The 115,208-nt window shown below is 40.9% G+C and overlaps 5 protein-coding genes across 7 annotated transcripts; 3 read left to right on the top strand and 2 right to left on the bottom strand.

Moving 5' to 3' along the window:
- Window positions 1-30,991: 30,991 nt before the first annotated feature.
- HNRNPH2 (heterogeneous nuclear ribonucleoprotein H2) lies at window positions 30,992-36,862 on the bottom strand. Of its 2 annotated transcripts, none has more exons than XM_061136861.1 (2): window positions 36,730-36,862; window positions 30,992-33,258 (listed from the first exon to the last, which is right to left on the bottom strand). In XM_061136861.1, the coding sequence occupies exon 2, from the start codon at window positions 33,203-33,205 to the stop codon at window positions 31,856-31,858; it is 1,350 nt and encodes a 449-aa protein (XP_060992844.1). In that variant the 5' UTR covers window positions 33,206-33,258; window positions 36,730-36,862; the 3' UTR covers window positions 30,992-31,855. The 2 variants fall into 2 exon arrangements, with proteins under 2 accessions (XP_060992844.1, XP_060992843.1); XM_061136860.1 differs by having other exon boundaries at window positions 36,718-36,858.
- A 173-nt stretch (window positions 36,863-37,035) lies between these two features.
- Window positions 37,036-50,652, top strand: GLA (galactosidase alpha). Its single transcript, XM_061136862.1, has 7 exons — window positions 37,036-37,368; window positions 42,961-43,135; window positions 44,186-44,363; window positions 44,919-45,010; window positions 46,680-46,841; window positions 47,057-47,254; window positions 47,619-50,652. Exons 1-7 carry the CDS (start codon window positions 37,160-37,162, stop codon window positions 47,922-47,924), a joined length of 1,320 nt encoding a protein of 439 aa, XP_060992845.1. The 5' UTR covers window positions 37,036-37,159; the 3' UTR covers window positions 47,925-50,652.
- Window positions 50,653-53,347: 2,695 nt separating this feature from the next.
- On the bottom strand, window positions 53,348-56,732 carry RPL36A (ribosomal protein L36a). The gene is made up of 5 exons (XM_061136863.1): window positions 56,600-56,732; window positions 56,080-56,185; window positions 55,802-55,869; window positions 53,989-54,111; window positions 53,348-53,493 (listed from the first exon to the last, which is right to left on the bottom strand). Exons 1-5 carry the CDS (start codon window positions 56,708-56,710, stop codon window positions 53,473-53,475), a joined length of 429 nt encoding a protein of 142 aa, XP_060992846.1. The 5' UTR covers window positions 56,711-56,732; the 3' UTR covers window positions 53,348-53,472.
- Window positions 56,733-60,849: 4,117 nt separating this feature from the next.
- Window positions 60,850-92,843, top strand: BTK (Bruton tyrosine kinase). 2 transcript variants are annotated; one of them, XM_061136049.1, is made up of 19 exons: window positions 60,850-61,008; window positions 69,303-69,469; window positions 70,175-70,273; window positions 72,108-72,176; window positions 73,624-73,705; window positions 81,639-81,767; window positions 82,063-82,130; window positions 82,939-83,126; window positions 83,842-83,904; window positions 84,476-84,530; window positions 84,817-84,896; window positions 85,076-85,203; window positions 86,016-86,090; window positions 86,959-87,130; window positions 87,624-87,840; window positions 88,873-88,937; window positions 89,519-89,637; window positions 90,169-90,326; window positions 92,339-92,843. In XM_061136049.1, exons 2-19 carry the CDS (start codon window positions 69,329-69,331, stop codon window positions 92,408-92,410), a joined length of 1,980 nt encoding a protein of 659 aa, XP_060992032.1. In that variant the 5' UTR covers window positions 60,850-61,008; window positions 69,303-69,328; the 3' UTR covers window positions 92,411-92,843. The 2 variants fall into 2 exon arrangements, with proteins under 2 accessions (XP_060992032.1, XP_060992033.1); XM_061136050.1 differs by lacking the exon at window positions 60,850-61,008 and adding an exon at window positions 67,320-67,469.
- A 1,203-nt stretch (window positions 92,844-94,046) lies between these two features.
- On the top strand, window positions 94,047-96,788 carry TIMM8A (translocase of inner mitochondrial membrane 8A). Its single transcript, XM_061136361.1, has 2 exons — window positions 94,047-94,274; window positions 95,760-96,788. The coding sequence occupies exons 1-2, from the start codon at window positions 94,146-94,148 to the stop codon at window positions 95,919-95,921; spliced, it is 291 nt and encodes a 96-aa protein (XP_060992344.1). The 5' UTR covers window positions 94,047-94,145; the 3' UTR covers window positions 95,922-96,788.
- The last annotated feature ends 18,420 nt before the right edge of the window (window positions 96,789-115,208 follow it).

The following is a 115,208-nucleotide window of genomic DNA, read 5'->3' as shown; positions in this document are numbered from 1 at the left end:
TCCTCTTCCTAATCTCCCATTCACTGTTCAGTGCACTCTGGAATGGCTCCCGTCTCTATCGCACCACTGAGCCTGCTCTTGTCAAGGGCACTGAAGGCCTCTATGTCCATTGGATTTGGACATATCTCTGTTGTCTTCTTACTTGATGCCCTAAGAGTTGATGACACCCTTTTTGAAAGTTACCTCTCTTGAATCCTGGGATATCACTGACTACTAATTTTCCTCTTACCCCACTTGTCCTAATCAGGATCCTTTGCTGGATTCTTCCATATGTTGGGGTTCCTCAGGTATCTTATCTTGACCCTCTTCTCATTTCCCACTCTATATCTTTTCCTAAAAAGTCATTCTCATGGTGCCTCACTGGTGAGTCCCAAAACTATAACTCCAGCCCAGTCCTCTCTGCTGAGCTTTAAATTCATATACCTGACTGCCTACTGGACATCTCCACTTAATGTCCTCTGAGTACTTCAAATTCAAACATGTCTTATGGTAGAGTCATTATCTTCTTTCCAAATGTGTGCGCCTCTTCAAATGTTACCTATCTCATGGGCACTACCATCCAACCACTTGCAGAAGCTAGAAAACTGAAGTAATTCTTGATTTATTCTTCTCCTTTATCCCTAATCAGCCACAAAACTATTTCTATAGCATTAATATCTTTTGACTCTCTCCAAATATCTTTTCCCTATCCCCGGAACCAGAAGCCATAAGAATTAAAAAAGATTGTGCTACTCTCATTTCTACTATAATTTAATAGTACGAAACTCACACGTATGTTAAAATTAAAATAGCTTCTGACAAAGACTCCCTCCTTGACCAAATTTTAATTAGGCTTCCCTGAGCCCTCTTCTCGACTAAGACTCAACCTCAGCCTACCTTTAGCAAAGAATCCTGTTATGATAGTTTGCAAAGAATATCCATACCCTTGATGTCTCCTCTTAGTAATTTTCTATCCAGTGACCCCCTCACTGTGCTTATAGACTATAAATCCCCAGTTGTCATTGTTGTATTTGGAGTTGAGATCAGTCTCTCTCTCTTACTGCAATAGTCTCTCCTGTCTTGCAATAATTTTGAATAAAGTCTTCCTTACCATTTTAATAAGTGTTAAAATAATTTTTAACATTCTTTCCAAATTTATTGATTACAAGCTTAATAACTTCATCAGAACTAATTTTTTTTCTTGTTTCCCCCACATTACTAGTGTCCTAAATATGTGCTTAGTCTGCCTACTAGGAAATTTAACACTATTCACTCCTACACTTAAATTCAGACTATCAACACTTAATTCCAAAGCAACATATTTCCTATGACATTGATTCATTTGTATTTGCTGTTTCTTCTACCTGTAATCCCTTGGTCTGTCCTGCACATTTGATAGACTAGCGTCAGCTTTCCTTTAAATCTCTTCTTAGACATAATTCCCTTTGGGATGACTTCTAACCCAATAATGTGCTAGAATTAACTTGCCTTAACTTTTAACAACCTATTATGTTCAGTGACATCATTTGGTAGCTTGAAATGGCAATAATGGAAGCATTTACACCATAAAAATCAGCATACACTAAAAAATCAGGGCTTTTTTCCCCCCAGAGAACTGATTGTTAAACATTAACCAGTACCTTTAACTGCCGTACCTCCTCCCCACCTATCCCAAATTTGGTCTGATGGCTCTGATATGGGCTCTGGTGATAACCCTAACATGCGTCACTATGCATGTTAGGGTTATCTGTGTTACCTATCTAGGTAACCTAGGGTTATCACATGTTACATATCTGTGTCTCCCTCCAGACTGAAATTTTCTTGATGTTAGAGATATTAAGAAGAGGTGCCAAGAATACACAGAACTGTACAAAAAAGATTTTCATGACCCAGATAATCACAATGGTGTGATCACTCACCTAGAGCCAGACATCCTGGAATGTGAAGTCAAGTGGGCCTTAGAAAGCATCACTATGAACAAAGCTAGTGGAGGTGATGGAATTCCAGTTGAGCTATGTCAAATCCAGAAAGAAGATGCTGTGAAAGTGTTGCACTCAATATGCCAGCAAATTTGGAAAACTCAGCAGTGGCCACAGGACTGGAAAAAGGTCAGTTTTCATTCCAATCCCTAAGAAAGGCAATGCCAAAGAATGCTCAAACTACCGCACAATTGGACACATCTCACACGCTAGTAAAGTAATGCTCAAAATTCTCCAAGCCAGGCTTCAGTAATACATGAACCATGAACTTCCAGATGTTCAAGCTGGATTTAGAAAAGGAAGAGGAACCAGAGATCAAATTGCCAACATCCGTTGGATCATTGAAAAAGCAAGAGAGTTCCAGAAAAACATCTATTTCTGCTTTATTGACTATGCCAAAGCCTTTGACTGTGTGGATCACAATAAACTGGAAAATTCTGAAAGAGATGGGAATACCAGACCACCTGACCTGCCTCTTGAGAAACCTGTATGCAGGTCAGGAAGCAACAGTTAGAACTGGACATGGAACAACAGACTGGTTCCAAATAGGAAAAGGAGTACGTCAAGGCTGTATATTGTCACCCTGCTTATTTCACTTCTATACAGAGTACATCATGGGAAACGCTGAGCTGGAAGAAGCACAAACTGGAATCAAGATTGCCGGGGGAAATATCAATAACCTCAGATATGCGGATGACACCACCCTTATGTGCCACCTTATGGCAGAAAGTGAAGAGGAACTAAAAAGCCTCTTGATGAAAGTGAAAGAGGAGAGTGAAAAAGTTGGCTTAAAGCTTAACATTCAGAAAACTAAGATCATGGCATCTGGTCCCATCACCTCATGGGAAATACATGGGGAGACAGTGGAAACAGTGTCAGACTTTTATTTTGAGGGGGCTCCAAAACCACTGCAGGTGGTGATTGCAGTCATGAAATTATTATATTTTGTGTAAGTTTTATTTTTCATTTATTTTTATTAGTTGGAGGCTAATTACAATATTGTAGTTGTTTTTGCCATACACTGACACGAATCAGCCATGAATTTACATGTGTTCCCCATCTTGATCCCCCCTCCCACCTCCCTTCCCATCCCATCCCTCTGGGTCTTTTCCCAGTGCACCAGCCCTGAGCACTTCTCTCATGCATCCAACCTGGGCTGGCGATTTGTTTCGCACTTGATAATACATGTTTCAATGCTATTCTCTTCGATCATCCCACTCTTGCCTTCTCCCACAGAGCCCAAAAATCTGTTCTATACATCTGTGTTTCTTTTTCTGTCTTGCATATAAGGTTGTTGTTACCATCTTTTTATTTTTAAATTTTTTTTATTTTATTTTTTTCATTTATTTTTATTAGTTGGAGGCTAATTACTTTACAATACTGTAGTGGTTTTTGCCATACATTGACATGAATAAGCCATGGATTTACATGTGTTCCCCATCCTGAATCCCTCTCCCACCTCCCTCCCCATCCCATCCCTCTGGGTCTTCCCAGTGCACAAGCTCCGAACACTTGTCTCATGCATCCAACCTGGACTGGAGATCTGATTCACATTTGATAATATACATGTTTCGATGCTGTTCTCTCAGATCATCCCACCCTCGCCTTCTCCCATAGAGTCCAAAATCTGTTCTATACATCTCTGTCTCTTTTCCTGTCTTGCATATAGGGTTATCGTTACCATCTTTCTAAATTCCATATATATGCGTTAGTATACTGTATTGGTGTTTATCTTTCTGGCTTACTTCACTCTGTATAATGGCCTCCAGTTTCATCCATCTCATTAGAACTGATTCAAATGAATTCTTTTTAATGGCTGAGTAATATTCCATTGTGTATATGTACCACAGCTTTCTTATCCATTCGTCTGCTGATGGGCATCTAGGTTGCTTCCATGTCCTGGCTATCATAAACAGTGCTGTGATGAACATTGGGGTACACGTGTCTCTTTCAGATCTGGTTTCCTCGGTGTGTATGCCCAGGAGTGGGATTGCTGGGTCATATGGCAGTTCTATTTCCAGTTTTTTAAGGAATCTCCACACTGTTCTCCATAACAGCTGTACTAGTTTGCATTCCCACCAACAGTGTAAGAGGGTTCCCTTTTCTCCACACCCTCTCCAGCATTTATTGCTTGTAGACTTTTGGATAGCAGCCATTCTGACTGGCGTGTAGTAGTACCTCATTCAGGTTTTGATTTGCATTTCTCTGATAATGAGTGATGTTGAGCATCTTTTCATGTGTTTGTTAGCCATCTGTATGTCTTCTTTGGAGAAATGTCGTTTAGATCTTTGGCCCATTTTTTGATTGGGTCATCTATGTTTCTGGAATTGAGCTGCAGGAGTTGCTTGTATATTTTTGAGATTAATCCTTTGTCTGTTTCTTCATTTGCTCTTATTTTCTCCCATTCTGAAGGCTGTCTTTTCACCTTGCTTATAGTTTCCTTTGTTGTGCAAAAGCTTTTAAGTTTAATTAGGTCCCATTTGTTCAGTTTTGCTTTTATTTCCAATATTCTGGGAGGTGGGTCATAGAGGATCTTGCTGTGATTTATGTCAGAGAGTGTTTTGCCTATGTTCTCCTCTAGGAGTTTTATAGTTTCTGGTCTTACATTGAGATCTTTGATCCATCTTGAGGTTATTTTTGTGTATCATGTTAGAAAGTGTTCTAGTTTCATTCTTTTACAAGTGGTTGACCAGTTTTCCCAGCACCACTTGTTAAAGAGGTTGTTTTTTCCATTTTATATTCTTGCCTCCTTTGTCAAAACTAAGGTGTCCGTAGGTATGTGGATTTATCTCTGGGCTTTCTATTTTGTTCCATTGATCTATATTTCTGTCTTTGTGCCAGTACCATACTGTCTTGATGACTGTGGCTTTGTAGTAGAGCCTGAAGTCAGGCAGGTTGATTCCTCCAGTTCCATTCTTCTTTCTCAAGATTACTTTGGCTATTCGAGGTTTTTTGTATTTCCATACAAATTGTGAAATTATTTGTTCTAGTTCTGTGAAGAATACCTTTGGTAGCTTGATAGGGATTGCATTGAATCTATAGATTACTTTGGGTAGTATATTCATTTTCACAATGTTGATTTTTCCAATCCATGAACACAGTATATTTCTCCATCCATTTGTGTCCTCTTTGATATTTTTCATCAGTATTTTATAGTTTTCTATATATAGGTCTTTTGTTTCTTTATGTAGATATACTCCAAATTATTTTATTCTTTTTGTTGCAATGGTGAATGGTATTGTTTCCTTAATTTCTCTTTCTGTTTTCTCATTGTTAGCGTATAGGAATGCAAGGGATTTCTGTGTGTTAATTTTATATCCTGCAACTTTACTATATTCATTGATTAGCTCTAGTAATTTTCTGGTAGAGTCTTTAGGGTTTTCTATGTTGAGGATCATGTCATCTGCAAACAGTGAGAGTTTCACTTCTTCTTTTCCTATCTGGATTCCTTTTATTTCTTTTTCTGCTCTGATTGCTGTGGCCAACACTTCCAAAACTATGTTGAATAGTAGTGGTGAGAGTGGGCACCCTTGTCTTGTTCCTGACTTTAGGGGAAATGCTTTCAATTTTTCACCATTGAGGATAATGTTTGAAGTGGGTTTGTCATATATAGCTTTTATTATGTTGAGGTATATTACTTCTATTCCTGCTTTCTGGAGAGTTTTTATCATAAATGGATGTTGAATTTTGTCAAAGGCTTTTTCTGCATCTATTGAGATCATCATATGGTTTTATCTTTCATTTTGTTAATGTGGTGTATTACATTGATTGATTTGTGGATATTAAAGAATCCTTGCATTCCTGAGATAAAGCCCACTTGGTCATGATGTATGATCTTTTTAATATGTTGTTGGATTCTGTTTGCTAGAACTTTGTTAAGGATTTTTGCATCTATGATCATCAGTGATATTGGCCTGTAGTTTTCTTTTTTTGTGGCATCTTTGTCTGGTTTTGGTATTAGGGTGATGGTGGCCTCATAGCATGAGTTTGGGAGTTCACCTTCTTCTGCAATTTTCTGGAAGAGTTTGAGTAAGATAGGTGTTAGCTCTTCTCTAAATTTTTGGTAGAATTCAGCTGTGAAGCCATCTGGTCCTGGGTTTTTGTTTGCTGGAAGATTTCTGACTACAGTTTTGATTTCCATGCTTGTGATGGGTCTGTTAAGATCTTCTATTTCTTCCTGGTTCAGTTTTTGAAAGTTTTCCTTTTCTAAGAATTTGTCCATTTCTTCCAAGTTGTCCATTTTATTGGCATATAGCTGCTGGTAGTATTCTTTTATGATCCTTTGTATTTCTGTGTTGTCTGTTGTGATCTCTCCATTTTCATTTCTAATTTTGTTGACTTGGTTCTTCTCCCTTTGTTTCTTGATGAGCCTGGCTAACGGTTTGTCAATTTTATTTGCCTTTTCAAAAAACCAGCTTTTACCTTTGTTGATTTTTGCTATGGTCTCTTTTGTTTCTTTTGCATTTATTTATGTCCTAATTTTTAAGATTTCTTTCCTTCTGCTAACCGTGGGGTTCTTCATTTCTTCCTTCTCTAGTTGCTTTAGGTGTAGAGTTAGGTTATTTATTTGGCTTTTTTCTTGTTTCTTGAGGTAAGCCTGTATTGCTATGAACCTTCCCCTTAGCACTGCTTTTACAGTGTCCCATAGGTTTTGGGTTGTTTTGTTTTCATTTTCATTCATTTCTATGCATATTTTGATTTCTTCTATGATTTGTTGGTTATTCAGAAGTGTGTTACTTAACCTCCATATGTTAGAATTTTTAATAGTTTTTTCCTGTAATTGAGATCTAGTCTTACCGCACTGTGGTCAGAAAAGATGACTGGAATGATTTCAATTTTTTTGAATTTAGCAAGGCTAGATTTTTGGCCCAGGATGTGATCTATTCTGGAGAAGGTTCTGTGTGCACTTGAGAAAAAGGTGAAATTGATTGTTTGGGGGTGAAATGTCCTATAGATATCAATTAGGTGTAGCTGGTCCATTGTGTCATTTAAAGTTTGTGTTTCCTTGTTAATTTTCTGTTTTGTTGATCTATCCATAGGTGTGAATGGGGTATTAAAATCTCCCACTATTATTGTGTTATTGTTAATTTCCCCTTTCATACTTGTTAGCAATTGCCTTACATATTGCAGTGCTCCTATGTTGGGTGCATATATATTTATAATTTTTATATATTCTTCTTGGATTGATCCTTTGATCATTATGTAGTGTCCTTCTTTGTCTCTTTTCACAGCCTTTATTTTAAAGTCTATTTTATCTGATATGAGTATTGTAACTCCTGCTTTCTTTTGGTCTCTTTTTGAGTGAAATATTTTTTTCCAGCCCTTCACTTTCAGTCTGTATGTGTCCCTTGTTTTGAGGTGGGTCTCTTATAGACAGCATACATAGGGGTCTTGCTTTTGTATCCATTCAGCCAGTCTTTGTCTTTTGATTGGGACATTCCACCCATTTACATTTAAGGTAGTTATTGATAAGTATGGTCCCCGTTGCCATTTGCTTTGTTGTTTTGTGTTTGCATTCATACAACCTTTCTGTGTTTCCTGTCTAGAGAAGATCCTTTACCATTTGTTGAAGAGCTGGTTTGGTGGTGCTGAATTCCCTCAGCTTTTGCTTGTCTGTAAAGCTTTTGAATTCTCCCTCATATCTGAATGACATCCTTGCTGGGTACAGTAATCTGGGTTGTAGGTTATTCTCTTTCATTACTTTAAATATGTCCTGCCATTCCCTTCTGGCCTGAAGAGTTTCTATTGAAAGATCAGCTGTTATCCTTATGGGAATCCCCTTGTGTGTTATATGTTGTTTCTCCTTTGCTGCTTTTAATATTTGTTCTTTGTGTTTGATCTTTGTTAATTTGATTAATGTGTGTCTTGGGGTGTTTTGCCTTGGGTTTATCCTGTTTGGGACTCTCTGGGTTTCTTGGACTTGTGTGGCTATTTCCTTCCCCATTTTAGGGAAGTTTTCAGCTATTATCTCCTCGAGTATTTTCTCATGGCCTTTTTTTTTTTTGGTCTTCTTCTTCTGGGACTCCTATGATTCGAATGTTGGGGTGTTTCACATTGTCCCAGAGGTCCCTGAGGTTGTCCTCATTTCTCTTAATTCTTTTTTTTTCCCTCTCTGCCTCATTTATTTCCACCATTTTATCTTCTACCTCACTTATCCTATATTCTGTCTCCGTTATTCTACTGTTGGTTCCCTCCAGAGTGTTTTTTACCTCATTTATTGCATTATTCATTTTTAATTGACTCTTTTTTATTTCTTCTAGGTCCTTGTTAAACATTTCTTGCATCTTCTCAATCTTTGTCTCCAGGCTATTTATCTGTAACTCCATTTTGTTTTCAAGATTTTGGATCATTTTTATTATCATTATTCTGAATTCTTTTTCAGGTAGATTCCCTATCTCCTCTTCTCTTGCTTGGCTTGGTGGGCATTTTTCATGTTCCTTTACCTGCTGGGTATTTCTCTGCCTTTTCATCTTATTTAGATTGCTGTGTTTGGGGTGGCCTTTCTGTATTCTGGTAGTCTGTGATTCCTTTTTATTGTGGAGGTTTCTCCCAGTGGGTGGGTTTGGACGATTGGCTTGTAAAGGTTTCCTGGTTAGGGAAGCTTGTGTCGGTGTTCTGGTGGGTGGAGCTGGATTTCTTCTCTCTGGAGTGCAATGGAGTGTCCAGTAGTGAGTTTTGAGATGGGCCTATGGGTTTGGTGTGACTTTGGGCAGCCTGTGTATTGACGCTTAGGGCTATGTTCTTGCATTGCTGGAGAATTTGCGTGGTATGTCTTGCTCTGGAACTTATTGGCTCTTGGGTGGTGGTTGGTTTCAGTGTAGGTATGGAGGCTTTTGGATGATCTCTTGTTAATTAACGTTCCCTGTAGTCAGGAGTTCTCTGGTGTTCTCAGGTTTTGGGCTTAAGCCTCTTGCCTCTGGGTTTCAGTCTTATTCTTCCAGTAGCCTCAAGACTTCTCCATCCATACATCACTGATAATAAAACTTCTAGGTTAATGGTGAAAAGATTCTCCACAGTGAGGGACGCCCAGAGAGGTTCACAGAGTTACTTGAAGAAGAGGAGAGGGAGGAAGGAGATAGAAGTGAGCAGGAGGAGAAAATGGGAGATTCAAGAGAAGAGAGACAGATCTAGGCAGTACTCTGCTCTCTAAGTTTTCTCCACAGCCCAGAACACCCACAGAGATTCACAGAATTGGATTGAAAAGAGAGGGGGGAGGGAGGAAATAGAGGTGATCTGGGGGAGAAAAGGGAGAGTCAAAAGGGGGAGAGAGTAATCAAACCAGTAATCACACTCCTGAGTAAAAATGGGTACTGAAGGTTGGATTCTTAAATGTCCAAATTGATATCAAATACTGAAAAACAAAGATTAAAAATCTAGAGTAGAGGTTACACTCTTAAAAATGCAATATTAAAAAAACAAAAACAAAAAAATTAAGAAATATATATGAAGTTCGCTTTAATTATTAAAAAAATAATAATAGTAAAAATATATCTAGGAATTTCTCTGGAGCTGTTGTGGGCAGTGTGGGTTCAGTTCAGTTTCAGATAGCTCCTTGTTCCAGCTTATATTTCTCAATATCTATAGGCCCCTTCCAGTGTAGTCGGTGTTAACTGCAGGGATTTTAATCTGTTGCACCAGTCACTTCTAAAGCTGTTCCCTTTGTTTATTTGGCTTCTGTTGGCAGGTCTCTACAGTGTCTAATTTCTGCCGTGACACAAGTGGAGGAGGTCTCTTGTTTAGGTTCGCTTGTTCAGTCATGCTGCGGGGAGGGAGGAGCAGTGCAAACAAATGTCACTGGCGTGTGTGGGGAGTACTTGCAGTGTTCCAGCCACACTGGGTTTGCCCCCGCTCACAGCATGTGTGCTTTCCCCGTCTACACTGCTCAGGCTCCAGGCTGCGCTATAGGGAGCTGGCCCTGAGTTGTGTGCACTTCCCAGGCCCAAGCCACTCAGGTTCAGGTTTTTGGGTACTCCACAAAGGGGCAGACTCAGTTGGGCCTGCGTTTTGTGCCTTCACCTGAGCACCTGGGGAGACTGTGCTCGTCAAGCTCCTGATTCCCTGAGCGACTGAACTGAACTGAAAGATACTTTACATCTAGAATCTTATCCAGTATTTGGCTCACAGAAGTTACTAATTAGTATTATTAGTCTTTGCTTATCTGAATGAATGACTAGAAGGTATGTTTTTAAGCAGTTACCAACCCTGGGAGAAACATTAGCAGAGATGATGGTTCTTGACTGCCATCTTCAGTTCAGTTCAGTCCCTCAGTCGTGTCCGACTCTTTGCGACTCCATGAATCGCAGCATGCCAGGCCTCCCTGTCCATCACCAACTCCCGGAGATTGCTCAAACTCATGTCCATCGAGTCGGTGACACCATCCAGCCATCTCATCCTCTGTCATCCCCTTCTCCTCCTGCCCCCAACCCCTCCCAGCATCAGGGTCTGTTCCAATGAGTCAACTCTTCGCATGAGGTGGCCAAAATATTGGAGTTTCAGCTTCAGCATCAGTCCTTCCAATGAACACCCAGGACTGATCTCCTTTAGGATGGACTGGTTGGATCTCCTTGCAGTCCGAGGGATTCTCAAGAGCCTTCTCCAACACCACAGTTCAAGAGCATCAATTCTTCGGCACTCAGCTTTCTTTATAGTCCCAACTCTCACATCCATACATACTGGAAAAACCATAGCCTTGACTAGACGGACCTTTGTTGGCAAAGTAATGTCTCTGCTTTTTAGTATGCTATCTAGGTTGGTCGTAAGTTTCCTTCCAAGGAGCAAGCATCTTTTAATTTCATGGCTGCAATCACCATCTGCAGTGATTTTGGGGCCCCCCAAAATAAAGTCTGACACTGTTTCCCCATCTATTTCCCATGAAGTGATGAGACCAGATGCCATGATCTTAGTTTTCTGAATGTTGAGTTTTAAGCCAACTTTTTCATTCTCCTCTTTCACTTTCATCAAGAGGCTCTTTAGTTCTTCTTCGCTTTCTGCCATAAGGGTGGTGTCATCTGCAAATCTGAGGTTATTGATATTTTTCCCAGCAATCTTGATTCCAGCCTTTGCTTCTTCCAGCCCAGCATTTCTCATGATGTACTCTGCATATAAGTTAAATAAGCAGGGTGACCATATACAGCCTTGAAGTACTCCTTTTCCTATTTGGAACCATTCTGTTGTTCCATGTCCAGTTCTAACTGTTGCTTCCTGACCTAAATACAGATTTCTCAAGAGGCAGGTCAGGTGGTCTTGTAGTCCCATCTCTTTCAGAATTTTCCAGCTTATTGTGATCCACACAGTCGCAGGCTTTGGCATAGTCAATAAAGCATAAATAGATGTTTTTCTGGAACTCTCTTGCTTTTGTGATGACCCAGCAGATGTTGGCAATTTGATCTCTGGTTCCTCTGCCTTTTCTAAAACCAGCTTGAACATCTGGAAGTTCACGGTTCATGTATTGCTGAAGCCTAGCTTGGAGAATTTTGAGCATTACTTTACTAGCGTGTGAGATGAGTGCAATTGTGCGATAGTTTAAGCATTCTTTGGCATTGCCTTTCTTTGGAACTGGAATGAAAACTGACCTTTTCCAATCCTGTGGCCACTGCTGTGTTTTCCAAATTTGCTGGCATATTAAGTGCAGCACTTTCACAGCATCATCTTTTAGGATTGAAATACCTCAACTGGAATTCCATCACCTCCACTAGCTTTGTTCGTAGTGATGCTTTCTAAAGCCCATTTGACTTCACATTCTAGGATGTCTGGCTCTAGATGAGTGATCACACCATCGTGATTATCTGGGTCGTGAAGATCTTTTTTGACTGCCATCTTCAGTGATCACTTATTTGCCTAAAAATCATGGAATAGGAGCAAGGGGACTGAGTTGGATATTTTTCTTGGCCTGTGCTATCAAGCTGTGATTTGATGCAGTTATTTCATTTATACTACAGGTGTATGTTTGCCCTACAGAATGGACCATGCTAGCCATGGTCCAGGGCTCCCTCTCTCCCCTGCCTCTCAAGTAGCAGACTGTACTGTTTGCCTCTCTGATTCCCTCTCTTCTTGGCCTCCATTGCTCATCAGAAAGCATTTGTTAACATCAAGGGACTGCAATAGCTTGCAGATCCAGTAATATCTGACATGGCAGACTTCCAAATCCACTCATATAATGAGATAGAAATGGTACCATAAGCAGAATTCTAGTGTAGAGGAGAATCTCTCTAAAAATAGCTATGATCAGAAACTTAAGAATTCTAACTCCTTGATATGGGACTACAAACTCCCAGATAGCTAGAAGCACACCCTAGGGATTCCAAAAATAGTTATGGTGGAATAATCCATACTCTAGCTATCCAAAGTATGATTTGAGGGACTTTAGGTCCAGTGGCTAGGACTCCATACTCCCAGTGCAGGGGCCCTGGCTTCAATCCCTGGTCAGGGAACTAGATCCAATATGCCACAACTAATACCCAGCACAGCCAAATTATTTTTTTTCAAAGCATAATCTGAGATCAAGAAGCATCAGCACCACCTGAAAGCTTGTTAGAAATGCAGAAACTTAGGTTCCAATCTGTACCTATTGTTTGGATTAGAGTCTGCATTTTAAACAGATTCCCCCAGGTGTTCTGTATGCATATTTAAGTTCGAAAGGCACTGATCTATAGAACATTGAATTTTTTATAACCAAGAAGTTACAGAAACCATGGAGTTTCTTTACTTCAAGCAGTTACCCTAAACCATGGAGTTTAGGGTGTTAATGCTAATAGCACTTTATAATAATAAATACTATCTAAGTACAATAGAGATATTTACATTCATTCTGTCACTGAATGAAAAAATAACTCTACTACTTAGCCAATTAAGATCAACCTGATGCTCAAGCTTGAAAGCTCACCATCTAAAAAAGAAGTGGAAGAATCAGTATTGTCAAAATGACTATACTATCCAAAGCAATCTATAGATTCAATGCAATCCCTATCAAGCTACCAACAGTATTTTTCACAGAACTAAAACAAATAATCTCACAATTTGTATGAAAATGCAAAAAAAAAAAAAAAAAAAAAAACCTTAAATAGCCAAAGAAATCTTGAGAAAGAAGAATGGAACCGGAGGAATCAACCTGCCTGACTTCAGACTATACCACAAAGCCACAGTCATCAAGACAGTATGGTAATGGCACAAAGACATAAATATAGATCAATGGAACAAAATAGAAAGCCCAGAGATAAATCCACGCACCTATGGACACCTTATCTTTGACAAAGGAGGCAAAAATATACAATGGAGAAAAGACAATCTCTTTAACAAGTGGTGCTGGGAAAACTGGTCAACCACCTGTAAAAGAATGAAACTAGAACACTTTCTAGCATGATACACAAAAAAAAACTCAAGATGGATTAAAGATTTAAATGTAAGACCAGAAACTATAAAACTCCTAAGGGAAAACTAGGAAAAACACTCTCTGACATAAATCACAGCAAGATCCTCTATGACCCACCTCCCAGAGTAATGGAAATAAAGGCAAAAATAAACAAATGGGACCTAATTAAACTTAAAAGCTTTTGCACAACAAAGAAAACTATAAACAAGGTGAAAAGACAACCTTCAGAGTGGGAGAATAATAATAGCAATGAAGCAACTGACAAAGAATTTATCTCAAAAATATACAAACAGCTCATGCAGCTCAATATCAGAAAAATAAATGACCCAATCAAAAAATGGCCCAAAGAACCAAACAAACATTTCTCCAAAGAAGACATACAGATGGCTAACAAACACATGAAAAAATGCTCAACATCACTCATTATCAGAGAAATGCAAATCAAAACCACAATGAGGTACTATCTCACGCTGGTCAGAATGGCTGCTATACAAAAGTCTACAAACAATAAATGCTGGAGAGGGTGTGGAGAAAAGGGAACCCTCTTACACTGTTGGTGGGGATGCAAAGTAGTACAGCCAGTATGGAGAACAGTGTGGAGATTCCTTAAAAAACTGGAAATAGACCTGCCATAAAACCCAGCAATTCCACCGCTGGGCATACACACTGAGGAAACCAGAATTGAAAGAGATCTGTGTACCCCAATGTTCATCACAGCACTGTTTACAATAGCTAGGATGTGGAAGCAACCTTGATGTCCATCGTCAGATGAATGGATAAGAAAGCTGTGGTACCTATACACAATGGAATATTATTCAGCTATTAAAAAGAACACACTTGAATTAGTTCTAATGAGGTGGATGAAACTGGGGCCTATTATACAGAGTGAAGTAAGTCAGAAAGAGAAACACCAATACAGTATATTAACACATATATATGGAATTTAGAAAAATGGTAATGATGACGCTATATGTGAGACAGCAAAAGAGACACGGATATAAAGAACAGACTTTTGGACTCTGTGGGAGAAGGCAAGAGTGGGATGATTTGAGAGAATAGCATTGAAACATATATATTACCATATGTTAAATAGATCACCAGTCCAAGTTCGATGCATGAAACAAGGCACTCAGAGCCGGTGCACTGGGACAACCCAGAGGGATGGGATGGGGAGGGAGGTTGGAGGAAGGTTCGGAACGGGGGACATATGCACACCCGTGGCTGATTCATGTCAATGTATGGCAAAACCCGCAATATTGTAAAATAATCAGCTTCCAATTAAAATAAATTAATTAATTTAAAAACAAACAAACAAAGCACCCTAATAAACACCACAGGCTTGGGAGTTAAAGCCTGGATGTGAGTCCTGCTTATTTCACTCAGTGGTAGAGTGACCATGAAAGAACTACTTAACTTCTTTTAATATTTATTTTTTCAACTGTAAAATGGTGATAATAATAGTACTTTACTTTCATAGCTGTAGTGAGAAAGTGAGAAAACATATATAAAGTGTCTGGCATATGGTAGTTGTTCATTAAATGTGAGTTTCCTCCCTCCCCACAACCTCCCTTCTGAAAAGAAATTAATTCAGAATAAAACAAACATCCCAATGATGCTGTGGAGAGCCTTCAGAAATTTAAGAGCAAAAAGGAAAATAAGTTCTATTTTGTACATCATATGATAAACTCAATACCAATTCTGTGTGGCACAATGAATTGGTCTGATTCAACTAGGGCTGAAAGAAAGACCATTACATTCTTTTCAAATGCATTGGTGGGATTTCCTCTCAGTTTTTTATTTCCTTGGTTATCATCAGAAATGCGTGTTATATTCATCCATGCTATATGGGAAGCATATTTTGGCCTGATGTCCTTACCTATCAAACCCAGACTCAAGCATAGACAGACAGAACAGAGTAAATACTGAATCCTGAGTGGACAACCCAGGTCCCACATAGTCTTTTCCAATGCAGGGCCACCACCATTAAAGTTTCTTCTCTTTACATTTGTTTCATCATCTGATTATTCTCTGATACCCCTGTTCCCACCTCCCACCCTGTTCTATAAATATCAGAAACAAATATTTCAGGGTTTTGTTGTTTTTGCTTCTGCTGCAAGGAAACAACATGATGATGACAGCACCAGCTTCTCCTCTCAAGTGTGGGCTGGACTCACTTCTGTGCCTCCCAGGTGGTGCTAGTGGTAAAGAGTCTGCCTGCCAATGCAGGAGGCATAAGAGACACAGGTTCAGTCTCTAGGTTGGGAAGATCCCCTGGAGGAGGGTTCGGCAACCCACTCCAGTATTCTTGCTTGGAGAATCTCATGGACAGAAGAATCTGGCGGGCTACAGTCCATAGGGTCGCAAAGAGTTGGACATGACTGAAGCAACTTAGCACACATGCATGAACTCACTTCTAACTGAAAGAATATGGCATAAGTAAGGGTGTGTGTCTAGGTCACAAAAGGTCTCACAGCTTCCTGCTTGATCTCTTTCAGTTCATTCAATCTGGAAAAAGTCAGTAGCCATATTATAAGGACACACAACCAACTCTGTGAAGAGAGCTACATGGTGAGGGACTGAGACATCTTGTAAGCCCCATGAATCATCTTGGAAGTGGAGCCTTCAAATTCAGTCAAACCTTCAAATAACTGCAGCCCTGGCTGACATCTTAACTGCAACCTCATGAGAGACCTGGAGTCAACGTAGCCACTCCCAGATTCCTGACCCCCAGAAATATGTGAGATAATATATTTTTGTTGTTTTAAGCTGGTACATTTGGGAGCAAGTAGTTATTCAGCCATAGATAACTAATAAGACTTCATGATAATTTGCTCCCTTCAAAAGGCAAACATATATATTAGTGGAAATGATGTATGAAGTTGCCACTTTTTGTCCCCTGATTTTGTTTAACAGTTCTCCCCATAAAAGACATCACATATCTGCTCTTCTTCATGTATTACTCAATCAGTTTTTGTGGAAGCCATAGAATTTGCTTAGGGTTAAAACTGAATGAAAAAGATGAGTAGACCTGAAACTATAAGACCCAACAAAGGGGGACTCAAAACCTGCCCCCAAAGAACCAAGAGATAAAAAATCAGCATGGCTGGAGAAGGAAAAAGTGGTTTCAAAGAGGAGGTAAAATATTTTCAGTATATTCTGCATAGAATAAAATTATTTTTCTAACCAAAAATTAAAAATTAAACTAATATCAATTGAGAAATACTGGATTGGGAACAAATGAGAGAGTGGACATTTTATGTGGCAAATTTTTCTATCCAGTTCACATACACATCTATAAATTTTAAGATCATGTTGTAACAGTTTGTGAACTATTTGTCCTTGATCTAGTCAACAAAGAATCCTTATAGAACAGAAGGAAAGTGTATCATCACAATCAGTAAACAATAAAGGCAACTTGTCACCTGGGAATAAACATATATTGAGCACCTACTGTGTGCCAGGCAAGGAACTCTGCATGGGGAAAGGTGATTTGCCTTAACCATCCCTACTTGGTAGCTGCAACCCAAGTACAGACTCTTCTCCCCAGGGTTGCCACATTTCCTATTCTTGCCCTTTGACACTCTTCCTCCACAAAATAGATACAAGCAGGGGTAAGGAATCTGGAAATAGAGCTAAATGGGAAGGGACAAATTCCTTTCACTGCCACAGACTTCATAATAAACACCAATTATGTAACATGAGTATAAACTAAAGATCATATTCATTTTGTCATTTAATCTAAAAACAACTTCATTTTCTCCAGCAATTTGTTTCTTTATCAAACTAAGACTGGTCCTTCCCCCTCCTTGATACTTGGTTTCTACTCCTTTGAAATGAGAGTAACAGTGTCCCCTCATGGGGTTGATCTGAAAACGAAATAGCATCATATGTGTGGGAGAGCCAAAACCTGTGAAAATTGAACTCTAGCATCTTAAAAGGGTGTGGATAAGGCAGGAGTCTCTTGAGGGAAACAGACAATGGTGTCGTTTGCCAAGAGCAAAGAGGACTTGGAAGAGACGACTGGAAATGTAGTTTGGATCCATGGAGGGGAAAGAATCGAATGCCAGCTCAGGACTCTACCAATAATGTCAGAAAATCCAGCCTGGATAATGTGCTTTTGGTTGGAGCAGGGGTAGGAATACTTTGGCATAAGAATGCCAAAAAGAATAATATTATTTCAAGTGATAACGGCATACAAATGTTATCTTTTGTCTCCTTCCACTTATTTCCTGATCTTATTTGTTGTGGTTAATATGCATCATGCCTTATTTTCTAGACTTTTAAGTCCTAAATTTCATCTCAAATAAAGCTGTACACTTACATAACATTTTTATTTTACTCACAGCTTTCTGACAACAGTATTATTCCAAGACCTTGGGAGATGGAGAGAGGTGACAGCTAGGTAAACAGTATGTCCTTCTGTTGATAGGCAGCGGCATGTCTCTGAGAATGTCTAAGTGATGAGATCACACCAACTTCAGGAATCCTCTTGGGGTTTAATGTGATTCCCAGGATCCCATGGAAGTGACACAACCCATGCTCAAGAAATATGACTTTTTTTCCATCTGAGACTATCCCCACTTCTTACCTTAACCCCAAACCTGTTCACTCCTAACTCAGGCCCCTGTAGGGTCCATGCTTCGTGGAAAATAAATGGTTCCACTTTCGGGTCAACAGTCACACCTCACATGAGGTTTAGCACGTGATCAATGCTTAGTAGATATTTTTTGAATGAATGAACAGTGGATGGATAGACAGATGGGAATTGGCCACACTGCTCTCTCACTGCCTCTTGCCTCCAGCTGTATTGGCATTCTCTCAGTCTTTTACTGCCTTGCTCTCTCTGAACACATAGCCTTAAGCTTTCTCCTCAACCTCCAGCTCCAATCTAATTAGTCTCTATTCTGTGACCTCTCAGCTCAATAAACACATTCTCAGAACAACATTCCTGACAACCTTGACTAGTCAAATCTCCCCATTTCACAGGCCCTCATAGCATCAAGGACCCCCTCTTCCCGGTAATTATCCTTACTGCAAGTGCACAGTTGTATAGATATTTGCATGCTATTTGGCTCCCCTACTAAGCTACGAGCTCCATGAAGACAGAGACCTTGTAGATGATTTTTGCTCACATCTGTTTCCTCAGCATCCAACATGCTTGGCAATAAGTCACAAAGTATTTTGTGAATGAATGAGTAGGCATTTTTAGGTGGTTTTTAAAAAATATTTTCCCCTGTCCAGCAGGTTAGACTGATATTACTACTAAAAGCACTGTCTTTGAGAATGCCTTCTGTCAAAGAGGAATAGATCCAGATACCAGATAAAAGCAGTAAAGACAGATTTCATTCCTTACCTTGCAATAAATAGGGGGATAGAGACTTCAGTATAGAACTGGGCTCGACTCCGAATACAATAAGGACAAGTGGGGGTTTATAGCCAAAGAACAGAGTGAGAGAATAAGAGGATAGAAAAACTACTGAGAGGAGACATGAAAGGGAGAGGGATTCTTGCTAAACTGACAACGAAATTCTTGCTAGAAGCAGGCCAAGATGATCAAATATCAAGGATGGGGGATGACTTTGCAGGATTCTTGCTCAAACTATGAGAGTCATGCTGAGGACATGACCATAGGATAGGGTCCCAGAACCAGGCCTAATTGTAAAGAAGACTTAGAAGAGCCTGGTTAAAGTTTGATCAAGGAGAGCGTCTTTGTCAATTCTTCAGGCAGTTGTATTTTTACCATTATGACCTACCTTTCCTGTTAGTCTCCCCACAAAACATATCATATCTCCACTATACTTATTACTCCATAAGCATTTTAAATATTTATTTCAGGGATAATTTATATTCATAAAGTTCACCTGTTTTGTCTATAATTCAATGGTTTTTAGTAAATTTACAGAGTCATACAAACCATCACCACAATCTAAGCTTAGGACATTCAATGAAATGTCTCTAAAAGACCTTTCATGCCCATTTGCAGTCACTTTCTCATCCCCACCTCATAGGCACTTTGAAGACCCTCATGTTTGCCTAAGGATAAAAAATACAGCCTAACTTGCAAGCAAAAATCAAAACTACCACATGTGAAATAATTTGAGAACCACCAAGTATGAACTGTATTTCATTATTTGCTCAAAAAGATTTAGGAGACAACAAATCAATATGAACTGAGGAATGAAAGAATATTTCAGGAAAGATGTAGAATATTTTAGGCTTTCTTGCAGAGAAAAAAAAATGCAAAAAAAGAGGAAAATAATATGAGTTGAGAAATACTAAAGCAGAAGATCCAAGATGTTTTCAGAACTTTTTAAAGTTCCAACGTGGTGCTGTGACAGCTGGCCAGTCAACAGTGGGAGCTTCTAGAACAGAAGAAAGAGGGTTAATCACAAGCCATAAAAGCTGAATCAACACTCAATTGAAAATAAGCATATTTTGAGCACCTACTGTGTCCCAGGCTGGCTTCCCTGGTGTCTCAGTTGGTAAAGAATCCACCTGCAATGCAGGAGATTAAGGAGACCCACGTTCAATCTGCGGATCAGGAAGATCCCCTGGAGGAGGAAATGGCAACTCATTCCAGTATTTTTGCCTGGGAAATCCCATGGACCAAGGAGCCTGGGGAGACTACAGTCCATGGGGCCACAAAGAGTCAGACGTGACTGAACCACCACCACCACCACCACCACCATCGTGTCCTAGGCAAGGGGCTCTGCATAGAGAAAGGTAGATCACCACCTGTTCTCTGGGCTGCCCTGGGGTGGGGGAATGCTGGGCATGAGAAGCACAACTCCCCAGAGGATCAGCCCAAGATGACCCATGGTGGGGGCCCCAAGGAGGCTCCAGGGCCATTCCTTCCCTGGCCTGTAGCCTGGTTTGGCCTTGGGCCTCCTACTTCTAGTGCCCAGCTGGACCAAAGGGAGCCAGTGGGGCTTAGGAGGGCAAGTGAGGTTCCCAGGTGATGAAATAAAAATTCATATTTTAAGTTAAGATCTTAAAATTCATATTTTAAGTTAAAATCTTTTCTTTTTCACTTGGCCTCCTCCCTGCCCTCCAGTATATATCTGCTTTACATATTAACCAGACCTTGCCAGTGGCAGAAATACCTGCCCGGTCATAAAGATCAATTTTTCTACTTCTGATGCCAGCCATGTAACTCCTTAGAAAATAGCATTCCTTTCTCAATCCTGTAAAGGGTCATGATGACCCACCACTCATCTTGTATGTGTAGTCATCTTTGCTGAATGTTATGTACAGTATACATGCTTATATATCATTTCCCTTAAAGATAGCACAGAACAGACTGGTCATAGGACCTGGAGAGATACTGGGCCATATCTAGGGCAAGTTCTTAAGTTAAATACTTACTTATTAATTTATTAATCTTACTAGCTATATTACTTGCATGCTATTTTACAAAATTATTGTTTCTTACATTACCAAATGTATGACTGAGCCTCCAATAAAAATAATGATGACTAGGCTACTTGAAAAAAATTGACTGAATATAGTTCTGTAAGATTAATGGTTGTAATAGTGTAACTCTAGATATGGGAAGAAACAACAAGAGGGAATCTTTTCCTGGACCATAACTGTCTAGTAAGACAGGTGGTCCAGAGACTTTTGACTATGTTAACAGGGCCTAATCTAGGAATAGCACATTGAATGACCTATCAATGAAATCCTGGTCTGACCTAGGAATGAGCATTCCTAGTTCTGTGGGACAAAATTAAATGCCTCCCAAACTTTGGTCAAAATGAAGACCAAAGGGGAAGGGAATCATAAAACAATATTGCCCACTATTCAGTTCTACAAGAATCAAGTTATTAGCCACTGCAGTCACTGACCTACGGTACACCCTGAAATGAATTCAGGACAAAGCTAAGGAAGAGGCACTTTGTTCGCTGGGAAAACTGGAAAAACTGGCCCTTAGGGAGTTATATATTTCCAAGAGAAATTTTATGAACCCGATTTCTTGCATCTTCCTATATTTAGAAAAGCACACATGCATGCGTGCATGCGTGCATGCATGCTCAGTCACTTCAGTAGTGTTCAACTCTGTGACCCCATGGACTGTAGCCTGCCAGGCTCCTCAGTCCGTGGGATTCTCCAGGCAAGAATACTGGGGTGGGTTGCCATTCCCTTCTCCAGGGGATCTTCTCAACCCAAGCTCGAACATGCGTCTCATATATTACAAGCAAATACCGCTGAACCAGCAGGGAAGCCCTTAGAAAAGCACAAAAACCATTAACTAAAGTATCTGTTCCTCAAAAATAGCAGTAACCTTATACCAAGACGTGTCTCTGATTTCAAATTCCCTTTGTAAAGTAAAAAATATCAGTAACTATCTGGCTCTACAAGGATTGAGCCATTTTGAGTTTATTTTTGTGTATGGTGTGAGAGAGTGTTCTAACTTCTTTGATTTACATGCAACTGTCCAGCTTTGCCAACACTACTTAACGAAGAGACTATCTTTTCTCCATTGCATATTCTTGCTTCCTTTGTTGAAAGTAATAATCAGGTCCTTAACTGTGCCTTTTTAAGTCTGTTGACAGTTATTGTCTTACTCTAATGCCTTTGCAAAAATGCTTCATCTTTAAGAAGACTCATGGAAAGGACTTTTTGACAAGTATGTTTCCAACAAATTTCAGATCATACCACCGAATTGGGTAAGAAATTAAATAATTCTAATGGAAACCCATTAGAATTTAATGGAAGCAAAGAAGAACTAAAGAGCCTCTTAATGAAAGTGAAAGAGGAGAGTGAAAAAGTTGGCTTAAAACCCAACGTTCAGAAAACTAAGATCATGGCATCTGGTCCCATCACTTCATGACAAATAGATGGGGAAACAATGGAAACAGTGAAAGACTTTATTTTGGGGGGGGCTCCAAAATCACTGCAGATGGTGACTGCAGCCATGAAATTAAAAGATGCTTGCTCCTTGGAAGGAAGGCTATGATCAACCTATACAGCATATTAAAATAGCAGAGACATTACTTTGTCAACAAAGGTCCATCTAGTCAAAGCTATGGTTTTTCCAGTAGTCATGTATGGATGTGAGAGTTGGACTATAAAGAAAGTCGAGCACCAAAGAATTGATGCTTTTGAACTGTGGTGTTGGAGAAGACTCTTGAGAGTCCCTTGGTCTTCAAGGAGATCCAACCAGTCCATCCTAAAGGAAATCAGTCCTGAATATTCATTGGAAGGGCTGATGCTGAAGCTGAAGCTCCAATACTTTGGCCACCTGATGCGAAGAACTGACTCACTAGAAAAGACCCTGATGCTGGGAAAGAATGAAGGCAGGAGGAGAAGGGGCTGACAGAGGATGAGATGGTTGGATGGCATCACTGACTCAATGGACATGAGTTTGAGTAAACTCTGGGAGTTGGTGGTGGACAGGAAGGCCTGGCATGCTGCAGTCCATGGGGTTGCAAAGAATTGGATATGACTGAGCGACTGAACTGACTGAATGGAAATCCTGATGGTTTCATAAAACTGTTAACAAAAGATCAAGAATTAGCTGCATATGACCGAGTGAACTGATAAATATGGTTATAACTGTATGGGATTTTTTGGTCTGAAATATTATTGGCTTCTAATCTGTGTTCTCCAGACATAAGGAAACCTTTCTCCTTAAGCTAATTATGAAAAAAAGTGAAAGCACTAGTCACTCAATCATGTCCGACTCTTTGCAACCCCATGGACTGTAGCCCACCAGGGTCCTCTGTCCATGGAATTTCCCAGACAAGAATACTGGAGTGGGTTGCCATTCCCTTCTCCAGAGGATCTTCCCAACCCAGGGATTGAACACAGGTCGCCTGCATTGCAGGTGGATTCTTTACCATCTGAGCCATCAGGGAAGCCCTATATTAATACCTTTGAAAGCAGAATTGATTCCCAGGTAGCAATAATGATAAAGAATCTGCCTGCCAATACAGAAGACACAAGAGACTCGGGTTTGATCCCTGGGTAGGGAAGATCCCACGGAGAAGGAAATGGCACCCACTCCAGTATTCTTGCCTGGGAAATTCCATGGACAGAGGAGCCTGGCATACTACAATCCACAGGATCGCAAAAAGTCAGACTTGACTGAGCACACATACACACAAAAGCAGAATTGAAAAATTTATCTTTTCTCTCTGAATGATCCCTCCATAAATTGGAAATTCTTAGGTTTCAAACAGCCTTAACAGGCTTATCAGGTCTAAGAAAGGCCACCTCCTGACAGATGAAAGAATCTCAAGATATCTTGGGGACCTCAAAAAGAGAGGAAGTCATCCAAATCTATAGATACTGCAGGTGATATCTGATCACAAGTCCTTGCCACGGCTTTCCTGGTCTTAAGAGGCCTTTTGAAATTTGAATCTAAGATTATGAAAAGTTCCAGCAAAGCCAGTTTTTTTTTAAAAACTCTGTATGCTCAATCACATGTGTAAATAATCAAGACAATTTATCAAAATCAGACTTATTTTACACACAAAATACTCTTAATTTAGCTATAGTTAGTAGAAATAAGGGTAATTTTAGATAGAAAAAAAATATGTTTCAATAATACAGCTTTGTAAACGTTCTTTGACATAAATCATACCAATGTTTTCTTAGGTTAGTCTCCCAAGGCAATAGAAAAAAATAAAATAAAATAAACAAATGGTACCTAATCAAACTTACAAGCTTTTGAACAGCAAAAAAGAACCATTAAAAATGGAAAGACAACCCTATGGAATGGGAGAAAATATTTGCAAATGATGCAACAGACAAGGACTTACAACTCGTACAGCTCAACAACAAAAACCAAACAACCCAATTGAAAACTGGGCAGAAGACCTTAATAGACATTTCTCCAAAGAAGACATAAAAATGGCCAATAGGCACATGAAAAGATGCTCAACATCACAAATTATCAGAGAAATGCAAATCAAAACTACAATGAGGTACTACCTCACACCAGTCAGAATCACCATCAATAAAAACTTTACAAATAACAGGGACTTCCCTCATGGTCCAGTGGTTAAGACTTCACCTTCCAAAGCAGGGAGTACAGGTTTGATCCCTGGTCAGGGACCTAAGATCCCATATGCCCGCCAAAAAAAAAAAAAAAAAACAAACAAAAAAAAACATAAGACAGAAACAATATTGTAACAAGTTCAATAGACTTTAAAAATGGTCCACATCAAAAAGTCTACAAATAACAAATGCTGGAGAGGATGTGGAGAAAAGGGAACCCTCCTACACTGTTAGTGGGAATATAAGTTGGTACACCCACTATGGAAAAAACAGTATGGCGGTTCCTCATAAAACTAAAAATAAAATTACCATATTACCCAGCAATCTCACTCCTAGGAATATACTCGGCCAAAACTATAATTCAAAAAGATACGTGCACCCCTGTGTTCACAGCAGCACTGTTCACAATAGCCAAAACATGGAAAAAAAACTATATGTCTATAGACAGATGAGTGGATAAATATCTATCTATCTACCTATATATATATATATATATATATAAAGGAATACTACTCAGCCATAAAAAAGAATGAAATACTGCCATTTGCAGCAACATGGATGCAACTAGAAATTGTCATACTAAGAGAAGTAAGTCAGAAAAAGAAAGACAAATACTATATGATATCACATATATGTAATCTAAAATATGACACAAATGAACTTATCCACAAAACAGAAATAGACATGGAGAACAGACTGATGATTGCCAAGAAAGGGGTGAGGGAGAAGGATGGACTGCAAGTTTGGGAGTTTGGGGTGGGTAGATGCGAATTATTACATTTTGAATGGATAAGCAACAAAGTCTTAATGTATAGCATAGGGAACTATATTGAATATTCTGTGATAAATCATAATGGAAAAGAATATTAAGAAAAGAATGTATATATGTGTATAACTGAGTCATTTTGCTGTACAGCAGAGATAGGTACAACATTGTAAATGGCTACACTTCAATTTTTTTTAATTTTAAAAATAATACACTCTTGTGGATATTAAGTTCTAGTGCTGAGGTTTGATTGTTGTTGTTGTTTTAGTCGCTAAGTCATGTCTCTTTTGTGACCGCATAGACTGTAGCCCACCAGGCTCCTCTGTCCATGGGATTTCCCAGGCAAGAATACTGGAGTGGGTTGCCATTTCCTTCTCCGGGGGAATCTTCCCAACCCAGGGATCAAATCCAAGTCTTCTGCACTGGCAGACGGATTGTTTACTACTGAGCCATTGGGGAGGCCCCTAAGGTTTGGCATTCACTGACTAAGACTCACTTCCTAGATGACTCCTGGTTGCAGTGTTATACTATTATAAAGTTTAATTAAATTACTAAAAGGACATCCTATAATAAGTTTCTTTCTGAGCTTATCATAGTAATCTATGTTGGAATAAAGATCAGATGCCTCATGACCTGCAACTAGGATATTATGCATACTGGAAAAGATACCATTTAAAGGACTGCCTCCAACCTAGAAGGAAGGACCCTTATCAAGTTCTCTTAACTAGCTCATACACAGCAAAACTGAATGGAATTGACTCTGGATTCATATTTCTCACTTAGAAAGTGCTCCTGCATTGGACTGGTCTGTACAGAAGACTGCTGATCTCAAAATCACCTTAAACCAATGCTCCAACATAGGAGGAACTACACCCACATCATGATGAGAAGAAGATGACATCAGAAGCAGAAAACTATCCCAAGGTACTAGACCTGACCTGTCTATTTACAGTGCTTTCTTAATTTCTTGGATGTTGCTGTTTTGTCGCTAAGTTGTGTCCAACTCTTTGGCCCCCATGGACTCTAGCACACCAGGCCTCCCTGTCCCTCACTATCTCCCGGAGTGTGCCCAAGTTCAATTTCTTGGAATCTTGCATAATAACTCAGTGTTTTTTCTAGCTGCTCCTCTATCGTTCCCCAGACTTCAGTCCCCTTTCCCCACAGCTAGCCCATGGAGTGGTGAGGAGAGGGTCAGGTAGGGGGAAGACAAAGAAAGAATTTGATAAGAATTCATTCTTCCCTCTCTTTGCCTGTTTTCCATAGATCCTCGATCCCACACTTACCTACATCCAATACTTCTGGGTTACCTTGATGGATTTCTCCTCTCCAAGGCTCTAATTGGATGGCCCTTAGGAAATTTATTCTAGAAGAAAGAAGTTATAGTTCTGTTTTGGCCAGTATTGATAATTAGTAGATGGGATTCCCTCACTTGGCCAATCAATCATACTTGCTCTGACCACGACCATAAATGACTTTTCTTTTAAAGTTACTCAAGCTCAGTCAGAGCAACTAGCTAAATTTCAATCAAAGAATATAACCTTCTTCAGTTATGGAATAGATTAATATGATTAACATCAGGCTATGATCATCTAAGTTTACAGCCCCCAATGTTAGGAACAAATGAATCATACTAAGGATAATCAGCCTAATGACACTACATAATTGAGCTGGGTGCCTTATGGGCAATGCCAAAATAATCACTACCTTGAAGACAGAGATTGGTATGGAACAGACCAGGTCAAATGACCTGGAGATATACTGGGCCACACTTAATCAAAGTTCTTACATAAGTATGTACTTTATAACCCTATTAATGTTACTAGCTAGGAATTCCCTGGTGGTCTAGGGGTTATGACTCCATGATTTCACTGCCGAGTTTGCAGTTTCAATCCCTGGTCAGGGAACTAAGATTCCACAAGCCACATGGTATGACCAAAAAATAATCAAGCAGAAAAACACAATGTTATTAGTTATATTACTTGCAGTCTGCCTATTTTACAAGACTATTGTTTTTTGCATTACCAAAGTATGACTGAACTTCCAATAAAAATAATGATGGCTAGGTAACTTGAAACATTTGACCAAATATAGTTCTATAAGATCGATGATTGTAATAGTGTAACTCTAGTGTAACTCTTGATATGAGACTAAGCAACAAGAGGGAACCATTTCCTGGACCACAACAGACTAGTACATTGTGTGGCTTATCAATGAAATCCTCGCCTGACCTGGGAATTAATATTCCTAATAGTGTGGAATCCTAAATGGTCAAAAAATGCCTCCCAAACTTTGGGCATATGATGACAATAATGGAGCTGCTGCTAAGTCACTTCAGTCGTGTCCAACTCTGTGCAACCCCATAGATGGCAGCCCACCAGGCTCCCCCGTCCCTGGGATTCTCCAGGCAAGAACACTGGCGTGGGTTGCCATTTCTTTCTCCAACGCATGCAAGTGAAAAGTGAAAGTGAAGTCTCTCAGTCGTGTCTGACTCTTAGTGACCCCATGGACCACAGCCTACCAGGCTCCTCTATCCATGGGATTTTCCAGGCAAGAGTACTGGAATGGGGTGCCATTGCCTTCTCCACAATAATGGAGCCAACTAAAGAGGGGCTTCCCTTGTGGCTCAGTTTGTAAAGATCCCCTGGAGAAAGAAATGGCTACCACTCCAGTATTCTTGCCTGGAGAATTCCGTGGACAGAGGAAGCTGGTGGGCTATAGTCCATGGGGTCTCAAAGAGTCGGACTTTACCGAGCGACTAATACTTTCACTTTCATGCCAACTAAAGAAAGTCATTCACCACCTGCTTCTACAAGGATTGAGTCATTAGCCACTGAAGTCATTAACCTTTGTTGTGCTGTGTTGTGCTGTGTCAATATGTATATATTGACCTCCCCCCTTACCTCTTGGGAGCAGTTCCTCAGAACTTTCTGAAAAGCCGTCTCCAGAGCTATAGTCCTCAATATCTCCAAATAAACCTGAAACTCACAGCTCTCGCTTTTCATTTCTCTGAAATCTTCCCCTTCACCTCTTTGGAGCAGTGCTCAAAGTTCTTTAAGAGCTGGTCTCCCAGGTTATAATCCTGAGGTTGGTTTAAAATGTCCATTTCTTTCTTAAATTGACTATGATTTAATTTTTTTCATCTACGGGGGGCCGGATTTAGCATGCCCTAGATGGTTACCAAAGTAGTTTTCGCCCCTCTCAGAGATGGGCAGGGAGACTCCCGAAGTCCTTTCCTCCTGGAAGCCACCAGCTGTCAGTCATCGCGCTAACCACGCCCCCTCACACAAGGCCCGCGCTTATCCCTGAATAGCTGTGGCCAGACCTCTTCCCTATCCCTCTTGGGAAAGGAAATACACTAGGGGGTTGGGTGGAGAGTGTCGAGGGTCTCTGGAAAGCGGACGGCGAGAGGGAACAATGAATTCTTTCCAAATTCTTTCTTTGTCTTCCAAATTCTTTCTACCTGACCCTCTCACCGTCACTCGGCGGGCTAAACCATCTGGAAAGCGTACTGCAGTCTGGGGAGCTATAGAGGAGCCGCTGGACTCAGCGCTTGTCAGCGCCACCCTCCTGACTCACATACCCTTACATCATCCCCTGGCCAGACGTCATTTCCTCTCCCTCCAGCATCCTGCTTCTTCCCTAAACACAAGGTTGATTCTTACTCTCCTAGAGACTCAGTTTTCTCATCTCTAAAGTGGGGGTGGCCTTGACGTAATGACTTGCGAGCTTGACAGACGAGCCCTGTGCAAAGGAGGGAGGGATGGAGAAAAAGGACTCTTGGAAAAAGCATTTCCACAGAAGCTCCAAGCGCAAACTAACACCCTCTTCTCCCAAACGACGTCTTGCACCACGCTAAGCTTGTGACCCCATGCACATGTGTGGGTTTTTTTTTTTTTTTTTTTTTTTTTTTTTTTTTTTTACATTCACAAGACCAAATTTTGGTCAATGTGGGAGTAGGTTGTGAAATGGCCCTTGTGACAATCCCACCCTGGTATCAGGCACAGCAAATGGAATTTCACTCCATCAGCAGCTGTTTTGCAACAGTCCTCGAGGCTCAGCTTGGAGAAATCCCCATTTTTGCTGACAGAATTTTCCCTGAAGGAAAAGACCTTGATTTGTAGATGAAACTTACGGTGCATTTGTGTATCAGTTCACAGGGTGGTTGGGGCGGGGTGGGCCGGGATCAGCCAAACCTATCCTGGGGTTTGGTGACATCTAGTGGCTAACTGGAGAATCTTCGCTTATACTAAGAGAATGTTCTGGAAAATTAACTGAGCAGCCTGGAAAGCAAAAACTCCTACTTGTGAACCCTCTGAAAAAAGCCTCCTGAAAGCCTTAGGAGGGCAAAGTAAATAACTGGCTCGGTATGACATGAGTTGAAATGGTACCTTGCCTTCTTGGCAACTGTGACAGAAATTAGAAGTCATTGAAGAATTTCAAATCACTGCCCACTGTATCCTCAGCATTTCAATAAAAAGTGTCCTTGAATAAAATGGAATCAGGTAATACCAATTTGGTAGTTGCTTCCGACTTTAGAGCATTTCTCTGGGCCTCAAGCTCTAAACAGACCAAGGATTTCCAGGCTAGGCAGGAAATCTACAAAATCATCTATCAAAGTTCAGGTGCAACTGGTATTGGCCTGAGGGCATCCAGGCCTGAAGGCCATTGAGAAGTGTAATTGTTAATGGCCACTATGATATGGATGGAAATGTAAGGTAACCTCAGATGTCACAGGTTTTCAAAGTCCTCACGGAGATGCAAAGTATTATAAACAGCCATATGCAATTTGTACTTTCATAGAAAGCTTAAGCTATTGATACGGGATAGTGGGGGAGGCAATCAAGAATCAGGGAGCAAGCAGCTTCTTAAGAGTTGCATTTTAGGGTTTAGAGGCCTGTAGCCATTAGAGAACTATGATGAAGCACAAAACACAGTCTTGAGACCAGCCACATCAGCAGATTCTCGAGCACCACCCCCGAACTACTGAATTTCAGAAACTCTTAAGAGTGGGCCCCAGTAACCAAAGTTTTTAACAAGCCCCATAAGATGATTCTGGCGCATACTAAAGTTTGAGAACCACTGATTTAAAACAAGCTTTAAATGCCCCCTTAAAAACCTTAAAGAGCTGATTCATTTCATTGTACAGCAGAAATCAACACAACTTGTAAAGCAATTATCCTCCAATTAAAAAAAAAAATACCCTAAAGAGTGTTTAAAGACTATTAATGAATTCATGGAGGACACCAAATTGTTTCTGTAACATAGGTCTACTTCTTCTTTTAAACATATAAAGGTGTCTCAGATCTTCTAAACTGACAGTTAAATGAAAGGAAGAGGATTATTTACTGGCCTTTACTTCTTTGGATTTTGGAGCATGCTGCCTTGAAAAAGTACAATGTCTCCAGAGTAGCTCAACAGTCCTGTGGATGTGATGAGGATAAACATAGAAACAAACACAAAGATGCTCCATCTCAATATTAGTCTAAGGAAGACAAAGTAAAATAATAATGAGATACAACTTTCAACTAACAAACTGGCCAAGATCAAGGAGAAAAATGTGCTTCACTGAGGATGCTATGCGGATCCTATGAGGATTCATTCATATGAGGATGCTAAATTTTTAAAAATACACTCCTAGTGGAAACACAAAGTACCATAATCTTTCTGGCAATATAAATCAGACGTCTCAAAAATGTGTGGGCCTTTGACTAAGTAATTCCACTTCTAGGAATTTATCTTAGAAATAAGTAATGATATGTGCAATGATGTATGTATAAAGATTTGAAGGTATATTTATAATAATTAAAAATTAAAACCAATTTAAATTTCACCAGCAGAGGACTGTATAAAAGAAATGGCTTGTAAGATAAAACATAATAAAAATGAAGCTGTATAAGATTTTTCCAGTTTTTAAAAGGAAGATTTATTTAACAAGTTTCACTTAGTACAATACATCTAATGGAAATCACAATACAAGGAAAAGATTTAAATCAAAGCCTCAGAATTTCATACAAACGACATGACCAAACTCCTAAGTATTGGTATTACATCTCAAAATTGTCCCAGAGCTTTTTAAAAAAAAAAGTGAAAGTGTACACTCACGTGCCTTACAGGATATTAAACCAAAAAGCTAGAATTAACAAACATGCCAAATGTTTTCACTTGAAATCGTAGACACAGCTCCTATATTTGAGTTTTACAGAAAAGCATGTTTCTCAACATGCATCCAAAGTTTTCAATGTATCATGGTATAAGAGCAACATTTAACATAAGTGAAATTGCTTTAACCTAAATACGCTTACTGCTTAAGTACACTCCTACAACATAACTAACTTGAAGAAAGCTGAAAGTTGTTTTAACAGTTATGGTCAATACTGAACTTTGTTATTACATCCTAGGTGAATGTTTCAGTGTTCAAAATTATTGAGCTTGAAGTTTTAAAACAATCCTGATTTCCACTTTACAGTAAGCATGAATTACAAGCCTGTAATGCAAAACTGTTAAACTTAATTTTTGTTTCTTAAAAAAAAGAGAGAAAAAGAAACAAAGAAAGAAAGAGGGAGGGAGGGTAGGAGAGAGGGAAGGAGAAACAAAGGAATGAAAGGAAAAAGAAAAGGAAGCTAGCTGACCAAGAGTGATCAGAATCAATGATAATTCCCATGTACCAATCATACTGGATATGCCTGACACCATTCCTGTTCTAGTTAACGCCCATAGATGCACAGCTGTTATTTCTGTTGTTGTTTGGTACTCCTCCTCTGCCTAAGCGAGGTTTGATTGATAGTCACTGGAGTTTTCCTGCAGAACTTGGTCATATCCACTCATACTACTCTGACCACCATATCCACCTCCGTAACCACCACTCAGCTGCTGACTGGCAGGACCTCCATAACTAGACTGGTTGGATATGCCCATGCCTCCCATCATTTGGCTACCATAAGCTCCACCACTTGCCCCGGCTGTAGAATTCAAAAAGAGTTCTACGTAGCTGTGATCATAGGCTCCCCCACTTGTGCCTGCGGTAGAATTCAAGAAGAGCTCCACGTATCTGTGTTGCATGTTAGCTTTGTCTTTTGCCATAGCTGCCACAGCATCTTCATGAGTAGCAAATTCAACATCTGCCTCACCAGTAACTCTGCCATCAGGTCCGATTTCAATGTGTACTCTCATGGGATTAAGAGGTGAGAAGAAATTGTAAATATCATTCTCAGTGGCTCTGTAAGGTAATCCCCTCATGTGTACACAGTGCCCTGTGGTGCTCTGAAAACTGGACCCACCATCTCCATATCTATGATCAGACATTCCTGAAAAACAGTAATTGAGGTCTCTTCCAAATCTATCAGATCCAAAGCCATATCCATCATTATAACCACCATAGTCGTCATAGCCTCCATACCCTCCACCATAGGCACCCCTCCTCATCCTTTCAAAACCAGCCCCTCTGCCAATGCTATTATACCCTCTGCCAGCCCCTGGCCTATCATAGGGACCTGGCCGCTGCATAGCCATGAGCTTTCGAGGGGGGTCATAATGGGTTCGGACTTCAGCTCTGCTACTCTTGAAGATTTCAATGTACCGGTGCCCTATTCTTTCCTTGTGTTTCTTTAAGGCCTTTTCAGCTATCTCCTGCGAAGCAAATTGCACAAAGGCCTCCCCTGTGCTCCGCCCCTGAAAGTCCACCGGCAGTGTCATCCCATTTGGCACAATTTCCAACCCTGAAAAGAACTGAACAATCTCTTCCTTGCTACAGCCAAATGGGAGTCCTCTAAGCCGGACGAAGCCATCATTGGCAGTATCAGGACTATTCGGACCTGTGTGCTTCAACACCCAATCCATTTCAACACTGTTGGACTTGAATACTTCAACATATCTGTGTCCCATGGTTTCTCTGTCCTTCTTCAGAGCCAATTTCACTTCATCTTCAGACTCAAGTTCGACAAATGCTTCACCACTTGGTCTGCCTTCTCTGGTGTAGATGAAACGAATACCTGATGTGCCGTTTTGGATTTTACAATCGGAGAAGAAGCGCATCACTTCATCAGCTGAGCAGGACCAGGGCAGGCCCCTGACCTTCACCACGAACCCCTCCCTGCCTTCTGTGCTCAGCATCATTGTGGCTGTTGAATTCTTGCTGGCAGGTTCAGTTCAATGTAATTTCGGTATAGCTGAAAAAAAATTAAGACTACTGTCATGGAAAAATGTTCATAATATGGTTAGAGAGAAAAAGCAAACTATTAATAGAAAACTCAATTACACTGATAGCTTTTTCTTAAGACATTTGTATAACAGAAAGACTTCACCAAATGTCTAACTCATTCATTCATTCAACAACTATTTATTTGATACCTATTTTATGTGCTGGATACCATTAATGGTGGCTATTTCTGGGTGGTAATATTATGGGAACTTTGTTTCTTTGGCCACTTCTGTATGTTCTAGGTTTTCCACATTCATCATATATAAACACAAAGTCAGGAAAGATATACAAAAGATGAAAAGATACACAAAATGAATGGCAACTAAATCAGTGAGACATCACCACATAAAAGACAGCTACATCTGATTATATAAAAATGGAAAACTTCATTACATCAAAAGTAAGATTTAACATAAAAAACAACAAATGAGAAGATAACTACAACAAATACATTACTATCTTTATTATATTGAAAAACTCATACAAATTTAAAAAATCAAGTAAATATTAAGGCCAAAGAGATAATGGAAAAAAGACATTATAGAGAATTCACATCTTCATTTTACATTGTTCAGTTGCCAGATCCAGTACTAGGTTCTGGCATATAAGGATCAATAAGCCCAGAAAGGACTCATGGTTCTACAGAGGCACTGTACTGAAGACAAAATGGGCAAATAAACATTTCTCTACTATCACATAACTATGGACAGGGTGAAAGGGTGTTAAAAAGCAGGGATTGACTGGTCAATTCTATCAGCATAGAATAGTTAAGTGAAAAGGACTAACCGGCTCAGGGATCCACAAATTCTAAAAATTATGATGGAGAATAAAATAGGAGGAGGCAAGGCAGGAGATAAGGCTGGCAAGGAAAAGATCCATCCAGGAGGTCTTATCAGACAGACAAAGGCTAGAGGCCTTTTAAGGGTTTTACTTGGGGCACTGAGGGGAGGAGAGAGAGGGGGAGGGAGCTAAGGGGAGAGAAGTGAGGGGGGGGGGAGGAGAAGAAGGAAAGTGAGGGGAGGAGAGTCAAGTAATCAGAACCTTTCAGAAGGATTACCATGGCAACAGTGTGACGCTCAAACAGAGGGGGTTGGGGTGACACTACCAAGAGCAGCTAGAGCTCTGTTAGAGATATGTTAAGGTATTTATCTAAGACAACAGCACTTTTAAAAGGAGGGGGGGGAGGCAAGATACTTTTTAAAAGGGGAGAGAGGCAAGATATGATCTATGCATTCAAAGCAGTGGACTCTAGGAGACTAGGTAACAGATTAAATGTATGGGCAATAGAGATGGAAAGATACAGAAGAGTCTGGGAAATGTTCAAACCTCATCAATCATCAGAAATACAAGTTAAAACTACAATTAATTGCCGTTTTTCATCCATCACCACAGTGAAAGTAAAACAGGAAGGATAAGTTGATACTGATATTCAGGGTTCCCAAACTAATACACTCCCAGAGCAGTGCAAGTTGATGCAGTATCTCTGGAAAGCAATTTGGAAATATGTCATGCCTTTTGATACAGTAAATCCACTTCTGGTTATATGCCCTAAGAAGATCTGAAATTCAGACAAAGGTTTATGGAGCTAAATATTCTTTGAAAGATATTTTACTAAGAAAGATGAAATATTACCCACTTTAAAAATTGGAAATCTAATAACATAAGAAATTACTTATGCTATAATCTTAAGTGACCCAAGATCATAACTGTTTTATAACCACAACTGTGAGAAAGATGTTCATATATCCTTCGACCATGCTAGAATTCCTTCCAGGAACCTGGTCAACAGAAATGCTCACAAATGTTCACTGTTGCATTGCTAGTGACGGCAGAAAATTAGAAACCCAATTACCCATTAATAGGGGAATGGCTGAGTGATACTTTATCCTTAAGACAGAAAGCCAGCAGCTGTTTTTTCTTAAAATCTGCCCTGACCCTGGAAGATTTCCAAACTAAATTAAATGAAGGAATAATGTATAGTATGAACCTACTTATTTTAAAATATAAGCAGGCACATCTATATGTATGTAAATGCAGAGAAGTTCTGGAAGCATGTAAGTTGTTTTTTGAGAAAAGGAGCACTGTAAGGTAGCAAGAATGTAGAGGAATTTCACTTTTTACCCTATATACTTCTAAATAGTTTAATTTTTAAAAATCATTGTAATTGGAATTTTTTTTTAAGTTAGGAAAGTACATGCATGGGGAATTTGTCACATGTTAATAGAGGCTACTCTGAGTGGTAAATTTATGGTTTTTTCAACTTTTTTCAGTTCTTTTGTGCATTCCTAATTTTCTATAGAGAGAAACTTTTCTTTCAGCAAAAAAAAAAAAAAAACAGAACAAATTAAAATGTTTACTTTTGTGATATTTGGTATAGCAAATTTGATTAAAATTTCTATTTTTGTATGTGCATGGTTTATCTGACATGGTCTGGGAACAGTGGACCTCTTGGAAAGAAAGTGCAAAGTGTACTAACGTCCCTAAAACTACACCAAAGATTCAAGTCAACATTCACTAACTCCCTAAGATGTGCCTGAACAATGCATGTGCAGTGCTACGTCTTCCTATAGACCATTTTCAGGTCTGAGTGACAGATTTACACACTGGTTTTTTGCTTGCCTTAACTCTTGGACAACCCATTCCATTTAATGTCTCTACAGCCCTCTAGGCCTTAACATCCCGTGTGGGGACACGGAGGTTCTGCTTCATCACTGTGTCTCCTGGGAAGGCCACGAGGACACTGTTGCCTGAAGTAGGAACCCGGATTCCATTTGTGAGTTAAGAATGTGTGCGTTTATGTGCGGGTTATATACAGACGTTTTACAGACCGAAATGCTGAGTAGTTATCTGCGAGTGATGAATTACGTGTATTTTTTTTTCAATTTATAGCATACCGTTATTTTTCCAAAATCCAAAAATTGAACATGTAGCTTGTTAAAAGCCGGAAAAATAAACGTTATTTAAATATTTAATTCAGTAAAAACATTCATTGGGCGCCGCGCTCAGGCACGCAGTATTTGCCTAGATGTGACTCTACAGATCAAATCCGCTTGGTGCCTCTCCCTACAGACAATCAGGCACTGGAGACTGGGTGCCTGAATGGGTGGACTAGCATTCAGACCACTGGACTGAATCTGTTTTTCCTAATCCGGGGACGTGGTTTTCCAATGTTTTTCAGCTTACGGTTTCTCTTAAGGGTCCTTTGAGACCCGCCCAGACAGACAGATATACAAAAACACAGACAGTCACGAGCGTCCACCATTTCCCCACCAGGCGCAGCAAAGGCGGCTTCCCGGCACTGAGATGGGGGAAGGGGGAGCGGGGGAGGGGAAAGCAGGGAACGAAAAAGGCGGAGGCGGCCCGCGGACCCCGCTTTGGTCTGCATCATCACCACCCCCGGGTCCCCGGTTTCCACCCACACACCAACCTCTAACGATACCGGATAATTTTCCTCTTTCTTCCCTCAAACGGCTTATAGCGAGACGGTAGACGACGACCAGAACTACTTCTGCTCACGTAAGCGATTGGTCACGTGAGGGTCTACGTCATGTGAGATCTCGGTCACGTGAGCACCGCTAGGCTCTAACCCCGGATCATTAAAGTACCGCACTTCCTTCTGGTATAAAAATAGGGCGGGTCGATATTCAGAAAGAGGGAGAGTGGTTGGTGGCGGCGCGTCGTCTGTGACTGGTCATTGGTCGGCCTCTGGGGATACCATCCCAGTTGCTGGAGAAACAGTCACGTCACGGCTTAATAACTCACCGGTGATTGGTGATGGGGACCAAAGCGGGTTCCGCGGACCGTCTCTGGCTTTTTACCCCCGAAGGTTAAATTTAAAACCCCAGGTGACTCTTGGAAATCTGTGCTGTATGATGACAGCGATGATGAAACCGTTGAGCAGAGTCCTGTGGCTGGGCTGCGTGCTGGTCTTTTGCTTCCAGGTCCTGGTTCCCTGCGGGATACCTGGGGCTTGCGGCCTGGACAACGGCTTGGCGATGACCCCTACCATGGGCTGGCTGCACTGGGAGCGCTTCATGTGCAACGTGAACTGCCAAGAAGAGCCAGATTCCTGTATCAGGTATCAGAGATTTGGGGTACCTTCTTCCCTTCGCCTTTCCATATATTTGTCTGGATGTGTTTGGAAGGATGGAGGGTCTCAGCGAGAAAATTTTCAGCTGAAGAGAGAGCTCCCTTATCGCTGCTGCTTTTTTATCCCCAGCAAACTGCCCTGGATGGGGACTAGCCCTGAATTTTCTCTGTGACCCCTGGATGGGGACTAGCTCTAGATTTTCTCCATGTGACCCCTTGGGGTGGGAGTCTGGCCAGCGACCTCTGCTTCTCCACCTCTTTCTGCCTGTTCACTCACCTAAGGTCTTTCTCCATTTACCATCCAGTTCGTTCAGACCCTTATTGAGAGCTACTGCTCCGTCTCTGCCGGGTACTAGCACTGAGAACAGCTGTGGCGGATAGGAGAGACGGGACTAAGACGCGTGTCATTTCTTCTTTTGGGGTCACGGGTTCCTTGGCTCTAGTTTGAGGGAATTTAGAGAGACCATAGTGTCTCCTAGATCTCCCCACCCCATAGCCCTTGGGTATGGCGCCTAGTTGGAACGTTATGCGGAGGATCGTTAGTTGATAAGACAAGTATTGATCCTATCAGACTCACACATCCTTTGTCTGCAGATTGGGAAAGCAACTCTTACCTCAGGGAACCAACTCTGGTGATCTGCAAAACAGTTCTTATCTCACACAGGTTGACTTTCAACTAGATAACCCATTTGAAGGACAAAGCACAGTGCAATACCAGACCCCCTCAATTAGGCATATGGAAGGAATGTTCTTACCCCATGCTCATGCGCAGTCCACGTGTCTGACCCTTTGCGACCCCATGGACTGCAGCCTGCCAGGCTCCTCTGCCCATGGAATTTTCCAGGCAAGAATACTGGAGTGGGGTGCCGTTTCCTCCTCCAGGGGATCTTCCTGACCCAGGGATGGAACCTGCGTCTGTTTCATCTCCTAATTGGCAGGCGGATTCTTTACCACGATTTCCTAGGTGGCGCTAGTGATAAAGACCCTGCCTGCCAGTGCAAGAGATGAAAGAGACACGGGTTCAATCCCTGGGTCAGGAAGATCCCCTGGAGGAGGAAAGGGCAACCCACTCCAGTATTTTTGCCTGGAGAATCGCATGGACAGAGGAGCTTGTCGGGCTACAGTCCATAGGGTCACAAAGAGTCGGACACGACTGAGTGAGGGCACAGGCAAGGAATGTTCTTAGCCTGGAATCTATGGGGGAATTAATGCAAATCTGCAAATGTGAGTATATGTGCTTTTCTGGAGAGAGGATCTTGAGCTTTGTTCAGATTCTCAAATAGACCTCTATCTAGAAAAGTTTAAGAATCACTGATAGATATTGTTTAAAAACATAATAAAGACAGCCTTAGTGCAGAGGCCCCTCTATAAGCAGCGGTCATGGTACATCCCAGTGGCCATAAGTTATTCCTTTGAATGTCTTTACAAATATTGGTCAAACATGACAGAGTTAATTGGCTTTCTAAGTTTCAGACTAAATCCATCATGACTTTGGAGTAAATTATGGCCATCCCATATTTCTTTCTGTCTTTTCCTTTTTTTCCTAAGTGGTGGTTGTCTTATTTTTGTATCTGATTATGAAATTAATGCATGATTATGGCAAAAAATGTGGATAGTAAAGAAGAGTATAAAGAAAATAAAGATTCCCCTCATTTCACCATCCAGAAATAATCATGGTTAAAGTGTTAATATGCAACCTTTCCATTTTTTGCTATGTAAATAAAAACACGAATTTCTTTTTAAAGTGATTTTCAATAAAAATGAGATCACGTTTATGTCACGAGCAGTTAACAAGACTCTGAAGTCTGCCTGCCTGGGTTCAAATTCTAGCTTATTATTACTTTGCCAGGTGATCTTGGGCAAACTGATGATCCCTTTGTAAATTGAAGAATGAGTGCCTGGCACAGAATGAGAGTTTCATAAGTGCAGATTTTATGTATATGCCATACTTTATTTAAACAATCTCCTGTTCATAACTATTCACACTCTTCAATTTTTCATTATTGTGAACAAAGCTTGCTAATAACCACCCTTGTATATCATCTGATTTTTTTCCTTAGAAGTCTAAATCCTGGGTCCAAGGGTATGCTCATTTTGTTTCATATCAAACTGTCCTCCCAAAAGTTTTACAAATGCACCTTCCCAACAACCATGTGGGCTTCTGTGGTGACTCACAAGGTAAACAATCTGCCTGCAATGCAGAAGACCTGGGTTTCAATCCCTGGGTCAGGAAGATCCCCTGGAGAAGGGAATGACTACCCACTCCAGTATTCTTGCCTGGAGAATGCCATGGACAGAGCAACCTGGTGGGCTACAAAGAGGCAGACAGGACTGAGCAGCTCACGCTTTCACTTTCAACAATAGTGTATGAGTTCCTGTTTTCCCCCACAGTCTGGCCAACATTGCATTTTTGTTATTCTTCTGAAATTTGCCAAACTGGTAGGTGTTTTTATTTTCATTTATTTGATTACTGAAAGTTGAACATCTTTTTATAAGTTAAATTGGCTGTTTGTTTGCATGATTTCTTTTCTGCACTGCTTGCTTGTTCCGAATTTTTCAATTGGAGTGTTTGGGGTTATTTTGTTTACTTTTTGGTTTTTGTTTGCTTTCGGTCTACCATAAGTTGTAAACTCAGTGGTTCATTTTTTTTTTTTTTTTTGGACCATTTCGCACAGCTTGTGGGATCTTAGTATCTTAGTTTCCCAACCAGAGATCCAACCTAGGCCCTTGGCAGTGAAAGCTCAGAATCCTAATGACTGGACCACTAAGGAATTCCCAAAACAGTGGTTCTTGCTATATGTTGGTTTTGATATTTATGTATCAAACACCAGGTTTTTCCTTTATGATTTCTGGCTCTGGCATCATGCAAAGAAAGTTCTTTCCTATCTGAATATAAAATAGAATATAAAATTTATATTTTTACTAGTATTTTTATGGGTTTTTAAGTATTTAAATCTTTAATCCAGTTGAACTTTGTTCTCCTATAAGCAATATTATTTAATATGTACCAAATTTCATGATATCAAATGGCTTGAAGGATCTCTTTTCTGAACTTCCTCTTTGATTCTATTTATCTGTGTATTCTAATGCTAATAATACAGCACCAGCTTCATTTATCTTTTGCAGACTATTCATGTATATAACTTTTGAGGTGAAGTTTTTGAGTCATGCTGCAAACTTCCTTAAAAAGTCATTTGGGGATTAAAGGTTTTATTAAATGTCTAGAAGTGTACAGGGAGAGTTTGCTTTTTTTTTAATATTGAGTTTTCTTATTCAAGAACAAAATAATGTCTCTCCATTTATTCTCATAAATTAGAACATCATCAGTCAGTCAGTCAGTTCAGTCACTCAGTCATGTCTGACTCTTTGTGACCCCATGGACTGCAGCATGCCAGGCCCCCCTGTCCATCACCAGCTCCCGAAGTTTACTCAAACTCATGCCCATTGAGTTGGTGATGCCATCCAAACATCTCATCCTCTGTCGTCCCCTTCTCCTCCCGCCTTCAATCTTTCCCAGCATCAGGGTCTTTTTTTGTTTTTCATCAGTGTCTTTTCAAATGAGTCTGTTCTTCGCATCTGGTGGCCAGAATATTGGAGCTTCAGCTTCAGCATTAGTCCTTCCAATGAATATTCAGGACTGATTTCCTTTAGGATGTACTGGTTGAATCTCCTTGCAGTCCAGGGGACTCTGGGAGTCTTCTCCAACACCACAGTTCAAAAGCATCAATTCTTTGGCACTCAGCTTTCTTTATAGTCCAACTCTCACATCCATACATGACTACTGGAGAAAACATAGCTTTGACTAGAGGACCATTGTTGGTAAAGTAACGTCTCTGCTTTTTAATATGCTGTCTAGGTTGGTTATAGCTTTTCTTCCAAGGAGCAAGTGTCTTTTAATTTCATGGCTGCAGTGATTTTGGAGCCCCCCAAAATAAAGTCTGTCACTGTTTCCATTGTTTCCCCATCTATTTGCCATGAAGTAATGGGATAAGATGCCATGGTCTTAAGTTTTCTGAATGTTGAGTTTTAAGCCAATTTTTTCACTCTCCTCTTTCACTTTCATCAAGAGGCTCTTTAGTTTTTCTTTGCTTGTGCTTCATCCAGCCCAGCATTTCACATGATGTACTTCTGCATTTAAGTTAAATAAGTAGGGTGACAACATACAGCCTTGACGTACTCCTTTTCCTATTTGGAACCAGTCTGTTGTTCCAAGTCCAGTTCTAACTGTTGCTTCCTGACCTGCATACAGATTTCTCAGGAGGCAGATCAGGTGGTCTGGTATTCCCATCTCTTTCAGAATTTTCCACAGTTTGTTGTGATCCACATAGTCAAAGGCTTTGGTATAGTCAATAAGGCAGAAATAGATGTCTTTCTGGAACCCTCTTGCTTTTTCAATGATCCAGTGGATGTTGGCAATTTGACCTCTGGTCGCTCTGCCTTTTCTAAATCTAGCTTGAACATCTGGAAGTTCACGGTTCACATACTGTTGAAGCCTGGCTTGGAGGATTTTGAGCATTATTTTGCTGGTGTGTGAGATGAGTGCAACTGTGCTGTAGTCTGAACATTCTTTGGCATTGCCTTTCTTTGGGATTGGAATGAAAACTGACCTTTTCCAGTCCTGTGGCCACTGCTGAGTGTTCCAAATTTGCTGGCATATTGAGTGCAGCACTTTCACAGCATCATCTTTTAGGATTTGAAATAGCTCAACTGGAATTCCATCACCTCCACTAGCTTTGTTCATAGTGATGCTTCCTAAGGCCCACTTGACTTCTCATTCCAGGATGTCTGGCTCTAGGTGAGTGATCACACCATCATGATTATCTGGGTCATAAAGACCTTTTTTTGTACAGTTCTTCTGTGTATTCTTGTCACCTCTTCTTAATATCTTCTACTTCGGTTAGGTCCATACCATTTCTGTCCTTTATTGAGCCCATCTTTCTTTACATGAAATTTTCCCTTGGTATCTGATTTTCTTGATGAGAGCTCTAGTCTTTCCCATTTTGTTGTTTTCCTCTATTTCTTTGCACTAATCACTGAGCAAGGCTTTCTTATCTCTCCTTGCTATTCTTTGGAACTTTGCATTCAAATAGGTATATCTTTCCTTTTCTCCTTTGCCTTTTGCTTCTCTTCTTAGTTATTTGTAAACATCATTGTTTATTCAAATGAGCCCTGCACTTAATTTTAAAATTACCTCTGGGTATTTTAGGTTTTGTCTGTTGCTTATTTGTTTGCTCTTGTGAATGGTGTCTTTTTCTCTGAATAGGTTATTGTTGATATCTAAAGAAGCTACTGATTATGTTTACTTTGTAGTTTTACTTTACTGAACTGTCTTCTTAGTTCTAATAGCCTTTTCAGTTTTATGTATTTCTCATTCCTCTTTTAATTGTTTGGGGTTATTAGGGGTAGAAGGGGAAGGAGTGAGAAGAAAAAGGCCAGTCCATTTTACCTTCATTAGTTGTAATTACTACCAAATTATTACTGGGTTGAAAAATAAATTGCAAAACCTCGAGATGCCTAATAAATCAGAGTACCCAAGCATTTGTCTAATGAATTGTAATGATTCTTGGAATTTGTCTTTCAGCGAGAAGCTCTTCCTGCAGATAGCTGAGATCATGGCCTCAGATGGCTGGAAGGATGTAGGTTATGAGTATATCTGCATTGATGACTGTTGGATGGCTCCTGAAAGAGATTCAAAAGGCAGACTTCAGGCAGACCCTAAACGCTTTCCTGGTGGGATCCGCCGCCTAGCTAATTATGTGAGTGTATGGTAATTCTCTTTTTCATTCAGGTGACTATAAGCATATCTGTACATAATCTTGCTCAAAACACTTGGAAAGTAAAATAGCTGTTACTATCCAAACAATGAATTGTAAGGCTTATTGGGTAGAATTTTCATCCCATCAGCAGATCTGTGTTTTGCAATAGTTCTTGAGGCCCATCTTGGAGAAGTTCTCTTTTTGCTGAAATCACTGAATTCTCTAGGAGAAAAAAAGGAACTTGGTTCTTGACATGCATGCATATATTGCCATATAAATTTTGAGCAGTTATCACAATTGTACTATAGACTACAACTTTAGAAGATAGAAGGAATATGTTCTGGAGATTGTTATATTCTGGAGTAATGGAGCCAGACACTAGCTAAAGGCAGTGAAGACAGATACTGAGTACAATTCAGTACTGTTGTAATAGGGTAAAGAGCCAAGTTAAATCCAAAATACACCAAAGATGAGTGGGGTTTTAAATAACCAGATTGTGGGGGGTCAGTGGATGAACAATTACTAAGAGGAGATATCAGGAGGCGGGGAAGCAAGCCAAGCACTTAGACATCAAGGGTGGGGCAAAAGGAATTTGATCAGATATTAAAAGGTGGAGGAGGGAGGGTGACTTTGCAGGATTCTTACTAAAACTAGACAGGGAAAGCTAAGGTAGATGCGTACTTGAAAGGGGGTTCAGAGGTGCCTAAGGTTCAGTCAAGGAAAGAGTCTTTGTCCAGATAAATCTATCATTGCCCTGAAAATGTAACTTTTAAGATCCTGTCAAATGAAGATCAGAGCAGCTGACAGCTTTCACATCAGTTCTATGCTATTGTTACATGTAGAGTTTGAACTCAGCAGAACTGGAGACTTTGCTCTTTATCTCCTGACAAACTAATCTGGATAATTTTATGGGCTGGGGGGCAGGGGAAAGCCCCCCACCCACCCAGTACCTACCTGGTGAGGTGTACTGGTCTCTGCCTCTAGCCTGAAGTGGTTCTCTCTATTTCATGATTGCCCTTCTAGCGAGGTGACTCTTCTCTCTCATTTCAGGTTCATAGCAAAGGACTGAAGCTAGGGATTTATGCAGATGTTGGAAACAAAACCTGCGCAGGCTTTCCTGGGAGTTTTGGATACTATGACATTGATGCCCAGACCTTCGCTGACTGGGGAGTAGATCTCCTAAAATTTGATGGTTGTTACTGTGACAGTATACAACATTTGGCAGAGGGTATGTTTCATCCACAAGATTTAGCCAAGAGCAAAAGGCAGAACTTTGAGGACAAGGTAGCTAAGCATCCAAAGAACTAATCCTCGCTTTGGAAATATCCAGTCACGATACTGGAAATGATGATTCTCTGTGTCCCAGAGCTCCTGCCTCTTCTTTCAGTTTGTCCACGCATTTATTCATTCATGCATGTAAAAGCCACATGTACCTAACCACAGCTAATGTCATGAACTTTTCATGTAAGAGAGCTCTGAGTTGACTGCAGATAATTGTTAACTCTCTGTCCATCACTGGGAAAAGAATCCCAGATGTCAAACAGTCAAAGAGAGAAGAGCATCTTCCTTCCTGCCCTTCCTCAATATAGGCACCATCCTGCACTCTCGCCTCAGAACAATCCCAGCAGTCTGGGTGGCACTACACACAGTGTAACCACAGAGTCACCTCTCTGTGCTGCTGGTTTAAAATAGAAATGTGGCCCTTCCAGGCAGCTTCTTTTAAAAATATACAGCCCCAGCTGGAAATTCTTTCCTTTATTTTACACATTGTTTTCTCATACAGGTTATAAGCAAATGTCCTTGGCCCTGAACAGGACTGGCAGAAGCATTGTGTACTCCTGTGAGTGGCCCCTTTATATGTGGCCCATTTTTAAGGTGAGCTAGTGAGCCCAGAATCCAACAGAGCCTTGCTGATAGATTTTCAGAACTCAAGAGCAAAGGAGACGAAGGTCCCTGTCAAAGTCCAGCCTTACTTAACAGTCTCATCCTGCCATTTCTCCCAGGATCTATCCACTTCTCACCATCCCCACTGCTGTAATTGGAGACTAAGCTACCATAAACTGGGAAGCCAGTCATCTTTGATTCTTTTTGTCTCACAGTTCACAACCTATCTGCAGCAATCCTTTTAGTACTGCCTACAAAATATATCCTGAATCAGCTCACTTCATTATCATGTTAACCTATTCAATTTCCTTCTATGAGATTAGCACTATTTACCTATTTACCTATTGTCTGTCTCCTCCATTAAAATGTAAGCTCCAGGAGGGCCGGGACCTTTTCTGACTTTATCAGTGTATCCCTACCTTATGGTAAGTGTTGAATAATTACTTATAGAATGAATCCCTGCTATCTTCTTCTGATCTCTGCAAAATTCTCTAACCTCTTTCTAAACATCTTAAACCTCAGATAGCCTACCTGCCTATCTACAAACTTTTATTTCTAATTAAACATAACAAATTATATGCCTGGGATTCAAATTGCCTTATCATCTGCTGACTGAGTCCTATGTGATTTGGAACTTTTACTTATTTAGATCATTTTAGTTATTTTTTTATTGAAGTATAGTTGATTTATAGTATCATACTAGGAAATCACTGTATTTGCTTCTGATTATAAAAGTAATACATGTACATTTTGGAAAAGTTTGACCGTGAAGTATAGAAAAAATTAAAATCCTCCATAATCCCAAGACAGTAGTCCCCCCATCCCACAGTTTTGCTTTCCATGGCTTCAGTTACCAAAGTATTAAATGGAAAATTCCAGAAATAAACAACTCTAAGTTTTAAATTGCACATGTTCTGAGTATCATGATAAAATCTTATTCCATCTCACTCTATCCTGCCTGGGACATGAATCATCCTTTTTGTCCAGCATATGCATGCTGTGTACACTACCCACCCATTGGTACCTGTATAGGAAAAAAAAGTACTACATATAATATACTGTCTGTGGTTTCAGGCATCTACTTGGAGTCTTAGAATGCATCTCCCACACATAAAGGGGGACTGCTGCACCTAGTTACTGTTTGCTAAATTTCCAGCAAAAACAGTGTTAGAACCATTTTAAGTTATATAGCCTACTTCTGAAGCAAACATCTTACAATGAAATTCCATTATATTAATGATAAGGATTTAGCTCTCCTCATAGAGACCTTTAATCTGTAAACTAAGGAGGCTACAAGTGCCTTTTTATTTTTTTTCCCATTTATTTTCTGGTTTTTTTTCCCATTTATTTTTATTAGTTGGCGGCTAATTACTTTACAATATTGTAATGGTTTTTGCCATACATTGACATGAATCAGCCACGGATTTACATGTGTTCCCCATCCCGATTCCCCCTCCCGTCTCCCTCTCCATCCCATCCCTCTGGGTCTTCCCAGTGCATCAGCCCTGAGCACTGAGAGAATAGCATTGAAACAAGTATACTATCAAGGGTGAAACATCACCAGCCCGGGTTAGATGCATGAGACAATAAAACATGATTGTTTTCCTATCACAAGAATGTTAGTAGAAAGTAAACAGAAGAGTTCTCTCTGTTTTCACAGCCCAATTACACAGAAATCCGAGAGTACTGCAATCACTGGAGAAATTTTGCTGACATTTATGATTCTTGGCAAAGTATAAGGAATACCTTGGACTGGACATCTTCTAACCAGAAGATAATTGTTCCTGTTGCAGGACCAGGAGGTTGGAATGACCCAGATATGGTAAGAACCTGAGCCCTCTGGTTCAAGCTCCTGAAGTGGACCTGTTTCCTTCCTACTTGACACCCAGGACAAATCAGAAGGGAGAAGTTCCTGGGAGGAGGCTTTATGTGAGAGTAATCAGAGCAGGATGCCCTGGAAGGTGACTTGTCTCTATGTCTAGGTAACTTTAAGAATGTTTTATCTCCCTTGAATTCTTACTTCATTATTTGTCCCAGTTGGTGATTGGCAACTTTGGCCTCAGCCGGGATCAGCAAATAACTCAGATGGCCCTCTGGGCTATCATGGCAGCTCCATTACTCATGTCCAATGATCTCCGACACATCAGCCCTGAAGCCAAAGCCCTTCTTCAGGATAAGGATGTAATTGCCATCAACCAGGACCGCTTAGGCAAGCAGGGGTACCGACTTAGAAAGGTAATGTTCTATTATTAGAAAAGTAATGTTCTATGGGAGAAAATAGAAATTGGCCAGGAACGTCTTCTCCTGCCTTCTCATTTACAATTCATCCAAATGTTTATTTGGGGTGTGTATTTTAAGATGGTTTAATACTCAAGTACCAAGTTTGTCTTGGACTGAAATCTGTTACTTTATGGAGGATATGCACTGATCTTTAAAGAAGGCATTTTTTAATCTTGATATCATAATCAATAATGAGGCTCCTTTGTGCTACTTTTCTCTAAAAGTGCTCGATAATTCTAAGACATAATACCATAAATAATATGGCAGCTTATTGCTAGTTACCAAACTATCACACCTCTTTTCCTGGCTTGCTTTTCAGGAGAACAACTTTGAGGTGTGGGAACGCCCTCTCTTGAACTTAGCATGGGCTGTGGCTATAGTAAACCTGCAGGAGATTGGTGGACCTCGTTCTTACACCATCTCTGTTACTTCCTTGGGTCGAGGACTGGCCTGTAATCCTGACTGCCTGATCACAGAGCTCCTGCCTGAGAAGAGGAAGCTTGGGTTTTATGAATGGACTTCAAGTTTAAAAACTCAAATAAATCCCACAGGCACTGTTTTGCTTAGGCTAGAAAGAACAAGCTCAGTTCAGTTCAGTTACTCAGCTGTGTCTGACTCTTTGTGACCCCAGGGACTGCAGCATGCCAGGCTTCCCTGTCCATCACCAACTCCATGAGTTTACTCAAACTCATGTCCATTGAGTGGATAATGCCATTCAATCATCTCATCCTCTGTCATCCCATTCTCCTCTCGCCTTCAATCTTTCCTAGCATCAGGGTCTTTTCCAGTGCGTCAGTTCTTTGCATCAGGTGGCCAAAGTATTGGAGATTCAGCATTAGTCCTTCCAATGAATATTCAGGACCGATTTCCTTTAGGATGTACTGGTTGAATCTCCTTGCAGTCCAAGGGACTCTGGGAGTCTTCTCCAACACCACAGTTCAAAAGCATCAATTCTTTGGCACTCAGCTTTCTTTATAGTCCAACTCTCACATCCGTACATGACTACCGGAAAAACCATTGCTTTGACTAGGCTTCGTTGGCAAAGTAATGTCTCTGCTTTTTAATATGCTGTCTAGGTTGGTCATAGCTTTTCTTCCAAGGAGCAAGCATCTTTTTATTTCATGGCTGCAGTCACCATCTGCAGTGATTTTGGAGCCCCCCAAAATAAAGTCTGTCACTGTTTTCATTGTTTCCCCATCTATTTGCCATGAGGTGATGGGACCAAATGCCATCTTAGTTTTCTGAATGCTGAGCTTTAAGCCAACTTTTTCACTCTCCTCTTTCACTTTCATCCAAAGGCTCTTTTAGGCTTTCTGTGCTTTCTGCCATAAGGGTGGTGTCATCTGCATATCTGAGGTTATTGATATTTCTCCCAGCAATCTTGATTCCAGTTTATGCTTCATCCACCCCGGCATTTCACATGATGTACTCTGCATATAAGTTAAATAAGCAAGGTGACAACATACAGCCTTGACATACTCCTTTCCCGATTTGGAACCAGTCTGTTGTTCCAAGTCCAGTTCTAACTGTTGCTTCCTGACCTGCATACAGATTTCTCAGGAGGCAGATCAGGTGGTCTGGTATTCCCATCTCTTTCAGAATTTTCCACAGTTTGTTGTGATCCACATAGTCAAAGGCTTTGGTATAGTCAATAAAACAGAAGTAGATGTTTTTCTGGAACTCTCTTGCTTTTCCAATGATCCAGTGGATGTTGGCAATTTGATCTCTGGTCGCTCTGCCTTTTCTAAATCTAGCTTGAACATCTGGAAGTTCACAGTTCACATACTGTTGAAGCCTGGCTTGGAGGATTTTGAGCATTATTTTGCTGGTGTGTGAGATGAGTGCAACTGTGCTGTAGTCCGAACATTCTTTGGCATTGCCTTTCTTTGGGATTGGAATGAAAACTGACCTTTTCCAGTCCTGTGGCCACTGCTGAGTGTTCCAAATTTGCTGGCATATTGAGTGCAGCACTTTCACAGCATCATCTTTTAGGATTTGAAATAGCTCAACTGGAATTCCATCACCTCCACTAGCTTTGTTCATAGTGATGCTTCCTAAGGCCCACTTGACTTCTCATTCCAGGATGTCTGGCTCTAGGTGAGTGATCCCACCATCATTATTATCTGGGTCGTAAAGATCTTTTTTGTACAGTTCTTCTGTGTATTCTTGTCACCTCTTCTTAATATCTTCTGCTTCTGTTAGGTCCATATGATTTCTGTCCTTTATTAAGCCCATCTTTGCATGAAATATTCCCTTGGTATCTATAATTTTCTTGATGAGAGCTCTAGTCTTTCCCATTCTATTGTTTTCCTCTATTTCTTCGCATTGATCACTGAGGAAGGCTTTCTTATCTCTCCTTGCTGTTCTTTGGAACTCTACGTTCAAACGGGTATATCTTTCCTTTTCTCCTTTGCCTTTAGCTTCTTTTCTTTTCTCAGATATTTGTAAGGCCTCCTCAGACAACCATTTTGCCTTTTTGCATTTCTTTTTCTTGGCGATTGTCTTGATCACTGCCTCCTGTACAATGTCACAGACCTCCACCCATAGTTCTGGCACTCTATCAGGTATAATCCCTTGAATCTATTTGTCACTTCCACTGTATAATTGTAAAAAATTTGATTTAGGTCATACCTGAATGGTCTAGTGGTTTTCCCTACTTTCTTCAACTTAAGTCTAAATTTGTCAATAAGGTGTTCATGATCTGAGCCAGTCAGCTCCCGGTCTTGTTTTTGCTGACTGTATAGAGCTGCTCCATCTTCGGCTGCAAAGAATATAATCAATCTGATTTCTGTATTGACCATCTGGTGATGTTCATGTGTAGAGTCTTCTCTTGTGTTGTTGGAAGAGGGTGTTTGTTATGACTCTTGGCAAAACTCTGTTAGCCTTTGCCCTGCTTCATTCTGTACTCTAAGGCCAAATTTGCCTGTTACTCCAAGTATCTCTTGACTTCCTACTTTTGCATTCCAGTCCCATATGATGAAAAGGACATCTTTTGGGGGTGTTAATTCTAGAAGGTCTTGTAGGTCTTCGTAGAACCATTCAACTTCAGCCTCTTCAGCATTATTGGTTGGGGCATAGACTTGGATTACTGTGATATTGAATGATTTGCCTTGGAAATGAACAGAGATCATTCTGTCATTTTTGAGATTGCAAGCTAGACTGCATTAAAAAGCTTCCTTTACAAGTGACTACCCTGCTTTTGTCCATCTTCAGCTGTTTTTATTTCCTTGAGTAAGATTTTCCACACTTGAGCTATCTGAAAATATTTTGGGGAAAAGCCTTTGAACCAGATATGAATAGCTGAGAAAGAATAGCTTAGTAATATTAATAAGTAAAATAATAATTTACAGACATACCTCATTTTGTTGCATTTAACAAATACTGTAGGGGTTTGAGGTTTTTTGTTTTTTTTCACAAATTGAAGGTTTGTGGCAACCCTGCGTCTGTCACAAGTCTATTGACCCTGTTTCTCCAACAGCATTTACTCACTTCATGTCTGTGTCACATTTTGGTAATTCCCGCAATATTTCAACCTTTTTCGTTATTATTGTATTTGTCATGGTGATTGTGATTTACTACGGCAAAAAATATTGACTCACTGAAGACTTAGATGATAGTTAGCAATAAAGTATTTTTAATGCATCCATTGTTTTAGATATAATGCTATTGCTAGTATTTAATAGATTACAGTATAAATGTTAAGTTTTATATGCACTGGAAAACCAAAAAGCTGGTGACTACCTTTTTATCTGTTGCCTGTATGGGAACTACAGACCAGGCACTATTCTAGATGCACAAGGTGTACTGACCTTACAACAACCCTGATGCAGGTACTTAGTCGCTGTAAACTACAGCCAGGATTTTAAAACAAGGCTGATGGCTCAACTGGTAAAGAATCCACCCACAATGCGGGGAGACCCCAGTTCAATTCCTGAGTCAGAAGATCCCCTGGAGAAGGGATAGGCTATCCACTCCAGTATTCTTGGACTTCCCTTGTGGCTCAGCTGGTAAAGAATCGACCTGCAGTGCAGGAGACCTGGGTTCGATCCCTGGGCTGGGAAGATCCCCTGGAGAAGGGAACAGCTATCCACTCCAGTATTCTGGCCTGGAGAATTCCATGGACTGTATAGTCCTTGGAGTCCCAAAGAGTTGGACACAACTGAGCAACTTTCACTTTTTAACCCTTACACCACTACCTACTTGGATGGCACTAATTCTTAGCCTAAAGGCCAGTACTTTGGCCACCTGATGCAAAGAGCAAGCCAACTCATTGGAAAATACCCTAATGCTGGGAAAGACTGAAGGCAGGAGAAGGGGGTGACAGAGAATGAGATGGTTGGATGGCATCACCGACTCAATGGACATGAGTTTGAGCAAACTCTGGGAATAGTGAAGGGCAGGGAAACCTGGCATGCTGCAGTCCATGGGGTCGCAGAGTCAGACACAGCTGAGTGACTGAAATGAACTGAAAGGGAATATAAAAAGAAACCTACTTAATTGAAGGGAAAAAAAAACCCTACCCTAGAAGGATTACCCTTCATAAATAGATGATTTAGAGGCAACCCATGCATGTGTGCTCATTTGCTTCAGTTGTGTACTACTCTTTGCAACCCTGTGGACTGTACCCCACCAGGCTCCTGTCCTTGGCAAGAATACTGGAATGGGTTGCTATACCCTCCTCCAGGGGATCTTCCCATCCCGGGGATCGAACCAGTATCTAGTACGTCTCCTGCAAATGTGGGTTCTTTACCACTCACTATGCCACCTGGGAGGCAATCCAACAGACCACATTACTGAATTTTTATGGAAGAATCTTGTCAGGAAACACCCCTACACACACACTTAACTTTCTAAGTCTAGAAACAGTCGTTTTTGTAATCCAACAAATGCAAATGGCTTTCTTTCACCAACAGTTGGTACATTATGACCTAAAATACCAAATGTCTGGACAGAAGACACCCTCCCCTTCAAGATGAATTGCCTTATCTTGAGGTCCTACGGCAAGGCAATGAACTTCAAATTGGGGTATGGAGGAATGAGTCATTGGAGGATTTCCAACCTTCCTTTTCCTCTACCTGAGGACCAACCTGCAGCTAATGCTTCAGGCCTACCCCTTTTCCACTTCCCCTTTTACTATCACCCTTATCCCACATAAGCAAAAAAGCTGTTCAGCTCACCCATCATGAATGCAGGACAGTTCAAAAGGCCCACTCAAAAATACAATATGCATGTTGTAACAATTCCTTAGCCTGTCAGGTGATAACTGATTTTTCAGTTGAAATTCAACTCAGTTGAAAAAACTGAGTTTTTTCAATAAAACTGGAGGACTATTAACTGGCTATACTAACATTGGAATAGAATTCACAAATCCAGACTTAATTCATCCACAGAAACTAACTTGTAAGGAAACACCTCCATCTCCAGTTACCAAAATGCTTATTTGCTTCACCTCCAGTTTTGCTGCACAAGAATGAAGAATACAAAAGCATACAGAGGATTCCAACTGTTAGGCACTTTACAACGTGAATAGGTTATTCCCCATAGATTCCACTGGGGAGTTTAACTCAACTTTTACCTACTTTAAATTTTGAGGAAGCTTAGGGGGGATGAGACACATATAAGGGCTTCCCCGGTGGTGCAGTGGTAAAGAATCCACCTGCCAAGCAGGAGACTGGGATTCAATCCCTGGGTTGGAAAGATTCCCTGGGGAAGGAAACAGTAACCCACTCCAGTTTTCTTGCCTGGAGAATCCCATGGACAGAGAGAGGAGCTTGGCAGGCTACAGTCCATGGGGTCATAAATGAATTGGATGTGACTGAACAATACTGTGCCTAGAGAACTGGGTTGAAATTCCTCAACTTTAGTTGACTTATTAATTCTGGTGAATTTAGTAGTAAATGTGAGACAAATTATGTCACTCCTGGTGAACCCCATTTTCAATATGGACATAATTGTCCCAAGTGCTGAAAGTAGCAAACCCATCACAGCATCTGGTGTGATATCAGTCAGATAACTCCTAATGAGTCAAGAATCCAAAACCATCAAGCATGAATTTCCCAAAAAGGATTTTATTGATGACATTTTTATTTCCCTTCCAAAGAAACCAACTGGAACTAAATGAAGTAAATGATCTCAAACTTTTATTGTCTTCATAATAAAACAAAATATGAAGCTCAAAATTGGATCACTTGGCCCTGTAATAGAACAGGAAAAACAGTGAGTTTTTGTAGTTTGTGAACAATCTTTACTCCATCAAGAATAGACACATCCCTTATTAAAAACCAGTCTTTCCATTTCCCCCTTCTTACTCATGTCAAAACTCCAAAATCTATGGATCTTAGTTATATTGAGAGGACTGACTGCCCTGATCTTAAAGAGGGGCCACAAAAAACGAGTAGGCAGAAATCTTCACCTCTCAACATTACACCACCTCTCAACATCTTCCCTGGTAGCTCAGACGGTAAAGCATCTGCCTACAATGTGGGAGACCCAGGTTCAATCCCTGGGTCAGGAAGATCTCCTGGAGAAGGAAATGGCAACCCACTCCAGTATTCTTGCCTGGAAAATCCCATAGATGGAGAAGCCTGCTAGGCTACAGTCCATGGACATGCTGAGCAACTTCACTTGATTTTCTTTCAACATTACAAATCCATATAGAAAATATTGCACCTTTCACCCCATAGTTATACCTTTCTCTTCTTATCGCCTCCCAACTCAAAATGCTTGCATCTCTTAATAGCCAGCATTCTCTTCGATCTACAGTTGGGCTCAACACATTCAAGCCTCAGTACAATCTTCTTTGTAGTTTTAGCCTGGAAAAATAAGTCAAAGCCTTCATAAATCACTGCAGAAAATCCTTCTTCAAAAATATGACTGCTGGGTCAAGTACTACATACAGCAAAGCTCTGCAAAATTTTAAAGTTGTGATAATTTGTCTTAAGCTATAGGGAGAAAACAGAATTGTGAAAATAAGTGGATGTTGTGGTGACCCAAGGACAAAAGAGCAGATAAAACCAAGGAGGGTCTTGGAATGCAGAACAGAAAAACCAGACCCTTATGTCTCCTTTCCTACCCCATAGGGAGAAGGTATTTGCCTACCCAGTATACATGCCTCATCCAATCAGCACATGATCCCACTCCTTGTACCCTGAGTATAAAAGTAGACTAAGGACCCCTGTTCAACATCAGTTCTCCCTTGAGCTAGCCTGCTGTTCTAACAGCATCTCCCATTCTAATAAATTTTATTTTCCACTCGTTCTGTCTCATGTCTTGAAATTCTTTTCCAACCTGCACCCAGACCACGACAGATATAAAAGAAAATGGTGGCATTATCTACTTGAAATCAAGTTCTCCATTCATATCAAATATCATAGAGGATTTCTTATCAAATAGGCCCTCATCACACCACCTTGGCCTTTTAGCAGTTAAGTATTCTGCACAGGCAAAAATGGGTCAACTGAGTCCATGCAACTATACTTCAAACAGCGTCTGCAACCCATTAAACAAGGTTAATAAATATTACTTAAATCTACTCTTCAGAGACTACAATTACATCGAGATTTTATGTGATATTACTTAACTCACAAAGTACACTTCTCACAAATATTCAACTTTTAAAGCCTGCTCCTGTAGTCAGAATTCTATTGCTGTTCTCAAAAGGGCAAAAACATAGGTACAACGTCTGCTCCTGTAGTCAGAATTCTATTGCAGTTCTCAAAAGGGCAAAAACATAGGTACAACGTCCCCATCTCCTAAACAAGCTACCCAGATGTTGAAATGGAAATTACTACCTTGAGATCAAACCATTGGATCCATTAGGTCCAATATACCTAAATGAACACTGAAATCATTCCTGAATACTTTCTGGAACCAGGCTGAATGAGGAGCTAAGTGATAAAGAAATGCTGTTTGTGGGAAGGCTATGCTCCAAGCATTGTGTACTTTAAGGGGTAGACAAGTTACCTGGGGTGGAACAGAAACTCAGAAATTCAGACTGAGAACCACAGGTTATTCAGGAAGTCAGTGGCAGACCTAAATGGCTATTTTAAAGAACTTTTAAGACTTCGTCAGGTAAGTAGCTGACTTCAGGCTTCTGAACAGATCTGAGACACAAAATAAGAGAAGGATTCTTACTGCAAGCATGAGAATTCCTTAGGACATGACAACAGATAAGAACAGGGCAAAGGAGAGGATTTACAGTTGTACTCAAACTTCAGTCCTTAGGAAAGCAAGTCTCATTCCTTCATGTTTGCCTCTTCACAAAGAGGAGGACAAAAAATATAAAACAGTGAGGCAGTGCAATACTGTACACTGCAATCAGACCTGGACTGCACTCCCAGCTACCTCCACAGGTAGACTAGATGTCTCCACAGGTAATTGAGGTAACTTCACTGAAACTTTTAAAAACACACACCTATATTGTAGATGTGTGTGGGCTAAAAATAAATGTGAAGTCTCTGCCACGGTCAGTGAGAAGCATATCAAACAGTAATTATTACAAACCTTTTTCCGGAAAATTGGCTTAGTCTGCCCACCATAGCCACTCTGCTTCCTGTCATAACGCCGCTTTCCTGGGAGAACGCAAGGTATTCGTCAGGGTTTATCAAACATAACCAATCAGAACAGACACATGAAAAAGTCTTCTCATCAATTTTACCTTGGACTTTCCAGCAGTAATATCAATCAATGCCCAAGTGGGAAAGGGAGGGGAGACTGGGCTCGCGTATTCTATTACTACACAAATGCTGCATTAAAACCAAATCACGTACAAACCATCTTACCCTGGGCATATAAAGAATCCTTGCCCTTCTTGTACTGTGTCACTTTGTGGGGCTGGTGCTTCCCACACTTCTTACAGAAAGTCCGGCGGGTTTTTGGAACGTTCACCTGGTAAATAAACCGTTCAGAACATAGTGTTATCAGACCATCAGCACAAAGCCCAACCCAACCCAGCTGAAGCTAAGCCATCCCACGAGGACTCGACTCTCAAACTCCTCGCCAACACACAACGCTGACTATAAAGTGGTCTAGCCCCATGTACTTCAAGTACAGCGGCCTCCACCGAGTCCCAAACTAAAACAAGAACATATTCCTTCTACCGCTGCCTAAGTCTACCCCTTAGATCTCATCACTTCAATTCCTGGCCCCAAAGCCCAGTCCCTTTGGGCTCGATCCTGGCAACATTGGGTTCCTTCGGTACAACGAGTCCACGCAGGGGCCTGGTCACATCCAGAGACGACACCATCAACAGAGAGGAAAAGATTAGACTGGATATTACCAGACCCCACCGCAAGCTCCTACCATGTTTGCGAGAGCGATACCAGCACAAAAAGAATGAGGTCTGGCCGGAAACGGAAGTATATAGGAGGTTTCTCGTCGCGCTTCCTCATGGGAGTCGGTGGGAACAACCATAGAGTCTCAGGCTCTGTGCACACCTCCCTCTGGCGTCTGAGAGGACTCAACTCAAGCTGCAGGCACAAGCTTAAAGAAGGGCTCCGGCTGAAGCTGACGTACTCTCTTCAACTTCCTCTCGCCCCACTCCAGCTTTGCAGCTTTTCCTCACTTCCTCACTTTTGGCGGATACTGCTGCGTAGCAGCGGTAAGTGAAGGAAGCAGTGCTTCCAGACCGTCTGGCTTCCATGTGCCTATCCCCGAGGGAAGCCAGGACCAGAGTGAACTGGACGAGCCCTCCACCTTCATGTCCAATTCCTGTTCCACTTCAAGGTCACTGGGAACAACATCTTTAAGTGAACTGTCGGTTCACTGAAGGCTTACAGGGAACCAGTGCTCTAGCTCATCTATCACATCGCTATTTGGTGCATTCAACAAATGTTTATTTATTTATTTATTTATTTTTTAACAAATGTTTATTGAATGCCTATTCTGTGTTGGGCACCATTCTAGCGGAGGGTGGACAGGCTTAGTCGCTTCAGGTGTCCGACTCTTTGCGACCCTATGGACTGTAGCCTGCCAGGTTCCTCTGTCCATGGGATTCTCCAAGCAAGAATACTGGAGTGGGTTGTCATGCACCACTCCAGGGCATCTTCCCGACCCAGGGATTGAACAGGCAGTCTCTTAGGTCTCCTGCATTGGCAGGCGGGTTCTTTACCATTGAGCCACCTGGGAAGCCCTCATAAATGTATAATTACAGACTAAATACTTTGTAAGAAAGGAACAGTGCTCGGCATTAAACAGCCCCCGTTTGTTTAGGGAGCAAGTTGGCTGCCCTAGGTTCTGCAAAGTGAGGATGAAATTGTTCAGCTCCAACAACGGCAATAAACAGGCCAAAAGATAGAACGTATCCAGCAGCTCACTTCTCTGCACATCCGGTGGAAGGCATGTGCCAGGTTTCAAGAGAGTCCAGCAGAGAAAGACTGAAGGGTTCTGGGCATTTTAAGTGAATTGTCCCATAAGATTCTCACAGTAATTCTAGGAGGTAGCTGATACTATTATTTCCATTTTACAGTAGAGGAAACTGAAGTCATAGGGTGTTAAACAATTTGCCCAATGCTGGTAGTATTTAGTCTGGAGGAGGAAATGGCAACCCACTCCAGTATTCTTGCCTGGAGAATCCCATTGACAGGGGAGCCTGGCAGGGGTCTCTAACAGTCCATGGGATCTCAAAGAGTTGGACACAACTGAAGGGACTAAACACATACAATAGTATTTAATAGAACCAGGGTACAAACACAGGTGATCTGACTCCAGAGCTTGGGTTCCTTTACCATAATATAATATGATTGTTTTGGCCTGGTAATTATAATCAATTCAGTCGCTCAGTCGTGTCCAACTCTTTGTGACCCCATGAACTGCAGCACGCCAGGCCTCCCTGTCCATCACCAACTCCCAGAGTCCACCAAACCCATGTCCATTGAGTCGGTGATGCCATCCAACCATCTCATCCTCTGTCGTCCCCTTCTCCTCCTGCCTTCAATCTTTCCCAGCATCAGGGTCTTTTCCAGTGAGTCAGCTCTTTGCATCAGATGGCCAAAGTATTGGAGTTTCAGCGTCAACATCAGTTCTTCCAATGAACACCCAGGACTGATCTCCTTTAGGATGGACTGGTTGGATCTCCTGGCAGTCCAAGGGACTCTCAAGAGTCTTCTCCAACACCACAGTTCAAAAGCATCAATTCTTCTGCACTCAGCTTTCTTTATAGTCCAACTCTCACATCCATACATGACCACTGGAAAAACCATAGCCTTGACTAGACGGACCTTTGTTGACAAAGTAATGTCTCTGCTTTTTAATATGCTGTCTAGGTTGGTCATAATTATAATAACTAACAACTATTGAACACTTATTATATGCCAGGCATTTTCCTAACTACTTCACATGCTACCTGTTTTAATCCTAACAACCCAGGTGATATATACCTTTATTAGTATTTAACAGGTGAGAAAACAGGCATGAGACATTAAAGTTGATTTAATGATATGACATTACCCAAAGTCACACCAGTGGTTATTATATGGAGCTGGAATTTGATCCCAGGTAGTTTCAAGACCACAGCCTGGTACCTCACCATGGCATCACAAGGGGCAGCAGGAGCATCTACAGAGTAGAGAATGATGAAGAGACAGAATTGGCAGGGACCCAGGAGGAGGTGTCGCTAGATTAGAGGCTAAGGAACCTGGAGTTCGTGCTTGCATTACCCTCCAGGAACACCCATGAGTCTAGAGCTGACTCTGATCAGCTCTATTTTGTTGAGCAGTGTCTGGGAATGAGATAAAAACATTACCACTGCCTACCACATTTCCCAAAGTTTCTTTGCCCAACAGCCAGCCTATAGGCTCAGAGCATTTCCTTCTTCTCCTCGGGCTCTTATGCAGTGTTACTGGCCTTCGAGGTGTTTCTAGAGATTTCTGACTCTAGCAACATGGAAATATGAAGACAATGGACATGGCCTCTCTTAGTCTAATGGACCTTAGTTCTTTCTATCACACCTCATGTGGCATAGCTTTGGTTTAGATTCCTTCACCAATCCTGGTCTCCGGTTTGAACATGATCCTGCTCATTGATTTCCCTTAAGATGAGGAACTCAGAATTGAACACAGGACTCCTAGACATAGCCTGGCCTCACAGTGTATGTGACTTGTTCACTTACCTACATCTAGACATTGGCACTATTTGGGTGCACTCCTTCTGTCACCTGGACAAGTGTGTGAGGGGAGTGCGCATGGGCAGAGTGAGGGAAAGTGAGTGTCTGTGACCAACTCTCAGGCAGACCCCTGGAGCAGCTATTCAGAGGTGACTGGTGAAAGGATAGAAATTGTCAATAAAATAGATCATGCAACACTGGCTGCCCCTTTATCTTGTGTGGATGTGAGGATTAACTAGTCAACTAGCCTACAAATACTTTTGAAAAATGTCTTGTTCCCTTAAAAATTCTGACAGACTTCTAGTGGGATTTATGATCTGTTTCTACATATAGCACCTGTGCTGTGCTGTGCTTAGTCACTCAGTCGTGTCTAACTCTTTGCAACCACATGGACCATAGCCCACCAGGCTCCTCTGTCCATGGGGATTCTCCAGGCAAGGATACTGTAGTGGGTTGCCATGCCCTCCTCCAGGGGATCTTCCCAACCCAGGGATCGAACCCAGGTCTCCTGCATTGCAGGCGGATTCTTTACCAGCTGAGCTACCAGGGAAGCCCTACATATGGCACCTAGGGCAAGTAAATATGGCAGTGGCTGATGTGTCAAGATGGGCAAGCAGATCAGTCACCCGGGGCTCTGTGGCCATCATGGTCTATGGCCAGTACTATCTGCATGTCCTAGGAGAGCCCTTCTGGAGATGATCGCTGCTAGAATGTGAGCTAGAAGGTGGCTGAGGAAACATTCAGGCTTCAAGCAACACATCTATTCGAGACCAAAGAGAAAGTTGTAAATGAAGAGTTAATCCCCGAGGCCAAATCTAAAATGGAGAAAATCAACATCCACAGAAAATGGGAAGGACACATGTCAGTGTGTGGGCTTACACTCAGACATTTTTATCTGTAGAAAAAAAAATGCTTTCTTAGAAAATGACTCAGCAGGGGGAAGTCTTGTCTCTACCTCTGTCAGGATCTGTACTTTGGGGTCCCTTCATCAACAGTCTCCATCCTTCACTGTCAAGTTTAACTGTGTGGCCTCGAGTCTCTGCCTTAGAGGACATGAGAAGCTAAAGACACCCTCCCTCGCCAGTCCCTTTGTTTTGTCTCCACAGATCTGCATTTCTCCTCTTTTCTGGAAGTCTCCACTCCCTGTGTTGACCATCCCAATGGTCCTTTAGCTATGTCGTCCTTTTACGTTGGGGAGGTTGGCCTGAGGACATGCATGCTCAACCCAACCCGGTCTAGAGTCTCAGTGGCCCCAGTCATGTAGAGAAGAGTTCTTTCAGAGCAGACTCAACTAGTACTCTCAGAGGTCCCAAGCAAATGAAGGGCGGGGACTGCTCGGGGGGAGGGGGGTGGAATAAGGACAGCAGCAGGGAACCAGATACCATGCTGCTGAGAAGAAGAAGAAAAAAAAAGACATTGGTTTAAGTCAGGAAACAAAAAAAGGGAACTGAGTGGCTGTGAAAGGGTGGGGTTTGCTCAGACTGTCCTTCCTCTCTGGACTGTAAGAATATGTCTCCAGGGCCAGTGTCTTCTGACATCGAGTCCCAACTTCCAAGTCCCGGCATCTCAATGCATCCGGGGAGCTGCCTGCATTAAAGTCAGAACTGAGGTGGGTCCGGGGCATGGCAAGGGCTGGACAGCAGCAGCAACTGCCTTTCCTGGGACCTTGAAGGTCAGAGAGAAAGCGTGGCTGGTGCCATGTAGTCTGAGGCTGGAGGAGGCTGATGGAGGGTGGGAGTGTCATCAGCCCAAGGCCCTGGTAGTCCCTTCTGATGATCAGAAGAGGCTGGAAGGGTCTTTTCTGGGGAGGTTATAGTTGGGTGGAGACAAGAAGAAAAAAAAGTGACATGAGGTGACCATCTGAACAGGCAGCAGACGTTGGAAAGAGGCAACTGCACAATTTGGCAGAAAAGTAAGCTTTCATGCCTGTGGCTAAATAAGCCAGGATAAAAAGTAACTGTTTGGGTAATATTGTCAGAAGACCCCAAATGGATCCTTGTGTCAATGAGACCTTTGGAAGAAGAAATTTTTAAGAGGCAGATTGTCTTAAAAAACTGGTCAAAGTGCACATGCTTTTGAGCTCTGTAAGCTACGGAAAGGCTCAACCAGAGTGGAAAGCCTCTGGCTTCATTGGGCCAGTATTGCTGGGATCAGAACTGCCTTGTTGGAAGGACTGTGTGTGCCAACCTCGTGGTAACAGTGGGTAAGAGACTGGGCCAGAAGTCAGCCTCAGCCTCATGGCCCAGACAGTGTGGCCAACCCCTGAGGTCGCAGGGAAGCTTTTTCCTGTTAAAATTGCCTCTTTTTTTTTTCTTAATGGCTCTCTTTTTTTCTAGGCTCCATCATTTGCTTCTCTCCTTTCCTCTCCTCTTCATCTGCCTCCCCCTTCTCCTCCTCTTCCACCTTCTCCTTTCTCTACCCGTATCCCCTCTTCTTTATTCCCTCCTTTATTTTGTTCATTACCACCCCAGAACAGAGTCAATGCATAGTAAATTCGTGGGGAATCTCAGTGAATTCTTCTTACCCCTTTCTTCCCCTGCTGTTTTCCCTTTGCCCTTTCCCCCTACTTGCCTAGTGCCTTTCCAATAGAATTGTCGTGAGCAGTGTGTTATCCTATGTAAAGTAGTTAAAATGGGGTGCAGCAATAGTCAGTGTGCCTATCTCAGTGTTTGCTATTATTTGTATTCTGCCTGAGACCTGTCAGGGTCCCCAGAGGGCCCTTCTAGAACAAATATGTGGTGTCTAGAATAAAAGAGATTGCTGGCCCTGACCAAGACATCCTTGGGTGAGTGTGGGATCTCCAAATGGAATCCCGGTCCAGTTTCCCAGTCACCCTGCTCTGCAAGCTCCAAGTCTCTGTCTCATGTTGTTTGTTTCCGAAGATAGGGCAGCAGCAAAGCCCAGAGGCAGGGCTCTGTACAGCTCAGGGGTTATCTTCTGTGCTGTTAGTTACGTGCTGCTTCTGCTCCTTCCCTCATTTTGCATGCCAAGCCCCTGACCAAGGGTGCAGCGGCCTCTCGGAGCCTCAATTATTTGATAAAAAATGTCATCTACCAGATAAGCCACAAGATGCAAATACCCTAAATAATCTAAAGCATTCCACTGAAATGGAATCCCTTAGTGTTAGCCCTGTCTGGTCTGTTCTGACTCCTTCAGACTACTTAAACTGTCTACTTGCTTTCAAGTCCAAATTCCTGTGGCTTATGGCTAGCGATGTGTTTGTTTAGAATCTTTCGTAAACTCCTCATGGTGAGAACTAGTGCAACTTTCCATCCACTTCTAGGGTCTGGGTGCAATTTAAAATTATCATCAGTATGATTTACTATTTCCATTCGAGCGAATTTCCTATAGAGAGTTTCCTTTCAGTGGAGTAGACCCGTACCAGGAAGTGACTTAAGTAAAGGGGAAGACATGGCTTTTGAAAACCAGTCTGAATGTTCTCCAAAGAATCATCAGACGCCTGCTGCTTTTTGCCCGTGGATGCCATGCCGATATCTGATGGCTAGGACCTGGGAATAAGCGTGACGTAGAATTTTCAGGGAGGCAGTGCTCAGTAAGAAGTTAGAGACAGACCTTGACCTAATTCACTCCAAAACTGCTGGGTTATGCAAATGAAGCCATCAGGGGGAGGGGGAGAGAGAAATGCTCTGAGGACCCTGAAACAAATGGGCCACGTGTGACTTTCGGTTTCTCTGGAGGTTCATGTGCACTGGCTGAGGGTGTTGGGAGAGCATTTGAAAAGCAAAAGCCTTAATCCCAGGCTTTCCACCTCCCTCTCTGTGAGCAATTACCACATGCCCTTATGGTTAACATCAGTTAGCTGAACTTCCAGGAGAAGCTATTCTCCCTGCCTTGCATCCCCCAAATGAAAATGAACTATAGTCTATTAACTCCTTCCTACATATTTATCTGTAATAGAAACAGAATAAAAAGAAACTGATTAGAAGTGGAGCAGAAAAGAGACAAAAGTATGGAAAAATAGGTTCTCCAAAACTGCTATTTGGAGTGGAAATCAGTTACAGTGTTTCTGGAAACTATTTTGTCAATATATTTCAAAATGCAAAAGGCACAAACTTTTTGACTCAGTATATGATGTTTATATAGAGATCCTAACAACATGGGAAAATATCCAGAATAATGTTAAACAAGAACTTTAGATATTTTGTGGACAACGTATGTTGGGTGAATGGATGGATGGATGGATACTTAGGAAATAAGTATCTAAGTATAAGAATAAGAAAAATAAGCAAACTATAAATATTAGGTGCAATATGATCTCAAATATAGTCAGAAAAACACAGAGAAAAAGAATGGAAGGAAACATGCCTAAAGATTAATGTGTCTGGATAATGAGCTTATAACTGTTGTTTACTTTTTAATATCCCTGTACTTAAAATGTTTTCTATAATGAACATGTTTTACTGTGACATTGAGGGAAAAACTAATGTTTAAACCAGGGGAAACAAAAGCTAAATTGAGAAAGAAGGCCAAAGGGTCACACAAATCCAGAGTGAAAGACGGACATCCTAGAAGTCACCCTCAGGGCAAAGAAGCAATGCTGAAAGTATTACCACCAACCTGTTGCTCAGGGTAAACTTGCAGATTGGTTATCTGGCTCTCCTTTCATCACTTGGCCAGAATCTATTGTGTCTAGTGCAGGGCAGAAGAGTTGACAGAGACCCAGAAGTGTCCAAAACCATAGAAGAAAATTGTAAAATGTTAACAACATGAAATGCTGAAGAAGAACCAGAGTGCTGAGACCTCTTAGAAATGATTGCTGCTGCTGCTGCTGCTGCTGCTGCTGCTGCTAAGTCGCTTCAGTCGTGTCCGACTCTGTGCAACCCCATAGACGGCAGCCCACCAGGCTCCCCCATCCCTGGGATTCTCCAGGCAAGAACACTGGAGTAGGTTGCCACTTTTCCAATGCATGAAAGTGAAAAGTGAAAGTGAAGTCTCTCAGTCATGTCCAACTCCTAGCGACCCCATGGACTCAGCCCACCAGGCTCCTCCGTCCATGGGATCCTCCAGTCAAGAGCACTGGAGTGGGGTGCCATTGCCTCCTCCGAGAAATGATTGCAGTAGCTGAGAATTTCCCAGATTAGCCAGCAGCCAGAAAACTGATTTTGCTGGAAGTCTTCATCACAAATTTGGTCACCTGTTGCACTGACCCTGAAACATCATCAAATAATTAGCTTTCACTGGGACCTGAACAGACCTTTTTGAGGACTTAACAAGAGTAATTATGACTCTTTGTTGCTATGGGTATAATATTTTAATGACAACTTCTCTTCTGGTTCCGAGATGGGGAAATTCTCAATCAAAATCTCAATCAAAACCTGAGAGATGCTTCTTGGACCTGAGAAGAGATTTTTAGTAGGCCTATCAGTTATACTCTACTCTACTTAGAGACCACTGATAATTCTACCAGATTTCATAGAAAACACTCAGGAAGATTGAACTTAAAAAGGAACAAGGGATTACATAAAGTGCATAGTCCAACACACAAGCTGGACTGGGTTTGCCACTTTGACTAAGTAACTGAGAATTCATTCTGAGAGTGGAAAACTATGACCACGGGTACAAGAATGTTCATGGTAGCACTCTTTATAATTGAAAACAAATAACCTAAGTATCCATCAATAGGAGAACAGGTAAATGTGATGTATTCATCATATAGAATACTTGATACATATCAAAATGAATTAAAATATGTGAACTAGAGCTACCAAAGTAAAAAAAAAAATCATAAAATGTTACATTGAGCAAAAAAGCAAGTTGCTAAAGAGTATGTAACACATAAATTCAAATGTGAAATGTGTAAACTGATGCTAAATATCTCTTTTGGATACTTACTTAGTATTACCTATTACATAGTAATACCTACTACATAGGTAGTATTACATAGTAATAGTAATATTACCTACTATTACCTATTACATAGTAATAATATAAAAACATGCCTAGGAATGCTAAATGCTAAATTCCAGATATTAATAGCCTGTAGGGAGGGAGGGGACTAAAATTGTGGAAGAGCACACAAGGGAGTTTTGACTGTATGGATAGAATTATAGTTCTTAAAAAAAAGAAAAACAGAAACAAAGTGGCACAATGTTAGGATTCTATAGAGCTAACAGTGAACCCATGAATGTAATGTTATTTTCTTTTCTTTCTGCCTATATTTCATAATATAAAAGAAAGTACATTCAAACAAAGTTTTATATGCACAGTAAGCAATAACAACTCTAGAACAAAGAGTTGGTGTTCCACCTAAACGCTATGCTTTTATCCCTTTAACAATGAAAAATCCTGAAGGAAAAAACAGCTGGTGAATCTAAAAATCCACCAGTTAGACAAGATCTCCTTAGAGAGGATTTAAAGGAAAACGTAAGAAAACCCTGGTGGAACTGAGAAGAGCCCTCATGTGGGAAAAAGTACTGTTATCAGTTAAATGGGACAGACCATCCTTTCATGTGTAGAGGAATATTGCAGAGGAAAGTGCCCCTGGATCCTGAATTCTTTCTTACTTATCCCCACACTTACCACCATTTCCTCCTTTGTCGAAAGTTCTTAGAAGATGGAGAGGGTTCTGTCCCCACTGCTCTTTGATGATAGCCATGGGCAGTGACAGAGTGTTGAGGTGAATAACATCACACTTCACTGAAGGCAAAAAACAAAATTCCCTCTGGGAGGCAATGAGGTACAACTAGAAACGACAAGGGTGTGGAGTCACAAATGGATAGATCTAGGCAAGTCACATAACCTCCATGAGTCTTGCTTTCCTGTTTGTCATAAGGGGTAAATGAAAAAATGTGTGTAAAATGTGTGATGATGGACTGCACTATGAGAAGCAGGAGTTTCCTCCCATTCCCCTGGGGAGAAAGGGGAATGGCTAGAATCTTGCTGGGCAATTAAGTAATGCTTTAAAGGAGAAATAAACACAAAATGCAGCTTATTGGATATTTCTGTTTTAGTAGTTATTTGAACTATGACTGACTGTTTCTAACTAGCATCTCCCAAGACCTTTCCTAATCATAGCCAGACTGAGCCGTTTTCTAATTTTTGCTCTGATGTTGTCCCTAATGATGAGCAAAGATAGGAATCAAAGGTGGTTTACTTTCCCAATTCTGCAAGTGCTATTTATATTAATTCCTTGGCATAGGGCAGTTTGTAAAATGGCTGAACTCTTTCTACTGAGCATTCTCTTTTGGAATTCTACTGCTCCATAGGGAAACTAAAGGCTGCCCAATGTGGCCGTGTGAAAATCCTGCATCTGTAGATTAATAAAGAGAGCATCATAACACTGTAACTTTATTTTTTAAATGAAGAGCTGTGTGTGTCTATTCTTTTTTCTCCTCTTTCTTTCCCTATATGAAGTGTGTGTGTGTGTGTGTGTGTGTCTGTAACATTCATGTCACTTCCGTTTCCACCCCACCCCCACCACGAGTGAGGTGCAGGGTCAGCCCTCACTGTGCATCTTTTGTGGTCAGTTGACTCTGTAGGCTGCTGAAATTGTTAGAAAAAAATTAGGACCTTCCATAATAAGTACCCAAAGAAGCTGCAACTATCCTCTAAAGCAAAGTGTCCATTACACACCAACCTTCAGGAAGATATAAAAGCAGATGCATCTCCTTTCACCATTAATGGACCAATGGTGACTAAGGAAGAGCTACCACATTGTCAGACCATGTGTGTCTTTTGAATGAATCACAAGGAATAGGGGGAAGCAATCGAAGAGGGAGCAATTGGGCCATGGAAGTCCCAGCAGTCCTCCAGTTCGGTGATCTACAGGTAGAGGCCATTTCACCCCATGCTCAGAGGGGTGATGGCTAGTGAGAGGCTTACTTACTTCCTCATACTTAGACCAGCTCTAAACCCTACCCCAACACAGACACTTGAAAGAGAGGAAGGCTTCCTCTTGTACAAACTGGATTTGTTCTGAAAAACAAAAAGAACAGAGGCAGCTTCCAGAAGGGCCTGTCTTACGGGAAATAAGAGGAGAGGCCAAGGCTGAAACAGATGCTGGGTCAGAGCGGGGAGTGTATTCACCAAGAGCTTGCAACAAACCTAAAGGTAAAATGATGGGTGTGCTTTACTCAGCTAAAAGAGGCGCAACTGGACGTGGTTTGTTCAGATTCTTCTGAACCAATTTACTGGTCATGTTTTTTTTACTGGTCATGATTTCTTTAGGGTATTACTTTCTTTTTTCTAAGTTGAATCTTTGGTTGTGAATAGGTACTTAATTGGAATTCACCATGGGAACAAACATGATATTAGTACAGGATCTCGATGAGTTGGCAGTACCTGAGAGCTGACCATTATTAGCTGGTTATCACTACTTCTGAGTAAATGAAAAATCTTAATGTTACAAAAAATCTTTTTGGGGATTGAGCTGAATCTGAATGCTATAACTCTTATCAGTTTATCACTCCTGTGAGAGAAGATTTAAACCCAGGAGTCAGGGAAGAGAGCTGTGTGGCAAGGTATAGGGAAAAGTGTACTTCTTGGCCCAATTTTCTCAAAAGATCATTTATAAAAAGTTGAACAAATCTATCACCAGAGAACAGTGGCATCCAGACGATGAACAAGTAGCAAAGTGATCATTCTGAACATCCCTGGTGTTCATGTAACCTATTTTTGTCTCCTCAGTACAATAATAGAACTGTTTACACCACAAGAAAGAGCAAAATAATGGTGTGGATAGCCTCAGACTTCGATACAAACCATTCCCTTGCTTTCCTGGTGTGAGAAGTAACTTATGTTTGTCAAGTAGGAAAAAACTACTGACTTTATTCTGCCACCAAAAGCATAAGGAATTTAGTTAAAACAAAACAAAACCTATCCCCTTCAGGAAAAGAACTTACCTCCAACAAAACTGGATGGGGAAGGGGCTGATCATTTGGTGATTTTTTTTCAGAATTTTTTAGTGCTCTGTTTTTGTGTCAGTATTTATGTCTTCACTTTATCTTTCTAATGAAAGCTGTGGGTTAATATTACAAGATGGTGCATCTAAGTGAATAACTGTGTGTTTTGTGTGAATTAAAAAAAAAACAAGGGTGACTTTGTGTAACTTTCTTTGTCTTTGTATATTTCAGTTACCCAAACTGAGTCTTTCTGAATTATCATTAAGTTTGTAGAGACTAAACAAGTTACTTTTCAGAAATGATCAAAGACGGCATCTCTAAGAGTTGATGATCCTATCCAAAAGAATGCATCTAAGCAAAAAGGAAGGGAAAAGTAAAAACCAGCAAAACAACTGCCTCTCAAAAATTGTTTTTCAATTTTAGAACAAAGCTCAGCCAGAACTACAAAGGATGGGCAAAATCGGTTGTGTGGCAGTTAGTATATGTCCACAACTGCAGGTGCAGCCTCCATATCCTTATTAGACCCCTTGTTTACAGACCCCAGTGGGACAAGGTATGAAAAATTACACTCACTGTGTAGGAAACCGGGAACTGAAAGTCCAATATCTGCCTCAGTGGAGTTCTGGCACCTGCATTATACCTTCTGGGGATATTAGGGCCAACAGCTGCACTGAGACTTTTTATTGTTCACAGATTCTGCACATTTAGTAAAAGGGTGGTTAGAGTAGAGTTGCTTCTAGACATTACCAAGCACATGGTACATGTCCTTGATATCCAGAACACTCCATTGACTTATGCAAGAACCCAGTTTATACAAACTCATGATGTAGAACCAGTCATCCCAATTCAGTGTGCATCCATTATACCTGAAAACTGGCAGAAATGAGGGTTATGGAAGGAGGACATCAAGGTAAGAAGATGGTTCTTTGTTAGCTTTGAACATTTCTGTTCTATTTGAAAGTAGGTGGCTAGGCTGAGGGGGAACCAGGAGGGATGAGGAGGATCAATGTGCTGGGTCCTCAAGAACTTTCATTATCAATAGCACCCAGTGAGCTCCAGAAAGAAGCGATGGCTGCAGTGATATTGGAGAGCATCTTCCTGAAGCGATCCCAGCAGAAAAAGAAAACATCACCTTTAAATTTCAAGAAGCGCCTCTTTCTCTTAACCATGCAAAAACTTTCCTACTATGAGTATGACTTTGAACGCGGGGTAAGTGTCTCTGCTGTGAAAGGACTTGGCCTTAAATCTGCCTTGGTGAGAAGGTAGACTTTTTGGTTGGACTTGGGGGTGGAGCAGGATGGAAGGGACCTAAGTACACTTCAAACTCAGCAAAGTATTTCCTAACCCAGAACTGGGAAGTCATACTGGAACAAAAATTCAAAGGTGCTAAGAAGCTATCAGGGAAATCTCACCATGGATTTTCTAAGTTGGTGAGCACTCATTAAATGATTGTTGAGAATGAAATCCAAGAGTTGGAAATTGTTTCCTTATTTTTTTTATATTAAAGGCACACATAGTCAACCACTCTTCTATAGCATTTGCCCTCCAACTGGTAGTCAAAAAAGATCAGGTTAAGAGGAATCGGGTGGAGAGGGAGGTGGGAGGGGGGATCGGGATGGGGAATACGTGTAACTCTATGGCTGATTCATATCAATGTATGACAAAACCCACTGAAATGTTGTGAAGTAATTAGCCTCCACCTAATAAAAAAAATTAAAAAAAAAAAAGATCAGGTTAATAGATCTGGAAGTTGTTTGGGTTTGGTTTGTTTGCTCATTTATTCAAAATGATAGGTCCTGATATAGAGTGTGGGTGTCACCTCACTATGTTGAATGATGAAATAGCAAAATCTAATCATCTGGTTGCTTAATCGCTCTTAACCTTTCTCCATTTCTTCCTCATTCTCTTTCTCAGAGAAGAGGCAGTAAGAAGGGTTCAATAGATGTTGAGAAGATCACCTGCGTTGAAACAGTGGTTCCTGAGAAAAATCCTCCCCCTGAAAGACAGATTCCGGTGAGAAGAGACCATTGTTAGAACCAGGAGCATGGGGTGGGGTGGAGTTCAGAAACTTGGAACACGTCAATTCTCTGTAAATAAACTGGTGGTATTGTGCAGTGTGGGACACATAAAGGTCCCTTATACCAATATGCTCTTCACTCCACCACATATCCGTTATGCTGAGTCTCAACGTCTTTTTCCCCAGATGCAGAACAACTCACTTAACTGGAAAACTTGTAACACCAGTTTTAAGATGATATCAGATCAAGTGTTCAAGCTGATCAGAGATGATTGATTTTACTCCCTCAGTCACCGGGATCAGATTTACAGGCTTGAGTTAGTCTGCAAGCCAGAACCCTAGGGCTCTGAGTCTTGAGGTTCTCACTGCTTCTTCTCTCATTTCCCTGAAGACATAACATCTACTGATTTCCTGATTTTTTTAAATATAATTTTTTCTGATGACAAGAGTAAATGCATATTTATTACAGAAACTCTACAAAATACAAAGAAAGCACATAAAGAAGATAAAATTATGCATAATCTCATTTAGCTAAAACAACTATTAACATGCTCATGTATGGACTTACTGATGTTTTTCTCCATTAACAACACATACACTCACACTATTATACATGTTATATATTTAAAACACAGAATCATACTAAACATCTTGCTTTGCCACTTACATTTTCAATTTAACAATATATGAAAACTTTTCCCCAGGACAATAGGTAATCTTTAATAATATGATTTCAATGACTATATAGTGTTCCCTATCGTGGATATATTCTAATTTGTTCAACCAGTCTCCTATTACTAGACATTTAAATTGTTTCCAATTATTTTATATCAGAAATCATGTTGAGGGGAACATTCTTGCATACATCTTTATGTATCTTTGTTATTCTTTCCTTTATATCAACTTCCTAGGAGTAATATTTTGTTCTTTTCTTTAGGAAATCTGTACAGTTTGGTTATTTTTGTAGTTTTATTCTATGATATTTTGTAGAAGTAGAATCTGAATATTATATACTCCCACAAGCTGTATATGAGAGTATCTATTCCTCTACATTCTTTTCAACACCAGATAATTTAAATATTTGCTAATTTGAAGGCCAAACATGATATTTAATTGCTGACTTATTTTGTCATTTTTTTGCTACTCAATTATGCATCTACAGCTCATTTATACTTTTTCCATTTGTGAATTGCCTGTTAATTTTTTGGCCCTTTTTTCTATTGAAATATTTACCTTATTCCTAGTACTTTTTAAGAAATCTAGATATATTAACATGATAATATATGTTGAAAATATTTTTCCAGTTTTTCATTTATCTTTGAATTTTATTTTTTTTTAAACCATACTGGGTTTTAAAGTCTATGTCATCAAATTAGCTCATCTTCCTCTCAATTCTTCTAACTTTTAGCATTATATTAGAAAGGCCTTGCCTCTCACAAAATTATATAAATATTCACTTTTTTCTGTTATTCATAGTTTCATTTCTTCATAAGCTCTTGAATCCATCCGGAATTTACTTTGGTGTATTGTGTGAAATAGCTACCTTAACTACTCTCCTCCCTCTGCCAATATTAGTGGTTAAATGTTTGTCCCAGCATCATTTATTGAGTAACCTCCATTTCCTCAATAATTTGAGATTTTTTTGAATGAGGGTGTGCTGGATCCTATGGCTATGTGTCCCCACTGGAATATAGGAAGCCATCACTAAGGATTAGCATTGTCCGTGCAGGATAGTCTTGTGGAACCACAGCAAAAGACTCCCAGTACCTTAGGAAATCCAGAAAAGAGTAATGCATCAACCAATAACTATGATTTTTTCTGTCATTGCAGAGAAGGGGAGAAGAGTGCAGTGAAATTGAGCAGATCTCAATTATTGAAAGGTTCCCTTACCCCTTCCAGGTGAGGTATTTTCTCTTATCAGCTCACAAGGGGACCTGTAATGTAATCATCAGGGATGACATGGGCTGAGGGTGTTTGCTTTTCTATTTTCCAGTCAAACATAGTTTTTTTTTCACTCTTTACACGTCAAAGAGAATCCATAATGGCACTAATTCTATTATGGTGTGTCTTGTATATGATAACTGCATTGAGAAAGATGCTGTTTGTTGAGTGAGCATTTCACTTCCTTCTGGTTCTGCCTATCTGTCTAATGGTGGTCATGTGGGTTGAAAAGACAGAAAAGGGGAGGGAAGGAGTAGTATTAGGAAGTTCAGTGTGGGGAAACCTTATTAGATTTACATATAAACTTAAATTCTATTCAAGTATGGGATAACTGAAGAGCCACATAGACATCTGTTTGATAGATGCAATGTAAGCCATCAAAGAGAGCAAGAGCTTCAGATTCAACTAATCTCTGATTTGGTTTGCTTATGTCCTTAGAACTCTGTAGGCTACATACCGTGAATAAAGCAGTCTCTGCAACAGTGAAAGCCAGAAAAGGAAGTGGAAAGTCTCAGGGGAGGGGGCTTTCTGTCATGGATTTATGAGCACAGCAAGACTAACAAGCAAAAAGAAAAAATGTAAAAGGATCTTGTTCATGTCCCTGACTATAACAAAGTTTACAAAACCTGTAAAGGGAGGGTTGTTTTAGACAGTTTTTACTACCATTGTTTTTCACTAAGTTGTTGTAACTGGCCTGGTGGATAATGGTAAATAGCAGATAATTCAAAATTAATTTACATTTGACTTTAGAATCTACTGTGATGTCTACTAAATCTGTGAGGGTTGAAACCATGTTTTACATGTCTTGTACATCTCCATAACACCTAGCACAGTGTCTTGTACATGTGTAGTGTTCAAAAACTACTGACTGATTTGATGATGATGCTTAATATATACTTCACTCTTTTTGAAATAGCTCTGTAGTTCCAAACTTAGTTTATTTTGGCTAATATTGGCTAGGGGATGCCACTAGGCATTGGGGGGAAAATTAGACATGAGTTAAAATTTTGCTCATATTGATGAAGTTTATAATTCATATGTACTAATCAAGACTTGTTACATAAATCATTACTTCAATTATCTTCTATACAAAGCTTAATAAGATCATAAAATATCCTTCATTGGAGAAACACAAAGATAATGAACTAATTTTACACACAAATTGAAACACAATTCAGGAGGACCTAGGAGAATTCACAAAGCTAAGAGTTTCTTAGTCCTACATCCTTGGATATGAATTGTTCAGGAATTCTTCTCATGACACCAGCCCCACTGCTCACTGAAGATCCTGCCTTTTTGTATTCCACTGTCATTATACAAAGTTGTAGCTTAAGATTAGTTCCTTCAAGGGCTTTATTTTTTTTCCGACTCCTAACTGCTGAAGTCTGTGTGTCCATTGCCCCAGGTTGTATATGATGAAGGGCCTCTCTATGTCTTCTCCCCAACCGAAGAACTGAGGAAGCGTTGGATTCACCAGCTCAAAAATGGTGAGAATTACTTGGAAAATAAACTAGTTTCCAAAGGAAGGAAGGGAGGGAGGAAGGAAAGAGGAAAATTGAGAGAGGGAGAAAAAGATAAAGAAAGAAGGAAAGAAAATGGGAGAAAAAAAAAGAAAATGGGGACAGGGAGGGAAGGAGAGAGGGAGAAGGAGAGAAAAAAGAATGGATGTAAGAAGGGAGGCAAAAAAAGAAAGGGGGGAAAGGGAAGGAGGGAGAGAATGAGAAAGGAGGAGGGCAAGAAATATTTCATTTTCTTCAATATTAGTGATACAATTGACAATAATATTCCATCATATTTGATGAAAGATCAGGTGCTAGACTGAGTTTCAACTTAGTTCTACCACTGTCTCTTTAATGCAATTTTGTAATTATAAGCTCCTCCATTTCCCTACTTACAAAAAGGTCCCATTCTTTACACCAGTTTACAATGGTGGTGTGGTGTGGCACTCAATGGTTATTTCAATATTTTGAATCATAGATATGAAATATCTGGTTCCCAAAAAATTAATATATGATTATGAGAGTGCTTAGGGTCAGAGTAAAGACCCTGGTTCCAAGTCTTCTTCTACCACTGATAAGCTGGGTGACCTCTGGTTAGCAGGCCAACAAGCTTCTTTGAGGTTCAAGTTCTTTTTCTGAAAGAGGAATAATAATGATGTCCATGGTACCTACCTCTGGGAGGTAATGTATGTGAAAGCACACAGCAACTGTAAAGCACTGTACATCTTTTCATTGTTGGTAAATATTTTCTAAAGAGCTATTTTCTGTTCCTTGCTTTGTGAGGACCTCAATTAAACATAGTTCAGTTTTTCACATAGACCATATAGTGTGCTCAGATAAACTCGACTGTAAATACTTACAGCACAGGATGCATGCACACATATTTGTGTGTATATATAGCCACATGTCAAGTGACTGAGAGATTAACTGGTTGAGTTGACATCAGGAAAGGCTGCCTAGAGAAACAGGAAGGATGGCAGACTGATAACAGCATGGTTGGGTTATTGCATGACAGCCCTTTGTCTTAATAAACATGTAGATTCTGATATTCGGTGGTTGACTACCCCAGCTTTGTTCAGTCCCTTGAATGCAAGTCTGATTGGCCAATACAAAAATCATCAGATCTTTCGAGTCAAAAGAGGAGAAAGAAACAGAAGGGTCATTTACTTAGTTCTTTTTGTGTGTCAGACACTAAGCTATATATCTTGTAATCATTATCTCATTTAATTCTCACAGCAACCTTAGGCTAAAAACAACTAACACCTAATGAGCATTAACTCTGTACCAGGCTCTATGCCAAGTGCTTCAGACATACTAGCACGTTTAATCCTGCCAATAAGTTTATTTAGTATGTATTATACTCCTAATTACAGATGAGAGAACTGAAGCTCTAAGAGGTTAAGTAAGTTGCTCAAGGGCACATAGCTAGTGAGCGGTGGAGCCTGGGTTCTTACTACATCCCTAAGTCTGTTTGACTCTGAAGCCTAAACTCATTGCAGAGTTTTGTGCTGCCTGGTTCTCAAGCCCAGAAATTGCACCTGTAGTTGGCTGCAAGATATTTTAAGAGTAAGGCCATGTGGACATTACAAATAGGTGATATCTTGCACCACGTAGTTCAGTTCCTGGCATGTTTTGAAGCGGTCACCTTTATTTAGCCTTGAGGGTACAAAATGAGCAAACACTTCAGTAATGCTTATTATGATCCAAGATCTTAAGTCCTTTATGTACATTAGCTCATTTCTTCTTCCTATCAGCCACATTGGGCAGTTAATTTCACCATCCCCATTTTAGAGACCAAAAAAACAGAGGTACAGGAGGTTAAGTAACTGGCCCAAAAGCACTCAGTTAGTAAGTGGCATGGTCAGGCTTTGAGCTCAAGCTCCAAAGTCTGTGCTCTAAACCAAGATGCCACCTCCAAGGCAGAGAAATACATGCAGAGGCTGAGCTGGAGTTCCAGAGGGCATATATATTTGTACTTCTTTCGTTCTCTCCACAGTACCTTATACATTGCCTTGCACACAGAAGGCGACCAACAAATAGGTGTGTTAAATGATTTTTCTGCAGAACAACAACCACCAACTTGGGATCCACACTGATGGACAGCTAGGATTTAGTTTGGAAATAGAAGGTGGGACATACTAGATGAGTGAGAAATAAACGGGAAAAAATGTGGTGTGTATGAGTTAGTAATTCCTGTAACACTTCAAGCACCAATTTCAAAACCAGTTTTAGGTTAGCTCAAAAATACATAGAGTGCCCACTATATTCAATTTATGAGCAATGACTGAGGATAAGACTACTCAGCATGTAAATTTGTTTTTTTGACTCTGATATTAACCTTACTATGTTGATTATGCCCTGCTATTAAAGTTTCATAGATAAGTAAAATTCCAACAGTAAAAACAAAACCGAAACAAACAGAAACCACTACTACAGTTAGTTCATTGGTTCAATTTTGCCTCCTCTTCCCTTGTGTTTTACTGAAAGCATTTTTTTTTTTTCATTTACTCCAGAATCTACTTGGGCTGACAAGCCCCAAAGTAGCTGCCTTGCAACAAACACCGCAGTTGTTCAGAGATTTAGATGCAAATCCTAGAGATCTCAGAACAGCCCCAGATGCTGGCAATGCCAATAATGAGATACTCTGGAAGCTGTAAAATCCCACTCTAGTGATAAGTTACCCCACTCTGGGGTAAAATGCACCAGTTGCAAATCACTAATATGAGAAGGGGGCCTCATGGTATGCAGGCTACCTCTGTAGCAGTATTGGCTGTGAAGAGGCACGAGGGAGCCTTCTGAGGTGCTGGATCAGAGTGGTGGTTAAATGGTTTTACACAAATGTGGCTAGCTGGATATCTCAGATTGCATGTTTTATTATATATTAGCTATACCTCAATTTATATATTTATATGTAAGCTATACCTCAAGGGCTTCCCTGGTGGCTCGGATGGTAAAAAAAAAAAAAAAAAAAGCTGCCTGCAGTGCGGGAGACCTGGGTTCTACCTCTGGGTTGGGAAGATCCCCTGGAGAAGGAAATGACAATCCACTCCAGTATCTTGCCTGGAAAATCCCATGTACAGAGGAGCCTGTCAGACTACATGGAGTTGCAAAGAGTCGGATATGACTGAGCAACTAACACATTCACATTCATACATCAATTTAAAAAGTAGGATGTCAGGTATCTCATATTGAACTGCCATCTCTTTTCAGTGGTACTTTTCATGCAAGCCTTGTATCCCTGAGGACTGAGCCCTGAGCTCTCTCCTTCCATTTCCTTGAACATGGCAGTGGGTACATGTTACAGCACCACAGATACTTGTCTTCATTTGGTCAAGGTCAATAGAGCCTATCCTAACTGTAGCTTCAAAAATAAGCAAAAGACTTGACCTCACCAAAACAAATGAGTGGCATTTGTGAAACTCCAATGATGTATATGGAGGGTAATCAATCAGTCATGCCTCAAACAGAATTTGAGCCATTATCCTGATAAAAATGGATATGAGAGATCAGTCCATGATATACTTGAAATGTGCATCAACCATTAGTGCTTCCTGGTCCCATGTACTGGTGAAGTAAGCAGTTTTCTCCTAGTTCTCCCACCTGGATGCTGTCATAATCAGCTTGGGATACCACAACAAAATATCATAGATCAAGTGATTTAAACAACAAACATTTTTCTCACAGTTTTGGAAGCTGGGGAGTCCAAGACCAAAGTGTTAGCCAGTTTGGTTGCTGGTGAGAACTTTCTACCTGGCTTGCTGACTGGTCACTTTTCTCACTGATTCTTATATGGCAGAGAGAAAGAATCTCTCTCCGGTCTCTTCTTATAAGGACACTAATCTCATCTTGAGGTTCCACTCTCATGACCTGAGTACGTCCCTAAGGCCACAACTCCTAATATCACATGGGAGGCATCATTATATGAATTTGGCGGGACACAAACATTCAGTTTGTAACAGACACTGCTTTGCAATTCTAAGTAGTTGGAAATACCAGCTCTGCATTAACCAACAAAAGAAGAGTGTCATCTTCAAGGGACCTCTTAATTATTTGGAAATGTAGGGTGGGTTCTTAATGACTGTGCTGGAGGTAGGGGGGTAGGAAGTCCTATAGCCTCTCATTAGCATATTAGGATAGCTGAATTTATCAGAGCAGCTAGTTGTTGATTAAGAATTTTTGAAATGTCTACTGGTGCTGAAGCATGCACCCAAGGTCCTTCAAATCCCTCAGTGACAGTGGTGGCACAAGAGAGGGGTGGGGGGGCAGAGGGTAGGAGCAATCAGTTCTAGCTAGGAAGAGTATCTGGAACATTGTTCAAAATTGCTAGAGTCAGTTCAGTCGCTCAGTCGTGTCCGACTCTTTGCGACCCCATGGACTGCAGCACGCCCGGCCTCCCTGTCCATCACCAACTCACAAAGTTTACTCAAACTCATGCCCATTGAGTCGGTGATGCCATCCAACCATCTCATCCTCTGTCATCCCCTTCTCCTCCTGCCCTCAATCTTTCCCAGCATCAGGGTCTTTTCAAATGAGTCAGCTTTTTGCATCAAGTGGCCAAAGTATTGGAGTTTCACCTTCAACATCAGTCCTTCCAATGAATATTCAGGACTGATTTCCTTTAGGTTAGACTGGTTGGATCTCCTTTCAGTCCAAGGGACTCTCAAGAGTCTTCTCCAACACCACAATTCAAAAGCATCAATTCTTCGGCGCTCAGCTTTCTTTACATTGCAACTCTCACATTCGTCCATGACTACTGGAAAAACCATAGCCTTGACTAGACAGACCTTTATTTTTTTTTATTTTTTTAGAAACAGAAAACTTGAAATTTATTATAAAGATGTATGTAATAAGAATGGGCTTATTCTGAAAACAAAACAAAACGTCTTAAATAATTAGAAAAGAGTTTTACTGGCCAGAGATCAGGCAAAATATGATTTTGAAAATAAGGCATGTTCCAAAGACCATTCATTTATAATCTAGTATCGAAGTTTAAGTAAATGAAGTTACTGATATAAATTTTTTGTTAGCAATATATTTTATTTATTACTAATCTACTAACTTTAAAGCCTAAATCCTGTGAAACAACTTTTTTGGGAGTTTTATAATATTTTTAGATGTTACAGATACTATTGTTGACAAAGTAATGTCTCTGCTTTTGAATATGCTGTCTAGGTTGGTCATAGCTTTTCTTCCAAGGGGCAAGTGTCTTTTTATTTCATGGCTGCAGTCACCATCTGCAGTGATTTTGGAGCCCCCAAAATTAAAGTCTGCCACTATTTCCACTGTTTGCCGTGAAGTGATGGAACCAGATGTCATGATCTTTGTTTTCTGAATGTTGAGCTTTAAGCCAACTTTTTCATTCTCCTCTTTCACTTTCATCAAGAGGCTTTTTAGTTCTTCACTTTCTGCCATAAGGGTGGTGTCATCTGCATATCTGAGGTTGTTGATATTTCTCCTAGCAATCTTGATTCCAGCTTGTGCTTCATTCAGCCCAGCATTTCTCATGATGTATTCTGCATATAAGTTAAATAAGTAGGGTGACAATATACAGCCTTGACGTACTCCATTTCCTATTTGGAACCAGTCTGTTGTTCCATGTCCAGTTCTAACTGTTGCTTCCTGACCTGCATACAGATTTCTCAAGAGGCAGGTCAGGTGGTCTGGTATTCCCATTTCTTTCAGAATTTTCCACAGTTTATTGTGATCCACACAGTCAAAGGCTTTGGCATAGTCAATAAAGCAGAAATAGATGTTTTTCTGGGACTCTCTTGCTTTTTCAATTATCCAGCGGATGTTGGCAATTTGATCTCTGGTTCCTTTGCCTTTTCTAAAACCAGCTTGAACATCTGGAAGTTCATGGTTCACATATTGCTGAAGCCTGGCTTGGAGAAGTTTGAGCATTACTTTACTAGTGTGTGAGATGAATGCAATTGTGTGGTAGTTTGAGCATTCTTTGGCATTGCCTTTCCTTGGGATTGGAATGAAAACTGACTTTTTCCAGTCCTGTGGCCACTGCTGGGTGTTCCAAATTTGCTGGCATATTGAGTGCAGCACTTTCACAGCATCATCTTTTAGGATTTGAAATAGCCCAAATGGAATTCCATCACCTCCACTAGCTTTGTTCGTAGTGATGCTTCTTAAGGCCCAAGTGACTTCACATTCCAGGATGTCTGGCTCTAGGTGAGTGATCACACCATCATGATTATCTGGGTCATGAAGATCTTTTTTGTATAGTTCTTCTGTGTATTCTTGTCACCTCTTCTTAATATCTTCTGCTTCTGTTAGGTCCATACCATTTCTGTCCTTTATTGAGCCCATCTTTGCATGAAATGTTCCCTTGGTATCTCTAATTTTCTTGACGAGAGCTCTAGTCTTTCCCATTCTATTGTTATCTTCTATTTCCTTGCACTGATCTCTGAAGAAGGCTTTCTTATCTTTCCTTGCTATTCTTTGAAACTCTTCATTCAAATGGGTATATCTTTCCTTTTCTCCTTTGCGTTTCACTTCCCTTCTTTTCACAGCTATTTGTAAGGCCTCCTCAGACAGCCATTTTGCTTTTTTTGCATTTCTTTTTCTTGGGGATGGTCTTGCTCCCTGCCTCCTGTACAATGTCATGAACCTGTGTCCGTAGTTCATCAGGCACTCTACCAGATCTAGGCCCTTAAATCTATTTCTTACTTCCACTGTATAATCGTTAGGGATTTGATTTAAGTCATACCTGAATGGTCTAGTGGTTTTCCCTACTTTCTTCAATTTAAGTCTGAATTTGGCAATAAGGATAATAGAAGGCCTATAGACTTTTGGTTGGCTTTATTATTGTTTTAAAATCCTCTACAGACAATGTAGCCCCTTTTAGCTTGCATCTGGCCACCAGTAGCTTCTAGGCCTCCTCCAAAGTCTTAAGTGAGTAGAGGGTGACTAGCAAGCTCTTAAGGACTTAAGCTGATCTCTACAAAGGAAGGTTTTATTTTGTTTTTATTTTTATCTTTTAAAAAAAGTTATGCAGGGCTTCTTTTTAGCATCAAATGCTGAAATGAGTATGTCCTCAAATATGCATATTCTTAGGCCAGCCTAGATCTTTGCCCCAAGGCTAGCTATTTTCAATTATTTCCTTTGTCTTTGCTTCTCTATCATCTGGCAACAGGATCCCAGGATGACTTACCTAATCAACTTCTGGTTAAAATTCTTACAATGCCACAGTATTAAAAACTGTAATACTAATTCCTCTTATGTGTAACCCACCCTATTGTCTATTCTGAGAGATCTTTTGGGCCTCACAACCCTGTGAGGGAAATAGAACTGCTGTGTTTGTCTCCCACAGGGAGCTCAACCCTTGTGGCCACTCAACCTCAGTGGCCCTGGGAAGACTGAACTATGTTTATTCTAGAGGCAAAATCACCTTCATTTGATCCTAAGCTCTGTTCTGTTGACTGTTTTATGAACACAGAAAGTGCGAGGCAGGAGTTTTCACAAAGACAAATAGCTCTAAAAGAGCACTCCAGGAGCTGGGGCATTGGTATATTGAGAGCTGGACTGAGAGCTGGCTTGTCACATTGTTTCCCTTTTCTGGGAAAGACCACCAGAGTCAACACCTGCTTTACAGGAAGATTGTAATGGCTACCGGAAAACCATAGATAACATATTTTTGTTCTGGGGCTCTGGAGACATCAGATATTCTTATCGCTTTGGTCACTGGTTGGGAGATAGTCATCGTAACAGAACCACTGAAGAGAATGACACAGGAATTCTCCACGGTGAAGCATGTGAGCCAACTGGTTCTGTGTTTGCTTCCCTTTAGGGTGGCTGAGAAAGGGGCAGCTGTCTGAAGCTCACCACTATGCTCAAAGAGGAAAACATGCCTATGGTAGATTCTCCCACACATCAAATGTCACCTCTCTCTCTCTCTTTTCTCCTCTTACAGTAATCCGGTACAACAGTGATCTGGTACAGAAATATCACCCTTGCTTCTGGATTGATGGGCAGTATCTCTGCTGCTCTCAGACAGCCAAAAATGCTATGGGCTGCCAAATTTTGGAGAACAGAAATGGAAGTAAGAGATCTGATCAATATAATCTCTCTCTCCTTTGACTCTATCCATCACTTTCTCAGGGTTCTATCAAACCCAGGTTTGTACATTTTGGCCAGTGTACAAAGGAGCCTGGGAGAGGGGATGGGTGGGAACCAAAATCCACCTGATACTCTGTTCTTTCTAGCTGGGCAAACTGGCACTGGGCTGTAGCCATCAAGACTACAGTAGCCTTTACTGTGTAAAGGAACCAAATACAAACCTGTCCCTGGGCCCTTCCCAAATATGCACTCTGTATCACTGGTTTCTTACTTTGCAGGCTTAAAACCTGGGAGTTCTCACCGCAAGACAAAAAAGCCTCTTCCTCCCACACCTGAGGAGGACCAGGTATACAGGGAAATTGGGTGCTGCTTCAATGGAAACTTACAGTTACACCCAGAAAACAGACCAGTCTTAGAATTCTCCCTGGAATACGGCAGTGTAAACTGGTATTCTTGTTGAGATAGGGGATTTGGCCTTCTAAGTAGGACTTCCTCTTTGGTGGAGAGACAGAGGCTTATTAGGAAGCTCTTGGCAACCATTTAACCCAATCACTTGTTTAGAACAAAACAAAGCCTGATTTTTTTTTAATGAAAAATATTTTCAAACATAATATTGAAAAATTTTAACAGTGAATGCCCGTATACCCAATATCTTGATTTTACCACTAATATATTACTTTCAAACTTGATTTCGGGGGTTACTTTTGGAGATCTAGAAAGGCTTTTCTCATATATTGTAGGTAAGCAAGGCAGGAATTTTATTATGTTCACTTTACAAACAAAGAAAAGAAGATTCAGAGCCACTTAGTGGGTCCATGTACTAGTTTAGTGCTAAGAAGTTTTCCAGATGGTGGCTGTACATGGTTTTTGCCCAGGAAGCTTTATGAACACTGATGCCTGGGTCCAACCCTCAGAGATTTTGACATAATTGGTCTTTGAAACTACCTGGGTGTCGGGATTGTTAACTGCCCTCAAGATGGTTCTGATGTGCATTCCATGCTGAGAGACCCTGTATGGGTGCTTAAAAATGGTTGTTGAGTGAATGTTGAATAAACCTTTTATTTTGCCTGATTTGGGTTAGAATGGTTGGGGAACAATAGGAGAGTGCCTGATATCTAGCCAATCTCCCCAACTTTTTTTCCCTAACAACACAGATCTTAAAAAAGCCACTGCCCCCTGAGCCAACAGCAGCACCTGTCTCGACAAGTGAGCTGAAAAAAGTTGTAGCCCTTTATGACTACATGCCAATGAATGCAAATGATCTACAGCTGCATAAGGGCAACGAGTATTTTATCCTGGAGGAGAGCAACTTACCCTGGTGGCGTGCCCGGGATAAAAATGGGTGAGTTCATGTCCGCTGTCCCTGAGCCTTGTGTCCATCTACTTTGTGCTTAGTAGCTCACTCATGTCCAACTCTTTGTGACCCCATGGACTGTAGCCCACCAGGCTCCTCTGTCCATGGGGATTCTCCAGCCAAGAATACTGAAGTGGGGTGCCCTCCTCCAGGGGATCTTCTGAACCCAGGTCTCCCACATTGTGGGCAGATTCTTTACCAGCTGAGCCACCAGAGAAGCCCAAGAACACTGGAGTGGGTAGCCTATCCCTTCTCCAGGGGATCTACCTGACCCAAGAATCGAACCTCCTGCATTGCAGGTGGATTCTTTACCAGCTGAGCTGCCAGGGAATCCCTCCCACCTACTCTACACACATGCAAAATCCTGCAGCATAATTCCCCTACTCAGTATCCTGATCAGAAATTGTTCTTCCCACATCAAAGGGAATATGCTCTCCCTGCAAGTACTTCCCAGAGTTCAGCTCTACACGTGGCCCCCTCCCTGAGCTCACATGTTGTGGAGCACAATCAATGCTGCAAGTGCAGAGGCTACACACTTCACTGCCCTAGCTGTGCGTTGGCAACATGATCCTCTTTGAGGGCAGGACATTTTATATACCACCATTTGAGACTGGTTCTGAGCCCCAGGATACAAGGTAATCAAATCTGTCTCTCACCCAGATTGGGGAGTGTTGGATGATCAACCCTGTTGTCTCCTCTACAGGCAGGAAGGCTACATCCCTAGTAACTATGTAACTGAAGCAGAGGACTCCATAGAAATGTATGAGTGAGTATGCTTATGTTCCCAGCACAGAATCTTCACAATACAGTATAAACCTTTTTCATACTTTCAACAAAATTTTTATTTCAAGATACTTGTTAAAATCAACATCAACTGGGTCAAATGATGCCACCAGTTCAAGTGATAGTGCCTACATCTTACCCTTATCCCAAACACCCTGTTGATGAATCTGGAGAGGTCACCATACCCCCCCCCCCAAATCTGAAGAACTACACTCAAAGAAAAACACAGCCTGATAGGAAACATTTGAAAGGGTGAAAAATGGCAAACTGTTGTGGTTGTCCGTTCTCCCGAATCATGGAAGTGGGTTGTCTCTGAAAGCCCTGACCCTCATCTGTTCCCTGCAACCTTCTGCCACTTACTCTCCATTCCACAATTCTTCAGCACCAAGCAGGCTTTGGGAAAGGGATATAGTGTGCTATGAACATGATAGGCACTCAGTAAATGGCAGTTGAGTGAACTGACTGACTCAATGGCATGGATGAGCCACAGACAGCACTCTTATGAGCTACACAGGCCATGGCCTAGAAACCAGCCAAGCACTCTCCCTTTCCAGGTGGTATTCCAAACACATGACTCGGAGTCAAGCTGAGCAACTGTTGAAGCAAGAGGTAAGTGTGTGACCACAAGTAAATGGCAGTCTCTTTGCACCACAAGCAAGGATCCTGAATTGAGAGCTGGCTGCTGTCCACCACCTCCAGGCAAGGCAGTGTCAGGATTCTCATTTTATGGGGTCCCATTTATACTTTTCAGTGTCAAAAGCAATGAGGCTGCAGCTCAAATGTGGAACTTGGCAGTGAAATCAGGGCTTCTGTTTTGTCTTGGGTTTGGGCAGTTGGGATGCTGGTGGCAGTGCCATTTCCTCCTGATGGTCAGCTTCTTTTCCCATCTTTTCAGGGTAAAGAAGGAGGCTTCATTGTTAGAGACTCCAGCAAAGCTGGAAAATATACCGTGTCTGTGTTTGCCAAATCTACAGGGTGAGTGTTACTGTTTTAAGGCCCTGGGGACAAAGAACAGGGGCACCCATCCAACAGTTCCTTAATGAAGTGCTTCTCCCACTTCCTCTGTCCCTTAAACTCAAATCTCACCTCACTTCACTTCTTGGGTCCTTTGGGCCCTTGTTCCCGAGTTGCTGACTTAGCGTCCACTTCTTCAGGGAACCTCAAGGGGTGATACGCCATTATGTCGTGTGTTCCACACCTCAGAGCCAGTATTACCTGGCTGAGAAGCACCTTTTCAGCACTATCCCTGAGCTCATTAACTACCATCAGCATAACTCTGCTGGTAAGTACAAGGGGAACCAGAGAAGAAGGGTATGACAAGTACCAAGAGAAGGAATTTAGGACAAGGTGGTTAGGTGAAACATTAAGCCTCATGTGGTAGTGAGGATTAGCTGTGAAAATGAACCCCTGTGATGCTGGACTGAGGTCAAATGAAGAGGTGGTCAGAGGCAGACCTTACACCCAGTAGGTAAGACTTCTTATTTGGTGATTGATGCACAGTGCTAAGGAAGGACATAGAAGAGACTGGTAATTAATCAATCAGCAATATTCATTGAATTCCTAGTGTCTACTCAGTAATTTTCTTGTTACTAGAGAACACACAAAAACTATTACTTTAGGTCCTTGCCCTTAAAGAACATAATGGTTCAAAAACATCAGAAGAGAGTTCCTAAGCAGTGTAGACATTCTAAAAACTGGGAGATTGGAGAGAACATGAATACATGGGAAAAACTTCATCAAGAAGGCTTGCAGCTGTCCACCATATCCAGGCAAGGCAGTATCAAGGCTGTCATTTTATGGGATTCCAATTACACTTTTCAGTATCAAAAGGAGAGGGAGGATGTGAGTTAAGCCTGGGCTGGGAGGTGGGGCTATATTTAGCTGGGGAGCATACTTCAGTTAGCATTTTCTTTTTCTTGTCCCTGAAAAACGTTTGTAACAGGAGAAACTTCCAGAAAAATTCAGGTTCATGGCGATCTTTTGGGATTCAAAATGTACTAGAAAGATGAATATTGGAAGTGTGAGGCATTAAGTGTGCAAGGCATCTCACTCCCTGCTCTGCACCAGCAGCATGACCCTCTCTGTATGTTTTAGGACTCATATCTAGGCTCAAATATCCAGTGTCTCAACAAAACAAGAATGCACCTTCCACTGCAGGCCTGGGATATGGTAAGTGCTTATTTCTCTAGGGCAGGGTGGACATGGAGAAGGCAATGGCACCCCACTCCAGTACTCTTGCCTGGAAAACCCCATGGACGGAGGAGCCTGGTGGGCTGCAGTCCATGGGGTCGCTAAGAGTCAGACACGACTGAGCGACTTCACTTTCACTTTTCATTTTCATGCACTGGAGAAGGAAATGGCAACCCACGCCAGTGTTCTTGCCTGGAGAATCCCAGGGATGGGGGAGCCTGGGGGCTGCCGTCTATGGGGTCGCACAGAGTAGGACATGACTGAAGCGACTTAGCAGCAGCAGCAGCAGGGTGGACCAGCCAGTTGCAAGCACTGCTACATCTGACAGACCCAACCAGACCTTGCCTCTCAATCATTCTTGCAGTGCACTGTTCCATCCCAGCTGCCACAAGGAATGTTAACACATTATTGACCAGAGACCTGTAAATGCCAGAGACGTTAGTTTCTGCAAAAATCCCCCAGTCAATAATGTGTTAAGACAGAGACAAATCAAAGTTATCTAATGAGTTTTCTCCCTCTGGTGGCTCCTACTGGGACTGCAAAAACATAGATTCATAAAGGTTTGGTTTTTTTTTTTCAATTGTGGGGAAACAATCATAAAGGGATTTTTTTAAGAGGTTGTCTAATTGATCTTCTTGCTCTATGCCTGACTTGTACCAAAAATTCCCAGACTCCTCCAATCAGTAATCCCCTGTCCCTGAGATTTACCTGAGCAAAGATGAATTAGTACCCCTGAGAATTTCCCTTTTACTGCTTGTCTATTTCTACCCCCAGTAGGGATTCTAATCTATTGTAGAAATTATACACACATGACTCAAAGAATCACATCAACGCGTTGTTATTATAGGATCATGGGAAATCGATCCAAAGGACTTGACCTTCTTGAAGGAGCTGGGGACTGGACAATTTGGAGTAGTGAAGTACGGGAAATGGAGGGGCCAGTATGACGTGGCCATCAAGATGATCAAAGAAGGCTCCATGTCTGAGGATGAGTTCATTGAAGAAGCCAAAGTCATGATGTGAGTTACAGTCCAAACTCAACTCTCCATCCAGTCTAGGAATTAAAAGGATGATTCCCACTGTGGTTTAAGGTGATTTATAATAAGGGAGATTTGGGACCTGGGCCTGAGGTCAACCTTTGATCGGTGTGAGTCCTAACTGCTAAGATACTCATTTATCTTTGAGACTGATGGAGGATAGTATTGCTCATGGGTGGGTATCATCTTGATAGCATTTGAGGGTAAATGTAGAGAATGAGACTTTCAAAAGGAAGACATTCTAATGTACCCTTAGTGTTCACTCAGCCCTGGACTTGTTTCCTGTTCTATCGATGGCTCCAAATCCTGGTTCACCCTCACATATTAGGCACTTTTAGAGTTTAGGGTAGGAAAAAGGTTATTATGATCTCTCATTTGATACTCTACTCCAAGGCCAACTCCTTTCCTCCTCAGTTCCTTTCTGAATGATATTCAGAGTCAGAAAGGGAGGACTGGTTCATTGCCTCTCCTGTAGGAATCTTTCCCATGAGAAGCTGGTGCAGTTGTATGGCGTCTGCACAAAACAGCGCCCCATCTTCATCATCACTGAGTACATGGCCAATGGCTGCCTCCTGAACTACCTGAGGGAGATGCGCCACCGCTTCCAGACTCAGCAGCTGCTGGAGATGTGCAAGGATGTCTGTGAAGCCATGGAATACCTAGAGTCTAAGCAGTTCCTCCACCGAGACCTGGTAGGATCTCAGAAGGATTGGTCTGGGTCCAAGGGCTGAGGGGGTGGAAGTAGCACAGGAAGACATACCATCCATGGCTGAGGAAGGTGGCTGGAGCCGTGACTTCAGTTTTATCTAGAAAATACTAAAAGTTTGGTGAACCTCTGCCCCAGTGGTCAGCCGGTCAAGGAACTCCAGCCTCAACACAAGTTCTGCCACAGTGGGAGCTGGAGCCCTCACTCCCAGCCCCTCCTACTATGACAAGGAAATGGTGGAGTCCTCCAGGGGCAGAAGGGCAGCCCTGCTTCCTGATGGGACTGCTTTTTATCACAGAACCATCATTCTGATTATATCAGAATCACAAACTGGGTGTCTGTTGGTGCATTTTTAAATGTTATATTAATATATTAGTTAGCAAACACTTAAAAACATTTCACATTAAAGAACTGAATTTACAGCTTCTCATGAAAATTGACATCATCTTGTATCACCAGACCCATATTCTCATAGGCCATGTTAACTGTTGGCCTATAACATATGGGCCTGGTATTACAAGATGGTCTAGCTGATCACAGGAAAGTGGCTGGCCTCCCTTAGACCAAACACTTTCCTGACATCTCCACCTACCCACTTCACTCTATCACTTCCCCTGCCTGGCCTCCCGGGGCATGTTTATTTCAGCCAGGCCAAGGCAGAAATAGCCCTAGTCCTGCTGGTAGAAAAGCAGAAAACAAAACACACTTGGCTTCTGTTCTCTCTTAATTCTCTCGACATTTCAATGCAGGAAGGGTTGTCATGGAACTGTCAATATGAGTGAAATCGTGCTGCAAGTCCTCAGAGCTTTACAAAATTAAGACTTTACTTATTATGGGGGTTGCTGTATATGTGATGGAGGTACATCAAAATTCCTCAGTGGCATCAGCTGACTCCTGTTAGGTGGGAAGGTGTCTGCAGGTAAAGGAGATGAGGCTTCCCTCCCCTGGTGGGCACAAGCTTTGTGCCTTTAACCTGTGCTCCAAGGACAGAGTCTCACTGGTATCTGTTGCACTACAGGCAGCTCGAAACTGTTTGGTTAATGATCAAGGAGTTGTTAAAGTATCTGACTTTGGCCTGTCCAGGTGAGTGCAGTCTTTTTCACCTTTCCCTCTAAAAGTAAAACTGGCACAGTATAAACATGAGATGACATTATAACTTTTAATCTTCTCCCTTTCCCCCTATAATTCTAGTTTTTTCCACCATCTTTCTATACCTCTTCTTTCTCTGAATGGTTTAAGTCACTTTTCATCCTTCTGTTTTATTGTTATAGCCCTCTCTTCTTTCTCCTTTGCTGTTTTTTTAAAAGCTAATTTCCCCTATACTCTGTCTTGTTCTGTTAATCCTGTTGACTTTACTCTGTCTCTTTCCTAATGAGCCTAATTGCCACTGTTGACTGCAGAATTGAAGGAAGGGAAGGATGGGAAAAGAGAAAAGAGGAAAGGGAGTACCTATTAGACCTTATTCCACTTCATCCTTGCTGTAACTATATTGTCAATCAGGAAAGCTAAGTTGGATATGAAAACAGGAATATGTTAGTAATGGCATTTGTAAAAGACACTGGTTGGCCTGTAGTATTTGCAATTCTTATGGCTCTGCCAAGAAAATTTAAGCAAATATCAAACTCTCCAAATTGTAACAGCAACAAGTCCTGAATCCTTTGCAGGTATGTTCTGGATGATGAATATACAAGCTCAGTAGGCTCCAAATTTCCTGTCCGGTGGTCTCCACCAGAAGTTCTTATGTACAGCAAGTTCAGCAGCAAATCTGACATTTGGGCTTTTGGTGAGTGGATACGATTACATGGATTATACAGCTCAAAGGAAAAGGAATGCTGTGGGGAAATTCACACTCTGCAACCTGCACAGAGAGACTGATATTTGTTCTTGCTTTCATTCATCTAATCCTTAGGGAATCGGGCACCACAGGGGTTTCTGGGGATTAAAAACAGTAAAGTAGACACGATTACTGCCTTCTTAGAACTTAGAATCTATTGAGGGAAACAAACAATTCATTCAGTATTCCACAGCTTCTTGAATACTAATTATGTACCAGGGACTCTGCCAGACCCTATAACCACAAAGACAAATAAGATGCTGTCTCTCTCCTAGAGGAACTGATGGTCTAGGGCAATCCTGATTACCTCCAGCATACTCAGTACTATAGCAGAAGTTTGAACAAAATAATAATAATAAAAAAAAAAAAACAGGGATGGGGTGGGGGGTGGAATGAGCTGAATGTAATGTTTGAGGTTGATCTAGGAACACTAGGATCCCTCCTACCCAGAAACAACACATTGTTTTTTTCATTTTCTAGGGGTGCTGATGTGGGAAATTTACTCTCTGGGGAAGATGCCATATGAGAGATTTACTAACAGTGAAACAGCTGAACACATTGCCCAAGGCCTACGTCTCTACAGGCCTCATCTCGCTTCGGAGAGGGTATATACCATCATGTACAGCTGCTGGCATGAGGTAAGTGTTTTAGTGGGACCTCTTAAATTATTTCCTTGAACGTACTTTCCCATGTAGCTGACCAAGCACCCACACCCTACTCTCCCTCACCATATAGTAACTGAGCACAGACAGATAGCTGTACACATTCTCAAACCCCAGCCTACATCCCAATCCTTTCATGGCCAGTTTTTCCAGGCCCACTCCAATTCTCACTAGAGGAGCACTAGTTTTTTTTCTTTAGTTGCTCAGTCATGTCCGACTCTTTGTGACCCCATGGATTGTAGACTACCAGGCTCCTCCGTCCATGGGATTTTCCAGGCAAGAGTACTGGAGTGGGTTGCCATTTCCTTCTCCAGAGGGTCTTCCCAACCCAGGGATCGAACCCGGGTCTCCCACATTGTAGGCAGACACTTTACTGTCTGAGCCACCAGGGAAGTCCCAAGAGGAGGAGCATTAGAAGACCCCAATACCATTTTGGCTTTAGGGAGAGGGGTGTCATGGGGCCATGTCACCTAGCATAAGTAGGCAGCCAGAAGCATTCAGACAAGTGTATGGACATTAAAAAAGAAAACTAATTAAAATTTGTGTTCATTCCTTTGGGAGTCATTGGCCCTTTCTTCTACTTTACTAACTGCACACTTTCTCTGGCTGTGGTCCTAAATGAGATTTTTTTAAAATGCTAACACCTGAAAGGGAACTAAAATAGGTAGTTCTCATGGTTTTCTTTTAATACAGTGCATTATGGGATATGTGGGTAGATGTGGTATTTTGAAAATAAAGAGCCTGTCCTACTATTATTAAAATGCTTTGCTGCTCTCACCTTGGGTTCTTCAGGGGTGCCTACTCCATTTTCTATAGATCCTTGGCAACCTTAATTTGGCAAACAAAATCTCTAGTAGGAAATGAGTGCTCATCTCTCAGTCCTGCCCCATTAGTAACATGGAAAGACTGACAGTGTCCAGCAAGCACGAATGTGAATCAGGAGCCACCCTTGTGGGGTGAAAAGTAGGCATTTGGACCAGAGCATGGCTCTTTTCCCTTTGACAAATGACTGAGGTCACAAAGAAAGTATGGAGAAAGGGAGAACCCCAAGAGTCATTTCCCTCCTCTCTCCTCTGCTGGGCAGGATTGAGGGTAATTGACTGCTGCTCTCTCCCAACTAGCACATCCTCACTCTACTAGTTAAGTATTTCAGATAGGTACTTTCTCCACAGCCTGTTAACGTAGTAGTCATGAAACTAGAATCACATCAGAATCTCTGGGGAACTCTTGAAACTACAGATGACTGGGCCTTACCTCCAGAGATTCTGATTAGGTATGTCTAGAGTGGAACTTGGGTATGTCTTTTTAAACTTCCCAGGAAATTCTGATACTCAGGTTTGAGAATCACAGATTCGAAGGAACAAGAAGTTGATGACTTTTGGGTTCTGATGGATTGAGACTTTTCTTACATGAATATATCTTGAATCACTAAATACCTCAGGGGCTTATGGACCATGGCTATCACAAAAGGCCTTAGTCTGGAGGCTAGATGGTGGTAATAAGAGGTCCCAGGTGCTTAGAATGCCTGCCCAGTGAAGCAGCTCCTCCTCTTGACATGTTCATTCCTTTGTTAACTTTGGCTTTAGGATGGTAGAAACAAGTGGTTGAAACCAAACCAAAATTATCACAGCTTATAGGATTTCAGTTCAGTCAACCACTTAAATTTGTTTGGTAGCCACTTGAGGGTCCAAAATAAGAATGCATTGGTGTGATGAATTTGGCTTTAGTTTCAATCAGTGTTTGTGAGAATAATTTTAAAATTTCCTCACCACATTAATAACCCGAGTTACTAAAGATTTAAAGTGCACAAGGACTTTATGGAATACTTCTATTTCTCTCTCTCTCTCTCTCTTTTTGGGTAATCCACAGGGTATGCTACTGGGCATATAGTATAAACTTCATAAACATTTGCTGTTTACTCATTGTGTTTCCCTTGAATTCTGGACTCTAGCCCACTATAACACTCTATTTTTTTTCTTTGGTTTTAGAAAGCAGATGAACGTCCCACTTTCAAAATTCTTCTGAGCAACATTCTAGATGTCATGGATGAAGAGTCCTGAGCTCACCAATAAGCTTCTTGGTTATACTCCTCTCCTCCACAATCTCAATTTCACTTTCTCTGAGGAAATCCCAGGCCCTTTGTGCCCTTGCTGAATACACAAAGGCCCCTCTCCAGATCTAGGAATGCCTTTCTATCTCTTCCCTGGGATACTATTAATACCTTCTGAGCAAAGGCCAAGGAATTTTTGTGCCTGATATTTTCACCCAGAGAGGAAATTTCCCAAAAGTATTAAAACAAACTGAATGTGGGATGGAATCATTTGGAGGGAGGGAGGGATGTAAATAGCCTCACAATGGGGGTCCAACAGCTCTTTGGGTAGGCAATAGAGCTTGGGGGGAGGGAGGTAGAACTTGGCAGGAATAAAATGGTGTCATAAAAATGGAAGGGGAGGGTGTTTTGATAAAATAAAATTACTGGAAAGCACGAAAGTTTCTTGCTATTTGGATTAATCATGCAGCCTCCCTGAAGCGCCCTATCTCTGTGTTCCAGGAAACTGCTGTGTGGGATTGGTTTGTCACATTTCTACTTTCAGAACTCGACGGGATTCTCCACATTTAACCCCTCTGTGTTAGTCGCTCAGCTGTATCTGAGGAGCTGTATCTGATAGGAGGGACTGTAGCCCCAGGCTCCTCTGCCCCTGGAATTCTCCAGGCAAGAATACTGGAGTGGGTTGCCATTCCCTTCTCCAGGGGATCTTAACCACCCAGGGATGGAACCCAGGTCTCCTGCATTTCAGGCAGATTCTTTACCATCTGAGCCACCAGGGAAGCCCTTTTAGGCCCTCTGACTCTTGGTAGATTCTGCTTCTGAAACAGGTGGTGGTGGTGATTTAGTTGCTAAGTCGTGTTCAACCCTTGCGACCCCATGGACTGTCGCCTGCCAGGCTCTTCAGTCCATGAAATTTTCCAGGCAAGAATACTGGAGTGGGTTGCCATTTCCTACTCCAGGGGATCTTCCTGACCCAGGGATCAAACCCGCGTCTCCTGCCTTGTAGATGGTCCGTTGTAATGCAAGGTGACGCTTTACCGCTGAGCCCCCAGGGAAGCATTTGAATCACAGACAGTGATCACAAAGAAATCACAAACCCTGGCATGGGGTAGGCATTAGATATCATCGGAATGAATCTGACAGGTGGAGACAAAATCTGCCAGCGCCACTTTTTGCTACGTCAGGCGGGGTAAATTCCATTAAAGAACTAGAGCCAGGGGCCCAGGACAGCAAAGCTACAGGCCCAGCAGTCCCTGCCGAGCACCAGCGCGGCGGCGGGGAAAGCGTGGGTCAATTTGGAACCCGACTGGGGCAGGGCTGTTGGGCCGGTCGGGAACGGGCCACATGGTCCGAAGTAACTTCCTTTTTTTAACCTTCTTTCTTTTCTTTTTGAAATAACGTCCCGACAGCGCCACAGAGCTGGGCGGACAGTCCTGAGACCTCCAGTCGCAGACACGGCGCCGCCGCGGGGTCGCGCACGGGGCGGAGGGAGGCGCGTGGACGGCTGGAAGGAGAGCCCAGAACCCGAGATGGGCGGGGGGGAACGGGGGCCGGAGGGGAGGAACGGGGGCGGGCCCCCGGGGGGGGGGACGGGGGCGGGCCCCCACACAGGGCCGCGCGCCCGCGCAGTGCGCTCGCGGGGCGGTCCCAGAGGCAGCGGGTTGTGGTTCCGGTTCCGCCGCGGAGACACGTGAAGGTCGGTGAGTCGCTGTGGAGTTTGTCTCCGCACGCGTGACCGCGCTGGGATGGATTCTTCCTCTTCCTCCGCGGCGGGTTTGGGCTCGGTAGACCCGCAGCTGCAGCATTTCATTGAGGTGGAGACTCAGAAGCAGCGCTTCCAGCAGCTGGTGCACCAGATGACGGAACTTTGTTGGGTGAGGTGCCTGGGGCTGGGACCTGACCACAGTACCTACTTGCCTGTCCTTGCCTTGCGCAACTCGCCCCGACGTCTAGGATTCGGGGAAGGGACAGGACCCGGCAGCACCCCTTGGTTTCCTTAGGTTCCTCAGGCCAAGCCGGGAGGGGAAAAGGGTAACTCCGCTTCTCAGGAGGGGTGTCACTCCGGACCTCGGCTTTGTTAGTGCAGAGGATTGGGTATTGTAGACTTATGCTGTTGTCTCAACCAGAACTTTAGGCATTCAAGGTTGAAGCTACCTAGTGCTGGTCACCAGAACCGATGAGCGCCCCCACTATTGGTATTTAATGTTTGGCATCCTGAGTCCCAGAGAATCAGTGAATCTCCCGTCCCTGCACGCCTCAGAGTTTGCCTTGATTACTTAGTTGCTCTAACCGTCCCTGCTGAGGAGTGGCTCTAACCCACGAACCAAAAAAGTGGAGTAATCTCTACCAACATACACATTTTTTTGCCTTCTTGTTGGATTGTTGTGTAATACCAAGCCGTTTCAGGTCTGAAGGTTGAGGAACTGAGTATGCCCTGTTAGGGGACTTTGGCAAAAGGGTAGAAGGCATTTGTTTGCAGCTTGGAATCAGAGTGTTCTCTGGCTGCCAAGGACAGCATAACTACTCTGCCTTGACATACAAAATTCACAGAATTCAGAAGCCAAGGATAAATTTCCTTGAAAGTGGAAAGTCTGAGGCTTGTGTACACAACAGAATAATGAACGAAATTCATTTGAATTATAAACATGGTATAGCTGGACTCTGACCTTTAACAAATGATTGCTTAGTTCCCATCTGCCTTGAACTAGAGCGGTTTGATTCTTTTAAATATCTGATTCGATACATTTGGACCAGGTGGTGGTGTGGTTAAAGACTCCTTTAAGAATCTGAAAGCAGTGGGCACTTTAGGAAAATTCATACAATTTTCCATTCGTCTTGAGAGAGGATTCAAGAGCCTCTGGCCTAAGTAGATATTATGGAATCTCCAGTCATACTTTTTTTTTCCTTTGGTAGCTTTTATGGTGTCTTGCTGCAGTGATCTATCCTTTCACCCATTTATTCTGCAGTTAATTTAAAGGCACTTAATGCAAGCAGCATTGTAGAGTTGTAACCAAATTCATTGAAGGGTTAACTTTCCTTGTATTTTGTCATTTGTCTTGCTCTGTAATATCTCAGCACCATCATTTTCTGACCCTGTGACTTAGTATCTCTGTGCCACAGCTTCCCTCTTTGTAAAATGAAGATTAATAATAAACAGAATCTGTTCCATAGGGTTGCTGTGAGAATTTAAGGCTGTGGAAAATTGCCACAAAGTAAACTGTTGAGTGTGAATTGTGATTAACATATCAGATACTGTTTTTAGGTGAAGTTTTTCCTATAAGCAACAAGAAGGTCCACCTTCTTTTTTTTTTTTTTTTTTGCCAAATTCCCTTTGTGATTCTGTATCTTGTCCTGAGCAGGAAAAGTGCATGGACAAGCCTGGGCCAAAGTTGGACAGTCGGGCTGAGGCCTGTTTTGTGAACTGCGTTGAGCGCTTCATTGACACAAGCCAATTCATCTTGAATCGACTGGAACAGACGCAGAAATCCAAGCCAGTCTTCTCAGAAAGCCTTTCTGACTGACCTCAGCATTACCTCTTTGGAAAAGGAAGGTAGTTCAAGAGATGAAGAGCGGTTGATGGGATAGTTGAAGAAAAGGCTATGGGGGAATTGGCCCCCACCTTTGTCACTCTTGGGACATCCTGTCATCTGAGAATGAACAAAGACCAATTTTTGATGTGGGGGATTTGAGGGTCAGATGTATTTGGGGTTGTGTTTTTTTAATGTTAATCTTGTGAAAACAATTGACAGGTGAATGAAAAACTCTACTAGATGCATATTACTGTTTGTGGGATGATGCTTTTCTTGTAGTCCCATTAACTGCTTCCTATAATTTTAATAGTGGAATTGCTGTATAATTTGATACTGGGACCAGATAGGTAATAATCTGTTATTTGTGTGGATTCATTTCAGATTTTGGGGGAGATCAGTATACATCTTTGTGTCTCTCAGAAATGGCAGCAGTAGGGGAAGAGTAATTTGGTACTCAACTGTAGGCCTCCTTATCTAGTGTTTAATTATCAGTGCTGGAAAAAATATATTTCAACTTTCTAGATTCTCTGTCTCCCTTATACCATGATTCACTTAAATATCTATATGACATATGATCTCGAGCTAGTACAGGTTGCCTGAGAGTCTAGAGGCCTTTAGTTAAAGGAATCTAGCCAGTGAACATAATTTTCATACTAAACTGCCACAGAGAAGAAGTTAACTTACCCTGTGTATCAGAGTTCAAAAAAATTTAACGATGTGCCTCAATGAAAAAAATTAAGATTTGGGCCAGTCAGAAACTAACAGCAGTATCAGGTCGAGGTGCATGCCTAATGTAAATCAGTGTAGTTTCCATTTACTGCATCTTTTAATCACTGAAATAAAAGCTACAAGATTCAAGTCTGTGACTGAGAAGGCTTTCTATTCTGATTATCACCTGCACCCTGGAGAGATTTGGTTCCAAGTGGGCTGGTTCCAAGGCTGAAATGTAGTCAGCCTGGGTACCTGTTCTGTGCAAGTTATGGCACGGTATTATAGCAACCCCTGACCTTTCTGAGAGAAAAGAGGACTTTGAAATGAGATGGAGGGGAAGGAGTTCAGTACTGACAGTCAGTTCCCTGAGTGTAGTGGAAGAGATTCTTGAGACTGGATCCCATTCCTCTTACTTCACATCCTAGTGGAATGGAGTGTAGACCTAAATTGGAACTCTTGTTGGGAGCCTCTAGTGCCAATCCATGAAGACTTAGAAATACACATTTCTAGAAGCCTCTGGTCCCTACTTAACTTCCCACCATATAGGCACTACAAGGAAAGTTTGAAAACTCTAGAAAACACAATAAAATAAACATTTAAGCACTTACTCTGCCACACACTCTTTTGGGGACCAGGATGTCAGCAGTGCTCAGAAATAGTCCCTGCCTTCATGCAGCTTCTGTTTTAGTGAGGGGAGACAGGCCACAAACACATCCATATGTCAATATAAGGAGTGCCATGCAGAAGAAGCAGAGTGAGGGTATCAGGGAATGTTTGTGGGGCATTGTTATTTTAGCTAAAGATGGTAGGAGAAGGCCTCCTGGGGGAGGTGACCTTTCAGCAGAAACCTGAAAGAACTAAGCAACCAAGTCACGTAGGTATCTGAGAGAAGAACATTTCAGGTAAGGGTGATGCCAAGTCCAAAGGCCCTAAGGAGGGAACACCAGTGTAGTGGAAGAATCTGAAAGTGAGTGTGGCTGAAGGTGAAGTGAGTAAGGAGGATAGTAAGAAATACATCAGAGACTGATTAAAGATGGGGCCTGGGGATGTGCACTGATCATTTTCTTTTTGTTCAGTCACTAAGTTGTGATTCTATGTTACCCCATGGACTGCAGCATGCTAGGCCTCCCTATCCCTCACTATCTCCTGGAATTTGCCCAAGTTCATGTTCGTGTCCCACTGGAGGAAGGAATGGCAAACCACTCCAGTATTCTTGCCTGAAGAATTCCATGGACAGAGGATCCTGGTAGGCTACAGTCCATGGGTCACAAAGAGTTGGACACGACTGAACGACTACCATACACACGTATTTTTTTTTACTGTATAATTTCTTATTTTACTGTATCATCATTTCTTATTCTTCATTACCTTTGGACACAAACTGATTTGTCTGTTCTTAGAAAGTAGTATTGCTTGCTCAGCTAACATACATAGTAAGAAGTGGGTCTGTCAGATTCAGGCAGTACACTTGAGCACCAAGTATATGTTTGCTGCTGCTAGACACAAGGGGAAAGAAAAAGTAGACCATTTGCCCACATCCTCTTGGAGGTTAAGTCCCAGAGCAACAATTTGAGCTCTTGTTTGTCAGTCTCAGAAATTTATTTCAGAACCTTGATAGAAAGGGTACTGTCAGCCCTAATGACATTCAAAGTCCTCATTTCAAATATTGAGGGTAGAAAATTCAAACCTCAACTGTAAAACAAGAGGACTGGATTAGCAGACTTTTCCTGAAATGAAAAGGAATCTAAGGTATAAAATAGAAATACAAAGTTGCTCTGGTGGTGGGGGTGTCTGGAGGCCTTCTTGTCTCTTCCCCCTCCCTGTGCAGCACCTCCCCCTGGTGACTAAGGCACTGTCTCTAGGGTCTACCCAAGCATACTGTGAAAACTGGAACCATACTATCCCTAAGGCCCTTGCCCATGAATGAGCATCAGGGATAACTGATACATGGAAATCAAGCAAGAACTTGGTATTTATGCCAACAAATCACGAGGAGTGTGAATTAAAAAAACAATTCAGTAAACCCCATGTAAAATAGCCTTTACATGGAAAGCAGTCAATGGCCCTTTTTTAACCAATTTTCCCTTAGTACAAAATTTTGGCCTAGGGAGATTTTAATCCAGTCCTCCCAGTAGGGCTTTTTTTAAGATTCCTTATTCTCTCAGCCTCATTTTTTTGTTGTTGGCATTTTGCTGGACTCAAAAGAGATTGATGGGAAAAGTCTGGTAACTTTCATTTTCATTCCATGGAGGAGTAAGGGTATTGTTTAGATTTATTGATCATAGACAATAGGGGCTTCCCTGGTGGCTCAGATGGTAAAGAACCTGCTTGTAATGCAGGAGACCTGGGTTCGACCCCTGGGTCTGGAAAATCCCCCTGGAGAAGGGAATGGCACAGTATTCTTGCCTGGGAAATCCCATGGACAGAGGATACAGTCCATGGGGTCACAAAAGAGTTGGACACAACTGAGTGACTTTCACTTCATTCACAGAAGACAATATGTATGGACCAAAAGGAATATCTTAAAAGGTATAGAGGAAAAACGGCCAAGAGCTGTGAAAAGGAAGCCACAGGAGGTACCACTAAAGTTGTTGACGGCCATAGGCTGCCATTTCTTGAAAAGAAGTCATGACAGCAGTAGGGAAAAGGCAATACTACATTGGAATGACTGCATAAGTACTGAAAATACCCAAAGCCCTGTTCAGATAGTTTATCTGAATATTTATACAAAGCACAAGACAAATAGTATCCAGCCCAGGGCTGGTTTTGTGATTGGCTTCCCTAAAACAAAGGGTCACAAAGAGTCAGACATGACTGAGTGACTTTCACTTCAAGGCAATGTCCAAACTTGATACCTGACACAGAAAGTGAGCCAACAGAGAGCAGATGAGAATCCACACCAGGAGGTTACTCTGGCCATCCTGAGGTTCCACTATGAAGACAAGCAAGTAGAACTGATCACTACACACAGGGCAAAAAAAGATGAATCCTGCAATAAAAGAATTACTATTGTTAGCATTTATAGAAGAATTGCTAAAGCAACTTGACAATTAAATCATTACATTCTTAACACCCTAACAAGTGAGCAGCATTTGAGCAATTAGCTGTTTAATGTATGAATTAAAATTTGTGTATCTCGAGCTATGTCTTGAAAAAATCACTCAAAAAGGAAAGCCTATACAATGTAATTATGCTACACAGAAATGCTTAGAAGGGACAATTAGGATATGGCAAATCAGGATTCAGATATACTGACCAGGAATTCCAGATGAACAAAAGGGTCAACAGAATTTTGAGATGCACCTGCAGTATAATGATAACAATAGCTATGCTTTATTGAAGTTATGCATACTATTTGCCACACATTGTACTAAGTATTTTATATTGGATCATCTTCTAAAAACAATTCTGAGTGAGAAGATCTATTATACTCATTTTGCAGATGGGAAAGCTGAAGTTTGGAGAAATTAACTTATTCAAGGTTACACAGTTAGTTGGTTGTAGGGCTAGGATTTGAACCCAGGTAGTTTGCCTTGAACTCATAGTCTGAAATACTATACTAGGCTGCCTCCTAAAGTGTTAAAGATAGGGAGTAATGTTCCTCTAGATGATGGGGCCAGATGCTGGGAACATTTCACTCTAGAAATAGCATGGAAGAGTGGAAAGAGCCCAAGTTTTAGAATTAGGCAGAACTGGGTTCAAATCTTACCTTGGCCAGTACCTGTGTCCCATTGGAGAAGTCACTTAACCTTGGATCCTCAGTTTCTTCATTAAAAAAAATTAGATGGTAATGCCTGCCTTACAGGGTTGAAAAATGAGATTACATGTAAAGCGCTTGACACACTGTAGATACATTAATGTAGCTATTATTTATTATTATTCAGGACTGAGCACCTTTTTACAATTTTAATTATTTTTTATTTTTTGGCTCTGGCGAGTGGCATGCAGGATCTTAGCTCCCCAACCAGGGATGGAACCTGGGCTCCCTGCATTGGGAGTGCAGAGTTTTAGCCACTGGACCACCAGAGAAGTCCCAGAGCTGAGCATCTTTGATAACCCTAGCAGAGTTGTTGTCTGGGAGAAAAAGAGAAAAGCAAGGCGTCACTTCATGAAGCTAACTGATGAAGTGATAGAGCTAAAGGAGACTGTAATGTTGAGTTTTATCTTGCAACCATTGGATAGCTATTGGAAAATTTTAAAGTGGAATAATATGATACTTGTGCTTGTTTCATGACAGAAGTACTAAATGCATGGTATTAAAAGTTTCAAACAATATAGAATTGCTTAGAGTAAATGAAAATCCTCCCCTTACCCTCTTATATACATTTAGAAAGATCATTTTCACAGCTCTATGGTAGTTGGATTAAGACTGGGAGAATAGTAAATGTATTTATTTTGCTAGTTCAGGCAAGAGGCTGGAAGATTGAATTCAGAGTGAAAGTGGGGATAGACAGGAGGGGACATTTTAGAAATATGAGAGAGCTGTGAGAGGAGAAAACTGGAGTAAAGTAGAGAGGGAATAAAGCATGATAGGGAAAGAGATAGGGGATAGAAAAATGTGCCAATGAGATGATGCCTTGGGATTCAAAGGGGTGCAAAAGTGACTGGGAAGAGAGGAAGATAACAGAACTTACTCTGTTGAACAGGCTACAGAAAGCAAGTTATACAAATGGTCATTCTCAATGTCTGGGTAACCCAAGGAATTTCTCGCTGCACCCAAATTTAAGGGACAAGTAAACTTTTCAAAGGAAAAATTAGAAGCAAACTAAGAGGAGAAAAAATACCAGTTGAGTTTTAACTCTGTATTCTGATAAGGTAAGGAAGAATGAGTAGAAAGACAACAAGGAAAAAGAAAAAGAAGAGGTTGAGGAGTCAGCCGTACAGGCATCCCTCCAGGGGTATTGGTTCCAGGACACACACCCTCACCCCTGCAGAAAGTAAAATCTCCAGGTGTTCAAGTCCCTTATAGAAAATGTTGTATTTGCATATAATTTACACACATCTTCCTATATACTTTAAATCATCTCTCAGTTCAGTTCAGTTCAGTTGCTCCGTCGTGTCCGACTCTTTGAGACCCCGTGGATTGCAGCACGCCAGTCCTCCCTGTCCATCACCAAATCCCGGAGATTACTCAAACTCATGTCCATCAAGTCGGTGATGCCATCCAGCCATCTCATCCTCTGTCGTCCCCTTCTCCTCCTGCCCCCAGTCCCTCCCAGCATATGGGTCTTTTCCAATAGATAATGTATAATGTGCAATACAAGGTAAGTGCTATGTAAATAGTTGCCAGAGTGTAGGAAATTAAAAGTTTTGCTTTTTGGAACTTTTTGGATTTTTTCCCAAATATTTTTCAATCTGCAGTTGGCTAAAATCCACAGAAGCAGAACCTGTGGACACAGAGGGCCTACTGTTAAACTGATAAGGTGATTAACAAGATCTCTCTCGGTCTTTATTCTTTAGTGGGCTTCCCCAGTTCACACAAAACTCAAAAGCCAAAAAAGAAAAGGTTATTAATTTTGTCTACATAAAAAAAAATCTGAATAGCAAAAACTTCCATAAGCAAAGTTAAAAGGAAAACAAATGGGGAACAAATATTTGAAACTTTTCTACAAAGGACTAATTTACTTATTATATAAAGGGCTCCTTCTCTGGTGGCACAGATGGTAAAGAATCTGCCTGCAACGTGGGAGACCTGGGTTCGATCCCTGGGTTGGGAAGATCCTCTGGAGGAGGGCATGACAACCCACTCCAGTATACTTGTCTGGAGAATCCCCATGGACATAAGAGCCTGGCGGGCTACAGTCTGTGGGGTCGCAAAGAATCAGGCATGACTGAGCGATTAGCACTACTAAATCTATTCCAGAAGTCTGACTTCTAAGAATTCATCCTATAGATACATTTACAAAATGAGGAACCACTTTATATATTGATATGAAAAGAGCTCCAATACATATTGTTAAATTAAAGCAGCAAGATTCAAGTCACAATATGCTGCAATTTGTGCAAAAGAAGGGATTAAAATAGATGTACACATTTGTTTGAATAAGCATAAATTACCTCTTGAAAGTGAAAGTGTTAGTCACTCAGTCATGTCCAACGCTTTGCAACCCCTTTGTAGCCCATCAGGTTCCTCTGTCTATGGGATTTCCCAGGCAGGAATAATGGAGTGGGTAGTCATTCCCTTCTTCAGAGGATCTTCCTAACCCAGGGATGGAACCCAGGTCTCCTGCATTGCAGGCAGATTCTTTACTATCTCAGGCACCAGGGAAGAAGGATATTGTTAACATTGTTTTCAGGGAGAGGAACTAGGTGGTTAGAGGGTAGGAGTGAGAGGGAGACTTTTTACTATGTATCTTTTCTCTGTGTCTATTGAATTTTGAATCATGTGACTATATATTATTTTAAAAATAAAATTTCTCCCCACTTCAGAACTCTGAAATGTATACTAAGAAGCAGAAAGGTGATAGAACAACTTCTAGGAATAAAAATCATATATCAGCTACAATAATTTCAGATGCCCATTAGTTACAAATGGATTATTTATATATCTAAAGACATCAAATAGGGATGGGATAAGGGTGGGGTGAGTAAGACATTCGCCTTGTGTGCAAAATTTAAAGGGATGCCAAAAACTCAGTGATCAGGATAAATATTTTAATGTAATAGCTTAAAAATAAAAATTAGTGCAAAAATCCATGATGAACAAAAATGTAAAAAATGTAAATAAAGACAATGCCATACCAAGCCATACTGGACTGTTGAGGAAAACGGGAAAATGTGGACCCCATGTACATGTTTTTGGGTGTTCTTGAATGATTAATTTAAAATTAAAGCAGTTGGAAAAATTGAAAAGTAGATACATTAAAACTCACAACGTTGTTTAAATTGCTTATCTACACTAAAAGCCGAATTAAATTTTACTTTCCTGACTTTAATGGAAGCAAACTCATCAATAATAATCATTAAAACCAATAATATTTCATTAAATATTTTCTTAGGCCTAATAAGAATATGTAGAATTTGGGGAGAGTACTAATACGCTGGTGGAACTTAAATGCAAGGTAGATATTGGAGAATCTCTGGAAATAAGAATCTCAAGGTAGATGTGGACTATTTAGTTATGCCATGCTAAGGAGTTTAGGTTTTATTTTGAAGGTGATGGTGAACCTCTAAAGTATTCCTGAGGTATTTCAATCTCCTTGTAGGAAGATTACAATCACACCCATGAGAAAGTCCAAAAAAGGGTAAGACTGAAAGTAGGGACCTGATAGATTAAGTTAGAAATGTAATTCCAAGGTAGATTGGGTAAATTCTGATGACTAAATAAGAGGAGCAAGGGACTTCCCTGGTGGTCCAGTGGTTAAGACTCTGCACCACAGGGGGGAATGGTTGGATCCCAGGTCTGGAGACTAAGATCCCACATGCCTCAGAGTGTGGCCAAAACATACTTAATTAAAAAAAAAAAAAAATAAGAGGAGAAAAGGGGAAAAATGAGAAAAGAACAAGAAATTTTTTAAAATCAAATAATTTTGAAAGAGAATTCTAGAAGTTCAAAAAAAGTTTTAATATTAAAAACTCAGTGAATAGATTAAACCATAGATTGGGCACAACTAAAGAGAAAAAGTGGTAAGCTGGAACACAGATATACAAAATATAACACAGAGATATAAAGAATTAAAAATATGAACAACATAAAGAGACAAAGAGGACAAATGGGAAAAAAAAGTAATATTCAAAGAAGTAATGGGTAAGAGTGTTCTAGAACTGATGAATTAAAGATGTGAATTCTGATTCAGGAAGTGTGAGTCCTGAGCAGGAAAAATACAAACTAAATTCACATTTAGACCATTTTTTAATATACGTATATACATCAAAACAAATGATCCTAATGATAATACTCAACATTTTCTATGTGCCAGGATTGTTCTGAACATTTCACTCAAAAGACAATCATTTTCCTATTTTGGGGTATTTTTCTTCCAGTCTTTTATCCATGCATGTTTATGTATAAAAACAATAATTTTGAAGAAAAATATACTACACATATAATTTTGTATTCTAGTGTTTTACTCAGCATCTTTCCATAAGCATTTTCCCATGTCATTAAGCAGCAGTAGCAATAAAGGCATAAATAAAAACTAACATTTTACTGTTGTGGTTATGAACATGGGTTTTTGAAGTCAAGCTTTGAATCCCAGGTCACTACATACTAACTGTGTGACTTTGGATAAGTGACCCATTCTCTCTCTGCTCCCATTTTCTCATCTGTGAGAACCTACATCTTAAGAGTTATTGTGAGTTACTGTTTAACTAAGCTATCTGCCAGGCACTGTGCTAGACACATGAATAATCTCATTCAGTACTCACAAAGTTCCTGTGGGTTAGAACTGTTATTGCCCCTGTTTTACCGATGAGAAAAGTAGGGCTTAGAAAGACTGTTAACTGATTTGTCTAAAGTCACACAGCCAGTGATGGTGCTTAAACTTGAATTCAAATGTCTCCAAAAGCTATTATCTTGATTGTCATGCTACACTCTTCTTCAATATGTTTGAATGGCTTCATAGTATGTAGGGATCATAAAGCTCATCACAATATCCCCCAAATGTTGCACATTTAGATCTTTTCCACTTATTTCCTATTACAAATAACCCAATGAAGAACATCTTTGCCCATAAAATATTGCGTGCACTTCAGGTAAACTGTTTAGGGTAGTTATTCTGAAGTGGACTTAGACTAAGTCAAAAAGTTTGAACATTTTAAGGCTCTTAACAAAGTTGGCAAACTTTTCCAGAAAGGTTGAAACTATTTACATATCCATAGGTAGTTAACAAGAATAAAGTTGAATATTTTTTTTACATATTGACCACCTACTTAAATGCTTTGCCCATGTTTCTTCAGAGATGTTCATTTTTCTAATTTGTATGCTATATAGTTATATATTATGTTAGGTGTATATATTATATAGGCTTCCCAGGTGGTGCAGTGGTAAAGAATCCACCTGCCAATGCAGGAGATAGGAGTTTTATCCCTGGGTCAGGAAAATCCCCTGGAGGAGGGCATAGCAGCCCACTCCAATACTCTTTCATGGAGAATCCCATGGTCAGAGAAACCTGGTAGGCTACAGTTCATGGGGTTGCAAAAGAGTCAGAAATGACTGAGCAACTAAACAACAACAAATTTATTCCCAGGATGCCTCTCTTATTTGGATAATTTTCCTAGCAAAGTTGCTTCATCCTCACAATAGAGTAAATATTCAAAGACTGGGACAATCTCTCTTCTACTTCCTCCCTCCCCTTTCCTTCGTTCCTTCCTTTTAAAAAAGTTTCTTCCTTATAGTGCAGGCCTTGAGAAGTGAGATTCAACTGTAACTCTAGGCCAAGGCAACAGGAGCTGAAGTTAAATTTGCTTTTGCTTAGCCACACAGAAATGGATTTGAATGTAGGGCAGAGACAGAAATATACTCTTGAGATGATTTTTTATTATGTAAAAGTAAGTAAATGTATATCTATGCTTATGTAACTATGTGTATGTGAGTGTGTATGTAATTATGGGAGGAAATGAGATTTTACTGAAAATATATGGGAAAAAGAGAAACCCTGAATGCTTGTTGGCTTATTCTAAACCTGACTGTGATCCATGAAAAAAAAACCAAACTTTTTAATCTGAGCATTGAGTTAAATATAATTCCAATAGGTTGTACATTGAAGAATGCTTACTGAATATTAGTCCAACCCACATTCCTTCAAGTGTGTAGCCACCATGACCTAAATAAAAGCAGAAGTATTATTAGTTTATTAATTCTAAAACAGTGAAATATAAGCTTATATTGCAACTATTTATATTTTTCTTCAGGTGAAAAGAATTTACAAATGTAACTTGTTTATAAGCTTCAGTAAGGAACTTGATTTTTTTTCTTACTAACATTAAATTTCTTTTATTCCATTTGTGAAACAAGATATTTACCTGATTTTTAAAAAGCTCAATTGTTTTTTCTGATTATTATTAACATGCATATTAATTGCAAAAATAAATCAGAAAATACAGAAAAGTGCAAGGAAGAAAATGTGCTAATGGAAAGAAAAGAAAGAAAAAGAGAAGAAAAACTCTCATTTAAAAAACGTTGAGATTGCTCTAACAGAACTGCTGCTGGTCACTTTAATAAGGCCTATCTTCTGTAAGATAAAGTTTCCTCCAATGAAAATACTGGAGCTGAGAACCAAGACTAGGCCCATGTAGAAGTCAGAGTGGCCAGACACTGTGTCCTTCTAGCAGTGATTCTCTGTTGAGATAAAATACTGAGATGGACAATTTGTCCTGATTGAAAAATAAATGTTTGAGTTTGAGTTACATCTGTGAAAAATGGCAGATTAGGAAACACCAAAAGTCCTTCCCTTGACAAAAAAGCGAGCTGTCAAACACTGTCAAAATCAACTTTATACGAACTCTGGAAACAAAAGTTTATAGCAACTGTAGTTGTTGAGTGACATCACCAAAAATGGCAGAATAGGGAACTCCAGGGTTCTATCTACACAAAACAAATAAGACATCAAAATCTGTCAAGTTTTGCAGAATTCTAGAGTCTAATTAAAAAATACAACAAGCAGTGGAAAGTTTAGTGAAGAAAAAAGTGGCTACATTGCAGTAAGAGTGCTTTCAATCACCTGCCTACCAACTCTTCACTCCCCTGGTCAGTGGCAGCAATGAAGAATGACGTCTTGCACTCTTGGCACAGGTTGATATTGCCAGAATGAGCAATACAGACCTTGTTCCCAAACATTATGGGCTTCCCTGGTGGCTCAGATGGTAAAGCATCTGCCTGCAATGTGGGAGACCCAGGTTTGATCCTTGGGTCAGGAAGATCCCCTGGAGAAGGAAATGGCAACCCACCCCAGTACTCTTGCCAGAAAAAGTCCATGGATGGAGGATCCTGGTGGGCTACAGTCCATGAGGGTGCATAGAGTGGGACACGACTGAGCGACTTCAATTTCTTTCTTTCCCAAACATTGTGATTGTTTGTTTCAACCTGACTAGTGACTGTCTGGTATAAGGACCTGACTTTATTTCACCTGAATTAGAGCATTCCCATGGCTTCCTTGGTGGCTTTTGCCAAAAGCATTTAAAAGCAAAAGTATTGTCTGGAGTAGCCCAGGGAAAGGGATGACAGTAGGGATAGGAAATAGCTTGGAAAGCCTGGAAAAAAGAAGCTCAGAAAGGAAATGTCCAACAGTGGTCATGTGTACCAGCGAACTGAGAAAGCTACATGCATACCAACAGCTGGACTCATGTTCAAAAAAGGCCATGAGCAGATCTAAGCTTTCACCTCTGCCTGATCTTCAGGATTTGCACAAACAAGAACTGACGGTTAAGGCAGAATTCTAAATGTAGTGGCTAAGCATTTAAACAGTCCTCAAACACATAGTCAATCTACAAATGTTGGGAGAGTACTTTTATTTCCTCTTTTTTCCTTTCTGTATTTCTTTTCTTGATTCCAAGCAATTAAGCAAATTCTGTCAGAATACTAGTTGACCACTCAGTTAATGGAATACAAACCTGACTGTCCACATTATACACTACAGTATTTCCCCCCCTTATCTATGAAGGATATGTTCCAAGACCCCTAGTGACCAAATCCTATATATACTATGTTTTTTCTTATACATACATACTTATGATAAAGTTTAATTTATAAATTAGGCACAGTGAAAGATTAACAATAATAATAAAATCAAGCAATTATAACAGTATGCTATAATAAGAGTTATGTGAATGTGGTCTCTCTCTCTCAAAATATCATATCTACTACTGTGGGCAGCAATCCCTTAGAAAAAATGGAGTAGCCATCAGAGTCAACAAAAGAGTCTGAAATGCAGTACTTGGATGCAGTCTCAAAAATGACAGAATGATCTCTGTTCGTTTCCAAGGCAAACCATTCAATATCACAGTGAGTCTATGCCCCGACCAGTAATGCTGAAGAAGCTGAAGTTGAAAAGATCTATGAAGACCTATAAGACCTTCTAGAACTAACATCCAAAAAAGATGTCCTTTTCATTATAGGGGACTGGAATGCAAAAGTAGAAAGTCAAGAAACATCTGGAGTAACAGGCAAATTTGGCCTTGGAGAACAGAATGAAGCAGGGCAAAGGCTAATAGAGTTCTTCCAAGAGAAGGCACTGGTCATAGCAAACACCCTCTTCCAACAACACAAGAGAAGACTCTACACATGGACATCACCAGATGGTCGACACCGAAATCAGATTGATTATATTCTTTTCAGCCAAAGATGGAGAAACTCTATACAGTCAGCAAAAACAAGACTGGGAGCTGACTGTGGTTCAGATCATGAACTCCTTATTGCCAAATTCAGACTTAAATTGAAGAAAGTGGAGAAAACCACTAGACCATTCAGGTATGACCTAAATCAAATCCCTTATGACTATACAGTGGAAGTGAGAAATAGATTTAAGGAACTATATTTGATAGACAGAGTGCCTGATGAACTATGGATGGAGGTTCATGACATTGTACAGGAGACAGGAATCAAGATCATCTCCAAGAAAAAGAAATGCAAAAAAGCAAAATGGTTGTCTGGGGAGGCCTTACAAATAGCTGTGAAAAGAAGGGAAGCAAAAAGCAAAGGAGAAACGGAAAGATATACCCATTTGAATGCAGAGTTCCAAAGAGTAGCAAGGAGAGATAAGAAAGCGTTCCTCAGTGATCAATGCAAAGAAATAGAGGGAAACAATAGAATGGGAAAGACTAGAGATCTTTTCAAGAAAATTACAGATACCAAGGGAACATTTTATGCAAAGCTGGGCTCAATAAAGGACAGAAATGGTATGGACCTAACAGAAGCAGAAGATATTAAGAAGAGGTGGCAAGAAAACACAGAAAAACTGTACAAAAAAGATCTTCATGACCCAGATAATCACAGTGGTGTGATCACTCACCTAGAGCCAGACATCCTGGAATGTGAAGTCAAGTGGGCCTTAGGAAGCATCACTATGAGCAAAGCTAGTGGAGGTGATGGAATTCCAGTTGAGCTATTTCAAATCCTAAAAGATGATGCTGTGAAAGTGCTGCACTCAATGTGCCAGCAAATTTGGAAAACTCAGCAGTGGCCACAGGACTGGAAAAGGTCAGTTTTCATTCCAATCCCAAAGAAAGGCAATGCCAAAGAATATTCAAACCACCACGCAATTGCACACATCTCACATGCTATTAAAGTAATGCTTAAAATTCTCCAAGCCAGGCTTCAGCAATACATGAACCGTGAACTTCCAGATGTTCAAGCTGGTTTTAGAAAAGGCAAAGGAACCAGAGATCAAATTGCCAACATCCTCTGGATCACCGAAAAAGCAAGAGAGTTCCAGAAAAACATCTATTTCTGCTTTATTGACTATGCCAAAGCTTTTGACTGTGTGGATCACAATAAACTGTGGAAAAATCTTAAAGAGATGGGCATACCAGACCATCTGGCCTGCCTCTTGAGAAATCTGTATGCAGGTCAGGAAGCAACAGTTAGAACTGGACTTGGAACAACAGACTGGTTCCAAATAGGAAATGGAGTACATCAAGGCTGTATATTGTCACCCTACTTATTTAACTTATATGCAGAGTACATCATGAGAAATGCTGGGCTGGAAGAAGCAGAAGCTGGAATCAAGATTGCCAGGGGAAATATCAATAACCTCAGATATGCAGATGACACTACCCTTATGGCAGAAAGTGAAGAACCAAAGAGCTTCTTGATGAAAGTGAGAGAAAAGTTGGCTTAAAGCTCAACATTCAGAAAACTAGGATCATGGCATCTGGTCCCATCACTTCATGGCAAATAGATGGGGAAACAGTGGAAACAGTGGCTGACTTTATTTTTCTGGGCTCTAAAATCACTGCAGATGGTGATTGCAGCCTTGAAATTAAAAGAGGCTTGCTCCTTGGAAGTAAAGTTATGACCAACCTAGACAGCATACTAAGAAGCAGAGACATTACTTTGCCAACAAAGGTCCGTCTAGTCAAGGCTATGGTTTTCCAGTGGTCATGTATGGATGTGAGAGTTGCACTATAAAGAAAGCTGAGTGCTGAAGAATTGATGCTTTTGAACTGTGGTGTTGGAAAAGACTCCTGAGAGTCCCTTGGACTGCAAGAAGATCCAACCAGTCCATCCTAAAGGAGATCAGTCCTGGGTGTTCATTGGAAGGACTGATGTTGAAGGTGAAACTCCAATACTTTGGCCACCTGATGCGAAGAGCTGACTCATTTGAAAAGACCCTGATGCTGGGAAAGATTGAGGGCAGGAGGAGAAGGGGATGACAGAGGATGAGATGGTTGGATGGCATCACTCACTCAATGGACATGGGTTTGGGTGTACTCAGGCAATTAGTGATGGACAGGGAGGCCTGGCATGCTGCAGTTCATGAGGTCGCAAAGAGTCGGACATGACTGAGTGACTGAACTGAACTGAACTGATCTCAGAACAGTGTGCAAGTTAAAACCTATGAATTGTTTATTTCTGGAATTTTCCATTTAATATTTTCAGATCATGGTTGATGGTGGGTAACTGAAGCCATGAAAAATGAAACTGAGCATATGGGGGAACTAATGTAGAGATTTTACAAAATAGTTTAGAAATGTTATTAAACAAACACAAGCCACAATAGTGAGCAAACATACACCCTGAGGAAGGGGAACAATCATATTTCAATAGTTGCCATGTTATAACATTTAAAATATCCAATTTTCAACAAAAAGTACAAGACAGGCAAAGAAAGAAGAAAGAATGGCATATTCACAGGAAAAAAAGGAAATTAATCGAAACTGTCCCTAAAGGAGCTGAGACTAAGACTAGACAAAGAGTTTAAGACTTTAAATCAACTGTGTTAAATATGCCCAAAGAACTTAAGGAAACCAAGAACAAAGAATTAAAGGAAATAGTAGAACAATGTCACATAAAGCAGAGAATATCAATAAAGAGATATAAAAAGGAATCAAAAAGAAATTCTGAAGTTGAAAAGTACAATAACTGAAATAAAAAATTTCACTAAGGAAGAGAGTTTTTAGCAAGATTTGAGTAAGAAGAATCAATGAAATTGAAGATATATTAATCCATATTATCCACTCTGAAAAGTAGAAAAAGAATGAAGAAAAATTAATAGAGCCTAAGAACCTGATGAGACACTATCAATCATACTAACATATGAAAAACGGGATTCCTGGATGGAAGGAAGAGAAAAGGGAATAAAAAACATTTAAAGAAATAATAAATGACTGATAACCTCCAAAATTTGATGAAAGACATGAATCTATATATACACCAAGAAGCTAACAACTTCCAAGCATGGTAAATTCAAGAGATCCACACTGATACACATTATATTCAAATGTTCAAAATACAAAGCCAAAGAGAGAATTTTGAAATATCACAGAAAGAAGTGACTCATAATGTGCATGAAAGCCTCAATAAGATTAAGAGCCTGTTTCTCTTCAGAAGCCATGAAGGCTGGAAGACAATGAGGTCACATATTCACAGTGCTGAAAGAAAAACACTGTCAAGCAAGAATCCTATATGTGGTCAAACTATCATTCAAAAAAAGGTAGAAATTAAGATATTTCCAGATAAGCAAAAACTGAGAGAGTTTATTACTAGTAAACCTGTCCTACAAGAAATGCTAAAACTCATCCTTCAGGCTGAAATGAAAAAACACTAGAGCATAACTCAAAGCCATATGAAGAAATAATGAACAACACAAAGATAGCTACAGAGGTAAATGTATAGGTCAGTATTATTGCATTTTTCATTTGTAACTCCTATTTTTCCCTACAATATTAAAAAATACCTAAAATAATTATAAATCTATGTTATGAACACATAATGTATAAAGGTTTAATTTGTGACATTAATAACAAAGATGGGGGACAGGGCTATATAGAAGTAGAGTTTTTGCATGCCATTTAAGTTAAATTGATATCAAGTTAAATTAGATTATTATAACTTTAGGATGTTAAATGTCTTTCCCATGGTAACCACTAAGAAACTATCTATAGAATGTACACAAAAGGAAATGAGAAGGGAACCTAAATGCGTCATTACACAAAATCAACCAAACACAAAGGGAAATGAGGGACAAAAAAGCTATAAGACATATAGAAAACAAATAGCAAAATAGAAGAAATACTTTATTTTTCCTGAGGAGTAAGGGATCTGAGCTCCACACCAGGCACTCTAATCCTGCACAGGAGAGAAAAGACCCTCCAAGCCCTGGCTTTGAAAACAAATGGGTAATAATCCAGGAAAACTGCAAAACTACAGAGAACAGAAACCCACTCTTGAAGGGCTCATGTGTAACCATAGCCCTGGCACAATAGGAGGGTGTAAGCAACCCACATTGGGGATATCCCTTGAGTGCCTGGCTCTGGTGACCAGGTGGGACTGCACTTCAGGGCCCCACAGACATCTATGTAAGGCCATTCCCTCAAGATTGTGAGAGGTAACCAATTTACCAATACATAGAAACAAATGCAGAGTTGGGCAAAAGAGGAAACAGAGATTGTTCCAATAAAAAGAACATGACAGTGCACGAGCTCCGAGCACTTAGCCTCCAACTAATAAAAATAAAGGGAAAAGAAAAAGAAAAGAACATGACAAAACCTCAGAAAAAGCACTAAACGAAATGGAGATAAGCAGTCTACCTCATAAAGAGTTCAAAGTAATGGACATGAAGATGCTCACCAAACTCAGGGAAAGAATGGACAAACACTGTAAGAACCTCAACAAAGAGACAGAAAAAAAAAAAAAAAAACCAACAGAACTACCAAGTGACCCAGCTATTCCACTTCTGGGTATTTTCTGAATGGGACAGAAACACTAATTTGAAAAGGTACATGCACCCCCGTGTTCACTGCAACATTATTTACAGTAGCCAACCTAAGTGTCCATCAGTGTATGAATGGATAAGGAAGATGTTGAATATATATACAATGGACTACTACTCAGTCACAAAAAGGTTGAAATCCTGCCATTTGTGACAACATGGATGGACCTGGAGGGTATTATGCTACATGTATAAGCATATATATTCTGAAATTTCACCATGCTACTCAGAACAGTGTACAATATATACATATATATTCTTTTTCAGATTCTTTTCCATTATAGGTTATTATAAGATATTGAATATAGTTCCCTGTTCTATATAGTAGGTTCTTATTGTTTATTTTATGTATGGTAGGGTATATTTGTTAATCCCAGGTGCCTAATTTATTCTTCCCCTCCCTTTCTCTTTTGGTAACCATAAGTTTGTTTTCTATGTCTGTAATCTATTTCTGTTTTTTTTTTTTTTGGGTTTTGTCATACATTGATATGAATCAGCCATGGATTTACACGTATTCCCCATCCCGATCCCCGCTCCCACCTCCCTCTCCACCCGATTCCCCCGAGTCCTCCCAGTGCACCAAGCTGGAGCACTTGTCTCATGCATCCCACCTGGGCTGGTGATCTGTTTCACCATAGATAGTATACATGCTGTTCTTTTGAAATATCCCACCCTCACATTCTCCCACAGAGTTCAAAAGTCTGTTCTGTATTTCTGTGTCTCTTTTTCTGTTTTGCATATAGGGTTATCGTTACCATCTTTCTAAATTCCATATATATGTGATAGTATGCTGTAATGTTCTTTATCTTTCTGGCTTACTTCACTCTGTATAAGGGGCTCCAGCTTCATCCATCTCATTAGGACTGGTTCAAATGAATTCTTTTTAACGGCTGAGTAATATTCCATGGTGTATATGTACCACAGCTTCCTTATCCATTCATCTGCTGATGGGCATCTAGGTTGCTTCCATGTCCTGGCTATTATAAACAGTGCTGCGATGAACATTGGGGTGCACGTGTCTCTTTCAGATCTGGTTTCCTCAGTGTGTATGCCCAGAAGTGGGATTGCTGGGTCATATGGCAGTTCTATTTCCAGTTTTTTAAGAAATCTCCACACTGTTTTCCATAGCGGCTGTACTAGTTTGCATTCCCACCAACAGTGTAAGAGGCTTCCCTTTTCTCCACACCCTCTCCAGCATTTATTGCTTGTAGACTTTTGGATAGCAGCCATCCTGACTGGTGTGTAATGGTACCTCATTGTGGTTTTGATTTGCATTTCTCTAATAATGAGTGATGTTGAGCATCTTTTCATGTGTTTGTTAGCCATCTGTATGTCTTCTTTGGAGAAATGTCTGTTTAGTTCTTTGGCCCATTTTTTGATTGGGTCATTTATTTTTCTGGAATTGAGCTGCAGGAGTTGCTTGTATATTTTTGAGATTAATCTTTTGTCTGTTTCTTCATTTGCTATTATTTTCTCCCAATCTGAAGGCTGTCTTTTCACCTTACTTATAGTTTCCTTTGTAGTGCAAAAGCTTTTAAGTTTCATTAGGTCCCATTTGTTTAGTTTTGCTTTTATTTCCAACATTCTGGGAGGTGGGTCATAGAGGATCTTGCTGTGGTTTATGTCAGAGAGTGTTTTGCCTATTTCTGTTTTGTAAATACATTTCTATCATTTTTTAGAGTCCACATCTAAGTGATAC

Source organism: Dama dama, chromosome X, assembly GCF_033118175.1.
Source record: "Dama dama isolate Ldn47 chromosome X, ASM3311817v1, whole genome shotgun sequence".
Classification (NCBI taxonomy): Eukaryota; Metazoa; Chordata; class Mammalia; order Artiodactyla; family Cervidae; genus Dama; species Dama dama.
This window is presented reverse-complemented; position numbering and strand designations above follow the sequence as displayed.

Excerpts from the sequence above, each read along its gene's own strand:
- HNRNPH2 (XM_061136861.1), bottom strand. The coding sequence starts at position 33,205 with ATGATGCTGAGCACAGAAGGCAGGGAGGGGTTCGTGGTGAAGGTCAGG.
- GLA (XM_061136862.1), top strand. The coding sequence starts at position 37,160 with ATGATGACAGCGATGATGAAACCGTTGAGCAGAGTCCTGTGGCTGGGC. Across the intron at positions 43,136-44,185 it reads TCCGCCGCCTAGCTAATTAT|GTTCATAGCAAAGGACTGAA; the intron begins GTGAGTGTATGG and ends CTCTCATTTCAG. Across the intron at positions 47,255-47,618 it reads AGGGGTACCGACTTAGAAAG|GAGAACAACTTTGAGGTGTG; the intron begins GTAATGTTCTAT and ends CTTGCTTTTCAG.
- RPL36A (XM_061136863.1), bottom strand. The coding sequence starts at position 56,710 with ATGGTTGTTCCCACCGACTCCCATGAGGAAGCGCGACGAGAAACCTCC. Across the intron at positions 55,870-56,079 it reads GGATTCTTTATATGCCCAGG|GAAAGCGGCGTTATGACAGG; the intron begins GTAAGATGGTTT and ends GCGTTCTCCCAG. Across the intron at positions 53,494-53,988 it reads GAGGCGATAAGAAGAGAAAG|GGCCAAGTGATCCAATTTTG; the intron begins GTATAACTATGG and ends GTTCTATTACAG.
- BTK (XM_061136049.1), top strand. The coding sequence starts at position 69,329 with ATGGCTGCAGTGATATTGGAGAGCATCTTCCTGAAGCGATCCCAGCAG. Across the intron at positions 83,127-83,841 it reads CGTGCCCGGGATAAAAATGG|GCAGGAAGGCTACATCCCTA; the intron begins GTGAGTTCATGT and ends TCTCCTCTACAG. Across the intron at positions 84,897-85,075 it reads GTGTTTGCCAAATCTACAGG|GGAACCTCAAGGGGTGATAC; the intron begins GTGAGTGTTACT and ends CCACTTCTTCAG.
- TIMM8A (XM_061136361.1), top strand. The coding sequence starts at position 94,146 with ATGGATTCTTCCTCTTCCTCCGCGGCGGGTTTGGGCTCGGTAGACCCG. Across the intron at positions 94,275-95,759 it reads AGATGACGGAACTTTGTTGG|GAAAAGTGCATGGACAAGCC; the intron begins GTGAGGTGCCTG and ends TGTCCTGAGCAG.